Genomic DNA, 144,179 nt, shown 5'->3' with positions numbered 1-144,179 from the left:
ATCAAGCACCATAATAATCACAAAAATGTCATCTATCATTTAATTGGTTCTATGTGGAAATCCCCTGGAAACTAAGATGCAGATTCACCAATGAAGTGAGCCGTTGCAATGGAAAATCTCTGGCCGCCTGATGTCAGAGCGGCATTTTCCTGCGAGCGTCTCCTGTACATAAACAGTAATTTCGCTTAAATTCGATAATTTTTGGGCCTGAATCTTTGCAGATATCAAGATTGATATTAAACTATTGCAATACAATTGTTAGTAATACAATTAAATAAAATAGTAATTCAGAATCGTAGATTGAAGCATGCTATATTTCAGCCGATGGCTGTCAGATTTCACGCTAAAATCATGTGACCTAAAGCCCCTATTTCAATTCAGCATACATGTGTAAATACTGAAAAAAATTAAAGCATTATGAACAGATATTCCTTTTTAGAGACTTATCTTTCACACAATTGAAATAATACACACCTTTTTTGCTATCTTAGTTAATTCTGCCCTGTCTTTAGCAACACCTGATCCCAAACCACCAAGAGCATAAGCAGCTCGCACCATAACAGGATAACATATCTGATCAGCTGCCTTCAATGCATCTTCTAGACATTCTACAGCCAGACTGGGTGCTAACTTTTCGTCAATTTCTTTTAATCTATCAGCAAATATCTGTCTATCTTCTGTGGCCATTATGCTGTCGACCTGTGTACCCAGAACCTGTACACCGTATTTTTGTAAAATACCCTGTCGATGAAGTTCAACTCCTGAAACAAAACCATATCTAGTGTGAGAGAGAGAGAGCGAGCGAGAGAGAGAGAGAGAGAGAGAGAGAGAGAGAGAGAGATGGGGTTTAATGTTCACTCAAAACAAACTAGGTCATTTCGGGACCTACATATGGTTTAATTTTATGTCATTAATTCGCTTGCACATAGGGGTCTTTAGCAGTGGAAGGAAACTGGAGGACCCAGAAAAAAACTCACAAGGTTGGACGGGCGACCCTACAACCGGGGAATCGAAACCACGCCAGTTGACTCAATGACAGACCTTATGATACAGCGCACGTGCTAACCATTCGGCCATCCAACTCTCCTCCCCCCAGCGCTTTATAACAGACTGATATGAGGAGATGATTCCAGGATGGCTGCAATGGCGTCCTAGTTGGTTCCTGGTTTGTACTTGTTCTATCGATTAATTAAGATTATAAAGTGCCATAACATATATAATAATTCTTTCTTTAAAACAGGTATAAATCTTTACCACAATTTAGAGCTGTTTGTCCTCCCATAGAGAGTAGAATACCATCAGGTTCTTCACGTTTTATAACTTCTGTAATAAACTCTGGTGTTATCGGTAGAAAATATACTGTATTAGCTTGTTTCTCTCCTTCAGCATTTGTCTGAACGGACGCGATGTTAGGATTCATTAAAACAGCCTGGATATTCTCTTCCTGAATAGAACACAAATATAATGTAATATATACCTAAAGCATTTTACCATATTTTACGTCCAACATTGATGACCACTCTATATGAGACCGAGAGAGGGGGGAGAGGAAGAGAGAAGAAGGGAGGGAGAGGGAGAAACAAGAGAGAGGGGAGAGAGAGAGCTATCAACTCCACACACACACACAAATTCCTTTCGGGCCATTTTTTTTTCCTGTACAATTTTATTTCAATAATTCACTTGCACTTAGGGGAATTTATCAATAAGGTGGAAACCAGAAACCCTGGAGAAATTCCATGATGTTGGGCAGACGAGTCTACTCCTTGTCACGTACAAGCTTAGGATCAAATCACACTACATGATTCACTAACAGACCTTGTGATTCAAAGCTAACATGTTAGACCACATTTTATAATAACATAGCTAGCAGATTTTTCTTAAGAGAGCTAGCAGCTCAATGTTTACAATACAAGCTGTTGCCATTCAAGATTCGCCCATTTTTTGCAAGAGATGGTCGGAACAAGCTAAAAATGTAACTTTTCGTATAATTAGGGGACATAATCCATAAAGTAACAGTCCAATTATACATGTCAATATCGAATATGAAAGTGTAAAATAGTTTACATTACATCTTCTTGGTTTAAACATACATTATCCAAGAGCTAAATCTGTCTTTTGCAGGTCTTTCTTTAGGTCTGAAATGTTATCTAAATTATTAATTAGACATTAATTAACCTATCCAGACCATAATCAACTCTAGATGGCATCGCTAGCCTGCGATCTTTAGTGGATTATGAGCCGATTTACTGCATAACTTTCCTTCACGATTTAACGATTAAATGGATAATCTAGTAATCTAGTTTAGTAATGATGATTGAGGTTAGGCGGAAATTTCAATCGCTTAGCTCTCGGTTCTTAGTGGATCAATTTGAATGAAATTTTCAGCAAATTGCCTTTACATTATCTAGTTTTTAACTATTATAGTGAGAACTGTCAACTCATTATCAAATCTCCCATAATGTATCTTTAAGATTTACCCGTAAAGCTTTAATAGCCTGAGATCCACTGTAATCAAATTCACCAGCTTGACCAATAGATAAACCACCACTTCCCAATACTAATACTTTTGATACCTAAAAGAGAAAGAGAGAAATGGGGTATAACATCAACTTGACACAAACTAGTCATTTGGGGACTACATTTGGTTCAATTTTATTTCAATAATTCACTTGCACATAGGACACTGGAGGACCCTGAGAAAACCCATGAGGTTGGACAGGCAATCCTACTCCTTGTCACGTAAAACCAAAGAATCGAAACCACGCCAGTTGACTCAATGACAGACCTTATGATAGGGTACGCACGTGCTAACAAATCGTCCATCCAACCCCCCAAAGATAAAAAGAGATGAGGATGTAATTTGTGTAACTTTTGCTGGCTTTCATGGGTTATAAACACAAAAACATAACATGAAACTCAATTACTCTTTTAATTAAAGCGACGTTTCGATAAGGGTTCTCTCAACATTTGCCACAGCAGCTCCCCCCACCCACCCCCCTCATGGGGCGAGGGCCCTCACAGTTTCTGTTTCAGTGAGAGATTTAGTTAGAATAGATCATGGTGCAAATGTTATAGCTGAACTGGCTAGGGCCCAAAAATGCAAATGTTTTTTGCACCAAGCGACTAGACAATGTCGTTGCTAGGCCTACCCTCTGTCATTCTCAGGACACTGGCTCGCTAGTCTGGAGGTCGGGTGTTGATCCCTGCATTGGCCAAGAAAGTTCATTCAGATTTTCCGGCGTGGTCTCTCCTTGTCAGTGATGCAGGATGGAGGGCCTGACAAGGACAGCTGTCTAGTCTTTCGGATGGGACGGAAAAACCGAGGTCCTGTGTACACATTGGCGTGCACGTAAAAGATGCCTTGGCAGTTGGAATTCGATATATAAGAGTAGGCCGTAGTGCGGCTGCCCGGGCAAAATTTCCCTCATAGCACACTATATTGCGTATGCCCGTCTTCATTAGCCCAGGTTAGGAGCAGAACAGTAGGCTGTTAGAACCCATTTCATTTCATTACGGAGCGAACCCAAGACCTCCTGATTAGCATGCCAGTGTCTTATTCACTGAGCCATCAAGATGGTCATAATATTGATCTCCAAGGAAAATAAAATATGTTTTACCGGTTTAATGTTCTGTGTTGGTGGTACGACCTTCTTCATCACCTGGGTTACATTACTCTTCTTTGTTTTTATCAAATCAACAAAATAATCAAATAAAAACTGAAAAAACAAAAATTCAAAAGAAAAATTTTGATTCTTCTATACAGAGCGAGCGATTGAAATGTGTATATTGCCCAATCGATACAAACTAGGTGATTTCAGGACTGACAAATGGTTCAATTTCATTTCAATGATTCACGTGTGCATAGGGGTCTTTAGCTGTGGGACGAAATCAAAGCACTAGCAAAAAGAAAACAAGGCTGAGCAGACGAACTTACTCTTTGTCAAGTGTCAGTTCTTAAAAAAAAAAAAGTGGCCTGACTCATTTAGGCCTTCCGATCTAATTGCACATGTGTTTCATAATTTGACCAACCAATCCACTTTTTCTATACCGGTGTTCAATTGGGCTCAATTTTTTGTTTTTAAATATTCAAAATCTGGTTATTATTTTTTATTTTTTATAAATTTAATAATAGTCTAAAAAAGAAAAACAAATTTAATATAACGTGAAATAATTCTGTGACTTCATCTTGATTAATTCCTGGGAAAATGTTTTCAAATCTGACAGTTACGTGGTATCAACGCATTTGCTGGCAATTTAATTCAAAGTCATGGCTCTCAATCTCCCCACAGAATATAATTTTGGTCATCTCTCACAGTTATATCTGTCTAGTGTTCCGTTTTACTTTTCAAAAATCGTTCAACAGAGTTACTACACTTGAATGCAGAAATTATTAACTTTCTTTTTATTTCTTTTTAAAAATAATATTATAAAGGGTGATGTGGTCCATTTTTGATGATGCATCGGTATCTGAGAACCAGACTATATTTTTCGTGTGGCCTTAGCTTTTCGCTTCACTTGTTGACCGCTGAACACAAAATCAGCTACAGTTATATACCTCTTTAATTAAATCGAGGCTTTCATAATTTACTTGAAACATTTAGGTCTAATCATTTATAATTGACTCACCTCAGTATCTGTCGGTCCTCCATATGCTTCAGGATGAAACTGGGCTGTAAATATTGGTTTCGACTTATGCATGATACCCTAATATAAAAAAACATATAATTAATTATAACATTTATATATTTCAGTGGTTCTCAACCTTTTTTTGCCAACAGCACACTTTGGAAAATGCGCCACACCTGACTAAATATATCTGAAAAATATCTGAATTTTGCAAAATAAAAACAAGTCAGACAGCATACAACCGTAGACAGAGACTAGTCATAGACACATAGACTGACTCAAACTACATAAAGGAAGAAAAACACAGCTATGAGCTTATCAGTAGACATAAGTGAATACTCAATTTGGATCATGTGGTTTTTCACATTTTCTTAGTGTGCCATTCAAAATTTCAAGGCACACTCTTGTCAATATTATTCTGCTTTATATTTTTTTCAAGGAGCCTGCACCAAGTTCTAAAGGTAAATACACATATAACATGGACGGGAAATTTTCCTTTGTTCTTTTTCGTTAAATAAGCAGATTGTTTTTCCTCTAGTAGACTGGCTGAAGTTTAACCATGCAAGAACTAGACATGTTCAATGTTATTGCACACTTTGTTTTCTGTGCAATAACAAGCATGTTGAGCAGGTGTCAATGTTACAAGACATTTAAGGCACGCTTCATTTGTTAACAGGTTTAACATCTCTGCCTACAGCCTCTCTGGTTAAAACTGTTAACTCATGAAAGCTGTGCTATAAATATAACTTGTATGTGAGAGAGGCTATAAAGAGAGAGAGAGAGAGAGAGAGAGAAATGGGGTTTAACGTCCTACTGTTCTACTCTGAACTGGGCTAATGAAGGCAGACATGGCTATTACGGGTGTCAGTGACTAGTTTCATTCATATTGAACTCTTCAGACTGATTGGAATGAACGAATGAAATATTGTTTAATGGCATGTCAGCTCCAACCGGGCTATATTGCGCCACACCTATGGTGAGGTTTCTTGAGACAAACTAGAAACAAATAATCACAATATTATCTATATATATACATAAATAAAAACAAATATCACAGTCAATATCAAATAAAAATAAATATAAACTTTATGTATATATATCTAAAACATCTAAGAGAAAATCAGATATATACAATTAAAATTTTCGATAAAAATTTGTCTCTTTTAAAAAATCTAGTGCTTTACAATATCAGACTGATTGGACGCATGTGGCTGACTTTTATTTATACTATTCCGAAACCCCCAACCCTTTTTTACTTTTATATATACATGTAATTGGCTGTAACTTACCTCGTTACTTTTATCATTAGCATTAACAAACAGCACATCCCAATCATTGGACAGGGTTTTCGTATTAATAGCAAATCCATGGTTCTGTGATGTTATAAAAGCTTGATTTGTTATAACATTTAATACTGGTTGATTGTGACCTCTGAAATACAAAATTATAACACATTAATACTGGGTGATTGTGGCTTCTGAAATACAAAATAATAACAGAAAATATTAATACTGGTTGATTGAGACCTCTGAAATACAAAATTATAATAGTGATCATTCATATGACATATGATTCATGTTTTTACCTGTTCACATGTATCACTACAGGCCTGAGACTGTTACAGCACAGTGGACGCGTATGATTAGTTACCAGATCCATTCACTTGATTTTATATCTGTTGTTCAAAAGTACCACTATAGGCCTGGGACTGTACGCTTACGGCTGGCTCCCAGATCCATTCACTTGATTTGATATCTGTTGTTCACATGTACCACTATAGGCCTGGGACTGTACGCTTACGGCTGGCTCCCAGATCCATTCACTTGATTTGATATCTGTTGTTCACATGTACCACTATAGGCCTGGGACTGTACGCTTACGGCTGGCTCCCAGATCCATTCACTTGATTTGATATCTGTTGTTTATTGCTTGTAATATCTGTGTGGGTGATTGTCCGCATGTTTATATTGTCAGGTATTTTTCATGTAACGTGGTAGTTTATATTTGTATTTACCTATTATCGACAGGTAGATTATATAATTCATGTATTTACCTGTTTCCTAAGGGTAGTTTGTACGATTCTGCACCAGCAGCTAAACCTGTCAGCTGATTTCCCATACAAATACCAAATACAGGTTCTTTTCTATCACTATTTATAACCTAGATAAAATACAATAATAGACATTATCTATAAACAAAGTCATATAAGTACAGAAATATACAACAAAACCCTTCAGATCATGTTTAAAAACGGGAGCCACGGTGGCTAGGTGGGTAAGGCGCTGGCTCGCTAGCCAGGAGGTCGGGTGTTCAATCCCTGCACTGGCCGAAAAAGTTCATCCAGATTTTCCGACATGGTTTCCCCTTGTCAGTGATGCAGGACGGAGGGCCTGACAAGGACAGCTGTCTAGTCCATCGGATGAAACGAAAAACTGAGGTCCCGTGTAAACATTGGAATGCACGTAAAAGATCCCTTGGCAGTTGGAATTCGATATAAGAGTAGGCGATAGTGCCGCTGCCCGGGCAAAATTTCCCTCATAGCCCATCTTCATTAGCCCAGTATAGGAGCAGAACAGTAGGACGTTAAACCCCTTTTCATTTCATTTCATTTCATTTAAAAAAAACACTTTACTTTAATGTTCTCATTATTATAGCTTTTTACAGTTTAAAGGAGCTAAACCTGTTAACTCAATATTTTACAGTTTAAAGGAGCTAAACCTGTTAACTCAATATTTTCCATAAAATCAATATTGATGTTATCTTGCCATGAAAATAAAGTATCCTAAAATCCCATATTTAAGATATAATGAAAATGTTAAAATAAGTACACGAGTCGTTTATTCTATATGGTTTTGTGTGCCATTTGTAATAAACAAAGAAAAGCATATCTTACAAGACAATGCAGACAAAAATGCGTAGAACGGACTTATCAAGCGTAAACAACCGCTGTTTAATTTGGAATATTCCTGTATTTCACCGAACAATATTGATAAGAATTTACAATAAAATTTAACAATCAGATTTACATATATTCATATTACATTAATATCAGCTTTTGGACCTATTTTTGTCTATTTTAAGGTTCTAAAAATAGAGCCAAATGCCCTTTAAAGGAAGAGAAGTAAGTTCCAGAACACTGGCATACAATACCCAGGAGTTATAGTAATGGAGACACAATGATCACCCGATTTTAAAGGAAGAGAAGTAAGGAAGAGAAGTAACTTCCAGAACACTGGCATACAATACCTATGAGTAGTAATGGAGACACAAATTATATCAATTAATAATATTTGTCTTGTACCTGTCTAATATTTTGTATAGCTTCAGGTGCTAATTCAGGGTTTCCTGGTCCATTAGATAAAAATAAACCATCATATTTCTCCTGAGTAAAATCATAATTCCATGGAACTACTTTCACTTCAGCACCTCGCTAAAAAATATAAAACAATTAAACCTTTCACATTTCATTGAATACTTCACTATTTTGCTAAAACAAATATAATTTAATTGCTATAGAAAATTAATTTCAAATTTTCAATGGTGTACTTAATTTAGATTACTTTCCTTTTAACACAACCCACATTAATCACTATATATTTCCATATCCAATATGGACCATGGTTAAAAGATCTAAGCTTCATGGTCCTTTAATCCCAATTCATCCTATCTACTCTATAGTCCTAGAGGAGAGGTCACATCTCCAATGGACAAACAATATGGGGTTTTGCCCAATACAGGCCTCGAAATAACGATTTTAGATGTACCTGACAAAATGTCAGGCACTAATTAAACAGCATGTGACATTTTTAACTTAATGCCGGACATGTATTAATAATTTTAATAAAAAAGACAGATCAGTGCCGGACAAAATGACAAGCACCAGAGGTTTTGTGCCTGACATAGCCTGAATCTGTGCCTGACATTGTCTGTGACAGGTACTATATTTCCAGACCCAATAACTCTTTTAATCAAGCATATTAATATTTTTCCGGGGGACAAGAACACTTTGATATTAGTTTGGGGAAACATTTTCCTCTTCACCCATTTCAGCCACCCTGCAAAGTAGGCGAAACTTTCTTAATATTTGATAAGCATACTAACTCACCATCAGTAGGCGAAACTTTCTTAATATTTAATAAGAATACCAACTCACCATCAGTAGGCGAAACTTTGTTAATATCTAATAAGCATATGAACTTACCATCAGTAGAGATCTAATCATGTTGTGTTTTATACCACAATCTAAAGCTACAATCTTTACAGGATTTCCTTCTCCATAAATCTTTACTTCCTAAAAATCATTTTATTTCAGTAGAATCACAGAACTCAAGTATGGATAGAGAGAGATCAATAGGCAATTAACGGCCACTAACAAGGTAATTTTGGGATAACACGTGGTATATTTCAATAATTATTTTGCACAAACTAGGACATTTTGGGATATCACATGTTTTAGTTTATTTCAATACTTCGCATGCGTTAAGCTCTTTACCAATGGAAGGAAACACACAAGGTTAGGCAGGCAACCTTACTCAATGACCTGGGGCATGTTTCACGAAATTTTAACTAAGATAAAATCCAAATTTTAGTAATTTGATTGGATAATATTAGACTGATTTTAGTGCTTAGCCCATCAAAATTGAAGTATCTACTAAAATTTGGATCTTATCTTTAGTTAAGATTTCGATAAACAGGGCCCTGATTTAACAATAACAGACCTTTAATCTGAAGTGCACACATTAGTGCTGTAGTATTTATGATTACGTTTCGTATTATTATTATTACGTTATGTATGACGTCATACCGGTAAAATATTCTGGTGTTCGTTTTACCCAAAGGGTTTTTGGTGTAACATGTGCTTCTGGAATAAGATGTCCCCGATCAAGTTTTGAGGTGTCCGTGGTTTATCGTGCTTTAGGAACCTTATCACTTTGTATGTATGAGTATAGTACAAGTGCCATTAGACCTCTCACACATTAGTGCCATTATTAGACTACTCAATCCCCCTCCCCTCCATTTTGAGGGGTGTTATGAATGAGCAAATCAATGTGTTCATCCATTACATTGCTGGTTACTTTAAACTTAAAATCTGCTGACGAGTCGACGAAGTTATTTATAAATTACTTCATCACTCATCTCTATCAATATTTAACATAATTTATTAAATTTGTCAGTATAAATAATCAGCTCCAATCAATGTTGAAAAATATAAAATATTTTCCATAAAATTCAAACTTAAAAACACGAAGTAAAAGTCAATATTGGTCCATTTTAATCAATATTGATGTTAGCTTGCAGTGAAAATATAGGAATCTACTATCAAATATTTTTGTCTATTTTAAGCCATGCGCCATTTAAATTTAAGCCTCAAATCAATAAAAAATTATGAAATAACATCTCTAAAAGAATTCATAAATACACTACCTTTGATGATACTTCTGCTATTAAATTTCGAATATTTGGATCCTCAAATTCTATTGGTTGATCTTCATATTCTATTTTACCTAAAACAGTGCCCTGTAATCAAAAATGTAATATTTTTTCTATATATAGAAGTTGATAGTAAAGCATATTGATATGTTTCTATATATAGAAGTTGATAGTAAAACATATTGATATGTTTCTATATATAGAAGTTGATAGTAAAGAATATTGATATGTTTCAGGCGGGGGAAGGCTTGGAGGAGAGAGACAGACAAGTCTGGATAAGAGAGAGAGAGAGAGAGAGATGGGGTTTAACGTCCACTCGACACAAACTAGGTCATTTCGGGACTAACATATGGTTTAATTTTATTTACATAATTCGCTTGTGCGTAGGGGTCTTTAGCAGTGGGAGGAAACCGGAGGACCCGGAGAAAACCCACGAGGTTGGACAGGTGACCCTACTCCTTGCCACGTACAACTGGGGATTCGAAACCACGCCAGTCGACTCAATGACAGACTTTATGATACAGCGCCCGCACGCTAACCATTCAGCCATCCAACCCCCCTGTCTGGATATGAGACATGTCATGCAAATAATTCCTCTAGTGCCTGTCATAAATTTGTCTTTGATTTTTTAGTGGGTTTTTTTTTATAATTTCAATTACATGTTAACAAGAAAAGGAAGTCCAGTACAATTTCTAATTCCAGCTTACAAGGGCTTGTTTGTGGAGCAGCACATTATTTTTCATACAATCAAAAAGCATGAAATGAAATAAAATAGGGTTTAAAGACCTACTGTGCTAATGAAGATGACACATGCCATACAGTGTGATACAAGGGAAATTTTGCCCGGACAACGGCACTATGGCCTACTCTTATATCAAATTCCAACTGTCAAGGGATCTTTTACATGCATGCCAATGTGTACATGGGTCCTCGTTTTTTCATCCATCCGAACGACTAGACAGCTGTCCTTGTCAGGCCAATCCAAAACTATGTCCATTACAAATAGTTCAATCTGACAACTGCGTGTTTGCGGTGCAGCGACAGCAACATATATACTTCCCATATAAATCAAAGAATTTACCTTATCTCTGACCATTTTAGTTACCATTCTAGTATCAATACCATATAAGGCAGGGATCCCATCTTCCTTCAACCATTCAGAAAGGGATTTGACAGAATTCCAGTGACTATGTTCAGCTGTGTAGTCTTGAACTATCAGCCCAGACACCTTGGAAGAGTAAATAAGATGATGTAATGGCTAGACTTGTTTGATTTGTGTCATAATTAAAATGGTCAACCTCGCTGAATGTTGGCATGGATTTGTTTAGTAGGATAATAATCTTTGTTGAAAATTTTGCGATTATAGACAATGTCAGTATTGAGATATACATGATTTAGTGTTCCACTGTCGACAAGGTATGCCTAAATTAACTAATATTAGTAAATAAGGTGACTTCCACATAACCCATTAAGCGTGACATTTTTAAAACGTTAACTACCCCCTATTGTGTAATTAATTTGACGAAGAACTATGAACTATGTTCTAAGAATAGGTTGGGGAAAATACCTCCAAGGCGTTATGTTACGCCCTACACACAGTGAGTGGCAGTTGTCCAGGACGTTATATAACGACCTACGCACTTAACCGGTTAAAGATGCATTACGTAAGAGCTTAATATGACTATTGTAGATGTTTCTTTTGGTCTCAAATGTTATATAAATTATTAGACATTTATTCAACTCTCTCTAGACCATCGGATGGTTGTGATTTTGAACAGATTGAAACTTAATGGTCATTTAATAATTTAATTTAAAAATTGAAAAAAATCCAAGACTTTCTTTATTATCGTACCAACGATCGCATTGAAAATCAAGACTAGGCTATTTTTCAAACGGTCATAACTTTGCTCAGTCGAATGAAGTATTTTGATGGAAATTTTCAATATATTCCTTTTTCATTATCTCTTTTTTAAAACTATTATAGCAAGAACTGTCAGCTCTTTATATAAATCTTACATAAGGCATCTTTAATCTATTAAAATAAAAATGTTATCGTATAGAGCCACATCACTAATTGAAATAACACATGATGTCAAAACATTCTGACCTCACTGTAACGTTGATATTGTTGACGAAGCAACAAATAACTTTTATAAATGAAAATGTACAACACTAATAGAGCAAAGTCGTCTTTTTATATACATAATGTGTATTAGTTAGTTAAAATTGTTAGTAATCAGGCAGTAGTCAATTAAGTAGGTGTTTTGTCACTAAGGTATTAAAACTGTTACTATTGAATGATATACACCACTATTGTCCAGGTTTGTGCATTGTGATGGGTGTTATAATTATAGTCACACTTTTACACCAGTAGTGACATCTTTTACAGACACACTTGCTATTTAAAGACAACTGTATAATTTCTAACCATTTTCTATACATACTAAACATTAGTTTAGAATAATGATCACTTGTATAATTTAATGACAATAAATTTCATTATTAAAAGTCCTAGGTTCGTAAGTCAACGGTATCAACTTACCAGTGCTAATTCAAAGAGGTTACGCTTACGGCTGGCCCCCAAATCCAATCACTTGATTTTATATTTGTTTATTTGGTGCAATGTCTATTTTCTGTCTTGTCCGCAGGTTTATCTTGTAGATTTTTGTTTTACATGTAGTGCGGTTCTCCTGCACTTACTATTTAAAGGACAATATTGGTGTCAGCCATTATGACATATGTGATAGAACTGGTTAAACACATTCCAAATATAATTTTAACACAGATCATTGAAACAGAAGCTGCTTAATGAAGATCTGAAGAAACAGGAAGTGATGCAAAAAATGGAAATCAATCCTTATATATAATGAGAGAAATAAAAAAGCCTGTGCATGCCTTGTTTTTTTGATCATTCTCTACTTAATAAAAACATGGTAATGCATGCAAAGTGAGGCAAAAAATGGAAAACACAAGCTATCCTTATATATAACGAGAAAAATAAAAAAGGCCTGTGCATCCCTTGGTTTGGTTTTTTTTTCATTCTCTACAAAGTAATGCACAGACTTTTTCTAATTTTTTTTGTTTTCTCTTATATCTAGTTAACAGTCACAATCCATACTGCAAGAAGTAATTTCAATTTTTCAAAACTATACCTGTATCTTCTCAGATTCAACATATCTTCTTAATCCAAATTCATCTAATTTATTTGTATTAGGTACTCCATAGTTCCCAATAATAGGATAGGTCAAGGTCAATATTTGACCTCTGTAACTTGGATCTGTTAAGGCTTCAGGATATCTAAATGAAAATTAACAATCCAATGAAAGATTTCCCTACCCATCCATTTACCTTCAAGTAATGGTTGTCATTTCAGAAGTTAAAATTATTTACAGTAATAATAAATTTTGGGTTGCAATCCATAACACCCTATCTCCATCTATCTTTAACGGACACTCAATCTTCATCCTTTAATTTCCCCTCCAATCCCACTATTTGATCCCCTATCTCTCACTTCATCCCCCCCACCCTTCCCCCTCAGTCTGAACCTCCACCCTACCTTCTCCACAGACACCAATCTCCATCCTTTTAATTTCCCTCTCACTTTATCCCCTATCTCTCACTTCATCCACCCCCCTTTCCCACCGTCCCCCACCCCACCCCCCAGCCACAACCTCAACAGACATCCATCTTCATTCTTTAATTTCCCCTCCAATCCCTCTAACTTGATCCGCTATCTCTCACTTCATCCCCCCACCCCCAGCCTCAAACACCCTAACTTCATCCCCTATCTCTCACACTTCACTCCTCTCTCAGCACTCAGACTTCAACCCCGATCCAAATCCACACTCTAACTCTACTCCTCTCTCAACCCTCATCCAACTTCATTTCAACCACTGACACATTCTATATATAACTACTATTTAAACCAATATTTTGACGATGACTCTCCTGTCATCTCTATCAAGTTAAAGAGTCTTGTTATCTCTATCAAAGTAAAAACTAACCCAACAAGTCCTGTGTTAAACACAATTTCACCAGCAGATGATTTTTCATGACCAAAAGAATAACCAGGGAAATGGCTATCATCTTCTAAAACTAAATGGGCCTTTCTGGGCTAAAAATAAAATAAAAAAAACCCAATACAGATATAAAGATGTTATTCATTTAAATCAGTTATCAGAGACATCATAAGGCAGGTTCATGTAGCTGATATTTTACTTTTCACCTTAATCTGTATTCATGTCACTTTGACTAAAAATTTATAATCTGGACTGAAATATATTTGCAATATAACCCTGTGTATATTGATGATCTGGACATATATATATATATATATTTATTTTATGATCAGTAGTGGAATACTGAGTTTTATCAGTGAAATAAAAGTGTTATTCCACTGGCTAGTTGTTTTTACCTAAAATGATTGTAAAATCATAAAATAAATAGAACATTTGTCGTTTTGTCGTGAATAACATATTTTATTTCATCTCTAGGCAAGAAAACGTTTATATTTTCACTCATGCTACACATTCGTGAAAATATAAACGTTTTCTTGCTTAGAGATGAAATAAAATATGTTATTCACGACAAAACGACAAATATCCTCTATATAGCCTTGTGTATGGATGATGATCTAGAGTAATATAACCTTGTGTACTGATGATGATCTAGAGTAATATTACCGTGTGCATGGATGATGATCTAGAGTAATATTACCTTGTGTATTGATGATGATCTAGAGTAATATTACCTTGTGTATTGATGACGATGACGATCTATAGCTGTTTAAACCACCAATAGAGGATAGACAGTTCTGTTTCTGTAATACTGGTATTAATCTTAACAATGACATGGTGATGGTCGTTCCCTGTCTGAAACATTAAATATTATTTATATTACTCTAATTTAAAGGCACTGTTCATTATTTGAGGGACTGTGATGCCCTCACCAACTTCAATATTCTGAAAGTTGAAGTTCTAAATTAGTTTTTCCCAACCGTTTGTTGGTTGCGACCCCATTCTAGAAACCATCATTTAATCACGACCCCTGGAAGAACAAAATCACCTTTTACTATGAAACATCATCATTATTTATAGATTAAAATCTTGTAATGAGAGAACTGAGGAAACAAATTGTGATCGTGAGAGAGGGAAGACGATTGGCAATGTGGCAAGAGGTGTATAGATCAGAGAATTATATGCTTTTCATGAAAACATGCCATTTTTTCAGAAGTTTCAGAGTTGTCTGCCACGACCCAATGAAAAGTGATTCGTGACCCCAGCTGGGGTCGTGACCCCACGGTTGGGAACCCAGGTTCTAAATGAACATCGATCCAAGAATGGTTCTATTTTTCATACAATCAGGGGCCATAGTTCAGGATGTTACGGTCCAATATGCACTAATATCAAAAGGAACCGAGATCTTTGGGTTATAAACTTACATTTCAAGTTTCAACAAAATCAGATAAAAATTGTGACCTCTATAGGGTCCACAACCTTGATATACCATATTTTTACGCTATTTGAGAACGAATGGCGGCCATTTTGTCTGTCAGTTTTGGGCCGATTTTCACGAAATTCAAACTTCCTTAGGGTGAAACGGTGATATAATAATACGATTTTTTAAATCGGATAAAAATTATAACCTCTATAGGGTCCACAAGCTAAAAATGCAATTTTTCATACAATCAGGGGCCATAATTCAGGAAGTTACGGTCCGATAAGTGCGAATATCGAAAGGAACCGAGATCTTTGGGTTATAAACTTACATTTCAAGTTTCATCAAAATAGGATTAAAATTGTGACCTCTATAGGGTCCACAAGCTAAAAACATGATTTTTCGTACAAACAGGGGCCATAATCCATGAAGTTTCGATCCGATACACGGCAATATTGAAAGCAGCCGAGATCTTTTGGAGATAAACCTGTATTTCAAGTTTCGTCAAAATCGGATAAAGATTGTGACCTGTAGAGTGTCCACAAACAATTGTGGACGGAGGGACGGACAGGGGCGACGACAATATACGTCCACATGAAAATGTGGGCGTATAAAAATTCCAGGGAACTTTCTCGGTCAACACTGGAAGGAAACCTCGGACCACCTTACTTACTGAGCCACCGCGTCTTCCGACAAGACACAAAATTGACATAGAAAGATACAAAGAGCATACTAGTCAAGTTCATGTGTTCTGGATTTAATTTATGATCACTGATCATTTCACGGTTCTCGACTCTACTGTGAAGTGATGTAGAAACAGTTACAATCATTTCATCATGGTTGAACAACTCTCTCATTGATGTACTATCATCACAATCTTATTTCTATGTTTTTTTAAAACGGTCTCAATTTGTAACTTTAAAGGTTACGCTGTAATATTTATCAATATTGTCTTCCTTTGTCAAATTTGGCTCGGTTTAATGTGCATTTGACACAAACTAGGTCATTTCAGGACTAACATAAGGTTACATTTTATTTCAGTAATCCGCTTGTGTGTAGTAGGGAGTTTTAGCAGTGGGAGGAAACCTGTGAGGTTGGACAGGCGACCCTACTCCTTGTCACGTAGTAGAGAGTTTTAGCAGTGGGAGGAAAATCGGGGGACCCGGAGAAACCCCACAAGGTTGGACAGGCGACCCTACTCCTCGTCAGGAAACCCTGCAGCAAATGAGCTAATGAAGACGGGCATCTGCCATGCAGTGTGCTATGAGGGGAATTTGCCCAGACAGCGGTGGAATTCCAACTGTCAAGGGTACTTTTACTTACACACCAAAATGTACACGAGACCTCAGTTTTTCATCCCATCTGAAAGACTAGATACTTTTTCTTGGTCAGACCTTGCATCACCGTGAAATTTGTGACTTTTCCTTTAACCAATACACACAGTTTGTTTTTATGACACAATGATAACATTTTGAATAGTTGGCTGAAACCTACTGAAGTTAAACCACTGACTAAATAAACAATATTTTATATACCGAACTAGTGCAACTAAACAAAGTTATGTCATAAACTGGCTTCATATAATATGCCATGGTTCAAACAACGATATTAGTCAAATCATTCATTTGTAAAATTCATATTCCAAAGTTATTCCAAAAATGAGGTATTTTGATGAAATCATAATACTATTAGCCTACTAGTCAATTTAAAAAGATAATATACCAAAGAAATGGATTGGGGGTTTAACTTCTTGACAACACAATATTTTTGAGACTAACATATGGTTAGTTTTTTCCATGGTGAATTTTGTCGGGTCAGCAGCCTTTCTGCCGATTCTGTTAACAGTTCTTCTAGATGTAGAGAGTAAGACACTGGCTTACTAAAAAGGAGGACTCGCGTTCGCTCTCGTTGTTGGCCAAGAAAGTTCCTGGAAATGTTTTAAGAAAATCTCTCTAGATTCATTTAAACATACATTATGCAAGAGCTAAATCTGTCTATTGCAGGTCTTTCTTTAGGCCTGAAATGTTATCCAAATTATTAATTAGACATTAATTAACCTATCCAGATCATAATCAGCTCTCGATGGCATCGCTAGCCTGCGACCTTTAGTGGATTATGAGTCGATTTACTGCCTAACTTTCCTTCACGATTTAATGATTAAATGGATAATCGAGACTATGCTATTTATAGTACTGACTTTAGTAATGGTGACCGAGGCTAGGGGGAAATTTCAGTCGCTTAGTTCTCTGTTCATAGTGGATCAATTTGAATGAAATTTTCAGCAAATTACCTTTACATTATCTAGTTTTTAACTATTATAGTGAGAACTGCCAACTCGTTACAGAATCTCCCATAATGTATCTTTAAGAAAATCTTTCTCAATTCATTTAATTCTTCATCGCCATAGAAATCTTTATTAAAGATGCATTATGTAAGAGCTAAATCTGCCTAATGCGGATCTTTCGTTTGGCCTCAAATGTTATATAAATCATTAATTAGATATTTATTCACATGACATTCAATCAACTCTCTAGTTCATCGGATGGTTTGGATTTTCTATGGATTTAAACACGATTATCAGTTAGGGATTTAATTAAAAAATGGATATTCAAGACTTATTTTATTATTGTAAATGTAACAATAGTAGCAATGACAATCAAGACTACATCATTCTTCAAACGGCTATATTCCCTTTTTCATATCTATTTTTTTTAACTACATGTATTACAGTGCAAACTGTCAGCTTTTTATTGGAATCTTCCATAATGCATGTTGCAAAACTCCAGAGAGAGAGAGAGAGAGAGAGAGAGAGAGAGGGGATTTAAGGTCCACTCAACACAAACTAGGTCATTTCGGGACTAACACATGGTTCAATTTTATTTCAATAATTCGCATGCGTATATGGGTCCTTAGCAGTGGGAGGAAACTGGAGGACCCACGAGGTTGGACAGACGACCCTACTCCTTGTCACGTACAACCGGGGAATTGAAACTGCGCAACTTGACTCAATGATAGAGCTAATGATACAATGCACACGTGCTAACCATTCAGCCATCCAACCACCCAAAAATCTAAAGACTAACAGGAAGATTGAGGAGAAACCAGAATAACAACTATATTTATTGCCATGACCCAATAGATAAAGGGATCTGGAAAATCCCTAAAGTATCTCACATTAACAAGCTATAAATAATATACTATTCAAAAAAAGTAGGGGATATTTGATTTTGGGGGCATAATACTAAAATATGCAAATGACTACGAAAAAAGTCACTATAGAACCTAACAGAAGAAACATTTCCAGTTACATGTGACGCCCAAACGCACCAATAGCTACCGCATGGAATGCAGGTGATGCTTGGGATCATCATGGGGGTCCAACCCAAGATTTGCACGACTCTGACTTTGAATGTTACAGTCATTGTGGCATTGAATTCCAGGGTGGAAACATCAGTTTAATTGTTTTAGTGACCAGAAAACAAATTTTGATATGCGTCGGCTTACCCAAAATGAAAGGTTACGTGCCCTTGGCATGCTACAGATCGGCACAACACAGGCGGTTGTGGCGCGGACGATGAATGTTTCTCAGTCTGTCATAAGCAGGCTATGGTCCAGATACCGTGATACACAATCTGTACAGGACAGACCACGCTCAGGTCGACCAAGGGCGACAACTCAAGCCCAGGATCGATTTATCCGTACTTTGGCCTTGAGAAATCGTGTCATCACAGCAAATCAGATCAGCGCTCGTCTTCAAACAGACACTGGTGTGAGAGTGAGTGGCCAAACGATTCGGAATCGACTGCATAGGAGTCACCTTCGCGCCCGACGTCCTCTCGTGATCCCTTGTTTGAGAGATCATCACATTCAGGCATGACGTCGTTGGTGTAGGGATCGTCAACACTGGGATAATCGACGCTGGAGCAATGTGATGTTTTCAGATGAGTCAAGGTTCACTGTTGATTTTTTGGACAGACGTAGGAGGGTGTGGCGTTGTCGAAACGAGCGCTTCCAAGACGTTAACGTCATCAGACATGATCGATTTGGGGGTGGTTCTGTTATGGTGTGGGGAGGCATCACTGTTGCTGGAAGAACGGCTTTACATGTTGTTGCAGGGCGTGTTACAGGCCAGTACTACCGGGACAACATCTTGGCAGTCCATGTTGCACCGTTCGCAAGACGTCATGGCCGCCGTTTCATCTTCCAGGATGACAACGCAAGATGTCACAGGGCCAGGATCGTTACAGGTTACCTCCAACAACAGAACATCACCACATTACCTTGGCCATCACTGAGTCCCGACCTCTCCCCCATCGAGCATGTCTGGGACATGCTTGGACAGAGGTTACGTCAACGTCAACAACGTCCTGCCATTGTCCAAGAACTTGCTGCTGCGTTGCAACAGGAATGGGACAATCTGGACCAAAATGACCTTAGACGTCTCATTAGGAGTATGCCACGTCGGATCAATGCTTGTTTGGCAAACAGAGGAGGATTTACCCGTTACTGACTTGGTTGTGATGCTGTGGTAACTTTGCTGTTTGACCCCGGGTATCATTTTACCCTTATAATGGTCAGTCTGTGCCTTACTTAGTCTAACGATCATTTGGAATAAATCGATGAATGTGAACTTCATTTCATTTTGTCATTTGTTTCTTCGTCAGTTTCATTAGGTGACTTTAATAACACTTAAAAATCAAATACCCCCTACTTTTTTTGAATAGTATACAATGTTCAAACAATCTATAAGGGCTGGCAAATCTTTACAATATTGTATATGTATCATTATTTCAAATACAACAAGATGACTAGTCATCAACATCCCGCGCCCTTGCACTTGTTTGGAAGAAATAAGGAAAAATAATTTGTTTATGCTATTGGTAATCAATATAAAAATGTATCAGATTTCGCAAACAGTGTCACTGGTCCTAATATTGTGGCCCTGTTTAGTAGATATTGCTCTCTATTTCTGAAAACAAATGACTGATTGCTATTTACTAGAAGATTTGAGATAATTTATGACATTAAGCTCTGGTTTTAAAAATTAGACATGACTACATAGAAAATAGAGATATTTTGCAAGTGGAGGGAACTGGAGCTTTATACAAATCTCATATTCCGACACATGGAATATCAATTCACAGAATTTCATACTCTGATCACGGTAGTTCGGCAAGGCAGGGTCGCCTACCTCAATCAGCTGCTGTATGTTAAACAATAAACCTATACATCAGAAAATAAAATACTATAATAGGTTAATGTTTGTACAGAGTTTCAAAAAGATTTCTTGAACAGATAATAAAATATGCTCCAGAAACAAAATTAGGACGGAAGGCTGGATTTCAGAAAATAAAATAATGGGTAAAATTATTTTAAAGGTATCTTGAACAGTCAAATGTCTAAGTCATTTTTGTTTCCGTGCAAACACAAAAAATATAAATCTCAGAAATTCCTAAATAGCAAAAGGCACAACTACTGTAATAGGTTGGTGTTTGTGCAAAGTTTCAGAAAGATATCTTGAACGGTTTATGAGATATGCTCCGGAAACAAAATTATACACCAAAAACTAAGTCAAATTTGTTTCCATGGAAACACAAAAAATATAAATCCCAGAAATTCCTAAATAGCAAAAGGCATGACTACTGTAATAGGTTGATGTGTGTGCAATGTGTCAGAAAGATATCTTGAACGGTTTATGAGATATGCTCCGGAAACAAAATTATACACCAAAAACTAAGTCAAATTCGTTTCCATGGAAACACAAAAAATATAAATTCCAGAAATTCCTAAATAGCAAAAGGCACGACTAGTGTAATAGGTTGATGTGTGTGCAAAGTTTCAGAAAGATATCTTGAACGGTTTATGAAACAAAATTATACACCAAAAACTAAGTCAAATTTGTTTCCATGGAAACACAAAAAATATTAATCCCAGAAAATCCTAAATAGCAAAAGGCACAACTACTGTAATAGGTTGATATGTGTGCAAAGTTTCAGAAAGATATCTTAAACGGTTTATGAGATATGCTCCGGAAACGAAATCGGACGGACGGACAGACGAACCCCATTTCAATATCCCTCCCTAACTTCGTTCGGCGCGGGATAATAAGAATATATATAGTGATAATATGATAATAGAGTCTCTGGTTCAGCAACTACCTTTATACATCAACACATCATATAGCCTACTACTATATATATATGTATCACCTCTCCTTCAGAGAGAGGGGGTGGGGCACTTGACACAAACTATAGGTATCACCCATTCCTCCAAAATAAAATTAGATCAATACCTTCATGTGATATAAAGAGAGACAGAGAGAAAGTGGGTCCAATTGACAAATTAGATCATTTTTGGGACCAGTGCCGGACTGGGCCCACCTGTCCAGACACCCCCTCGGACGCTCGCGCGCCATAGGCGCGCTCGTGACGCTACTTCGGCGCGTACTTGTGTGGGCCTTGGTCAATGACCAGTCCGGCACTGTTTCGGACTAACTGGATACAATTTTATTTCAATAATTCGCTGGCACTATAAAGTCTTTAGCAGTGGGAGGAATCTGGAGGTCCTGGGGGAAAACCCAAGAGATTGGGCATGTAACCAACTCCTAGTCCATACAAGCTTGAAGCTTAGGATCAGAACTACACCACTTAACTCAATATAGATATTTGACTACGACCTAGGTTTTAAGGAGCTAAATCTCTATTCTTTGGCACCTAGAAATGGACACAAATGGGTCGCAACGCTAACAATGTAATATGAATGTATATAAACTGATTTACATTCAATCGTTTCTGTTTTTACTGTCATTTCTAATCAGTTATGTTCGGTGAAATACGCGAAGAGTCCTAATTGAATGGCAGTCTTTGGCATCTGGTTATTCCAGTCTACACCGGTAGTATTCTCCCCTGTGGGATATGTTTAGACTCGTTCATCGAGTCACTTCATTACAAATGGTGCTCAAAAGCATTCTGGCATCCAATTTGAGTGCCAATTTTAAAATTTTCATTTTGACTTAAATATTGGATATCATATGCCCATCTTTTTGCCGTAAATGAACATCAATGTTGATATAAATTGACCAATAAGTTTTGTTTGCAATGTCGAAGACTGTGGATGATATTGAGTTAGGGACTTGCCTCCTTCAATATATATAGAACTGGGCTTCAATTACAAACATCTAATTCAGTCCTAAGATTCTTGCATATTGCTTGTTTACAAATATTTTGAACACAGTTTTTGAGGCAAGGGCAATAACTCTGTCAAAAAACATCATTGTATAGTGGGTAAATCTTTATTTTATAATATATAATAAAACAAATATATACTAGCTAGGCCTAAATGTCATTGTGTATACTATTCAAAAAAAGTAGGGGATATTTGATTTTTAAGTGTTATTAAAGTCACCTAATGAAACTGACGAAGAAACAAATGACAAAATGAAATGAAGTTCACATTCATCGATTTATTCCAAATGATCGTTAGACTAAGTAAGGCACAGACTGACCATTATAAGGGTAAAATGATACCCGGGGTCAAACAGCAAAGTTACCACAGCATCACAACCAAGTCAGTAACGGGTAAATCCTCTTCTGTTTGCCAAACAAGCATTGATCCGACGTGGCATACTCCTAATGAGACGTCTAAGGTCATTTTGGTCCAGATTGTCCCATTCCTGTTGCAACGCAGCAGCAAGTTCTTGGACATTGGCAGGACGTTGTTGACGTTGACGTAACCTCTGTCCAAGCATGTCCCAGACATGCTCGATGGGGGAGAGGTCGGGACTCAGTGCTGGCCAAGGTAACGTGGTGATGTTCTGTTGTTGGAGGTAACCTGTAACGATCCTGGCCCTGTGACATCTTGCGTTGTCATCCTGGAAGATGAAACGGCGGCCATGACGTCGTGCGAACGGCACAACATGGACTGCCAAGATGTTGTCCCGGTAGTACTGGCCTGTAACACGCCCTGCAACAACATGTAAAGCCGTTCTTCCAGCAACAGTGATGCCTCCCCACACCATAACAGAACCACCCCCAAATCGATCATGTCTGATGACGTTAACGTCTTGGAAGCGCTCGTTTCGACGACGCCACACCCTCCTACGTCTGTCCAAAAAATCAACAGTGAACCTTGACTCATCTGAAAACATCACATTGCTCCAGCGTCGATTATCCCAGTGTTGACGATCCCTACACCAACGACGTCTTGCCTGAATGTGATGATCTCTCAAACAAGGGATCACGCGAGGACGTCGGGCGCGAAGGTGACCCCTATGCAGTCGATTCCGAATCGTCTGGCCACTCACTCTCACACCAGTGTCTGTTTGAAGACGAGCACTGATCTGATTTGCTGTGATGACACGATTTCTCAAGGCCAAGGTACGGATAAATCGATCCTGGGCTTGAGTTGTCGCCCTTGGTCGACCTGAGCGTGGTCTGTCCTGTACAGATTGTGTATCACGGTATCTGGACCATAGCCTGCTTATGACAGACTGAGAAACATTCATCGTCCGCGCCACAACCGCCTGTGTTGTGCCGATCTGTAGCATGCCAAGGGCACGTAACCTTTCATTTTGGGTAAGCCGACGCATATCAAAATTTGTTTTCTGGTCACTAAAACAATTAAACTGATGTTTCCACCCTGGAATTCAATGCCACAATGACTGTAACATTCAAAGTCAGAGTCGTGCAAATCTTGGGTTGGACCCCCATGATGATCCCAAGCATCACCTGCATTCCATGCGGTAGCTATTGGTGCGTTTGGGCGTCACATGTAACTGGAAATGTTTCTTCTGTTAGGTTCTATAGTGACTTTTTTCGTAGTCATTTGCATATTTTAGTATTATGCCCCCAAAATCAAATATCCCCTACTTTTTTTGAATAGTATATATACTTTATTGTGCTATCCAGTTACTAAATTCTAAAAGAATAAGGGTCGTCTGTTCAACCATGTGGGTTTTCTCCGAGTCCTCCCACTGCTAAAGACCCCTACAGTTACATGTGACGCCCAAACGCACCAATAGCTACCGCATGGAATGCAGGTGATGTTTGGGATCATCATGGGGGTCCAACCCAAGATTTGCACGACTCTGACTTTGAATGTTACAGTCATTGTGGCATTGAATTCCAGGGTGGAAACATCAGTTTAATTGTTTAAGTGACCAGAAAACAAATTTTGATATGCGTCGGCTTACCCAAAATGAAAGGTTACGTGCCCTTGGCATGCTACAGATCGGCACAACACAGGCGGTTGTGGCGCGGACGATGAATGTTTCTCAGTCTGTCATAAGCAGGCTATGGTCCAGATACCGTGATACACAATCTGTACAGGACAGACCACGCTCAGGTCGACCAAGGGCGACAACTCAAGCCCAGGATCGATTTATCCGTACCTTGGCCTTGAGAAATCGTGTCATCACAGCAAATCAGATCAGCGCTCGTCTTCAAACAGACACTGGTGTGAGAGTGAGTGGCCAGACGATTCGGAATCGACTGCATAGGGGTCACCTTCGCGCCCGACTTCCTCGCGTGATCCCTTGTTTTGAGAGATCATCACATTCAGGCAAGACGTCGTTGGTGTAGGGATCGTCAACACTGGGATAATCGACGCTGGAGCAATGTGATGTTTTCAGATGAGTCAAGGTTCACTGTTGATTTTTTGGACAGACGTAGGAGGGTGTGGCGTCGTCGAAACGAGCGCTTCCAAGACGTTAACGTCATCAGACATGATCGATTTGGGGGTGGTTCTGTTATGGTGTGGGGAGGCATCACTGTTGCTGGAAGAACGGCTTTACATGTTGTTGCAGGGCGTGTTACAGGCCAGTACTACCGGGACAACATCTTGGCAGTCCATGTTGCCGCCGTTCGCAAGACGTCATGGCCGCCGTTTCATCTTCCAGGATGACAACGCAAGATGTCACAGGGCCAGGATCGTTACAGGTTACCTCCAACAACAGAACATCACCACATTACCTTGGCCATCACTGAGTCCCGACCTCTCCCCCATCGAGCATGTCTGGGACATGCTTGGACAGAGGTTACGTCAACGTCAACAACGTCCTGCCATTGTCCAAGAACTTGCTGCTGCGTTGCAACAGGAATGGGACAATCTGGACCAAAATGACCTTAGACGTCTCATTAGGAGTATGCCACGTCGGATCAATGCTTGTTTGGCAAACAGAGGAGGATTTACCCGTTACTGACTTGGTTGTGATGCTGTGGTAACTTTGCTGTTTGACCCCGGGTATCATTTTACCCTTATAATGGTCAGTCTGTGCCTTACTTAGTCTAACGATCATTTGGAATAAATCGATGAATGTGAACTTCATTTCATTTTGTCATTTGTTTCTTCGTCAGTTTCATTAGGTGACTTTAATAACACTTAAAAATCAAATATCCCCTACTTTTTTTGAATAGTATATATATATATACATAGCCTATATAGGTCTAACAAATATATATATCTATAAAAGATATATTTAATACAAAAATCTATATTGCACACTTGCTATCAAAATGCTCTCAATGGAATAAAAATTATCAACTTAATTTCATTCAAATAAAACAGATTTTAAATAGAAGCTCTATTGACCTGGGCAATATATAAAAAAAAATAATGCACAGCTGTCAAAAATGTAGCATATAATAATAGAATGAATAAAAATCTACCTTATTGTATTCCGCCGGCCGGCAGATATCACATTTACAAGATCTATAATGCATGCATATACTATACTGATATATACAGTATTACAAACCAACACCGTGCGATTTCATCATCAGTTTTCTATATGCATGAAAAAAGAATGAACCGCCCGTGAAGAGCGTTGACCCTAGCCAAACTCTCTAATACAAACAAACACGGCCTAAATAGAACGCGAAAGTTTGGCATTCCAATTTTTTAGTCGAAAATTAAAAAAATATGTTGTATACTTACATTTATTTATCAAGCGGCAAAAATAGGAAACGTATCGCTATTGTAGGCCCTACAAGAGAAACAGTTCTCAGTGACAGCTCATCAGTCGCCTAAACTTTCCCACTTCCAAATCATGACTGACAAACGTGAACAATTCCGTTCTGTTCAACAATATTGTCTCGCATGGCTTGTGTCAACTTGTGACAAGTGAATAAAGACACTTTGCAGACGACTATTCAGTCACGTGACAGCTGATGCAATTTCTCCAGATGCTGTGAATTGAACACGAACGCTCACTAGAAAAGAATATACATATTTTTTCAAGGCTGCTAGACCAATTATTCACGCCCTTGCATTAAAAGGTTTGTGACTGCTTGACTTAAAATAAAATGGGGGGACCGCTTTGAATGTATGTATGGGGACTCATCTGGTTAAAGGGAATGAAATGAAATGGGGTTAAACGTTCTACTTTTCGGCACCTACTAGGCGATACGTCGGTCATAAGCCATGCAGTGTTCTATGAGGGGAGAAAGAGAAATGGGTTTAACGTCCACTCGACACAAATTAGGTCATTTCAGGACTAGCATATGGTTTAATTTTATTTCAATAATTCGCTTGCGCGTAGAGGTCTCTAGCAGTGGAAGGAAACCGGAGGACCCGGAGAAAACCCACGAGGTTGGACAGTCGACCTACCCCTTGTCACGTTCAATCGGGGAATCGAAACCACATATAAGCGTTCTTTTACGTGCCCAATTTGTGCAGAAAAGTAGGACGTTAAACACCATTTCATTTCATTTTTTCATTTTCATTTATTTCACAAATGCATTTGTGTCTAAGGTTTATCATTATGTGATTTCCATTCTCGGTCAAAAAAAACAACAAAAAACAACTAAACAACTCAGACTCGACTTTATATTTTTCCAAATATTTTTTAGTTATTTCTTTCATGGTTTGTTAACATCTTCATTCATTCTCTTGGCAACAATATATAGTTTTATTATATAGCAGATTCACTCAGCCATATAGCCTAAAATACATTATGGGAGATTCGATAACGAGTTAAATTGGCAGGTCTCACTATAATAATTTAAAACTAGATAATGTAAAGGCAATTTGCGGAAAATTTCAGTCAAATTGATCCACTATGAACCGAGAACTAAGCAATTGAAATTTCTGCCTAGCCTCGATCATCATTACTAAAGTCAGTACAATAAACGGCATAGTCTCGATTATCCATTTATGCAGTAAATCGGCTCATAATCCACTGAAGATCGCAGGCTAGCGATGTCATCTAGAGTTGATTATGGTCTGGATAAGTTAATTAATGTCTAATTAATAATTTAGATAACATAAAGAAAGACCTGCAATAGGCAGGTTTAGCTCTTTCATAATGCATGTTTAATAAAGGGAGAGAGAGAGAGAGGAATGGGGGTTAACGTCCACTCGACACAAACTAGGTCATTTCGGGACTAACATATGGTTTAATTTTATTTCAATAATTCGCGTAGGGGTCTTTAGCAGTGGGGGGGAAAGCGGATGACACTGAGAAAACCCACGAGGTTGGACAGGCGACCTTACTTCTTGTCAGGTACAACCGGGGATTCGAAACCACGTCAGTTGACTCAATGACAGGCCGTATGATACAGCGCGCACGTGCTAACCATTCGACTATCCACCCCCCCCCCCCGCCCTCGCTATAAAGGGGCCCGCCATGACCCGGTGACTATACGTGCGGAAATACTTTTTGGTAATAGTCTGTCATGCTGTTAGAACATGTGAATGGACACTACCAGACCGATTCGTGCATCCGCACCGCAATCACGGAGGAGATGCTGGCTTACTAGCTAGGAGTTTCCTGGTTCGACCCCGTGTTGGCTGGAGGCGTATTAAGCTACAGACAGTGTAGGCAGCCACCAGTTCTTTTCATTTTATAATTCACTCTGGGATCAGGTGTATATCAGTATTTCAAAACGTACAGGAAATTTCGTTTACACGTACAGGGGTCAGGTTTCGCACACGGCCCAGATGGTAGAGCTGCCCACGGTCTTTCGGAGCCTTGATCCGCCCCGTGTTGGCCGAGATAGCTGCTCGGGACTTTCAATCCCCTTGTCAATGGTGTAGTACGGGGGCCCGGGAACTAAACTTGTCTAATCGGACGAACAGCCGAGCTCCCGTATAAACCGTCGGCAGCACGTTTAAGATACCCTTGTGGTCTTAATTACCCCTAATGCTGCTGAAATTCGTGCAAAAATGAAAAAGGGGCGGGTGTGTGTGTGTGGGGGGGGGGGGTGTCGCGAGATGATTTAGGAGAAATGTCCAGGTCTACATGTACCCCTATTTTTTTTATAGTCCCTTATAACCATGGCGCCCGGTTAGATCTATTTCATAAGGTCACCTCCAGATTAAATCAAACGTCACGAGATGTAAACAGGGCTAGCGTTAACCCATCTTCAATAGAAGGCTTGATCTCGCTTTAACTCCGTACATCTATCAAGGCCTTCATGTCATACACCGCATATTTCGGCACTAATTTCGATTGAATACTGACCCTGCTTGAGATCTTATCAGATTCCTCGATCATCGCGAATACCAAGTATCAAGCTTTCCAGCTAAAATGTCTACCTGTGATAATCAAGTTGTAAAGTTCAAGGTTTCCGCGGATGTCGCCTTGTTTGATTTAAGTGTGTTTGTGTCACAACCTCTGATTGGACGCTACTGTTCACGTGTCTGTGGTAAAGAGGGGTAACGTAGCAACGTCTAGATGTTGTAAAACTCGCCGTCGTTGCTTCAGGAACATGGCGCTAACCCCAACCATAACCTTATTCACATCTCAGCGACCTTGACCAAATAGATCTAGCTATGACGCGATCAGCTTGGTATCCTACCATTCAGCCATCGAATAAATCACTGACGATAAAATTGGAATCAAAAATCTTTTTATGAGTAAAAATTGACCTGATTTGCGTGCAGATATAAACATCCGAAATGGTCACAGATTAAATCTCCAGGCATCTAGATTTAAAATATTTCAGGGCGAGACCCCCAGACCATAGCGTTATGGCACTTTCGGTGCTTCGCTTGCCGCTGTTCCGCCGTCAATGCAATCCACCTATCGGCCCCCCACCCCCACACTTTTTAAATCCTGGCTCCGCCACTGCTCTCCCCCCCCCCCCGCGCCAGGTAAAGCAATAAAGCAATAGTTGAGAACGGCTCGCTAGTCATTGGCTGGGGGGGGGGGGGGTCTGTTTGTCCATTTTGCTGCCCTAGCAAACAAATCTGTCCATTGTTTGTCTCTAACGCTGTCACATAAAAATATTGCCTCTCCGTTTGTCCCTATGTACATACTATTATCGTACTGGTTACATAAAAGTATTTTATAAGATCGGTGTGCGCCCTGCTCGATATGTTACATGTATTCGTCTATTCATAATTGATTGTCTTAGTTGTATACATACCAGTCCAGTAGGCCTTATATACAATTTTTTTTACGCTAATCACCATGGAAATAATTTTTCTGTATAAAACACGTTATTGTCGGCGATATCACTTCGGTAGAAGCGGACATTAAATAAATGTATTTCACACAAACACACACACACAGCTTACACGTCAGAGACATAATAGAATTAAAAATTTTATTCACTTCGAATATCTCGGAGAATAAAGGGGGGTAACTCTAGTAGTGAACATTTCGTCTTTTCCTGCCACAAAACCAACCGGTACACGTGGTATCTTTATGTTTTTTGATGCTGAGTTTCAAATCCAGACAAATCCTCTGTTGTTTAGTGGCATCGTCTTCTACAGTTACATGAGCCGTGTAGTCTCCCTGTAAATAAACGGGCATAGAGATTAAAGGGACATAACCCGCGTTGAATTATTGTCCAATGAAGCGGAATATGTTTACGGTGAAAAACTGTATTCCAGACATTTTGAGACTAATCGTCCAGGGGTGGATCCAGGGAGGGAGGCGGGGGTTCAGCTACATAAAAAATGGTAAAACAACACTTTATATTAAGAAAAGTGTTCCAGTCGTGTGCTTTATCCTTTTTATCATCAGATGGTGGGATGGGATTGACTTTCAAAGCACGAGATAATGTTATAGACATATGTGATATCACAATTAATGCTTTGCATCAATAAAATTGAATCACAATGTGATCCTATTAATTCATAACAAACATTGACGTCATACGGGGTGTTGGATTTCTCTTTTAAAAAGCTCAGTGTGTATGCATGACTACGTAATTTGGAGGCTATGGTGGCATTATGTATTGTCAGCAGTTAAATTTACTTAAAAGGAACCTGACAAACCCCCTTTTGCAAAAATCCCTTGACCCCTTCCGCCAGGCCTGGGTTAACCATTAAGCAGAAATAGCAATTGCTTAAGACCTCAAGGGCAGGGGGGACCCCACACTTTTTTGTCCTGTGCCAGGTTAACAGTGGACCAACTTAAAATTGTTGCAGCTGAACCCACAATAAATGGGGTAAAGATACATACATTATATAAAACAGCTAATAATGATAAAATATTGTAATAGTATTGAATCCCCGGTTGTACGTGTCAAGGAGTAGGGTCGTCTGTCCAACCTCGTGGGTTTTCTCCGGGTCCTCCGGTTTCCTCCCACTGCTAAAGACCCCTACGCGCAAGCGAATTATTGAAATAAAATTAAACCATATGTTAGTCCCGAAATGGCCTAGTTTGTGTCGAGTGGACGTTAAACCCCATCTCTCTCTCTCTCCCTCTCTCTCTCTCTCTCTCTCTCTCTCTCTCTCAGTATCTGCGTTAGTATCGCTTGCGAGGCACCATACTCTTTTTCAATGCCTAGGCCTCTAAAGGTCTTAATTCGACCTTTGGCCTGTTTCACGAAATTTTAACTAAGATAAAATCCAAATTTTAATAATTTGATTGGATAATATTAGATTGATTTTAGTGCTTAGACAATCAAAATTGAAGTATCAGCTAAAATTGGGATTTTTTCTTTAGTTAATATTTCGAGAAACAGGGCCCAGGGCAATAAATCTCTCCACATTCAAACAATGTGTTGGCGTGCAACGCTCGTTATAAAATGAAACCGTACCTCGGCGAAGAAGGTGAGGATAGCTGGAATCGGGGGAAGTTTTAGGTTGTAGTTTTGAATGCCGATAGATCTAGGAGTCACACCACAGAATGAAGTGATACCAATAGACTGTAACATTTGTTTAACCTGTGTTCCAATACCGCCCATTATACCAGCCCAATTCTCCTTCTCCATTCTGTCCAACAGGGTACATGTATCCTGGTATTCACTGAATTATTTTTAAAAAAATAATAACAATAACATTATGTAAGATTTAGATATAAAGAGCCGGCGTTCTCGCGCTTTTGATTAAAACACATATCTTATTTCGTTTCGTTTCTGGGTGATGTGAGGGATTAGCTAAAATAATTCAAAATTAGATAAAATATTAGTCAAAATTACTTTATCCTGAGCGGAGTTTGAAGTTTTGACAACATAGTCTCGACTGTCAAGTACAGTACCATTGCTACGATAACAAACAAAGTCTCGATTATCCGTTTTAACGTTAAATTGTTAAATGGTGCGAGTGTTCTAATCCATTCAGTATCACGGCCATGGTCTAGAGAATTGATTATTGAATAGTCATTTGAAGCCAAAAAAGACCTGCAGTAGACAGAATTGGCTCTTACACAATGCATCTTGTGTTGACTAGATCGGTTCATATTTAGATTGTTAGAATATCCGAGATAAATCTGCCACCCCGTCGTCGCTGATATACTATTCGAAATCACCATTGTCCGGACAAAGGTCTGTGCATCGAATTCCTACGAATATTTGTATACCGGTTTTTGGTATTATACATCATATTGTACGTGTTCTCTGTGGAACTGACAAGAAGGACCTGGGGATAAATAATCTAGAAGCTTCTTTTCAGCCCACGCCAGAATTATCTACTCTTAACCTGGCACGATTCTGGGAATTATCTACTCTAACCCTAGCACGATTCTGGGAATTATCTACTCTAAGCCTAGCACGATTCTGGGAATTATCTACTCTAAGCCTTGTACGATTCTGGGAATTTTGCGACATTTTGCAACACAGTAGCTCGACGGGTTGTATAAAATATCCGTCCACGTCCCTCTAACCACATGGTCCCACGTCGACATTGAGAGATTTGATGACCCTATCCCTTGGTCCACATCCTGAACTCTGGGTTTCGGAGGAAGATACCTAAATAGCACAGTCTACTCCATCCACAGCTCGAAAATTAATAAATAATTCAAAGACACATATAAATAAACGATTTACCAAGATCCAACGTGGAAGAGACAGGGTATAGTGACGTCACCAATAAAAGTATGACGTTTAACAGAAACCTTTAGATTGGCTCGGTTGATGTCTATCTTGGCAACAGCATCAATGGTCAAACTCAGATTACCGGGTACTTCGATTGGCATCGGAGATATCGCTACATTGTTCAAGACAATGGCATTTGTATCCGTACCTTCAAAAGAAAGAGACTATTAAATGTTTGGTTGGGGGTTTTTTTGCGTACCCCGTGGCGTGAACATGGGGACATTGGTGGGCATACCCCACCTCTTCCCAACCCGGGTCGATAAAAGCCCAGGATTAATTGTTAATGTACTGCCCTACTCCCAGTGGACATGGGGACATTTGTGGGTATACCCCACCTCTTCCCAACCTGGGTCGATAAAAGTACAGGGTTAATTTACCGCCCCACTCCCATTTGGAAACCCCGTGGCGTGGCGTTGATAACTGGGGGTGAGCATGGGGGGTATTTTTGTGGAAACCCAACACAAGATTAATTTACAGCCCCACCCCCAGATAGTCACATACTATGTAAATGCTTTTGTGTTAGGGAAGTCAACATAAGGTAAATTGTGGTTTTAATTCACAGTCATCATCTATCTATTTGTCACACATTAATTATGCAGAGAAAACCGGTCGGCCTATCCCAAGCTTTGCATATATGGCAGTAAGGGAGGGAGGGATAAATGGGATTTAACGTCCACTCGACGCAAACTAGATCATTTCGGGACTAACACATGGTTCAATTTTATTTCAATAATCGGCTTGCGCGTAGGGTTCTTTAGCAGTGGGAGGAAACCGGACAACCCGTTGGAAACCCCTGAGGTTTGATAGACGAACCTACTGCTTGTCACGTACAAGCGGGGAATCGAAACCACGCCACTTGACTCAATGACAAACTTTCTGATCCAACGCGCACGCGTTAACCATTCGGCCACCCAACCCCTTATATGGTAGTAAACCATGCTGTGCCCATTACAGTAAATTAAATAATCAAAATTGGTGCCGATTTCCAAATAGAATTACTTCCAATCTGTTTGTGATTAATTATTGATTACCTACCACAGTCGGTCCATTCTAGTTTAGTATGCTCTCCATCGATACCAATAACTACTAGCACCAAGGCAGCAACGACTGTCTGTAGAGGTGCCATATTTACACAAGAACAGTAGAACTTGAAACGTAGCCGGACGGTTTGTTAATCCAAAGGTCAATAACTGTGTTATCTATATAGATTATAATATCGTGACCTGCAGGCTTATCTTGTCTATATATATTATGCAAGTTCCGTTCTAAGTTAAAGGTGACATGCATCTTATTATGAACAGTGCAAATCCGGGGTGTATCCAGAGAGGAAGGGTAGGAGTGTTTGGAGGGTAGGGGGCAACCCTCCCCAGCTTTTTTTCTCCTACATTCATGAAATAACGTCATACAGACGTGGGTCCAGTTTGGCCTCTCACTTCAATATAATATACATTATGCACTGAAGTGAGCAAACATATTGTCTCAGAGCTTCAGATGTTATAAAAATCTCGAGTAATACCCTATATAGACCTCACGCCAAGCTTAACCGTTGTCTCCACCCTGGACCCCTCGCTGCTCAAATTCCGGAAGACGCCCCTACAAATGCTGCATACTCACGGACTTGTCAAAGTCCATAAACAGGTTATCTATGTTTAAAATATATAACATGACACACTGACATCCAATTCACCGATATGTTCTTGTCAAAACTTGTTGACATTAAAAACATGATTTTAATATTTTCTGTTTCAAATACCAGAGAATGTCGAAAGACTGCGGTTTGCTTGGCGAATGTAATTCCTCCATTGTCTGGGCACTAGAGACACAGCGAGGGTGTACTTTTTCATTACAATAATGCGCTTGCGCGCAGGGATCTTAAGCACTGGGTGGAGGGGGGGGGGGCGGAGAAAACCGTCTCGTTTCCAATTATTAATTGAATTGAACACTTGGTTTTAACATATTGTATTAACAGGACTGGACAAAATGTACATCAATTTACAAAAAAAAATCCCTTCCTTCATAAGCACATGGAAATATTAAAGATAACGAATATAATCAAACACATCAAGTAATATGTAGTGACCTTTGATTGTGGTGTCAATTTTATGACATGAACTTTGGCCATTTTGAACCATCTTTAAAGATTAAATCTTATATTTAGATCTCAATGAGTCCATCGTTCGATCCATTCAATAATACTTTTAGTTTTGAAGTTATGTTAAAACAATGAGTAAACGCAGATACAACGAATACGTTTCTTCTTAAAGTTGCAATTTCATATTTTTAAGTTATATTTTTAAAATTCATTAAAATAAAGCCTTAAAATAGATGGTATCTATAAACAGTCCTAACTCGTTAAAGAATAATCCTATTAATCCTATAATCCTATAATGGTGTAGAATAGAAAACAAGGGAGGTAATTGTGTTATTATTTGGGGTGTAAATGAGTTTTAAGTGTGAGAATGGCACCTATGATCGTATAATAGTGAGTTGACAACCTATTAAGCAAAAGACATAGAAATAATTATGTTTTGACTTTCTTAGAAAATATGAAATTGTAACTTTAACAATCGGGAGTATCGTGTATCCGCATATAAAACATAGAAGCGGGCCGTTAAATAGAGCTATTTCACACACACATACACACACACACACACATAGAGCAAAGCGAATTTCATTCTTGGCAGTTTCATTTTAAAAAAGGGCAGTCGTTAATAAAAAAAAAATGGATTTCTTCATAATACTGAATTTGACCTTGAGACGGTTACGTTTAAGGGAATCCCCACTGCTGACGTTTACGTTAAGGTTAAGAGAGTAACCCTGATAAAGCATACACAGAGCTTTAATAATGATAAAATAAGTAGATCATAGTATTATGGAATAGTATATATAGTGCCGATAAACAGCTGTCAGCTAAAACCTATGGAACGTTTCCGCACCGTGATTGGTATTGTCTCTGGCTTTGATGATTGTTTAAACATTCCGCTAAAACTTTGGAAGGGTTATCTTCTCAGATCAACGATGCGTGTCTAATTCATTTATAGTAGGACGTGTGTCTAGTTTGGGAGTCTGAACAATGCTGGAAGCATCAAGACAATGAAATGGACCCAACCGCCAGTAGAACTCTCTCGGGAAAAGATACATGCCAAAGATAAAGCTGTCAAAATTGAACATAAAACATGGCAAAAACATACCTGCCATGGTAGCTTTTGAGAGAGGGGTTTTAAAGAAAACATATGATAGAGGTAGTTTAATTTAGACGTTTCAATATGCTACAGCAAAATAAACAATGAAATTATATCACAATGATTTAACAAGTTATTTTTACAAGTTTCTGCATTTGGCACAAATAATCATCTACAATAAACCTATTTACAATAATATAGAGGGTTATAATTATCTACAATATACCTATTTACAATAATATAGAGGGTTATAATTATCTACAATATACCTATTTACAATAATATAGAGGGTTATAATCATCTACAATAAACCTATTTACAATAATATAGAGGGTTATAATTAACAACAATATACCTATTTACAATAATATAGAGAGTTATAATTATCTACAATATACCTATTTACAATAATAAATAATAAAGGGGGTTATAATTAACACAATCAGGAGCCGTAGTGGACATGCGACAAGTTGATTTGTATCATATCTGAACCAGAGTAAATGTTAGACACTGTTCTACTTCTTCTATTAGTGTTTAACGTCCGCATCCACCAAGGGTGATATCGCAGACAAGTTGTCTTATTTTCATTAGCTTAAAGGGGAAGGTAAGATTAGATAAAAATCTGACAGTTCTCGTTATAATAATCTATAATAGTTAAAAATTAGATAACGAAAACAAAATATGCTGAAAATTGCTTCACTCTGAACCGAGATATTAGTTATTGAATTTTAGGCTAGTCTCGGTCGACATTATTGAAGTTGGTATGATGACAATCAAAGACTCTATTATCCATTTTTACGTTAAATTATCCATCAAAAAATGTATTCAAATCCAGTAAATATCGCAGACTAACTATGACATCGAGAGTTGATTGTGGTCTGGATAAGTTAATTAATGTCCAATTAATAATTTAGATAACATTTCAGACTGAAAGTAAGGCAGATTTAGCTCTTGCATACAGTTGGGAGGAAACTGGAGTACCCGGAATAAACCCACAAGGTTGGGAAGGCGCCTCTGTCTCCAAGTCACATACGCTCGAAACCACGACCGCAAGCCAGCGGTGACCGACCAGTTAGAGCTCGAACCACGACTCTCTTTCAAATCCATTTGACGAGCTCCTTTCTCAACCGTTTCACCGAATTATCTATTTACCGTACATTTCAGAGAGAGAGAGAGAGAGAGAGAGTGTGAGAGAGAGAGAGAGAGAGAGAGAGAGAGAGAGATGGGGTTTAACGTCTACTCGACACAAACTAGGTAATTTCTGGACTAACATATTGTTCAATTTTATTTCAATAATTCGCTTGCCCTTCAGGGGATTTAGCAGTGGTACTAAATATCTAGAAGGCCTTGCGAGCTCTCCCTTTGAAATAGAGAGGTCTATTTTCCAACCAGACGTCCTGAACATGCGAATCTAGATCTCCATTGTTTGCCACGTGTGCTGAAATGTGGTATAGTTATTGACAAAAATCGGTGTTATGTCAGCCATTTTGGATTTTCAAATATTGATCAGCTGAAGACCGTTATCTTGATCCAGGAACCACGCCGTGTTATGTGGGGCCACGCCTCTTCCAAAAACACACAACCAGGCAAATTTCCACTCAGTCGTCTGGAATATTCAAATCTTGATCAAGGGGAAATAATCCAAAGGGTCGAAGATGATACAAATAATACTCTATCCCGTACATGAAGAATGACGTCATACCGCTGATTGTTATAGTATACACACTCATAGATTCTTTTCCCTGTAAGAATACGAATTTATGAATTAGATAGGAAAATTGGAAAATAAAACACCTGAAATTATGAACACAAACATTTAGGCCGGTTGGGTAGGAGATGGGGTCAGTTGGGAAGAAGACTGTGCGGGTTGGTGGAGGAGATCAGACCCGACCAGGTTTGGAAGAAAATCAAATCGGTTGGAGAGGAGATCAGGTGAGTTGGAGAGGCAATCAGGTAGGTTTGATTGGGGGCGGGGAGACCAGAGCCGGTCGGAAAGGAGATGAGATCGGTTGGAGAGGAGATCAGATCGGATTTGGTTGGGGCGGGGAGATCAGAGCCGGTCGGAAAGGGGATGAGATCGGTTGGAGAGGCGATCAGGTAGGTTGGGTTGGGGGCGGGGAGATCAGAGCCGGTCGGAGAGGAGATCAGGTGAGTTGGAAAGGAGAACAGATCGGTTGGAGAGGCGATCTGGTAGGTTGGGTTGGGGGCGGGGAGATCAGAGCCGGTTGGAAAGGAGATGAGATCGGTTGGAAAGGAGATCAGATCGGATCTGAAGGGGATGGACTAGATTAGGGAGAAGATCTGGCCGATTGGAAACATGACCAGGTGGGTTGGAAAGGAGATAAGATCGGTTAGAGAGAAGATCAGGCCGGTGAGGAACATGACCAGGTGGGTTGGGGAGAAGATAAAACAGGTTATGAGCGGGATCACATCGGTTGAGAAGGAAGTCAGGTGTGTGGCGAAGGAGATCAGGTCGATTGGGAAGGAGATCTGATGGGGGTGAGCGGTGTAGAGGACACCAGATCTGCCGGGAAGGCGATCAGCCAGGTCCGTGGTTATGACTAATTTCCTTCCGTCAAAATTTATGTCTAGGTTAGAGTCATGAGTATTTAATTGGGCGAATCAAGGTTCACGTGTGTATCTTTATATTAAAATATTTTACATTTCACCCATTAATCAGTTTTCCCTGAATTGATGAAATTATGGCGAACATGTTCAAACATTTAAAATTAAAAGAAACAAAGTATTTGAAATTTCATCCCTCCTGTTGTTGTCATTTTCTGTATAAAATTGGTGAATTATTATCTTTAACAAGATTACTGTTGAGTAATGAGAGTTTATTGTCATGTTACCTTTTTCAACCCCTCTTGATCTTGTAGCAGAAACCAGTGGGACTGTGATCCTTGCATCTGAACTGACGGAGCAAAACTGAGAAAACGACTACGTCCTAATGAATCGGTCGAGTTCCCTAAAAAGACACCAGTTTTATTGAAACAGGCACCCAACTGTTTTTCTCCAGCCGGAATCATTTGATTACACTCAGTTTTGTAAAGACTGTTTTTGTCAAAGAGTTCGAGTCCCGCGTGGCTTAGAACACAACCAACTCGAGCATCCACAAATTCCACAGTACCGTCCTCGAGAATAAGTCTGTGACCATAATATGCAGGTTTTTTCGAATTTTTTCCCGTCAAAAACAATCGCAAATTCTCCATACACACATACGTCTCGTCGAATGTCCCAAAGAACCAATCGGCATCATCCTTATAATGTTTGTATACATAGCGATAGGCCATGATGTAACGCGACGTGCTATAGGCCACGCCTGCTTTTGATAAATCTATAGTTCTGACTTTGGCAAAATGTCTGTCGGTGAATATGAGAACTTTGTCACATTTTCTACCCCAAGTTTTGTGGATCGCCTGAGTTTGATTTTGAATATCCCGTCCTGAACACCAAACCCAACACAAAACACGAATTTTCTTCCTCAGATTCCAGGCTACTGTACGATTATCTGAAAGAATAGCAATAACAGTTATAGGTTAATAGAAATGAACATAAATGGGTATTTGATTGTCACGAATCCCAATCTAGACTCCGTGTCTGGTTCGAGTCACAGACAGACGTATTTACGAGTTTTAATTTCGTAGAAAATTGTCATGAACACTTATTGACTTGTCGATGAACACTGCTTTGAATCCGATTTCACAACACCGGACCGATTCGTGAATCTGCACGAATCCCGTTTAAAACGGGAGCCGAGCTAGTTCCTTTAGATTGTCGGATTTTCAAGTGTTTAAAACGGGAGCCGATCCAATTCCTTTAGATTGTTAAGCCCGGTTTGCTCTTATCACTTAGGAAGAAAAATAACAGTAGACCGTAGCACCACAGCCCGGGCACAATTGTCCCCATAGCACACTGCATGGAGTCTGCCCGTCTTCCCTAGTACTGTCGGCGCTTAAAAGTAGGACGATAAACCACGTTTCATTTCTTTATGAAACAAACACACAGGATTCTAAATCTGGAAAATATTGTGATTCGGGGTCTCCGAGTCATTTGATAATACGTTTCTGAGAACGCTCTAAAGAAGCGGACTTGAAAACTGTAACAAATTTGGAAAAACAAACCCATATTTAGCTTCCATATTTTAGAGGCCCTTTCAGCATCCAACAGTTTCCATGACGAAATGGCCCAAATTCAAATCCAGAAAAGTAGTAATTTAAACCCGATTCATTTCATTTCGTTTGTTCTCTTGTATTAGGGTGGCAATATTGTTAATCTATAATAATATGTGTCGGTATGTCTTTTCAGGGATGGAGGCTACACTAGAGCTGTCCTGGAGCTGCAATTTGGTGTATAGAGGTACCTCGGACCGGGGAGTAAAATAGGCCTGGTTTCGAAGTTAAGCTACTTTCCATTCATGTCTATTCTGGTAATTTATAAAAACCAACCACGACCATTCTTGGAAGTGAGTTAAATCTTGCTATATTCTGGTCATCTGCAAACCTATTGAATCTTACAAATAACCTTAAATAGATAGGCTACTAAAATAACCTTTGCGGACTATGGTACTGCTGAAGCCTGTTGTGGCCAATTTATAATCGAGATTGCGAAATGGTCGCAACATGCTTCCATAGTTTACAATAAGTGACGTTAAAGAGTGATAAACAATTGACATTATTCAACAAGATTTTAATGGTATTTCTAAATTAATCAGCATATTTAATAATTACATTAAAATTAAACAACAATTTATGACGACAAATTATATTGGTTTACAAACAATTACGACCATTTTAAAATAAAAGTAGAGTCTGTACTTAAGTTAAGAATTTACTCAACTTTCAAACACTGTTTAAGAGAATCCTCCTTAATCCAGAAACACAAAACTTTGCACATAGTTTTGTATTGATATATTTGATACATTAAAACAACAAAAGGCCTGGCTATAATTTAGTTAAAATAAGGCAAACAATTTTGATTAAATTCGTAACTTAAGTCTGGGAATGCTTTTTGAACCTGGGGCCAGCTGCACCTGATGGACTTGAATCGAGTTATATAAATATATATATATATATATATATATATATATGTTAAAACTATGAATAAAACATGTAGACTGGTCTGAGGTAAAATGATAAATGATAAATCAATAAGCTCGCTGGTATGACCGACTTGAAGTCACATAGACATAACTGTATTCGATTAACACATAACAATTTGAAATGAAGACAATATTTTGACATTATGTCAATAGTCATAATGGACGGAGGAATTCGGAAATTTAAGGAAATCGGACTGAATCAATAATTCTACTTTGTAACACGTTGTTCGACGTGCGAGCTTCTAAAATGACAGAGCATTGGTATAACAGTTCTACAAATAAAATGGGATTTAACCCCAACCCTAACCCTAACCCTAACTTAACGGTACGCCAGACAGTATGCTGTGAGTACATTTTGCCCGGAAAGCGGTGATGCTTCCTCTTGCTCCAATTGCTTCATTTAGGCACAGTCCAAAGAGTACACCTTTTCCTATTCCGGCATTCCGTCCTGCACCAGACTCAAAAACAATGTCATTTCGGGACTAACATTTGGGGGAGGCAAGTACCCTTGTCACGTACACATGAGGGATTAATACCACCCCCCTTGAACCAATGACAGATTTTATCATGTAAGTATACTCTGCTTGGCGCACAATTTTTATTTTGCCGACCCGCAGGTCGAACAACGTGTTACAAAAGCCCGTGTGATTTTAAGTTTGCTTGTTATTGTGTGTGATGTGACCTCCCGTGTAATTTTGAGTTTGCTTGTCATTGAGTGTGATGTGACCTCCTGTGTAATTTTAAGTTTGCTTGTTATTGAGTGTGATGTGACCTCCTGTGTTATTTTAAGTTTGCTTGTTATTGAGTGTGATGTGACCTCCTGTGTAATTTTGAGTTTGCTTGTCATTGAGTGTGATGTGACCTCCTGTGTAATTTTAAGTTTGTTTATTATTGAGTGTGATGTGACCTCCTGTGTAATTTTGAGTTTGCTTGTTATTGAGTGTGATGTGACCTCCTGTGTAATTTTAAGTTTGTTTATTATTGAGTGTGATGTGACCTCCTGTGTAATTTTAAGTTTGTTTATTATTGAGTGTGATGTGACCTCCTGTGTAATTTTAAGTTTGTTTATTATTGAGTGTGATGTGACCGCCTGTGTAATTTTAAGTTTGTTTATTATTGAGTGTGATGTGACCCCTGTGTAATTTTATGTTTACTTGTTATTGCGTGTGATGTGACCTCCTGTGTAATTTTAAGTTTGTTTGTTATTGCGTGTGATGTGACCTCCTGTGTGATTTTAAGTGTGTTTATTATTGAGTGTGATGGGGGTGTCGGTTGCAAAATCAGTGCAGTCGGTCGCAAAATAAGAGCAGTCGGTATCAAAATAAGTGCTCACTGCACACGTCACGCTACTCACCCAAAACTTTAGTATAAAATAACTTTGTGAGTATGTAGGTCCAGGGAGAAAAATAGTCGGTCTCAAAATAAGTGCAGTCACTGCAGTCGGTCTCAAAATAAAGCAACGCCGTCTTAATGAATAAATGAGGTAAACAAATAATGCCAGAATAGATCCCAAATACTAGTCGGTCGCAAAATCAATGCAGTCGGTCGTAAGATTTGAGCAGTCGGTATCAAAATAAGTGCTCACTGCACACGTCACGCTACTCACGCAAAACTTTAGTATAAAATAACCTTGTCAACTTATCATGTTTGAAAAAAATGTTTTTCACCCCATGGCAAAAAAATATTCGGTCTCAAAAAAAAAGTGCTCACCGCAGTCGGTCTCAGACTAAATGAATTAATGGGGTGTTGTCTGACCACCAGAATTCTGCAAAATCTCTCCCCAAAGTCCAGGGCATTTCAGAGACCAAGTAAGTGCCCAATTGAGGTAAAGTGCCCTCAGGCCCAGTCCTCAAAAATTAAAAGCTCAGTTACATATCTGCGCTCAGTTCCATTATGCCATCATTCTTCAACTCCTTCTCTGTCTTATACTATCTCATCACTATCATATTCACAGTTACAGTGAATCGCCCAGTTAGTAGTACCACTAGTGAGTGAGTCGTGGGTCAAAAGACTGTAGAATTGTTAGTTCTACTCTCACAACACAGGCGACATTGACAGATAGGCCTCAAGATTCTGTCCCATTTCTTATCCTCTCATTAACGAGGATTCATTTGCCATGACATTGACTAAAATTGTCAGGCCCAGTCCCAAAAATTAAAAGCTCGGTTACACATCTGAAATTTTTTCGAGCCTACGGCGCTCGATTCCATTATAACATCATTCTTCCACTTCTTTCTTTGTTGTCTTATACTGTCTCAGCACTATCATATTCACGGTTAAAGTGTAATGTTCAGTTATATTAGTAGTACCACTGGTGTCTGGGTCGTGGGGCGTCAGACTATACAAAAGTTCTGTCAACTCTTGCAAAACAGGCGGAATTGACAGGGGCAGATCTCGAGATTTTGTCTAATTGATTCACATTTCTGGTCCTCTCGTCCACAAGAATTTCTCCCAGCAATGACCTCAAATGCCAAGATATTGACTCAATTTTTCAAAATTTTCTCAGGTTGCTCAGTGTTATAGGCACAATCATATATGACATAAACTTTATGTCAACTTAAATAAAACTGCTTTCCGGCGAGACAACGATCGGCAAACTATATAATTATACAATATCATCTATGTTCTACCGGGACACTTAATGTTATAGCCAGTATTTTGTTGACATTCATTGTGGGGTAGGATTGTGGCTAGGGTGGCGCCCTAGATTTGCCCCCCACCCCTATCTAGATCCGCTACTGCACATGGCCCCTACAAAACTCGCACCTGTGGTGCTCGGCTCCTGACTGCGTCACTCGTACTAGGGGTATGGGAATCAGTCGGTCGCATTTTGGCTAAACACCCCCCAAACAAAATCGTTATGTACGCCCCTGCTCCTGTGTGATTGACATATTGTTTGCTACAAGGACGTATGGGGATTACCAGCAACACAATCTATAATCCTCACATTTGATTATTGTATATTTGTATTTGAATTATTCTTACAATAAAACATAATCCGGTATTCATGTTTTATCAGGTACATATGTTATATATAGCCCAAGCTGTTCCTTTTAATAAGTTTTTTTTTCGATTTTCTTGTTCACTTAAACTAGTCGTTCGTTTCCTGAAAATATGTAGCAAATAAACTTCAAAAGACATTTAGATATAAAAGTTTAAATTTTGAAAATAAATAATGAAAAATATTGAAAATTTCATTCAAATAACTTGAATGTTTGAAGTTTTGATAAGAAATAGTGTAAATAGTCTAGATTGCCAAATACCATTGCTACGATAATAAACAAAGTCTTGATTATCCATTTTAACATTTTATATCACTTTATATCATAGCCATCCGAATGTCTAGAGTGTTCATTATTGGTTTGCGATGTGAATTAATATCTATATCATAATTTAAATAACATTTGATGCCAAAAGCAAGACCTGCAGTAGTCCAAACTGCAAAACTTTAACGTCCTACACTCTTCTCACCGACTGGGTCAGTGTGCTATCAGTGAACTTTTGTTCAAACAGTGGAATTTCCGCCTGAACTTCATTGATTTCTGACTATCAATGGTTATTTTACGTTTACGTCAAGATGTACACAGGGTCTTGGTTTTACGTCCCATCCAAACGAATGAAATTTCGAATGAAATAAACACCTCTGAAATTATTGACAGTGTTAATAATCAAAGTTTTGACATTCATTCCGTTCCGTTATAGATATACGTAATCATCCTAACATCTTTTCCGACGTGGTTTCCCCCTTGTCATTGGTGCAGGACGGAGGGCCTGAAAAGGACAGCTGTCTAGTCATTCGGATGGGACGAAAAACCGAGGTCCCGTGTATACGTTGGCGTGTACATAAAAGATCCCTTGGCAGTTGGAATTCGATATAAGAGTAGACCATAGTGCCGCTGCCCGGGCAAAATTTCCCTCATAGCACACGGTATAGCGTAAGCTCCTCTTCATTAACCAGCCAGAGCAGAACAGTAGGAGGTTAAACCCCATTTCAATTCAATTCAATTTTAATATCACAGGAATAGATATCTCTTTTGAAATTATTCATAATCAAAGAACCGTAAAATTTGACATTGATTCCGTTCTATTTATATTTAAATATCAGTAAGACTTCACATATAGGAATATTGATAATATACGACTGATTAACTTTTCTGACGTCACAAAACTGTCACATTCCTTCCTATGTGTCAATACATTGGCAAGTTTGACGGACAGATCGTCTGTAGCAGGTTTCTATTACAATAATAACACACAACATTTAACATGGTGATATATGTGTTATTTAAACAGTTTACAATAACTCAAGGTCGACATGACTGAATTACAATTAGTGAGAGTAAGAGAGAGAGAGAGAGAGAGAGAGAGGGGGGGGTGGTGTTAACGTCAACTCGACACAAACTAGGTCATTTCGGGACTAACAATTTTATTTCAATAATTCGCTTGAAAAAAACACGAGGTTGGACAGGTACGCTACTCCTTGTCACGTACAACCGGGGAATCGAAACCACGTCAGCTGACTCAATGATAAAACGCACACGCGCTAACCATGTAATTAAGGTGGCCAGTTAGCTAATAAATATCCACGTTACACATAATAATGTATACATAGAAAAATGAAAGGAAAGAAAGTTTCCGGGAAAGCGACGTTTCTAACTAATGAATTTAATTTTTTAACTACCGAAGATTCTTGGAACTTGGAGACATTTTGCCTGGAGACATTTCCTTGCCACCCTTGACAGTATATAAGGAATGGGCTGGATAATGTTAATTAAGATATTTATAAAATCAGAAAGATATCTGGAAAATGTTAATAAAGTTCGATCTGTACCTACTTCACGCACCTGCTTCAACATCAATCAACCGTTCTTTTATTTATCATTGATTTTCTACACACCATCTCACCATTAATTTTCCAATAATTTAAAATAAACTTTCGGATATTCCTCCTTCGAATGCTTTCTGTTTGTGGTGTAGTACGGGAGGGGGGGGGCAAGGAAAAGTCAGCTAGTCTTTCGTATTGGCATAAAATCGAAATAAAAGTAGGCCGTAGCGCAGCTGCTACGAAAACATTTCCTCCATGGCACAATGACATATGCTCGGCGGTCCAAGGACAGCTATGTTTAGCCGGTACATCAATACGGGACCCATCAGGCCCATAAATATCTATTTGATATTTTTTTACCTCGATATTCATATATGAATTGAAATGCAATATACTTCAGTGCGAGTAAAGATATTTCAATAATTAAGAAAAAAAAATGTTGAACATAAATGTATTTGCCCGAAGTACTGGATTTCAGACGTCGGAGCTACAGGGTTTAAGACAACCTCGGAGTTATTGTTATTTCCCCAGCAGTTTCACCACCCAGTGGATTGAATATAAATTTCATAGATAACTTCGGGATCATGAATAGTTCACCAACAGTTCAACATAAATTTCCGACGTCGGAGCTCGGGGTTACTGATAGTTCACCAGCAGTTTCACTACCCAGTGGTTTGAATATAAATATTTTAGACAACCTCGGGCCCATGGATAGTTGACCAGCAGTGTCGCCATCCAATGGACTGGATATAAGTTTTACAGGTAATTACGGGGTCATGAATAGTTCACCAACAGTTTCACCGCCCAGTGGATTGAATTTAAATGTTTTAGACAACTTTGGGTCCATAGACAGGTCAACAGCAGTATAACCGCCAAATGGATAGCTTCGGGGCCATGGATAATTCACCAGCAGTGTCGCCACCCAAAGAATTATTAAATATAAATATTTTAGACAACATCAGGGTCATGGATAGTTCAACATCAGTGCCACCTCCCAGGGAATTAAATATGAATGTTTTAGACAACCTCGGGCCCATGGATAGTTGACCAGCAGTGTCGCCATCCAATGGACTGGATATAAGTTTTACAGGTAATTACGGGGTCATGGATAGTTCAACATCAGTGTCATCTCCCAAGGAATTAAATATAAATGTTTTAGACAACCTTGAGGTCATGGTTAGTTCACTAGTTGCAAATGTTTTAAACAACATCGGGGTCATGGATAGTTCAACATCAATGTTACCTCCCTGTAGTTTAAATATGAATGCTTTAAACAACCTTGGGGTCATGGATAATTCACTAGTAGTTGCAAATGTAAAGTTGGAACAGTGATTATAGAACAGTAAGAAGAGCCTGTCCCAGTAACAACATCCGAAAGCTGAGCTTGGATTGCAGGAGTTTTAAATGAGATGGGGTTTACCGCCCTACTTTTCTAATCAACCGACCTAATAAAGACGTGCTATTCCAGGACAGCGGCGGTCTGACCTATTCTTGATTCCAATGTCAACTGCCAGGGGATCTCTTTGTTCTGTCAATTCTATGTACAGGAACGCACTATTTCCCCCCACGCGAATGATTAGAGAGAGAGAGAGAGAGAGAGAGAGAGAGAGAGAGAGAGAGAGAGAGTGCACACAACCTGACACAAACTAGGTCATTTCTGGACTAACACATAGTTCAACGCGAATGATGAGAGAGAGAGAGAGAGAGAGAGAGAGAGAGAGGGTGCACACAACCTGACACAAACTAGGTCATTTCTGGACTAACACATAGTTCGCTTGCGCTTTAGTAGTGTGAGGAAATCGGAGGACCCGGAGAAACCCCACGAGGTTAGACAGGCGACCCTACTCATTGTCATGTACAACCGGGGATTCGAAACTACACCAGTTGATTCAATGACAGACCGTATAATACAGCGCACACGTGCTAACAATCGGCCATCCACCCCCACAAATGATTAGACCCTGGTCGGTGAAAGACTGTCACCATTGACAAGCGGACAAAGGCTGAAGAATCTAGAGGTACATTCTCGGCAAACGCAGGGAACGCACTGAGACCTCCAGGTTAGTGAGCCAGCGCTGTACTCGGCGAGCCAAAGTCGCCTTCAATAACCCCTGGACCACGACTCCTGCCCCCGAGTTCACAAAGCATCCCCAGACTTTACTCAAAATTGTCCACCTTATTTTAACTAAAGTATAGCCCCTTTTAAAACATTTGTATATTTAAAGTATCAAATACATCAATAAGAAACTATGTGCACAGTTTTGTTCATTTGGATCTAGGATAATATCTCATAAATAGTGATTAAAATATTTGCTTACCACCACTGTACAAATATCCACTAAGTACACTTTCATCTCGAGACCGGGAAATCCTCTCGGTAACTGGTTGAATTTCTTCTCTGTGGTTTTGCAGAACACCCCGAACCCGGAAAACCCCTTCCGTTTCTTTGAGTTGGTGATGCTGGTTGATGAATCTGCCAGATGTTGTGTGTCTCATGCTGCTCAGTACCAATGCTATGCTCGTGCCAATGATGACACCAAAGAGCAAGCTGAGAAATTTAAACGGTAGTAGATTTCTCTGGGTAAGCATAACCTATTTTCTTTAAGAACTTTTATAAATAAATATTGTCATTTTACCAAAACATATTGATAATCAAACGGATGTTGTCTATTCTGTAACAAAAAAATAACAACGATGAGGTTATCTTAATGTTGATAAGTTTAGACGCTAGATTTCTCTGAGTAAGGGTAACTGTGTTTCTTCAATAAATGATAATAACTAATTTAGTCACTTTCTGAAATCTTTTCCTCCATTATTATCAATATAAATGGAAATTAAAAAGTTGGTTATTCTGATAGAAAAGGTTGATTTTATTTTATTATCTGCTCCGACTTGTTGAAAATGACATTCAAATTTAAAAGTTGGATATTCTGAATAAAACGTTGATTTGTTCATCTGTTCCGTCTGAAATTGTTACATCTTCGATTTGTTACATATTCCATAAGCAGTTTCTTATCTGTTCGTCAGCGATAATGAAATTATGAAAAGCTATCTGTATCCATTCTTCCATAAACAGAACGAGTTACCGGTCCTAGCCAAATACAATAGCTAACTGGATACTCTGTCGAGACAGCATTTTATTTTATAGTAAAATTAACCACATGTTTTTCCTGTTATTGAATCTAAAATTGGTCTTGATTCGTTGGAGACTTTATTACAAATATGCGCAGACCTTTCCCAGGTTCCTATTATCATAAAAACAATATGTATCGCCATATGTCGACCTCGGACGTCATCCATGCTTGTTTGGTCGATGTTTCAGAAACGAAATGTATCAATACATACAGCCTATATTGTTGGTTCAATAAACCGATAACCATATATAGATCTCATTATTATACAGTGTTGTTTACCATATGTGTATATACACGTGTTTTTTTTAAATGAATTATACTATTTTAATCTATGATATACATATGATTACAATTTAGTGACGTATGTGTGATCTAATTACCAGGGCAGGGTCGATTTTACTTTCATTTTTAATGGAGGCGGAATGAGCTGGGTGTGAATTAAGGCAGTGAATTTTACATAAATTATAGCCTCGTTATTTATCAATCCCGTCTTTATCTTCTAGCTCCCACTTTTTATGGGAATATAGCAGGACATTAGACTGAATACAGTCGGGTCGGATTAAGGCCCTAAGTACTGAAAAGAGGTCGTAATAACTGAAAAGATTATGCTGCAACAATATAAGTAATTGAAAATGAAACGTACATTAATTTTATCTTTCGAAATGAATCAAAACATAAGAACTTATTTTCTAATTTTCTGGGCCCGGTTCCTAGAAAATTCTTAAAGTAAGCACAAAGTCATGCTTTACTTTTTCTTACGTAAGAAACTTATAAAAATACCGTCCCTAGAAAATTCTCAAGACCATTCTTACGAAAGCACAAGTCAAGTATAAGTCTAAGCACATTGTGACTGGTAAAGTTTACCATAAACTGAGACTACGATGCTCTTTAACATCATAAAAACAACCTTGGTATGAAAATTACGTCTTAAATTTGTCGTCTGCTTCATTGACGTCATATATATATATGGTTCATTTCGATGCATTTGACATGTCCCCTATTCACATATAAAATGTGCCACAAGATATAAAACGCAGACACATACAAACTAACTGAATAATTGTGAGAGCGCCTGATCTTAAAGTAGCCTGTGTGTTTGTAGCCTATTGTTTACTAATTGGCAAATTTCAGGGTAGGCCAAGAAGCGAAATTTTCTATAGCATTCTTAATTTGAAATTTCTTCTGGAGAAGGATTTTCTCTGTCTTGTAATTGTATCTTTGGTATCAAATGCCGTCGAATAACTCTACGGTCAGCCATCTTTTTGAAGCAGAAACAGACTTAAAGTTGGTAAGCAAGCCGTATACCTTGCTTGTTTAGATTGACTATGTTTAAAAACGAAGTTGTGCTTAAGTTTTTTCTTGGAACGCATAATAACGTTCTTGTGCTTACAGTGAAGTATACTTAAAATCTAAGGACAAGAACGTTCTTAAGAATTTTCTGGGAACACAAAATAAGGTAAGTTTACTTAAATGCAAAGTCTACTTAAATCTAAGCACAAGAGCGTGCTTAAGAATTATCTAGGAATCGGGCCCTGATTGCAAAAGCAATGATAATGTATTTTGATTGAAGTCCCAGGTTTAGTTTGCATGATATTCTCAATAGCAAATCTGGCAGTGTATAAATAAAACCTATACTACGGTGCCCCCTGCCTTGCTGCCCAGTATTTCCAGAGGTCAGTCTACAGAACCATGTTAATTGGAAATAAATGAAAGAATGAATGAATGAATAAAATAAATGGGTCCTCGGTATTTCTTCTCATCCGAATGAGTTGGCCGTGCCATTGCCAGGCCCTTCGTCCAGCATCACTGCCAGGCCCTTCGTCCAGCATCACTGATAGGGGCGGGGGTGGAGGAGGGCGGGGGTGGAGGAGGGCGGGGGGGGGGGTCATTCTGGAAAATCCCGAGAAAATTTCGCGGCCAACGTCGGCATCGAACACGGGTACTACGTGATAGTGAGCTAGCGCCTCACCCACTGAGTCACCCTGACACCCAAAGTAAACGTTCTAGCCACCATCACTGTGGGCTAATAAAAAATATACATGTTCTTTCTACTCAATCTACCACTACATGGCTGGTGCTTTCTTCCCAACAATCGCATATGATGACCTTCTGAACGTTCTTTCACCCTCAGTTTCGATACAAGATTACATGATATATCTTCTAGGGTGATTGAAATGCCAGCCTTCATCACTCTACTCGTTAATTATTTTCTCTGTATCTTAATTATTTTCTTTTTTTAAAAAGTCACTTGTAGCTAGTGGACAACGAATAACATGCGAATTTCCAGTCTATACTGAAACATATGTTAATAAATTACAGAAGTGTATTGATTTGCCGCAGAAAAAAATCTGAATATGGGAGAGTTTGAATATTTGATTATAATGTGTGTTGTATATTTCTAATATTACATGAATATCAATTACATATTCTATTGTTACCGTCATGTGCGAACAGATTGCATCTATGTTTATTTTATATATATTTCGATTTTAAGAACCCAGATGTTCAAAGATTTTTTAAAATTAAAATTAAACCCTTTTAAATTACAAAATATTATAACAAATGCAGAGCAAATCGAAATCGACAAATTCCGGTAAACAGACTTGAGTCTTTCTTCATTTCGATTTTTCCCCCTGTCGGGTTGGATTTGTTTTCTTGACGGGGTTTAGGTGGGGGCGGAGGCGTATGATGTTAAGTTGACTTCATACTTTGGCTTTGTTGATGATAAGAGTAAGTGCTGGAGGGCCACACCAACATAAACAATTACATCATAGTACACGAAACCGGGTCCCATCAACTTTGTCTTTAACGTATAAAAAGCCAATACATGGCCATCTGGAAAATTGTTTATGCATTTGTTAAGCCAAATGACATATACCTTTTTTATTATACATTTATAGATATATAATAAGACGGTAAGTAATTGTTAGATCTGTCTACCTTCCTAAATATGGGGCATTGGTTTTACAGATAATACAAGATTATTATTAACGAAATAATAATATTTAACCTTTTATTAAATCTAGAAAAAAATGACAAACAACATGATTTATAGACTATTGAATAAATTAACTAGATTACAATTAACATGGATATGCAACATCGAATGGTGGTGGTGGATTCAAGCTCTTTGATCAGTGTATCAATAATAACTAATTGATATCTATATACATATTGTAAGATTCTAAAACCCATAAACGAATTCCACAATTTTCCTCGATTCATCAGTTGAATAGATAATACGGGAGTATTTCTTGATCTAAGGATTACTGAAATCCATTTTTACAATCAAATATAACAATTATAGTATATAGTTAACGTCTTTTCTGGAATGTTGCCACATTTAGTGGGACGTATGCTAATCATAAAATTTCGCGAGATCATGGAATTTAACGAAAATGATATGTTTAATCATTGATAATTAATATCGCCATTGGAATAATTAAGACTATCGCTCACAAATACTCATGTTTGTCGTTTTGGTGTTCCGATAACTTTCGCAGCAAGTTTCATCTCTCCGTTTTGGAATGTGGGCTGTGCTTCAAATATCAGTAATAAAGATTTTAAATGAAATATAAACATACCAAAAATATCAAATACTAATTCTATACACCACATATTTTATATTTACTATATTAGAAGTTTATATACCCTGTTCGTTAGAGCTCCGGGTTTATGGTCACAATACAACAGTCTTCGATTAGAATTTTCAAACATTCTTAAATAATTGCTGTAAAAATTCTAAGACAACATATTTAAGACAACAAATACTTCTAAGATGAATCCATGATTTCGTTTTCATATATCTCTACACAATGGCATGTTCGCGTGTGGATCTAAACAACAATATGTAATTAATGATATACAATATGCAAATAATAATAATAATAATAATATTAATAATATACGTTTTTTAGTGAATCCTATACTAACCTTGTTTACATCATTTTTATATTTAAACATAATCTATGATTGCCGATGAATTGCGAAAATCCGGAAATGTCCCTCGCACTATTAAAGAAACTCTAGGACATTTCCGTTGTTGTGTCGAGTGTATTATAGATCATAGTCGTTATATAATGTATAAATTATGTATTTTATGTTACTACATTAATATACATTGAAAATTCTATTCTACTTAATCTATTACAGAGCACAGGTCCGTTTCTTCTTTTGAACAGGTTTTGTATTAAATGTTGTATTGTTCTTATACGGTTTTTTTTTCGTTTGATTTTCTAAATGTAAAGAATGGTTGTTTGTTGTATGGTCAGCATTTGAGGTTATTAAGGAGATTTGGGTACTATCGTTATCGTGACGTGAAATACGTTACTACTAGGGAGTCGGTCACTTTGACGAAGCGATGTTTGTTCATTACCCTAATTGGTCATTTAGGATATCGCATTTAAGTGAAATTATAGACTCCATATTGCATTCAAATTTAAATATTATTCTATTTTTCTATCATGAAAATTCTGTTACCAGAATAACACCAAATCCCTTCTTGTATAATGGTACCAAAGTAGTCAAGTCAATTATCTTATTGTTGTACTTTTTTCAAATGTATACTTTTCATAAAACGGTGTCTGTATTCTGGACGTTTACACGAACTAACTCACCCAGATCTATTATACAATAAATATATATAATGACAAATATGCAATGTATAATATATACAATAATTAACAGGCAAAATATATTTATATTTATGAATAAACGCTAGATTTCAACGTTTATAAATATATATATTTACCTTTCTTATGCAATCCATATATATATATATATATATGGATGGTACGAGGGGGCGACCTCTTTGATTTTTGTAAGAAATAAAAGTGCACATTTGATTTAATGTAATGCATTAATTTCCTTTGGAATGAAAATCTTTCTATTTCATAAACTTCTTTCCGTAAATTAATATAATCAATCTTGCTTTCAACTTCTTCTGCTTTTTCTTCTGAACCGAACGTTTATTTGTCGAAAGTGTGTACATAATAAGGAAAGTCATTCAAAACGTATTGTTTTACCTAAAATCAAAGAGGTTTCGATCCTTCAGTACAGGTCAATGTGCAGTAAATACAATGTATACAAATATGTCTTCAATACGAAGATATATAATCTATCAAAACAATAAACCATGAATAATAATTATAATGATATTAATAATAACAACAATAATAGTAATAATATCTGTATTCTTCAAAATCAACAACTTACATTTAACAATGAATTAGACATTACCAAGTGAGTGTATGGAAATTGAATGGTTCGATCATCAAGTTGGGTGTATCTATTGGAGTTATTTCCCTTTATTAGTCTTTGCCAAAGACCATTATTTGAATTAACTGTCAATATATATGAATATTGGTCAAGATATTAAATAATATTAAACAATTGAGTCAAGTTGGTGATAAAAGAGTTGCTTGCCCCCTTTTTTATACCTTTATTTCACTTATTAGTATGATAATGTATGATAAAACATACGTAAAAAAACTGTTTAGTGGCCTATCAATTTTTTTATTATATAGATATTCTGGAATATTGTGCAATACGTAGATATTAAAATTGAAATGGCTTGGAGCAAAGGTAAATAATTCTAATAAAGGACCAAAAAAAAGATATAATCACGTTTTACCAAAGGTCTATAACTCTGTCCAAAATAATCTGATCATCACAACTCTAGAAATAAGTACAAAAATCACAACCACAAATAATTCGATATCTTTCACGAGATAAATATCTTGATATCTTAATTCACAACCATGGATGAGGAGGGAGATTTAAGTGGTGAAGGTGTGAACACATATGACACATAAAAACTACATAACATATAGTCTGGATCCTTTGACAGTTACTAACAATTCTCATTTGCTATTTCGATCCCTAAATTGATTTATTCCCAATTTTTCAGAAAATAACACTAAAGAATCTAATATTTGTAAGGGGATATTCAAGCTGATTATCCGGACAGGGTTCGATATTAGTGACATGTTTTTTTTGTGGAGCGGCAATAGCTAGTAATGTCAAAAGTTATTTTTCGAAAAAAAAAAAATTACTATCGGCAATGCGATTAAATCAAAATCTCGATAGCCACATCCGCCAAAGAAATCCAGCTTTTATGAAAGAATCTTGTATACCGTTTGGGATGAGTAATACGCCATTCACATTAACAAATATGATAAATATATTTATTATAGATTGATAAATTAAAACTGTATTAATTTAATTCTATTGATGAGAATGCTAATGTTGTAGAATTTCAAAACCGTGTTCCATCTATTGCTACCTGAAAGTAGGCATACACTCTAAACTACGAACTAACTACATAAATACCGTACATTTAATTATGGTATATTTACAGATATTGGTGATTTAATATCATTTTAAACAACGAGAAACAATCTATTCTCATAATGATGGAATCTATTAGCGTATACATTTACAAGCTTATGTTTAACTACCTGGGGTAACATTTATCGAATTACGGAAACGCGGCTTCAGTATTTTAAGTTTTAAAAAAGATAGTGACGTAATAAAATGAAGTGCACATATTGGGTGACGTCATGTTTCATATTTGCAACCGGTAACTCAGAATCTATATATTCATGTAGACTTCGACCTGACTTTGTTAGGTTACAATCCAAGAATGGGGAATACACCCACTTCTGAAAGACGGTAAATAGAAGAACTATCGATTACCAATAAGTTAGTAGTATTCTTAAGTGGTGCCATTGTTTTGATAAACCGAACTAAAATCTCCAAATTTTGGACAATCCTTAAATAATATTATGATATCATTGTTACCGTGTTAAAGACAAAACGTCACGTGAGAAGTGTAAATCGATAAATGCAGGGTTTGACAACAGCTTTATAGATTAAGAAAATAAACCGTGTTCTAAAGTTTGATTTAAGCGTTTTGTTTTCTCTCCAAATATGTCTTTCATACTCCATCGTTATCGTTCATCGATTGAACTTGCTGAATCTATTTATAGAAATTACCGCCATCTTTTTTCTCGCGCAGTTAAAATAGTTTTAACTTGCAGACGATTTCCGTTATATAATCATGTATATATATATTTACAAATACATACTACCCCAACTACAGCACTATGGACTACAATCGTTTTTCGGTTTTCTTGCTTCATTATGGTATTTTTTGGAAAATTATATCATGTCATTTTTATCATCATAATTCATATTCAACTGAACTATTGGCAGTTGGGAATATTGCATATTATCTCCGAGAATGCGCGTGATAAGTATTTCCGGTTAAATACACTAAACTGCAGTAATGGCGTTTCCTTCGTGACCGTTTGGAACTTTGACTGGTTCGTGTTGTAGAGTTGTGTCGAACATCTCGTGCTCAAGTGGAGGTAACTCATGCTTTGACAAATGATAAACCAGACCAGCCCCCAGACTGTCACCCATGACGTTGGTCATAGTTCTGAATCGATCCCTGAAATAAAGGAAAGGGGAGTCATTTAAAAATCAATGTGATCGAAAAAAAATATACGGTTACTTTCTGCCAGTGCAATGTTAGAGATGATAATTTATCAAGGTGCACGCCAATGTATAGGCTGGTGGTCCTCGATGTTTCATCCCACCCGAACGACTAATCAACACATCGTTTGTAATCCCCATGGGCGCTAACTAGGAAACGTGGAAATTGGTCTTGAAAAATCCCCGAATTGGACCCTAGACTACTGCCACTCTCAAAATCAACGATGAAAGTGGGAGACCAATTGAATCATAACCCATAATATTGACTCCACTCTGCGGGAGAGCTTCACAACAGCTCTAATCCTCACCAACATCTACAGACGGCAAATCTAGATCTGTGAAACGTTCTATAATTTTCCAGTCGTCTAAAACAAAACTGGAAACAAAGTTAGGCCAGTAAAAATAACCATTTTGACTGACTGAACTATGTTCGATTTTATTGCCTTCATGTATGTCGCCATTATCCGAGCTTAGGTAATTTAATTACACTAAAAGGTTTGAGTCACGTGATACTTACAAGAACCAATCGACGACTAGAATCAATGTGATGTCATTGACAGGTAAACCAACAGCTGACAGAACAATTACCATGGTTACCAGACCTGCCTGTGGAACCCCGGCAGCTCCTATCGATGCAGCAGTAGCCGTTATACTAAAAAGAGAGTATATGAAAATAATGCAATGTATTGAATTATTGAAGGTCTGAACTCCAATTACACCGTCTTGTTAAAGGTTAAAGCGCCTAGAATTGTTCTATTCGTGATGTCCTGGGGTACATAAAGGATACAGTCAACTTGCAAAAGTAGGAGGCTTTTAAATTAAGGACACGGATATGCTATATTCTGAAGACAATTGCACGGGTCAAAACCAAAGTGGGCTAACCCATAATTTAAAAAAAAAACCAAAACAACAAAAAAACAAACAATCTGTTTCACAGAGGATTACGAAAGCCTTGTAATATCTCTGTAAAAGATGACTACCTTTAACACGTGACGTCTCATCACGCGGCGTCTATTAGTGGCTCAATGTCGCGTGCATTGTTTACATAAGACATTCTAGTTCGGGCAGAATCGAGACTTTTACTCATTTTAATACCCATTTGCACTAAATAGGAAATAATTTTTACCTACAAATACCTCAAACGCCTTTATTTATTTTTCTAATACATAAAAAAAACGTTTTAGAATTTAATTTGTCGCAGGATGTCATCCTTATCAGTGATTGTAGCGGCCTAGTGAAAATTCACTGCTGAAATTCAGGCAAAAATTAAAATGTGAACTAAATAATATATTCCTGAAATAAGGCATGGCATAATATACTATTCAAAAAAAGTAGGGGATATTTGATTTTTAAGTGTTATTAAAGTCACCTAATGAAACTGACGAAGAAACAAATGACAAAATGAAATAAAGTTCACATTCATCGATTTATTCCAAATGATCGTTAGACTAAGTAAGGCACAGACTGACCATTATAAGGGTAAAATGATACCCGGGGTCAAACAGCAAAGTTACCACAGCATCACAACCAAGTCAGTAACGGGTAAATCCTCCTCTGTTTGCCAAACAAGCATTGATCCGACGTGGCATACTCCTAATGAGACGTCTAAGGTCATTTTGGTCCAGATTGTCCCATTCCTGTTGCAACGCCGCAGCAAGTTGTTGACGTTGACGTAACCTCTGTCCAAGCATGTCCCAGACATGCTCGATGGGGGAGAGGTCGGGCCAAGGTAATGTGGTGATGTTCTGTTGTTGGAGGTAACCTGTAACGATCCTGGCCCTGTGACATCTTGCGTTGTCATCCTGGAAGATGAAACGGCGGCCATGACGTCGTGCGAACGGCACAACATGGACTGCCAAGATGTTGTCCCGGTAGTACTGGCCTGTAACACGCCCTGCAACAACATGTAAAGCCGTTCTTCCAGCAACAGTGATGCCTCCCCACACCATAACAGAACCACCCCCAAATCGATCATGTCTGATGACGTTAACGTCTTGGAAGCGCTCGTTTCGACGACGCCACACCCTCCTACGTCTGTCCAAAAAATCAACAGTGAACCTTGACTCATCTGAAAACATCACATTGCTCCAGCGTCGATTATCCCAGTGTTGACGATCCCTACACCAACGACGTCTTGCCTGAATGTGATGATCTCTCAAACAAGGGATCACGCGAGGACGTCGGGCGCGAAGGTGACCCCTATGCAGTCGATTCCGAATCGTCTGGCCACTCACTCTCACACCAGTGTCTGTTTGAAGACGAGCGCTGATCTGATTTGCTGTGATGACACGATTTCTCAAGGCCAAGGTACGGATAAATCGATCCTGGGCTTGAGTTGTCGCCCTTGGTCGACCTGAGCGTGGTCTGTCCTGTACAGATTGTGTATCACGGTATCTGGACCATAGCCTGCTTATGACAGACTGAGAAACATTCATCGTCCGCGCCAACACCGCCTGTGTTGTGCCGATCTGTAGCATGCCAAGGGCACGTAACCTTTCATTTTGGGTAAGCCGACGCATATCAAAATTTGTTTTCTGGTCACTAAAACAATTAAACTGATGTTTCCACCCTGGAATTCAATGCCACAATGACTGTAACATTCAAAGTCAGAGTCGTGCAAATCTTGGGTTGGACCCCCATGATGATCCCAAGCATCACCTGCATTCCATGCGGTAGCTATTGGTGCGTTTGGGCGTCACATGTAACTGGAAATGTTTCTTCTGTTAGGTTCTATAGTGACTTTTTTCGTAGTCATTTGCATATTTTAGTATTATGCCCCCAAAATCAAATATCCCCTACTTTTTTTGAATAGTATATATGGGATGTCAGAATATCACTGACCTTGATGAATTACAGAATTTTTAATCATCGATAAACTTTGAAGTGAATTTTCTTAAAAAGTTGCCAATGTGGGTTAGTCCACTTTAGGTCTGACCGCTTCACGTATTCATTGATTCAAAGCACGACATACCTATTTGGAACGTACGCGGGATATTACGTAAACCAAAAGGAATCAAAATACCATCTGGGGGACTAGAGTGTCGCGTTTCGACCTCTAGCTGCCCGGTCATTTCTGACTTGCGGTTGTGGTTTCGATCCATGGTGTGAGCGTATGTGGTATGGAGAAAGGGGCGCCTTCTCAACCTCGTGGGTTTATTCCGGTTTTGTCCTACAGGAAAGACCCCGTACGTGCGCTAAGATAATAAAAATGAAAATATGACAACTTGTCTGCATTATCACCGTTATTGGGTGATCTAGAGAAAGTAAGCATATCATATATTTGCATCACATTCGCAACTACTGAGAGATATAACTTCGCGACTACAGATAGATATAACTCTTACACGATGCAGAAAAATAGGACGTTAACTCCATTTATAACTCTTACATCCTAAAAGTGTGCCATGCAAAGAGAACTTTACGTGTTAATAGGATGTTTAAAACAAGCTGCATAGACGTGATAGTTGGGGAAAGAAAATGTCCAAATTATTGAACCATTAAAACACTTCGGACAGTGGCGCAAACAAAATGCGTATAGATAAAATATTTAAAAGATATTTCGACTTCTTTCTACAATAGCATGTTATCTCGCTGCTCTAATGCAATTTTACAAAAATCGAAAGCTGGCTTCTAAAAGCTCTTTTAATTGATCTTGGCGGTGTGAGCTCGTTTTCACCGCCATCAAAAAGACGCAATCGGCAATCGTAATGGAATATTCAGTGATAAGATTTAGAAAAGATTGGGCTTGTGTCAAAATAATTGATTGTTCCTGATGTGTTGTAGAGCTCGACTAGTCCTTCATTGAACAAGACGGTCGACTATCAGTGATTGGAATACAGAACCAGACTGACATACACTTCATTTAAACTCCTAAGCTTCTCCACAAAAAAGGGAGATAATTAAATTTCCCTGATTTACTCCGACTTATTGATCATTGGGAGTTATCGTTGTAAAGTAACGCTTCTTATCGGGGATTATCAGAGGTGCGAACATCGACATAAATACAGCACGAGACCTAGGGAAATGGCGGAGTGATCTGTTGGTTAATAAATAAAATGGAGAACACGGATGGCGCATGTAGCGATATAATTACTTTTTGTTCAATCGTTCAATAATTTGAACATTTAGTAAGATACACGTCTATCTGATCACTTTATCTTCACGTATAGCTAGGCCTACATGTTCCCAACAAATGGATTTTTAATTATATTTTATACCGCGACGTTTGATAAAGTGCAGGTTCACAGTCGTCACAACATAGTCCCTATTTTACTATAATTCAATCGTTTTAAGACTTATTTTGGTAGTTTTAACAGTTTTCAAAGGGTTTCTATTTTTGATGGGATTTAGTTATAAATCCGATGGTTTTATTCTTTAATAAACAGTTTTAATGAAATTTATCTCAGATTTATTCAGCCAATCACGGACTGGTTCTAAAGAACCATTAAAAATTCCGTCACCACAGATTACAAAAATCAAAAATTAGACAAATCCTTTAATGCTAGCCATTGGAAATTCCGTCATTACAGATAAAACGAGCAAAAATTGGATTAATCCTTTGATTCTAACTTTTTTCTTATTTTAAAGATGAAAAAGAATAATTAAATTACAAAACACCATGTCCTTGTTGGAATAGTTTGTTTAGGGAAAAAAAGTGACAAAACTACAGAAACTAATCCAATACACATGGATGTTATCCTCCGTCGTTTAGACGTAGAAAAAACAAATGAGTGGTTAGCAATCGCAAAATCGTTTTTTTAAAGGCATACGAGGTTATTAACCTCTAGATAATCTTGGTCAGAAATATTTCATCCATAAATTGAACCAGATTGAGGCGTACAATCAGATGGTTCTTATAGTGAATGAATGACATGATGGTTTTACGTCCTACTTTTCTAGAGAGAGAGAGAGAGAGAGAGAGAAGAGAGAGAGGGGGGGGGGGGTAACGAACGTCCACTTGACACAATCTATGCTTGCCCATAGTTGTCTTTAGCAGTGGTAGGAAACCGGAGGACCCGGAAAAAAACTCACAAACTCCTACTCCTTGTCACGTACGAAAGGGGAATCGAAAGCACGCCAGTTGACTCAATGACAGACCCTATGATACAACGCGCATAAAGAAGGTTTCTTAATAACACTTCCCTTTGAGGTGTAAGGAAGATTTAGCTCGTGCATAATGTATGTTTAAATTACCATTTAATTGTAGAAATGGCGTTTAGAAAATCATTCCTGGGACATATTAATGATCATTAACGATGCATTATGTAAAAGCTAAATCTGCGTATGGCATGTCTTTCTTTTGGCCTCAAATTTAAGTCAAATGTTATATAAATTACTAATTAAACATTTATTGCCGTGACTTTTAATGGATTGGAACACGACCACCATTTAATAATATAATTTAAAAATGGATAATCGAGACATCGTTTATTATCGTAACAATGGTAGCAGTGAAAATCGAGACTACGTTATTTTTATCTAAACTTCAAACAATCATAACTTCGCTCTGAATGAAGAAATTTGGCTGAAATTTTCCATATATTCCTCTTTTAATTTCTATTTGTTTAAACAGTCAGGTTTTTGTTATCCAATTTTTACATGAAATGAAATGAAATGAAATGGGGTTTAACGTCCTACTGTTCTGCTCCTAACCTGGGCTAATGAAGACGGGCATACGCCATACAGTGTGTTATGAGGGAAATTTTGCCCGGACAGCGGCACTACGGCCTACTCTTATATCGAATTCCAACTGCCAAGAGATCTTTTACGTGCACGCCAATGTGTACACGGGACCTCGGTTTTTCGTCCCATCCGAACGACTAGACAGCTTTCCTTGTCAGCCCCTCCGTCCTGCATCACTTACAAGGGAGAACCACGCCGGAAAATCTGTATGAACTTTCTCGGCCAATGCAGGGATCGAACACCCGACCTCCAGGCTAGCGAGCTAGCGTCTTACCCACTTAGCCACGTGATCCCCCCAATTCTTACATAATGCAACTTTAACAGACGAGTCGCTATAATTTTACTTTCGTATTGTAACGTTCCTTGTTTCGGCAGTTCACTAGACGCGACAGTTCAGACGGTTTTCTTCACATTTCGTACGTTTAAATGCAATTTTTGCTGACGAGCGCCGTTCGACAATACGTCATATCAGCATGATAAAACGTTATCCATGTGATTGTCATTTCACGTCAGCTTCATTAATCGAATGTTCTTTGGTTTGTTTAATTTCATCAATCAATTATTCAATTATTCTTTTTTTTATTATTATCTAAAAAGCAAAAGTTTGAACAGGCAAGTAATTGTCAATTGTTTGATGTTTTAGCGTTAATAAACGAATGGGATCGATTGAACCGAACATGTAATCGTGTATCCATACAGGTGATTACCGTATAGACACCACTGGAGCTTGCTTTATGAAGCAATAACAATTCACCTCACGTTCGCTCTTTAAACCAAACTGATGGCTGATATTGTCTTTTCACATGCTCAACCACTCACTTAATATCAACTTGAGGGTTTTAATGTGCTACGGCTAGAGCCCCGTGAGATGGATGGGAATGTGACTGGAATCCCAACAGAGGCATCAAACTTCCATCAAACCACTCGAGTCGATTCGCATTGCGTGACTTCACCTAGCCTCAGTACATCTCTAGATTGCGATGTGTGTCCGCGAGGTTTCATCACCACCATCAATCTAGTCGCTTTAATCCAGTCTTGTTAGAAACTATATTTGGTTAATATTATTAGTCTGGGTGAGCGCGACTATCGCGATTCTACCTGCTGTAAACACTGACACATATCCCTTTAATTAAAAAATTACGTGACATATATTCTTTAATTAAAACATCTCTGGCATTAATTAAACATCCGCTGTTGGAGGCGTTGCTGGGTTACCCCTGGCTTTAATACTCTATTATTTATATATGTGTCAAGTATTATCATTTAATATTATTGTTGTTCTATTTTGGGTTTTTATTCTCAGTTTGGCGCCATTTCAAAATTTCTTTTCCACTAGTTGCCAAAAGCTTTCATGCTGATATACATTTCTAACATTTAAGCAGATGAGTTGCGCCTGGACAATCCGTTCATGGTGAGGTCAGAATCTTTTGGTATACCATCGTATGTGTGTGCAGAGTGTAGGAAACGTAGTACACGCATCAACCGAATCTCTTTTGTTTAAACACATCTGATTTTGATGTTTTAAACGGTTTAAGATATCTTGATTAAACTTTGTAAACACGTCAAGTCATTAATAGCAGTTGTGCCTTTCGCTGATTACAAAATTTCCCGGAAACAAACTTGGTTTATACTTTGGTATACATGTACACCTATACAACATACTAAACTTACGTTGTCTGTCTGCAATTAGCCCCGCTTAAGAACAGACACTAAGCTAGTTGGCCGACATTTTAAGTCCTAAATTGACGATTTGATTAGAAAACACTAAGTATATTTCTAGAATTGTGAGAAGTATTTATTCTTCATTTAATAAAACTGAAAAGGTTTAATTAGTCTTTTTGTGTATAATAGACGTGAACCGGAGTAGGGCCGCATTAAAAAAATACGGGGGGTTGGATAGTCGGTCTGTCATTGAGTTAACTGGCGTGGTTTTGATTCCCAGGTTGTACGTGACAAGGATTAGGGTCGCCTGTCCAACCTCCTGGGTTTTCTCCGGGTCCTCCGGTTTCCTCTCACTGTTAAAGACCCTTACGCACAAATGAAATAAATTGAGCTATATGTTAGTCCCGAAATGACCTAGTTTTGTCGCGTGGACGTTAACACCATCTCTCTCTCTCTCTCTCTCTCTCTCTCTCTCTCGGATATGGCGGTCATTTAGGGCAGAGCTCTATTCTCGAAGTAGATTATAATATACTTCTCTTTGTGCTGAATGCCTACACACAATGGCGCGGTATGTTGATGACCGACTTTTACTTGTTAAAAATTGTTTTTAGTTAATTTTTATCATTATGTGTCAAAGTCTAAGTTACAGACAGTTTTGTAATTCTGTCGTGCTCTAGTGATTATATTTCACCGAGAAAATATTGAATATGACTAGCAGAAGATTAAAAATATTGATCGTATTTACAACAAAAAGCTGGTTGACATAAAATTAATTACAAGTTAATAAGGTCAGAGGAAAAATATACTTGGTATCCGATCAATTCATGTCTAACAGGGAAACCTGAAACCCGATCGCGATGGGATACAAACTGTTTGAGGAGAGAGAGAGAGAGAGAGAGAGAGAGAGAGAGAGAGAAAGAGAGCGAGAGAGAGAGAGATGCGGTTTAACGTCCACTCGACACAAACCAGGTCATTCCGGGACTAACACACGGTTAAATTTTATTTCAATCATTCGTTTGCGCGTAGGGGTTTTTAGCAGTGGGAGGAAACGGAGGAGCCGAAGAAAACCCACGAGGTTTGATAGGCGACGCTACTCCTTATCACGTACAACCGGGGAATCGAAACCCCGCCAGTTGACTCAATGACAGACCGTATGATACAGCGCGCTCGTGCTAACCATTCGGCCATCCAACACCCCAACTGTTTGAGGAACTCATCCAATTTTATGGGCAGGGAGGGGGTCGATTACTAGGTCTGTCACTGGGTCAGGTGGTGTGGTTACAAGGAGTAGGGCTGGCTGTCTAGCCTCGTGGTTTTCTCCGGGTACTCCAGTATCTCCCCACTGTTAAAGACCCCTACACGCAAGCGAATTATTGAAATAAAATTGAACCATGTGTTAGTCCCGAAATGACCTAGTTTGTGTCGAGTGGACGTTAAACCCAATTTCTCGCTCTTTCCAATATTATTACCTCCTGGAAAGGGATCATAACGAAATAAAAAGGCCTATAATGAGGTAAACGACAACCCATTTTTACAGTTCGGTAAATGTATGACCTACATCATGGGGATTATAGAGACAGTTTACAAGAACTTAACCCTAACCATAGCGAAAAATAGGTCCACCGCGCACACGGAAGATTTAAATCCAGCCACAATCGAGATAACTCCACAAAAAGAAAAAAAATATTTCAATTTATTCTGAATAACCGACCTACAAAATACGCAAATTACCAGAAGATACGCATGTTATGAAAAGTAGGCCTTTATGTTCATATGATGGAGGTAATCAATATATTTATTTAGTTACTATCCCCTTCTAGGTGGTAATAATATTGAATCGGGTGATCTTATTTCAATAAATCTGATTAAAATATACATTTATATTTCCTTTCGTTTTCTTTATACTTTCGATGGCCTACACTACATGAAGATCTGACAAGTTGAACTGGAAGATCGTGTCAGGGGTCCTACGAGCGGCTTTTGAACCTATGACGTCAGCATTGACGTTTCTAGTGGTTTACCCACAGTTTTGTGCATGGCACACCAAGAACTCGCCGTAACAGACTGTTTCATTGACTAATCCCCCACTTCAACCAAAACGCCGGTAATATAACAACTCTTCCAGATCCTAGTGTAGTAAGACAGGTGAAACGAAATTTGAACTATAAAAAAACGAAACGAAATATGATCTGTGTTTTAATCAGATTGTATTTCACTAGTCACTACAAAAAGATTAATTATTCATTTTTAATCTAAAAACTACAGCTGGTGCAAGAAAGATTGCGCCCAAATTTGCTATCATATAATGCTTATATGGTTGTTAACGTCAAACCTGTCTGCATCAACCCGTTTAATGGGGGAAATTTTGTCATGGAATCTTTTTCATGCTGGTAATCTTACAACGGGACTTTTGTTTGGCATCACATCCCAATGATAATACCCCATCATTGCCAGACCCTACTGTCTTACGCATCGGGTCACAGTGGCTCCCATTTCTTTAACATAAAAACTAGTTCTGCGAATGACACATTAAAAGAAACCTCTATTTCCTAACCGGAAATTGTTGGCTGCAACTGACTAATGTCTGGCTGTTATAGTACATCCGTATTGGGGTATTGGACAATGTCTGCAATACACTCTCCAACTCTTGTGGTCTGCAATACACTCTCCAGTGTCAATGGGGGCGGGGCGAATGGTTAGCACGTGCGCGCTGTATCGTATGGTATGTCATTGAGTTAACTGGCGTGGATTCTAATCCCCGGTTGTACGTGACAAGGAGTAGGGTCCTCCGGCTTCCTCCCACTGCAAAAAGGCCCCAACGCGCAAGTGAATTATTGAAATAAAATTGAACCATGTGTTAGTCCCGACATGACCTTGTTTGTGTCGAGTGGACGTTAAACCCCATTTCTCCGTCTCTCTCCAATATCAATGTTATAACAACTTCTGAAACTGCCATGTCGGGAAACGATTGTTACGAGTGTAGGTAACGATACAGTTTCTCACCGCATGAATATGCATACCCTTTCCCTAATGACTTGAGCGTCAAGTGATCGTAAGACTTGAGCACGATTCGCCGCGGTTCAGGTTTGACACGCCCACTAACCAAAGAAATTAAATGAAATGAAATGGGGTTTAACGTACTACTGTTCTGCTCCGACTTCGAAGAAATTAACCTACACTGAGCGTCAAGTGATCGTAAGCTTTGAGCATGATTCACCACGGTTCTGGTTTGACACGCCTACTAACCAAAGAAATAAAATTAAATGAAGTGAGATTTAACGTCCTGCTGTTCAGCTCCGAAGAAATTAACTTACACTGATAATACCATTTATTATACATATAAATTGAGCATCTTACCTTATAGTTACTATCTGTCCGAAGTCCATGTTCATGTTGTTAACTTGGGCTATAAAGAGCGCAGCCACCGCTTCGTACAAAGCTGTACCATCCATATTTATTGTGGCTCCCACAGGGATGACAAAACTACTCACGCGCGGGTCCACGTGATTATTATGTTCCAAGCAATGAAGAGTTACTGGCATGGTTGCAGAACTGAAATTCGAATATGCATGGATGTCAACAACTTTTATTGTAAATACATTAAGCAACATAACAGCATATTGGGTACAAAACCCTCTAAATAACAGATTATATGAGTACAAGACGTATCTAGAAGCAGTACCTAAAGACCGAATTAGACGATGGACACAAGACTTATATAGGGGATGCATTCAAATCCGCACCTAAAAGGTGTACCCAAGGATTTACGTAGAAGATGTACCCACTGATGTACCCAAGCATTTCCAAAGAAAGTGTACCAAAAGTGTACCCAAGCATTTACATAGAAGGTGTACCCAAGCATTCCCATAGAAGGTGTATCCAAACATTCCCAAAGAAGATGTACCCAAACTCTTACCCAGAAGATTTACCCAAAAGGCTTACCAAGAGGATTTACTCAAAAGACTTACCTAGAAGATGTACCAAAAGCAGTGGCCATAGCCTGTGATATACCATATATAAATTTGTATGGATTTTGTCGAGCACCGAGAAAATATAATCCCGGTAAAACGACTGCACCATGAACAAATAATCCACACAGCACAGTAATAAAATACAAGCCAACTTTTCCCACCAATACACTAAAATCTTCCATCTCAACTATTTTAGCAGCTATCAGGAACGCAATACCAATTGGCGAATACCTATAAAGATAAAAACACCATTAATAAATTAATACGTCCCCATGCTATGGATGTCTAAAGACCATTGGGGAGCCGGTTGGGGTGGGGTGGAGGCGGCCGAATGGTTAATGCGTGCGTGCTGTATCATAAGATCTGTCATTGAGTCAACTGGCGTGGTTTCGATTCCCCGGTTGTACGTGACAAGGAGTGGGGTCGCCTGTTCAACCTCGTTGGTTTTCTCCGGATCCTCCGGTTTCCTCCCACTGCTAAAGACCTCTACGCGCTAGGTCCTGAAATGACCTAGTTTGTGTCGAGTGGACGTTAAACCCCCCCCCTCTCTCTCTCTCTCTCTCTCTCTCTCTCTTGCTGCGTTTGTGTGCAGTGGCGAAACAAATATCTGACATAAATGAGGGAAAAGAGAGCGACAAATGCGTCACACTGCAAATCAAAATATATAATTCATCATGTTTTACTTAACAAAAGCATTCCAAGAGACGACAGATACTCTATCTTCCCAAGACAAGTGTTAATGTTCGGGCTATAGAAATAGGTTCATAAATCATTAATTGTAATGCACCCGTCCGACTGGGGTGGCGTCCTTACTGCGAAGCTACGGAGACGGAAAATGGTCGCAGAGCGCGTCAAGATCGCCATAAGCGCCGTAAAAGCGGGGTGGAAACGCCAGATATCGTGCTGTGGTCTCCATGGTCGTGAATGATCGCTTAGTCCCCGCGTTTGTTTTAAGCATGCCCCCGTCAGACCGGGGTGGCGTCCTTACTGCGCTGCAGCGACCGTACGGCCACCAGAAAATGCACAAGGTCGCCGGCAAACGTCAACACAACGCGAGATAATGTCCCCAAAATTTACAAACTTGGCGTTTTTTGAACATGCTCAAAACAAACGCCGTTACTCGGCGATCATTGGCGACCATAGAGACCACAGCGCGATATCTGGTTTTTCCACGAATCTTTTACCAAGCCTATGACGAGCCTGACGGGCTCTGAGATCATTTTCCGTCGCCGTAGCAGCGCAGTAAAGGCGCCACCAATGTCTGACGGGGGTATAAGATAATATTGAATACGGACGCCAAACACGTGTATCAAGTATCAAAACCTTTTAAAGCAGAAATTGGTTTATCTTAAAATCGACTGAAATATTAACTTGCTATATATTTACATTAGCAGCCAATTATTGCACTTAAACATAATGTATTAAATTCTGATATCTCATCATGTCGACTGTAATATCTCTACAAAAACGGCTTTAGCAGTTTTCCTGTTGTAATTAATTGATCAAATCTAACAAAACCATAAATAAAGTTAAACCACAATCATTAATCAGTGACATCGATCTCTAAGTTGCATCCTTTAAGGTGAGACAACAGGTGTTTTACCAGAGAAAAGGTCATCAGGGTGAGTTATCTGCCCGTGACACAGATTCGAAGTTACATCTTTTAATGTAAGGAAACATGTGTTTTATATGAGAAAACGTCATCAGAACGAGTTATCTGCGCGTGACACAGATTCCCGCCACCGAAGGTTAAAACAACAAAACCAATTACCTGTTCGATAAATCAATGTCAAGAAAACTACAGGTAAATCTTACCACTGATTACCAGTACAGGTAAATACTAACACCTAATTAAACTTCAAACCTTTCCAGAGGAATGATGAATGAAAGGTAATCACGGCAGACGGAAGTGAATATGTCAATTTGTCAGCCATGTTTATCTCGTGTGTGAATAATGTCGTCCATATCTCTTATATAGTTCAGTGTCCTGATCAGTCATGTAAATATTATATAAGATCGATTCTGTTGGAAGCTCGATCACGCCACGTTTCGGTGTTGACTACACTAGCCCCAATCTGTTTCACAGAAGTAATGCGAAAGCCTTATTCTAACTCTGTGTAAAATGGTCGACCTTCAGAAGTTCAAATGTCTTCTTCTAACCCTGTGTAAGATGGTCGATCTTTAGAAGTTCAAATGCCTTCTTCATATGACGTCACATCACACGGTGTCCATCATTGGCTCGATAGCGCGGGCATTGTTTACATAATAAGTAGTAGCGCAAACTTGTCCGGGCAGAAGGGTGCATTTATTCAATTTACATACTCTTTTACACTAAATAGGAAATATCATTATCCAGGTATACTTCAAACACCTTTATTTATTTTTCCAGGGACGTGTATCAGGCTGGCAAATCCTGACCCACTGCCCCGAGGAACACCTTCTCGCTGCGGAAACAAAAACTTACCATATAAACACTGTAAACAGTTTCATTGTGACTTCCACGATTACTGCACAGAAATCGAGAACTGGTTTACCCCTACTGTCCATACGACCCAACATCACACCGAACAATATAGAAAACATGACAATACCCAATACATTCGTCTGGCCTGTAGATGACTTTGTGGGTACCCAGTTAAAGTCTGAAAAAAATAAAGACTTTAAACAAGACAACATAATGCTAGTATAATAACCGGAATCTATTTATGGTCTGCGATATCACCTACGGTGGAAGCGGACGTTCAGTACTGCGAACGATTGTCAGACCATTTAATAAAACATGCAATTTAATTTAGGCAACATAAGAATTTAGGCAGTCATAAATGTTGAAGATTCAAACAGATATTACCGGTCAGGGTTTTGTTTGGGGGGTGGGGGGGTACCTTAGATTGACCGGATAGCGTTAAGTCTTTCAATACATATTGAACAGAACAGTCAGGGCCATCTTAAAAGTATTATAGGACCCCAGGCAGAGATGTACACTGGAACCTTTACCCAGAGAGGCGAATGACAATCTCCACGTGTAACACAATAACAGATTTCCTTGAATGACATTTAGAGTTATTACATCCATAATAACACATTTAACAGAACAGTCGGGGCCATCTTAAGCGCATTAAAGGACCTCGGACAAAGAAGTGTAGTGAAACCTTTACCTACTAAAACAGAGGCGAATGAAAATGTCTACATGTAACACACTAATATTCATAATAACACTAATTTATAGATTTACTACTTCTTGGTTTATTACATGACTTCACCGTTTATTACAGATTGAAAAGGGACCGAAGTGGCATTCATAGGAAGGTGGTTGTCGTTATTATGTCTTAATTAATTCCATGTTTTGATTGCTATAAATTGTTTGACTCATGGACGTACTATAAATGAATTGGTGTATTCATTATTGTTCATTGCTTGATAAAGATACCTGTAAGAGTATTGAAACGTTGCATTTAATAAACTAAGAAGTAGTAAATCCATAAAGTTGTGACATAATGAACAATAAAAGATATCTATAGTTTAGTACAGAATTATATTTATTTACAGATCAGCATGAGAGCCCAGGGCAACAGCCCAGCATACCGATGAGTTAAAACGACCCGGTATCAAACATTTATAATTTTATCCGTTAATATTCAGCCCGGATATTATTACCCCTAGCCATGGTTGGGTCCACAAACACATCTGGTTGAGACACATGCCTAAATGAATTTGACTTGTATCTTTTCAATCTGTGAATAAAGGTTTCCGTTGAAATCAGCTCACGATTAATTAAGGAAGTGGAGTAAAATAGTTAATGATACATTAGTCAAGAGTTTAATCAACCGTTGGCCATTCTTGCTATAATAATTCAAAAATAGATCATAAAGAAAGAAAATGTTGAAAATTGCAGTCAAATTACTTTATTCTGAATGGAGTTGTCACTGTTGGAAGTTTGGACTAGAAATAGGCATCAAGTGTGTTCGCACCGTCTACGAGAAATGCTGATCGTTTGATTGACAGACGATAACTCCAAACACATATTCTCGATTATCAAGTGACATTCTCAATGGCTACTGTACCCTCGCTTTGCAGGCCTGTCATCGGTAGTCTCCGGTAGTGACGTCAGTGACTAACGGTAAACGTTCGCTTGGTCAGCCATTTATTGATTTAATTTTAAATGGACGACTGCTTAAATCCAAGCTGTATCCCAGTCATCCGATGTTCTCGAGCGTTGATTATGGGCTTATGTAAATAAAGGTCTAATTAATAATTTCTATCACATCTGAAGCCTAAACAGACGGATTTGGTTCTTGCATAATGTATGGTTAATGAAAGGCGTGGTTTTATTGTGTCAAATTGTGCTAAGAGATGTTGCCAGACGAGGTTTTGCAGCCACTTATGTCAGTTTATCGGAAAGAAGGGGACTCGGATGAGAGCTTTAATTTGGACGAGACAATAGTTTAGTCTAAACCTGTTTTGTTATCTACTTTGATTTTGAATATGTGAGCTGGGTCCTAAATGGAACTAACTAGTTGCGGTCAGATGGCGAACACAGAGATTCCATGACTCAATGTTTTGGGGCGCTAGAGAGAGCAGTAGTTTCTGGTTAAAGGGACAATAACACTCTTGCTGGCTTGACAGCTCCAGTAAATAAATATTAGCCTTTTTCTAAGTATTAGATGTTTAAGTGTCCTACCTGTTGTGTAAATTATCCATTACATCCTATTTACTTGTCCAGAGGGTTCGAAAATATTTTTAAATCCAAGTCACATTTGAAAAGGTTTACGTTAGGCTTTTCAAATCATTTAGTTGAATTTTTCCAATTTTTTAAATTAGTTGTGTTAAGATAAAATTTATATCACCAATTAATTGGAATATTGTAAAATAGTACAATTTGTTGACTTGAATAACGATTGGGACATATTATTCAGTTACAACAAGAGTGGCATTGAGCCTTTAAGCATGTGCTATGAAATGTCGTGCATTAAGTGTTTGTACCTTACCTTGCGTATCGGCGTCTGTTAGATTGGTGTCGTTATTCAGTAAGTTGTAGACCAACGTAGTCGGTGATATGGTTGACGTTGATGTAACATTTAACGTTTCGTTCGTCACCGTTTTCTCTATAAACACTTTTTTTTCTGCCGTTCGATACTAAAATATAGCAAATATATTTCACATAGACGCGGTGCTAGATTAAGGCTTAAGGCATCACGGGAAGGGGGGACCGTAAAATTTCGGCTTTATTATATGACAAATTAAAATGTTTAATTTAATAATTAAATAATAACTTTTACGTAGGTTTTTTTTCAATGCTTTCGTCTTATCCAACTGGGATGATGAAGACAGACTTTGCTTGAGAAATGAAATGAAATGAAATGGGGTTTAACGTCCTACTATTCTTCACAAACCAGGATAATGAAGATGGGCATACTCTATGCAATGTACTATTTGGAACTTTTTGCCCAGACAGTGGTGTTTGAGCCTACTCTTCATCGAATTCAACTGTCAATGGTTCTCTTCCGTGCACCCGAACGTGTACACGAGACCTGGGTTTTTCGTCCTGCACCACTCACACGGGGAAACCACGCTGGACAATCCCGAGACACTTTCCCGACCATCACCGAAACATCGTGGTTAGCGCGTCATCGTCTTGCTGAGCGGGAAATTGGGTGGTCTAGTGGTTTAACACGTGCGCGTGAGACAATGAGCTCGTTCTTGAGTCAAGTGGCGTGGTTTGGATTTCCCGCTTGTACGTGGCAAGTAATAAGGTCGTCTGTCCTCCTTCGTGGGTTTTCTCCGGATCCTCCGGTTTCCTACCATTGCTAAAGACCCCTACGTGCAAGCGAATTATTGAAATAAAATTGAACCATATGTTAATCCCGAAATTACCTCTCTCTCTCTCTCTCTCTCTCTCTCTCTCTCTCACACACACACACTCTCTCTCTCCGCCTTAAGGTGGTTCCGTGGTTCCTTATCAAAGTGAAAGTGGCATCTTGTGGTATCTGCGGTATAACGTCCCGAGAGAAAGAGAGAGGGGGGGGGCTCCGATCTAGGTCAATGACGTATGGTATCAATAATCCACTAACAAAAGTCGGGGGGGGGGGGGTAAGCCTAATCGACGCAAACTAGATTAATTTGTGACAAACACACAGTAAATGTTTATTCAAACAATATATTATATACTTACTGCATCTATACAGGATAGGATCAAATTATCTGGAAATAAATTCCTGAAATAAAAGAAAATAAGTATAATATAGATAATAGTTGCACAATGTGAAATATACGTACAATACATATAGCTCAGATATGAAGGAAATGTACAGCCAGTTACTTACATTGATGTGACAGTATTTTATTAAACATACATTATGGGAGATTCGGTAACGAGTTGGCAGTTGTCACTATAATAGTTAAAAACTAGATGATGTAAAGGCAATTTGGTGAAAATTTCATTCAAATTGATCCACTATGAACCGAGAACTAAGCGACTGAAAGTCCCATAAGGCTCGGTCATCATTACTAAAGTCAGTACGATAAACAGCATAGTCTCGATTATCCATTTAATCGTTTAATCGAGAAGGAAAGTTATGCAGTAAATCGGCTTACAATCCACTAAAGATCGCAGACTAGCGCTGCCACCTAGAGTTGATTATGGCCTGGATAGGTTAATTAATGTCTAATTAATAATTTAGATAACATTTCAGGCCTAAAGAAAGACCTGAAATAGGCAGATTTAGCTCTTGCATAATGTATGTTTAATGTAGTGTACCAAGTATTGAGTCAATTACAATGTATGTGGAGACAATCTGATTAAAACACAGATCCTCGTTCGTTTCGTATTTTATAGTTCAAAATTTCGTTTTACTTGTTTTCGCAACACTAGGATCTGGAAGATTTGTTATATAACAGGCGTTCTGCTTGATGTGAGGAATTAGCCAATGAAACGGTCTGTTACGGCGAGTTTTTGGCGTGAGGTGCACGGAACTGTGGGTAATCCACTAGAAATATCAACGCTGATTGGTTAATCAAATTTCTGACCCCATAGCAGCTCGTATGACCTTTGACGCTCCCACTACAACCGGTCAGATCTTCATGTTGTAGAGGTCATCGAAAGTATAAAAAATAACGAAACGAAATATAGATCTGTATTTTAATCAGATTGTATAGAATTTGATTCTATAGGTTTTTTTTGTCTTGTCATTAGAAATGGTCCACTTTCAGATAGAAATAAGTTTAGTGTTCAAATTAACTTCAAATGAATTATCTCCCTTGCTTTGATGACGTAACGTGTTATTCATTCTGTGGCCATGTGCCAGTGTTGAGTAACACGTCACACTACTATAATAAAATCAAAAGCAGTCGACATTAAAGCGTCATGTTTTCTGTAAAAACTATATGAAACGGTTAATCGGGTTATAAACCAATTCCCCGGGTGTTATCCAGTTTACTGGCTATATTTTCTTCTGTCACTTACAATTTGATGTAGGCTTCATTAACTATTTATTCGTCTAGACCTTTTTCTATTTCGAGCTCAACAAACATTTTTTATGTTACAAATGATAATACTGCAAATGGGGTTAACAAGACGAGGTGATGGGGCTTTTTTTTATAAAGTGTTTGTGTACCTTGGTGCATTACTGTTTCATTCGACGCGTGGATTCCCCGTCTTCATTAGACAAGTTTGGAGCAGAAACAGTAGGACGTTAAACACCATTTTATTTTATTTTCATTTCAATCTGGTTAACAAGACGAGGTGGTGGCTTTTTTTTAAAATGTCTGTGTACCGTGTGTAGTGCATTAGGGTTTCATTCCACGAGTGGATTCATGGCGGTTCGTCCAGTGTTTGACAACAGGTGCGTAGAGCGTCACGGATTTATTTCACTCGGTTCAGCCATTCCAAATGTTGGTTCCGTTCCTAAACATTTGGTGCATCACGGTGTAAATACTCCCTAGTCTTCACAATGACGGTTCCTCCAGGATTAGAACAGAAATGTCTGGTGTATCATCATGTCAGTTATCCCAAATAAGTGGGCTAATTCGTCCAGTGCTAATTCGTCGATGTAGAATACAGCTGCTTTTCATCTCAGATTGTCCCAAAAGTCTTCCGGGATTACCTTGTGTTAATATTTACTGGAAGCAGCCATTTTATCAACGAACGTGTGATTATAATAATGGTTACAGAACAGAAATCGCTGCTGCATCAATGAATATTTCATACTAGTGCTAAATCCAAAACAGTTGGAGCATCATTATATCATTCCTTGGAACTTACACTTGTCAGTGGCGCAGCTGTCTATTCGTTGGAACGAAAAACCGAGGTCCCGTGCACGCAAAATATCCCCTGACAGTGGGAATTCGATAAAAGAGTAGCGCCGCTGTCCGTGCAAAATTACCCCCATAGCGCATTGTATGGCGTATGCCCGTCCCCATTAACCCGGTCGGAGCAGAACAGTAGGGCGTTAAACCCCATTTCATTTCATTTCATTCCTTACATCTCGCTAGAATACGTCTACATGATGCTGGGATTCGAGCCCCGGTATTCTAATTCAAGGTCCTAACCAACTATCATCCACTATCTCAACATGGTGGAGCAGAATGACACCCACTATCCCTTCAACAATAATACATTGTTCTTCCCGGCTAACTCCCAGATTCCAAATTTGTACCTTCTTTCTAGTTCGTTGTCCTAACTGCTCGACTAATCCCTTCTTATTTTTGGTTTGGGTAATTTAGCAAATCAACAATTTGTTATGGCCATTCTTTCCAGACAACGCTTCTAATCCTGCACATAGTCGTGGAAAATGAAGTTCTTTAAAACATGGACGGTGTTGCTGAGCGTTTCATAGCTTTACAACCACTTAATGTGATTGGAAGAAATAAATGATTCTTTGAAAATCTAAAATGGCAGCTGAAAACGCGGGGAAATTGATTAAATGGTCGATTTTACTCGATTTCGCTAATGTGGAGTCTGGACTGTAAAAAATCAGACAAAACCCAATCTTCTGACACATTCTAAAATAAATATTTAAATTCTAATTCTACTGTAGGCGATGAATCACTTGAAAATCATTTCAAAATAATTAAAGTCACCTAAATTCGATCAAACAAATTAGAGTCAAGATCCGTAGATTCCAAATGAGAATTAGGCGTAAACGTACTCGGACTACACACCAATGACCCGGAAGTAACTAGGTCATTTCGGGACTAACATATGGTTCAATTTTATTTCAATAATTCGCTTGCGCGTAGGGGTCTTTAGCAGTGGGAGGAAATCGGAGGACCCGAAGAAAACCCACGAGGTTGGACAGGTAACCCTACTCCTTGTGACGTACATCCGGGGAATCGAAACCACGCCCGTTAACTCAATGACAGACCTTACGATACAACACGCACGCGCGAACCATGCCCCCCCCCCCCCAACTCCAGTAAGGTAGGGCGGCTTGTATATCCAAGTTAACAGTGATAAATATCAAATTTCAAAATACTTAATTTAATTTCATTCTGATAATAGATGCTCCCCTGCAATGGATGCATGGGGCCGTTGCCCCTCTGTCTCCCTCTCTGCACACCCGTTGCATAACCAGCAAAGTTCGTTGTACTTTTGTATCCAATTATCCTAAGTAAAGGTAGCCAGCCGCCATTGTTTCTAGATCATATATAGAATAGACTAGACGCCCAGACATGCTGTATGTACATATCTGATATCGCGTACTTTCTGATATCTTCCACTAAGACAATCAACAACAAATCCACGGATAATACACTACTATCAGACGACTGGAACACAGCCATTGACCTTTAACCAACTGGGACGACCATAATATTAGGTTTGAGCAGACGATCTAATATGTCTAATTGTTTGAACAATTTGGTTAATGTGTCTTTATGGTGATATATGGAGTCCATCATTTATCCATGACATCACCTGCTGTCTTGCAGATAAGGATAATGAACAGTGGCTTCTGTTCTGCGTTTGATACGTTTCGTGTTTACGATAAATTTGAGTTCCCAACAACAGTTATATTCTGAACAAATTCACAATGGATGGAGTAGCATTATCTTGATCGTTTAACGTTCTCTTCCACAATAGTGAATTGGGGTCACGGTGGCTAAATGGGTAAGACGCTGGCTAGCTAGCCTAGAGGTCGGATGTTCGATCTCTGCATTGGCCGAGAAGTTAATCCAGATTTTCTGGCGGGGTTCTCACTTGTCAGTGATACAGGGCGGAAGGCCTGACAAGGACAACTGTCTAGTCGTTTGGATGGTACGAAAAACTAAGGTCCCGTGTACACAATGACGTGCACGTGAAAAATCTCTTGACAATTGGAATTCAATATAAGACTGGGCCGCAGTGCCACTGTCCGGGCAAAATGTCCCTCATAGGACACTGTATTACGTTTGTCCGTCTTCATTAGCACAGTTCGGGGCAGAACAATAATACGTTAAACCTCATTTCATTTTTCCATAATAGCGATATCGCTGACATGTTTACAGACGGACATGCAGTTTGGTTTCAGTTAAGTAGTGCGGCAGAAAAAACAAAATGGGCACATTCATTCAATTCAGAAATAAGAGAGAGAAATGGGGTTTAACGTCCACTCAACACAAACAAGGTAAATTCAGGACTAAAGTATGGTTCAATTTTATCTCTCTCTCTCTCTCTCTCTCTCTCTCTCTCTCTCTTTTGTATTCTGGTACTACTTTTGTTGAACTTTCGTTTATAATGTATGAAATTCTCGTCCCTCGATTTGGTCGTTTAGCTTTGGAGTAAATCAGGACAAAATCAAATTAATATAGTGGATGCCGTTTGTAATTCAATCGAGTTGGAATTTCATTCAAGTTAATGGACCCCATGGAGTTTAACAATCTGTTGCTGGGCTGAATAAGATGTTATAGACCCAGTGAAAACAATTAATACCCTGATGATTTAATAAATTAATAAACCAGACAGGTTACTATATGAATGATTTTAGACTGTATTACCTGGTTCAATATGTAAACATAGAGAGACAGAGACAGAGAGAGAGAGAGACAGAGACAGAGAGGGGGGGCTTAACGTCCACTCGACAGTAACTAGGCCATTTCGGGACTAACACATGGTTCATTTTTATTTCAATAATTCGCTTGCGCGTAGGAGTCTTTAGCAGTGGGAGGAAACCGGGGGACCCGGAGAAAACCCACGAGGTTGGGCAGAAGACCATACTCCTTGTCACGTACAACCGGGGAATCGAAACCACGCCAGTTGACTTAATGACAGACCTTATGATACAACACGCACGTGCTAACCATTCGGCCATCCAACCCCCCGTAATCATAAATATTTGTCAAATCAGGTGAATGCCGGAAATGGACTATAACGTTCTGCACCGACCATGCCACCTTGGCCCAATGCCCTTAGGACTGCCATATTGGTGAATAAGGCTGGTCATAGATGAATCCTCATAAAGTATATGAATGCCCCTAAAGACTTGGCCCACAAACCGAAGCTTTGTATTAGGCTGGATAAATTCTCGTACGTTTCCGCACTAACCACACATGTAGTTTACGTTCAGTTTAATCTTGGGAGGGAGCGCCGTTAAGGGTATTATATTTTAGATCAGCAGTTTCTTGGTAGTTTGGGGGCTTCATGTTTATCAAGGAGCTTCGCACTGGTGTGAAGCCTGCGGGTGTCCAAACGGGTTCCCACTGGTGGGAGGGCTTCGGGTGTTTCAAACAGGTTCCACTTGTGTGAAGCCTGCGGGTGTCCAAACGGGTTCCCACAGGTGGAAGGGCTTCGGGTGTTTCAAACAGGTTCCACTTGTGTGAGGGCTTCGGGTGTTTCAAAAATGCTCCCACTGCGCTGAGAGCTTCGGGTGTTTCAAAAAGACTCCCACTGGTGTGAGGGCTCCCGTTTCAAAAAAGCTCCCACTGCACTGAAAGCTTCGGTACTGACAAGCAATGTGTGACTAGAAGGACAACCGATGTCTCCATTACGGGTATGCTTACTCTTTCTAGAACACCCTTATACCACTTCTCATTTCAATACCTCACATAAATAACACCTATTTGTTGTACGCCTGTATTCTAACTATTATGATGTTGACAATAATTAAGCCAATTGAGTTAAACCCCGGTTGTAGAAATATTAGAGTGATATTATTGTGGTCATATTATGATTACTATAAGTTACCATGGTCCCTAAAGAATTCGCATCATACAGAATAGTATTACATTAATCTATTGTATGCTATACTGTGTTTCATCACACTCATCCTAACTAGAGCATGCCAATGAAGCGGTACAACAGAGGAATACATAGTGTATAACGGGAGAGAGAGAGAGAGAGAGAGAGAGAGAGAGAGAGTAATGGAGTTTAACAAACTAAATCATTTCGGGACTAACACATGGTTCAATTTTATTTCAATAGTTCGCTTGCGCGTAGGAGTCTTTAGCAGAGGACCCGGAGAAAACCCACGAGGTTGGACAGGCTACCCCACTCCTTGTCACATACAACCGAGGAATCGAAACCACGCCAGTATCAAATAAATAGATCCCACAAAGAGTAAATCTGGTACAGTAAGTATGATCATACACACGTCCCCCTGTTTCTGGAACGAGCTACATCCGAAAGAAGCATCCCTTTAGACAAATAGACGATCCGTGCTTCTAGCTATCTGAGATTCTTATAAAAAGAGATCACATGACAATCCGCGTTTCATACTATCTGATTCTCGTATAAACAATCAGGTGAAAAATAGTCACAAATGACACAGCGCCATGGAGCTAGATCTATTTGTTAAAGCCAACTCAATTTTCGTCAAGGTCGCCGAAATGTAAATACGGTTAGGGCACGTGATTGTTGGCGAGATGGTAGGTTAGGTTTATGGTAAGTGTTAGGGCTAGGTCCAGGGTTAGGGTTAGGGTTGGGATTAGAGCTAGCCCTATTTACATCATAGATCTAAAACAGCGCCATGCCAAAATAACACTTCTAGCCCAAGTGAAGAAATACAAAAGGGAACCCTAATTAGATTTAGCTCCGAGCTCACAAAGCATTCTTAGACTTAAGTTAAGAATTTACTCAACTTTCAATCACTGTTTATGAGTAATATCTTTGATCCAGAAACACAAAACTTTGCACATAGTTTCTTTTTGATGTATTTGATACATTAAAACAACAAAGATTTTATAAAGGACTATATTTTAGTTTTAAAAAAAGGCGAAGAAAGTTTGAGTAAGCTCTTAACGTAAGTCTGAGTAAGCTCTTAACGTAAGTCTGAGTAAGCTCTTAACGTAAGTCTGAGTAAGCTCTTAACGTAAGTCTGAGAATGCTTTGTGAACTCGGCTCTTCTTGGTTAAACACCGAGACCCACTGCAGTCTTATCCATCTGATATTGGGGGATCACGGTGGGTAAGTGGGTAAGACGCTGGCTCGCTAGCCTGGAGGCCGGGTGTTCGATCCCTGCATTGGCCGAGAAAGTTCATCCAGATTTTACGGCGTGGTTCCCCCTTGTCAGTGATTCAGGACGGAGGGCCTGACAAGGACAACTGTCTAGTCGTTCGGATGGGACGAAAAACTGAGGTCCCGTGTACACATTGGCGTGCACGTAAAAGATCGCTTGACAGTTGGAATTCGATATAAGAGTGGGCCGTAGTGCCGCTGTCCGGGCAAAATTTCTCCCTCATAACACACTGTATGGCGGATGCCCGTCTTCATTAGCCCAGTTCGGAGCAGAACAGTAGGACGTTAAACATCATTTCATTTCATTTCCATCCGATATTGGTTATGAAAAGAAATTCCCCACAGAGTTTGATTTTGATTGCTGTCAAATCTGCTTTTAAAGTATCCATTTCCATTTAAATAAATCTTCTGTAAAGACTCGACAATCAACAGAATACTGAAACCTGTATTCTGACATTAAACTTCAGGTTCGAGTTCAACTCATTTGCAATTGCTCTTATCTATTATTCTGCAAGATTTTTCTCTGCCATTAAAGACAAAGATGGTTCCTTAAAGATTATTTTCTGCTTTCCTTTAAAAAATAATATGCTTCTAAAAAATACTTCCTTTAGATGAAAGAGGTAGAATTGTTAATAGCCTGACTTTACTGGAAATATTGCAAGATTAGCATCGACGGAAAAGAAGACATTTCAGATAATATCAGCCAACCATTTTTGATAAATAATTAAATGAAATGGGGTTTAAGGTCCTACTGCTCTCATCCAACCGGTCGAATGAAGGCAGACATATGTTCGTTCGTTTCTAGGGATATCGCAGAATAGACAAGTGTTTCCTAAGAAACGTACCAGAGAAAGCCACAGCTTTGTTTGGGTAAGACACAGTGTCTTTGCAGGGAAGCGCCCAACGTGAATATCACACAAGTCTGTCATCGAGTCATCTGGCGTGGTTTCGATTCCCCGATTGTACGTGACAAGGAGTAGGGTAGCCTGTCCAACCTCGTGGGTTTTCTCCGGGTGCTCTGCTAAAGAGCCCTACGCGCAAGCGAATTATTGAAATAAAAAGTTAAAAACCACACGTTAGTCCCGAAATGACCTAGTTTGTGTCGAGTGGACGTTAAATCCCATCTCACTCTTCGCTCTCTCTCTCTCTCTCTCTCTCTCTCTCTTATATATAAAGCGGCCATTTTGGACTCCGGAAACACCCGAACCTCCCCAACCGGCCTACAATTAGCATATCCCAATAACGATTACCATCTATTGTTCCAATGTTTTCCAATCATCTTTGGATAAAGTTTCAACCCGGCACTTATTGTTGAAATAGCCCTGTCTTATTATTTCTGTCTACAACCGGTTAATTTAATACCTCGGATCGTCTTATCTTTTAATCTTTACCCTGGCTTAATACAACATCATGATCTTTATGACAAGGCTGTCAGATCTGTCGCTCTTTCCTTCAATCTGATTTCTCTAGGGAGCAGCGCCATTAATAATAGAACGTATAGACGGCCATGGTGTACACCGACTTACAGCTTTCATTAAGATCTCATATTGTAAACGAAAGAATAGTTTAAGTCTGGTCGCTGCTGAGTCCGATATGGCTGAGGCAGATGTGAGAAAATGTTTACAATTATCCAGAAAGCTTTGGGCTTTATTTTTCAATATCGCTTCTTACTTTAATGAACTGTTCAGCAAACAATATTTGATTGAGATGCCCAAGGGAAAAGCACAAAAGGCTCTTATTAGAAAATAGAGTTACTAACACAACCTTCAGCGTACGAATATGACACGGGTTACAATAAATAGAAGATTGACAACAACGAGGACATTTCCAATGAAGACAAAGAGAGAGAGAGAGAGAGAGAGAGAGAGAGAGAGAGAAATGGGGTTTAACGTCCACGTGTCCACGTCACCTACAACGCCAGTTGACTCAAATACAGACCTTATGATACAGTGCGCACGCGCTAACCATTCGGCCACCCCTCCCCTCCCCCTCCCCCTTCCAATGAAGGAGTAAATATCGTATTCCTTCTTTCGTGATGAAATGGACAGTAAGCAAAATGTCCTCTGTGTAAAAATTTATTTTTGTTTTCAGTTTTATCATGCAATCACTAACTGGTTCTATATCAAGCACTAACTGGTTCCACCTATATCTGTAAAACTACATACTACCAGCTCTGCAACATCAGTAAACTACGTGAATGTTTAACCACCGACGCAACCAAAAAGCTAACAAGTGCTCTTGTCTTATCACGACTAGACTACTGCAATGGACTTCTGGCAAATTCAAATCAGGAACAACTTAAACGGCTTCAAAATATTCAGAATACGGCAGCAAGAATTGTCACCAGGACTAAAAAGTTTGATCATATTACACCGATATTAAGAGAGCTACACTGGCTACCAGTATCCGCCCGAATAAATTTCAAAATTTTGACTACTGCATACAAGTGTTTTCATGGAACCTCTCCAATATATCTTCAGGAACTACTCACATTCTACAACCCAAAACGCCAACTTCGATCACAAAATTTGATGCTTTTTACAGTTCCACAATTTTACTCCAAGACATATGGGATGCGATCCTTCCAATATGCTGCAGCCACCAAATGGAATGAGTTACCTATTGACATTAAATCATCTTCAAGTCTCAACATATTCAAAACTAAATTGAAAACTTTTCTTTTTCAAATCTGCTATTAGTATTGAACAACCATCGCACAGAGCACTATCTGTAGTGGATGTCAGCGCGATATAAATGCATATATTATTATTATTATTTTTTTTATTATTATATAGACATTTATTACTTCTAGAGAGAGTAGCTGTACGTTAAACTTCAGCTTGTGTCGGAGCAGGATCTGCACCCCAAATCACTTGAACGTGTTTCGGAGCAAGATCTCCGCCCGAAATCACCGGAGCTTGCGTCGAAGCAGGATCTCCACCCCAAATCACTTGAGCTTGTGTCTGTTGGAGCAGAATCCCCAACCCAAATCATTTGAGATTGTGTCGGAACAAATCACTTGAGCACCGGTAATGGACTACCTACTATGACAGCAAATGTTAATGAATTAAATGAATGATGGTGGATTGCATGTAATATGTAATAAAAAATCTCCTAGCCATATCGGTCACTGTATCATGACGAAAATAGAATATGTACTGCCGTTCACGCCATTGGATTGTTCCGTATTTGAATACCTTACGGAAGTTGTCATGTGTAGTCCTCATTTGTGAGGGAGCCACGGTGGCTAAGTGAGTAAGACGCTAGATCGATCCTTGCATTGGCCGAGAAAGTTCATCGATTTTTCCGACGTGGTTTCCCCTTGTCAATGGTGCAGGAATTATTATCTAGTCGTTCGGATGAGACGAAAAACCGAGGTCTCGTTCGTGTATGCATTTGCGTGCACGTAAAAGATCCCTTGGCAGTTGGAATTCGATATTAGAGTATGCCATGGTGCTTCTGCCAAAATGTCCCTCATAGCACACTGTATGGCGTATGCCCGTCTTAATTAGCCCAGTTCGGAGCAGAACAGTAGGACTTTAAATCTCATTAAATTCATTTCCTCATTCGTGAGTGTGGCGACTGTCATAGAACGTGTACCTAGGCGTTAATTTTGTAAGAGACCCCCTTGGTAGTTGGGAAGCGACGAATGGTAGGCGAAAACGTTGTTCGAGTTATCGTACCACCCCCCCCCCCCCAGCCATAGAAAGGACAACTAACATACGTTCTTCTCAAAATAAACAAAGTGATGTTCACGGAATACGATTCGTAGTAATGTGATTCGGTAATTAGACACTGTACGCGTTTGCCGAATTTGTAATCGCGCACGGTCACGAGAGGTCGCAGTCAGGAATGTCCAAAGAATTGATCTCAACATGCCCTTTGACATCTTAAAACCTTATTAGGGCATATGAACTTGTCATCATGCAATGACCGATATAAAGATTGACTTATATTATATATTCTGTATATTAATATAAGCTTATTGACAATAAAGTCTAGTCTGTAAATCAGATGATATCCGCGGGTTATTCAACTCATCACGGCCATATTGATTGCTATTCACCTTCATACAACCACCAGGCACTGCTGTGGGAAATAGAAAATGAGTAAGCCCTCCTCCCTCTCCCCCCATTCCCTTGATAAAGTGATCTTTGAAAGGTAAGTTGTCGACACAGGCCCGTAGCCAGCTTGCTAGCTTCGGAGGGGCAGTGAGGTTTTTAGGGGTGGCACACCCGGCTCAGTCTACAGTAGGTATTTTCGAGCTATGGTCGGCAAATTACACCAATTTGAAGGGGATTTCGTCTGTTCACCTCCATACAACCATCAGGCACTGCTGTGGGAAATGGAAAATGAATAAGCCCTCCTCCCCTTGATAAAGTGATCTTTGAAACTGATTCATTAAAATTAAATTGGGTTTATCGTCCTAGTGTACCAATCGACTAATGGGGGCGGGTATACTCCATACAGTGTAGTACGAGGGGAATTTCGTCTGGTCACCTCCAAACAACCACCAGGCACTGCTGTGGGAAGTGGAAAATGAGTAAGCCCTCCTCCATCTCCCCCATTCCCTTGATAAAGTGATTTTTAAAAGGTAAGTGTTCGACGCGTTCAACATGATTAAATAAAATGAAATTTGGTTTAACGTCATAATGCACCAATCGGTTAATGGAGGCGAGTATACTCCATACAGTGTGGTATTAGGGGAATTTCGTCCGGGCAGCGGCGTGTCCGTATACCCGTCGCATTCCAATTGCCAAGGGTTCTTTTACCTGAACGTCAATGTGTACGCGTGACCTCGATTTTTCGTCCAATCAGAAAGAACAAACGTTGTTGGTTGCCAGGCGAAACCACTCGCAAAAATAACGCAGAATGTTCTCGGCCAGCACCCTATCAAGCAAACTAGCGCCTTAATCACTAAGCCACCGCGACTGCCTTCAATACGATTAGAGAGAGAGAGAGAGAGAGAGAGAGAGTATGTCATTTATGGGACTAACATTTGGTTCACTTTTATTTTAATAATTCGCTTGCGCGTAGGGGTCTTTAGCAGTGGGAGGAAACCGGAGGACCCGTAGAAAACCCACGAGGTTGGACAAGCGACCCTACTCCTTGTCACGTACAACCGGGGAATCTCAACACGATTAAGCCCCCTGCTTATCGATAATACGACAATGCTATCAATGGGAAAGTAAACAAACATCGCTTCAATCGTCTTTAGACGTTAATATAAAGGGTGATTTGCGACAAGGAATATCAATACTTGCTTATCATCTAACGGGGATGTCTAGAACACATGACGGTCTATACTGATAGATTTATACCACGTACTGACTTGAATACCAATCATTCAGTTAAACACAAGAGTGTCGGATGAAAATCCAATGATTTTCATTGTCCTACGTTGACTTTGACAATATTTAGTTTGTTTAGTCGTTGTAGTATGACCTGGAATTCAGTTTGATTTTCTTTTGTCTCGGCTCGTCTTCTTTCAATTGCATGATTATGGATATACGATGAATAAATCAATGCTTTTGAATATTTTTCAAGATTAAAATCGTGTTGCGAAACTTTAAACGGAATTCGGGTCTATCGATAAGAGAGTGGGGGAGGGGGAATAATGGGGTTTAACGTCCACTCGACACAAACTAGGTCATTTCGGGAGTAACACATGGTTCAATTTTATTTCAATAATTCGCTTGCGCGTAGCGGTCTTTAGCAGTGGGAGGAAAGCGGGAGAAACGGAAAAAATCCACGACAGGCGACCCTAATCCATGTCACGTACAACCTGGGAATCGAAACCCCGCCAGTTGACTCAATGACAGACCGCATGATACAACGCGCACGTGCTAACCATTCGGCCATCCAACCCCCTGTCTGTCGATATGGAGCACACACAAGAGACTATTTGTGTTATGTGAAAATTGGCTATATATTTGAACGTACCATATCTAGCCATTTTAGGTCTGGGCTGGATAGTGTTCCCAGTTTTTGAGAAACTAAGACAGTATGGTTTATAGTGGAGACAATTTGCAATTTAAATTTGTGGTTACAACCGAATGAATGAACACCAAAATATCATGGCGCATCGTATATGTGATTTGCAATGCTCTCTCTCTCTCTCTCTCTCTCAACAAATAAATAAAATAAAAAAATAATCGATCATTCCAAACTATTGGTTACAATCTGATGAACAACAAATTATCACGATGCACCGTAGACCTGAATTTGAATGAAATTAATGCGTAAAACATGTCGGATGAAACGGAATAGAGTAATTAAATTAACGCAACCGGCAGTCGGTGGCGCACTAATCATTAATTAAATGTTTAAAGTGATCTAATGCTTTACAATAAGTCGTCCCCGATACTCGGTACTGGAATGTCGTTAAACTCCATTTATTTTATTCGGTTACAAGCAGGCCTTCAGCAAGTTCATGATACAATAAATCACAGAGCCATTTCTTCAAGAACATGATTGGAAATTGAATAGATCACATTCCCAGAGTCGTTTACAATGAAGTTAAACTCGTCTCGAGAATTCAATTTATTTCTGTGAGGTTGAATCTCTCGATAACACTGGAACCTTATGTAACAATATTGGACGGTTAACGCCATAGCTACATTTAATTCCATCGTCAATCGATTCCTCTTCAATGAATTCTCCCGGCCTCACAACCAGATCGCTTCATTGAAAACCTTCCAAGCGAAATGAACTGGAATGCTGTGTAAAGATTGAACAATAGCCAACACATCGTGGTAACAAATCTCAATCGCCAGACCGGAAATAGAACGTTTCCCGACCCTTTTTAAGCTTCCTGTCGTGTGAACTTGGTGTTTTACTTTTGGTTGATTAACTTCTGTTGGTTACAATGTTATTCTAGCAGACGAGATATCATATCACGTGCAGGCATTCTTAACCGTAAATTAATAAATAAAAGGGGGCGTTACCTGCAATAAAGGCGTCCCGTTTCATTTAATCTAGAATATGATTCATCACTTCCTTCATTTGGTCTATGGGAAAATATTTTTTTTCCTTTTTTAGTTTTACCAGTTTTTATTTTAAATAAATTATAAAATTTCAGTTTATAGATGCATTTTCACTTATCGGATAGTTATATCCAATAAAAGTAGCCATCCAATTTTGGTGTATATTCACGGACCCAAAATTATTAGAAAAATGCTGGATTCCCTGCAAAATGAAATGAAATGGGGTTTAACGTCCTACTGTTCTGCTCCTAACCTGGGCTAATGAAGACGGGCATATGCCATACAGTGTGCTATGAGGGAAATTGTGCCCGGGCAGCGGCGCTACGACCTACTTTTATATCGAATTCCAACTGCCAAGGGATCTTTTACGTGCAAATGTGTCAATTTCAGGCCCTCCGTCCTGCATCACTGACAAGGGGAAACCACGCTGGAAAAGCTAAATGAACTTTCTCGACCAATGCAGGGATCGAACACCCGACCTCCAGGCTAGCGAGCCAGCGTCTCACCCACTTAGCCACGTGATCCTCCGGATTCCCTGCAAAACACCTATGGAGACAAAGCTGTGAGGGAATCCCTAAAAGACAGTCTGTCTCTTCGATGGTAAAGGAAGCTCTTCTTATGTTGATTTAATGGCTAATGGTGAGAGACTGAAATGGGGTTTAACGTCCAGTCGACACAAACTAGGTTATTTCGGGACTAACACATGGTTCAATTTTATATCAACAATACGCTTGCACGTAGGGGTCTTTAGCAGTGGGTGGAAACCGGAGAAAACTCACGAGGTTGGACAGGGTAATGGCTAATAGTTGTGAAAACATGGAGAGCATTTAAGTGTCCAGTAGGCTATACGATTAATCTGCGGAAAAAGAAGTTAACAGGGGATAATTCTAGAGTTTACTGAGGCATCTTCATTTATGGTAAATGGGCAGTATAACCACATCAAGTTAGTGATAACCACGGATGATAAAAATAGATTCTTGCGACACGAGGTCGTTTTCTTCGGATTTGAAGCAAACTTTTGATAGATATATATTTATGGGAGAGAGAGAGAGGGGGGGGGTAGCATCTAAATCATTTCGGGACAAAGATATAATACTTTTTTATTACAATAATTCGCATGAGCGTAGGGGTATTTAGCACTGGGGGGACATCTGACATTCTCTCTCTCTCTCTCTCTCTCTCTCTCTGTTGATACAGAGTAAATGTTAAACCCATGCGTTGTGTTTTTGGGGTTATCGCGTCTTCATTATCTCGATTAGTAGATAAAAGAGGGACATTAACCCATCTTGCATTTCATTCCATTGCGTAAGACCCTTGTCAGTGATGCAGGACGGAGGGTCTGACAAAGACAGCTGTCTAGTCGTTCGGATGGGACGAAAACCGAGGTCTCGCGTTCACATTGGCGTGCATGTAAGAACATCCCTTGAAAGTTGGAATTCGATATAAGAGTAGGCCGTAGTGTCGCTGTCTGGGCACAATTTCCCTCATAGCACACTGTACGGCGTATGCCCGTCTTCATTAGCCTAGTTACGAGCAGAACAGTAGGACATTAAACCCCATTTCATTTCATTACATTACGTAAGAATGTTAACCTTGTTTAATCCTCAGTCGGTAGAGGAGGTAGACATTGGTGTAAATATCTTGAAAAGTTCCACTAGAGGCTTTTTATGAGCAATTATCTTCCAATATCTAAACCACCATGGTTTTATTCACCTCTTTATTGGCCATGAGTCGATAACGTCACTAACGTCACTCATAGAAGTTAATCGAAGGCAGTCTTGTCTATATATTACGTCGATCAAGTGGCCAAAAGCTATTGAATATGACACTTTCATTGCGGGGCGTTACACCAATTTAGTCACAGCATTCTCAAGTGTCGCGTACAATCATTATCAGGACACGGAATTAATAGCAGCTCTCCGAGTCTTACCCAATTCTCGGATGCCTTGGGGTTTTCCCTGCAGCATTTTGACAGGTCAGGTTTTTGACTCGAGATGCCTGGGTTTTATTTGCCCGCCTTTTGACAGTTGGAATAAAAAAAACAACACCCGGCATATTGTTAACCCGAGATGAAAAAGTTATTCCACGATTAAATGGAATGGCTAGAAGTGATACAATGGCTGAAATCTTGAGGGAGAATAAACCACTTGATGTAACTGACAGATCAGACTAGTCTCCATTAACGTCTAGTTCAACCGGGAACTCTAGTTTATCTGGTCCTTAATGCATGTGGCAAACCACAAGGGTATTTAGCCTTCTAACAGAGCAATGAGCGATGGTTGTAGCACATACGATACTCATTTACCAAATGAAAAGAGAAAACGTAGAAGCTTGGTTATTTATTATTACACACAGTCTAGGATTGTTTAAGGTTTGCTAGCTTGGTTATTTATTTACACACAGTCCAGGATTTTTTAAGGTTTTCTATCTTGGCAATTTATTACACGCAATCCAGATTTTGGCAAAACCCAGCCTGACAAGTATTACATTTAACTACTATTACTATTAGCTAGCTAGCTGGGTCATTTATTACACGCAATCCTGGGCCCTTATTTATGAAAACTTAAACTAAGTTACAACCGAAATTTTAAGAAATACTGCAACTTCATTGGATATATGCAAATTGATTTTACTGGTCAGTCAATCGAATTGCAGTATTTCTTAAAATTTCGATTGTATCTTAGTTTAAGTTTTCGTGAATAAGGGCCCAGGTTTTAGCAAGATCCAGCCAGATAAGTGTTAATCTTAACTACTAGTACTGCTATACTACTACTAGCTAACTAGCTAGGTCATTTATTACACGCAACCGGAGTTTTGGCAAAATGCGACCTGATAATAACTTTCTAGTGTTAAGATTAAATGCTAGCTTGGTCGTTTATTTTGACATTTATTACACTGAACCCGAGTTTGGGCAAAATGCGACCGGATAAAAACTGTCTAGTGTTAAGGTTAAATGTTAGCTTGGCCTATTATAACAGACAGCTCAGATGTTTGGTGAAATTCAACTTGATAAGACCATCTTGTGTTAAGGTTAACTATTGAGTAGGACTAGTCAGTGTTAATTTTAACTCTTAGCGGTTGATTAACACCTACTTCTGTCTACGGTGATATCTCCCATTTCCTTTTGTAATTACTGGTAGTAATTAATTAAAGGAGCTAAATCACTAATAATTGGGACCTAGAAATTGACACAAATGGGTCGCAACGTATATAATAATGTAACATGAATGTATATAAACTGATTTATCTTCAATCGTTTCCGTTTTTACTCTAATTTCAAATCAGTTATGTTCAACGAAATACGCCGGAAGTCTCAATCGAATGGCAATCTCTAGCGTCTGGTTATTCCAGTCTACATAGTCTCTATTGTAAATGCTCTCCAGATAAGAATATGGCGTCACCGTTTGACATGACTTGTGGAATATGTCTAGTCTCGTTATTCGAGTCTCTTGTTACAAATGGGTCTGAAAGGCATTAAGGTACACGATTCCATTTTGTCTTAAATATCAGATATAAGAATCCCATATTTTCCCGGTAAGTTCACAACACCAGTTGATTTAAATTGAGCAATAATTCGTGTTTTCAATCTCGAAGAGTTTGGATGAATCTGAGTTAGAGACTTGGCTACTTTAACTTAAATATCCCACTTTTTGTTTGAAACATTTTCAACTTTAGCCCTTATCAAGTAACTAGGACTGTAGTAGAGATTTCCGCCTCCCCCAGAAAATCACCAATTTAACTGGTGATTAGGACTCGATAGTAAAACATGCTTTCATGGAAAGATGAACTCACACGGTTGATTGATCTTTAGATCTTTACAAGAAATGAATAATTAATGTGCTTTTTTAGAAAAAACAAAATGAAAGGGGAAATCATTTTGTAGATATTTGTGTAATTTTCATTTCACATAGGATATTTACATTTGTTCTAGAACGACTAGAAAATACGTGCCATGTAATTTTTGTGATGAGTCAGGGTGGTTCAGGTCCGGATTCGATTCCGGCGTTGGCCATGAACCTTTCCCGGAAATTTCCAGGGTGGTTTCCATTTGTCAGTGGTTCGGATGGAGCAAAAATAACCCATATTGAGTCCAGTGTACAGCATTTGGGCAACTTTCCCTTGTAGCACACTGCGTGGCGTTTATCATTAGTCCAGTCTATCATTAGTAGGGCCTCAATCTCCATGTCATTTCATTCATTCCAATTTATTGAAATTGACTTGGTTATTTGTGATTAGAAAAGATTATAATCTTAATATTGAAGAGAAAAGACGTCAAGTACCATTCCATACTGATAATTGCTTACCAAAATGGCCCATCCCAGGGAGCCACAGTGGAAATATTGTCAAAATCCTCGCACCCCCTTCTTGCTGGTCATTACCTTTTCTTATGGAAATACAACACACGTCAGATGTACTCATATTCTATAGAATGAATAAATGAATCGTTAAAGACGCTGTGAGTGTCCGCAGGTTACAATATAATACAGATATTATTAACTCCTCGAGAACTTACAGTCATTCTTTTACAAAGCCGTCAATTACAGGCAACATCTCATTTAACCAAACACCCTGGGGACAAACATATTCTCATATTACTCTTATATCGAATTCCAACTTTCAATGGATTTTTAAGTGCACGCCATCCGTACGACTAGACAGATGTCCTTGTCAGGCCCTCCGCCGGAAAATCTGGATGAACTTTCTCGGCCAATGCAGGGATCGAACACCCTAACACCCGGCTAAAGAGCCCGCGTCTTACCCACTTAGCCATAACCTTAATAGGATATATTACAAAACCATTAGATGGACGTTATTATTTATACGTCAGCATGAAATATAGTACCTCAATAACCAGGGGGTGTTGACCGAGAAAGGTCTCGTGATTTTCTAGTCTGGCTTTCCCTTGCCAGAATAGGTGCGGGTGGTGGGCCTGACAAGGAAAAAACTAAATCGTCTGGTTGTTCTTTTGGGAGTCAGGGGGGTTGGATGGTCGAATGGTTAGCACGTGCGCGCTGTTTCATAAGACCTGTCATTCAGTCAACTGGCGTGGTTTCGAATCCCCGGTTGTACGTGACAAGGAGTAGGGTCGCCTGTCCAACCTCGTGGGTTTTCTCCGGGTCCTCCGGTTTCCTCCCACTGCTAAAGACCTCTACGCGCAAGCGAATTATTGAAATAAAATCAAACCATATGTTAGTCCCGAAATGACCTAGTTTGTGTCGAGTGGACGTTAAACCCATATGCTAGACCCGAAATGAACTAATTTGTGTCAAATGATCATCTAAATCTCTCGCTCTCTCTCTCTCTCTCTCTCTCTCTCTTTGGGAGTCAAGTTGGCTGAAACTCCAAAGTCCGGGTACAGTCTTACCGTCATAGCACACATTCGGCACATAGAGATCCATCTATTTCATACTTCGAGAATAGATCTCTGTCCTGAATGGCCGCCATTTAAAAAAAAAAATAGTATATTGTTTTGTTGTGGTTTTCTAGACATTTTCACATCTGGCATACACACAAAGACTAAATAAACCTGTTCAATTCCATTAAATGGAAGCAGAATAAATACTTCTCAAAATGCTCGAAGTATACTTGGTGCTTTCGACTTCAATCGTCGATTTAGGGCGTAAAATGTCGGTCAACTATCTTAGTGTCTGTTCTCAAGCGGAGCTAATTGTAGACTGACAGCCTAAGTTTAGTATCATTGGATCGGTTGGCGCAGAGAAGAATGAAATTAAACCCTGCTTCATGTTATTTCAAACATATTTGAATGCACACTGATTAAAACACAGATCTATATTTCGTTTCGTTTTTTTATACTTTCGATGGCCTACACTACATGAAGATCTCACCAGTTGTACTGGGAGGTCGCGTCATGGGTCATACGACTTTTGACCCAATGACGTCAGACATTGATTAATCAATCAGCGTTGACGTTTCTTGGGGTTTACCCACAGTTCCGTGCAGAACCGTTCATTTGACTAATCGCTCACATCAATCAGAACGCGGGTTATATAACAACTCTTCCAGATCCTAGTGTTGTGAAGACAAGTAAAACAAAATTTTGAACTATAAAAAACGAAACGAAATAGTATCTGTGTTTTAATCAGATGGATATTTTAGCTGTATTTTATCAGTAAAATTGTTCACCAATGGTGTTCATCTACCAGTATTGTTAATTAGAACATTATTTAGAATTTGTCTATCATTAAAAGCAAGATTGTCGATGGGGGGTTCACGTCCCAGTTAGGTTAATCATGACTGGAACTTATAGGGCTCCTTTTAATCACTTAAAAACTTCCCAATGGCCGACGGCGATTGATCCTTCTCACAACAACGTCGACACAGGAAATATGTTCCTCGTAATTATCAGATTATTGGACTGCTAGCTTCACTGTTAATTAGCCGCTTCTCGGTCGGTGGTAGTTTTGCGTGCAGTCATATTTTATTTTATTTTTTATCCCGACCAAAGTAATCATTTAATTAATAAAATAGACAATTAGTTCACGTTGTTGTTTCTGTCAAGGAAATCAATAATTCATCGAATCAATAGTTTAAATACGTTCCTCTAAACTTTCTTAATAAATTAAATATACATTATATATTATACATTTTGCAGGTCTTTATTTAGGCCTGAAATGTTATATAAACTATTAAACAGATCCAAGAGCTAAATCTGCGTATTGCAGGTCTTTCATTAGGCCTGAAATGTTATATAAACTATTAAACATATCCAAGAGCTAAATCTGCGTATTGCAGGTCTTTCATTAGGCATGAAATGTTATATAAACTATTAAACATGCATTATCCAAGAGCTAAATCTGCCCATTGCAGGTCTTTCTTTAGGCCTTAAATGTTATCTTAATCATTAATTAGACATTGATAAACTTATCCAGACCATAATCACCTCTCGATGTCAACGTTAACCTGCGATATTTACTGGATTAGGATCCGATTTGCTGTACATTCCTCTACACTTTCTTAATAAATTAACGTTCAGATTTATTTTCTTAATGCATTGAGTGCCATTTTGTTTCTTATAGGTTGTATTGATTTATGGGTTATGGATGGCATCAATGACGTGAATAAATACCCCGACGATAGATGACTGTCCGATGAATTAACAATCTGATTCATTAACAATCAGATTCAAGAACGCGGGTTATATATAACAACTCTGCAAGATCCTAGTGCAGTAAAGACAAGTAAAACGAAATTGTGAACTATAAAAAAACGAAACGAAATAGGAGCTGTGCTTTAATCTGATTGTACCAATGATAGGTTTTGCACCTCGGATGATTATTCTATAATAGAAGAGAATGAGGGGATGATTATTTATTGCTGTGGCCACAGACTAATGAGAAAATCCAGAATCAATGAACATACTGCAAAATCACATTAAAGACGATGGTGCTTAACACGGCCATAAAACATGGCCTCATAAAACTCACATCTATCTTGTGTTATGGACTAGAAGACTGCTAAAAGAAGAAGAGAAGTGTTAAAAACTCTATTAGACAAAAGTTACTTTACAGCATGATCTCTTCCCCGCAGGGAGTGCGCGATTTGATGAATACTATACGATCAATGAAGATTGGAGATAAAAATACACGAGTAACCTATTTTATATAAAGCATCAAACACCTATCTTACATGGCTAAACGACGAGAAGAGGGCATTATTATATCATCGTCTCGTTATTCGTCCTCTTGTTTGATGCTATGAGCGATGTTGATTATCTTCCCTTGTTTGATGATGACTGATGCTATAAGCGATGTTGATTATCTCCTCTTGTTTGATAATGGCTGATGCTACAGGCGGTGCTGATTATTAATAGAGTTCGTACCCTATAGTTCGAGTAACCTCATTTTTATACTCGGTTAACCAATGACAAGTTCGAACGTACTACGAACCGAGCATGACGCCATCTTTGAATTGTGACGTCATATCAAAAATCGATTCGCAATTGTCCAAGGAACTATTGAATTGGTGAAGCCTTAGGATTTTTTCGAAGAGCATTACCACCCAGAAGAATAACTACAAGATGAGTAACGATTGGGGTCCAAAAATACAGAAAGGCTTAACAATGATACAAATGGTTTCAACATCCACTCTCCACTGTCGGCCATTTCGGTATTAAGAAAGGTACGGTTACTGTCTGGTTTTTTTTTCTGTGGTGGGGGAGTAGAATAATTTTTTTTTGTTGGAACAAACCAACGTATGGATGTTGTATGATTGGAGTTGATTATGTTTTTATTTTATTTTTGTGAGGGGGGTGGGGAGTGGGCTATTATAATTCTTATAATTTTTGTTTTGGTGGACGGGCGATTCATTATAATTATTATTTTATTTTTAGGGGGTACGCGTTGTATGACTCTTCCTATTATCAGTGGACAAAAACCAGGGAAAACTCCTTGCAGCATACATTCTCTAGAAATCGAAATGGTTACCATAAGCACCTTAACAGCACCTTAAACCACCCATGGAGATATCCATTGGTAGGCGAGGTTAAACGTATCCCCACATTCGCATATTCACCATTTGTCCTCGCCATTTGTTCGAAAAGAAACATCACATCGGCCAGTCGTATTCTACTGGCTCGCCACACTGAAGGTCAATGGGACCATGCAACCTTTTAAGTCCAAATAAAGATCTCTCGAAACCCACAAATATACTTGAGTTTGAGAATAGAGATATTGAAGGATCCTCCATAATAATTCGATCTTCTTCACAAAATAAAAACTAGTATTTAATTTAGAATGATTAGACCTTTGAAGACACAGATGCATTTTGAACGGACATCGTGAGTGGAATGAAGTACATATTTCCCGCAAATCCTTCGTCTCTATTCGTTTCTTCATTCCTATTTTCTAAAATTAGTTTTCGGTTCTTTACCAAGGTCTTGTGTAAGGACTTGATATGGGGCTCAACTTCCTACTTTTCTGCGCCAACCAAGACGGTCATTTACCATGAAGTGTGCAATGAGAGATTATTTGCAGTCTCTCAAATCGAAATTCAGACAAGAGAGAGAGAGAGAGAGAGATAGAGAGAGAGAGATGGTGTTTGACGTCAATTTTATTTCAATAATTTGCTCGTGCGTATGGGTCTGTGGCAGGGGCCGGAGAAAACCCACGAGGTTGGACAGGCGACCCTACTCCTTGTCACCTGTGTGCTGGAGATTGATCTCCTCTGTGACACCTAATAAAAAAGTAGTTAAAGTACTTCTGTGCTCTGCCTCTAGCACGACACTTGTTACAGTAAAACGAGTTCTCATATTCCTGAAGCAATGTCCCGAGAAATCCCTCTCTGGTCATTGCTGGGTTGGCTTCTGATACTTAAGCTTTTGAGGGAGTTTGTCTATTCTTCCCGTTCAATCCATCCCAAGTACAGCAACATGGCAGCCCTTCGTTTAATATGGGTCTTCCCTAAAACTTTGGACAGTTATTTAAGGTATTAAAAACGGTGAAAGTATGTTCGTCTCCAAACAGTATTGTTTATATTGTTTTCGATTTGATAGCCTCGTTTGTACTTTTGTAACGCAGTTAGCTATTGGTTGTTAATCGGACCATTGACCAGTCATAATTTGGAACAGAAATTTGCTTTCGTTAAAGCAGTGTTTAGTGGGATTAAGTCTAATCAAACGAAACACTGCGAGGAGTATGGCGAGTTCTGTTTATTCCCCTGATCTCAGGCAAGCGGTGGAGTTATTAGGATCCGTCAGCCAAGCGGTTTATTACAACTTGGCTGACCATGGTCGTTAATAATATCACGAGCAGGCTTCTGTGTATTATAACCAAATTACCGCTCGAGGTCTTGTAACTTTGAACCGGGATAAATTCAATTATATATTAATTGTTTCTCGTGAGTACCATTACAGACCGTGCTACCGGTTTGTCCATCGCCTCTTCCATCAATCTCAATTAGCCAATAAACCAAGCTTCATTGCATCGAGTCGATTCCAATTTCTCGATAACTATTGCTTCATTGGCTTTGATTCTCGGGTCACTAATAAATTGTTCGACGATCTCTATTTTTTTCTCGTTCACGTGGAAGTTCTCGCTCCTTCTGTGTGGTAATTACTATCGCCGTACAATTGTAGATTTAATTTGATCATCCCCTGTGAATGGCCGGACCTTGAATAGCGGGATATTTAAATGTGAGTAACGTGTGTGGTATAGATAGAGTGAAGGGTTGGAATGGCCTAGTGGACTAGAGTGTCGCGCTTTGAGCTCTAGCTGCTCGGTCACATCTGGCTAAGAGACAGGGGTGCCTTTTCAACCTCGTGGGTTTACTCCGGGTACTCCAGTTCCCCACCCCTGCTCAAGCACTAGGCATAATAAAATAAGACAACTTGTTTGCGATAATACCACGGTGGAAGCGGACGTTAAACACTACTAGTAAAAGAAGGGGTGTATAAAGTAGATGGTGATAACGATATCGTTTCCGAAATTCAAAATCTGTTCATTACACTTGCATTAAAACAACAGGGGTTAAACAAGGGCGAGCTAGTGCTAACGAGTTAGATTAGGGGTTTACGGGCGGGGATGGGGGTGCCCTCTTATTCCTACCCTATGTTTGATAAATCCAACTTCAAGTTTGGTCACAGATCACGAGATGTAAACAGGACTAGCGCAAATCCCAACCCTAACTCTAGCCCTGGACCTAGCCCCAATGCTTACCCTAACCCTAACCTACAATCTCGCCAATAATCACGTGCCCTATTCTTATTTACATCTCAGCGACCTTGACGAAAATTGAGCTGACCTTAACAAATAGATTTAGCCAGTCTCTCTCAACACGCCTGGCAAGTTTTTTATAAGGAAACGTATGTCTGTTGTATTAGTATATAAACACAATACAGTGAATGACTTATCAAATCGTTCCATTTTTGGAAAGCTCCCATTTTAAAGGAGCTAAGTCTCTAACTCAATATCATCCAAAATCTTCGACAATGAAAACACAAATTATTTGTCAATTTAAATCAACATTGACGTTGTGTTATTACCTGGAAAAGGTGGGCTTCTGATATCCAATATTTAAGACAAAACAAAAAAAAAATACCATTGGTACACGAATGCGTTTCAGGCCCATTTTAATAAGGGACTTGAAGAACGAGGCTAGACGGTTACCTGGAGAGCATACACAATACATGCTATGTAGACTAGAATAACCAGACGCTAAAGATTTACTTTCGATTGAGACTTCAGGCGTATTTCGCCGAACATAACTGATTTGAAATTAGATTAAAGACGGAAATGATTGAATGTAAATCAGTTTATATACATTCATATTACATTATTATATGCGTTGTGACCCATTTGTGTCAATTTCTAGGTCCCAAATATTAGCGATTTAGCTCCTTTAATATCAGGGGATTCATTTCTAATAAGCCGTACTATTTGAAATGCAATTAAATGAAATAGGGTTTAACTAACACTACTACTACTAGTTTTAGTGCTGGGTAACATTGCATAACCACTCCAGGAAAACACGATCTGTGATTCCTCTGTTCTCTTGGTTTGTTAATTACAACGTCATATTGTTGATCAGTGACGTTCGAGGATTATGGATGTGATCATTTATCTGTTTGAGATACAAAGTTACTGAATAATAGATTCACAAAAAAACTGTTTAATTGGAGAGAGAGAGAGAGAGAGGGGGGGGGGGGGGTAACGTCCAATCGACACAATTCCGGGATTAACATATGGTTCAATTTTATTTCAATAATTCGCTTGCGCGTAGGGGTCTTTAGCAGTGGGAGGTAATCGGAGGACCCAGAGAAAACCCTCGAGGTTGGACAGGCGACCCTACTCCTTGTCACGTACAACCGGGGATTCGAAACTGTGCGCACGTGCTAACTATTACGCCAATCAACCCCCCACCCGGAGAAAACCCACGAGGTTGGACAGGCGACCCTACTCCTTGGCATGTACAACCGGGAACGTTGACTCAATGACAGACCTTATAATACAACGCGCACACGCTGAACATTCGACCACCCACCCCCGTGCTATAAAGGAATTTTTTGCAGGACAGCGTCTACGGCCTACTTTATCAAGGGTTCTTTTACGTACACGCCAATGTGTACACGGGACCCCGGTTTTTCGCCCTATTCGAAGGTTGCTCCGGGTCCTCCGGTTTCCTCCAACTGCTAAAGACCCCTACGCACAAGACAATTATTGAAATAATGTTAAAATCATATGTTAGTCCCGAAATGACCTAGTTTGTGTCGAGTGGACGTTAAACCCCATTTCTCTCTCTCTCTCTCTCTCTCTCTCTCTCTCTCTCCCATCCGAGGGACAGTGCATTGTCCTCGGCCAGGCTCTCGGTCCTACGTGAATAACTAACTATCAGATCATGGTCTTTATATTCGTTTACATTGCCTACATTTCGACCAAGTCAGTAGTCGTCCTACTGATGAACGCGTTCAATAAACGTTAATAGAATGTCTTATGACATTCATAAATTCATAACCATATACAATAAATAAGGAAATGAGTTGAGAAGAGAGTAATTTCCTTTAAGTAGCCAAATGGGTTTTTTCTATAATTCAATCACGTGTTACGGGACAATAGATGCTTAAGAACGACTGTGTCGATCAAATGATGGTAATAGGGAATCAAGTACGACAAAGGTCAACATTGGTTTGTGTGTTCAAGGATTCCGTTAACACTCATGTCAATCTGATAACCTGTACTGCCTGTATTCTAACCCAACCTTTCCTTATACATAGTATTATTAACATGGATAATCATATTTCTCTATCGATTTACTTATTAAAAATACGCAATGAAGCGATTCGGGTTGACTTTGATTTACTTCGGTACTACTGGAGACACGAAACGGCCGACAGGGGCATTTCCTTTCCAAGAAACGATGTCCCGTGAACACATTGGCGTGCTTCTAAAGGCGTATGGCCACAGATCACTAATTATTTCCCCATTGACTTTAATGTTAATTCTCGTTTCTTAGACCGGCTCTAACTTTTTCCCAAATTTTCTTTGGGTAGAACGCTTTCTGCCACAGATGGAGCAACATGTGGCAAACTCTTGCCCAAAAGCATGTATGAGGGTCACCATGAAAAACTTTAGATACACAAGCTGGAAGTAGAGACAAGTAAACATGCAATTTCCGGCACTACATTTCAACGTATCCAACCTCACAACTCTTGTATCCTTTGGCCTCAAAATCATGGATATTCACCAAAACCTGGCAGAAAATGTATTTTCAAAGGGAGAGAGAGACTAAAAGTAACTTTGGCCCTTGTTTCGTAGAAATATTGAGTGATCTGTGTCCGTATGCCATCTTCATTATCCCGGATGGTGCAGAAAAGCCCCACTTCATTCGTTAGCCAGGTTTGTGCAGGAATGTAGGACGTTAAAGCCCAATCCATTCCTAATTCTCGAACCCACATGTCTAATTTTCAAAGTGTATTTATGATTTCGTCCGTGCCAGTCTTCATGGTTTCTTGTTAATTGTTACAGTCTGAACTCCTTGAAAACCACTTTAGGCTATGGTTTGTACGACTCGTAATAAATCTTAACATATCTCAGCAATGGATTTAAGATAGATCGGTCTCCAGTCTCACGGCAAATCGAAAATTATTTTTGTATATTAACCGGGGAAGATATCCAAAATACGACGCATCATATCTGCCCAAGGATGTGTTCGTAACCCATTTGTTGGTAACTTTCCGCCTACATAACCGATTGAATTGTCTGGACTCCCACATTATGGCTATATTTGTTAAGCAATTATTATATACAGACCTGAATCGTCTTTCTAATATCCAAAACGCACCTGTTTTAACAAGTTGATCAGTCGTGATATCAAAATGTTGCTAACCAGAGAGATAAGTCCACGAATGTAAATAAATTCATTCCCCAAAGGCAGGTCATTCCAGGGTCCATGGAGAATCTTTGTGCCTCCTGCTGTCTTGAGCCACGGTGCTGGACCTTTATAGTGCATATGTCTTATTGGAAAACAGGCGAAACTCAAGAACGTGAAAAGGGGCTAAGGTGAATAGGTGTTGCGAAATCCACGAACGTGAAAAGGTGTTGCGACCCCCAAGACTTGAAAAGGTGTTGCGAACTCCAAGAACATGAAAAGGTGCGCGAACTCCAAGAACATACAAAGAAGGTGTTGTAAACACCACAAGAACATGAAAAGGAGTCCATAACTCCAAGGGCGTATAAAGGTGTTGCGACCCCACAAGTACGTGAAATGTTGTTGCGAACTCCCCAAAAACGTGAAACCCTAGTTCTCCTGGATTGCAATTTTGTTATCAAATCTTGTGAAGTCGTCTGAAACTTAATTTCAATTTGTATTTTTGATTTGAGTTAGGAAATCAGCTAATGTAACGGTGCGTGTACAAAACCTAAGTCACATTCAGACAAGAAACGTTGAACAAAATAACTTATCTGAAGATGTCACAATTATCTCAATCTGATTAAAATACAGATTTATTTCGGTTTTTTTATACTTTCGATGGCCTCTACTACATGGAGATCTGACCGTTTGTACTGGAAGGTCGCGTCAGGTGTCGTACGAGCAGCTTTTGACCATATGATGTCAGATATTGATTAATCAATCAGCGTTGACGTTTCTAGTGGTTTATCCACAGTTTCGTGCATCGCACACCAAGAACTCGCCGTAGCAGGCCGTTTTATTGGCTAATTCCTCACTTCAATCAGAATGCCGGTAATATAACAACTCTTCCAGATCCTAGTGTAATAAAGATAAGTAAAACGAAATTTTGATCTATAAAAAACGAAACGAAATAGGACATGTGTTTTAATCAGATTGTCCCAGAAACCTGCTCAGTAATTCAACTAGAAATGCCATATATGAAATACATAATACACAATCTGCGATATTTAAAATGACATGACAAAAGCTATATAATGCAAGCAAGCATCCATGTAGTTAATTAAAGTATTATTTTTTTGTTTGTTCAGTTACTCTTAGTTATATCCAATCTTACCCCATGATATAAACCCCCCGACAAAAAGACAAGATTTCTTCAACTAAATAACCGAGTTTACCTACAAGGAGACCAACGACTTACCCAAGAAGATATTTATTTATTTAACTAGTTTCTCAGACACAGGTGGTAGACGAATTTAACAATAATTAAACAAGTAAATCAGGCTTCCCTGGAGAAACATTTCAAACCTGGAACTTCTGTCGTTAACTTGAGATTTATATTTATCATGAGGATAGCCACTGTGAGAGAAAGAGAGAGAGAGAGAGAGAGAGAAATGGGGTTTAACGTCCACTCAACACAAACTAGGTCATTTCGGGACTAACACGTGGTTTAATTTTATTTCAATAATTCGCTTGCGCGTAGGGTTCTTCAGCAGTGGGAGGAAACCGGAGAACCCGGAGAAAACCCACGAGGTTGCACAGGCGATCCTACTCCTTGCCACGTACAACCGGGGATTCGAAACCACGCCAGTTGACTCAATGACAGGCTTTATGGTACAGCGCGCACGTGCTAACCATTCAGCCACCCAACCCCCCCAGCCACTGTGAGTCTGAGAGGAGTTTTCTTGTGGCAAGTAGCAAACTTTCAACTCATGATTCGTTTTGACCCTACATCAATTCTGCACACAGAGAACGAATTACTTCGAGAATAGACTTCTACCCTGAATGGCCACCATATCTAAAAAAAAATGAGTAATGCGGTTCTACACCGGTTCACATTCGTCATACGCACAAAGGCTAAATAAACCTTTTCTATTTTATTAAATACATATTTTTCAACATTCACGAATAATACTGAATGGTTTAGACTAACATCGTCAGTTTAGGACTTAAACTGTCGGTCAACTAACTTAGTGTCTGTTCTCTAGTGGTGTTAATTGTAGACAGGCAAACAGCGTAAGTTTAGTATGCCCTATATCTAGATGTCTAGACGGATGTCATGTACCAGAAAGGGTAGATTAGTAGGAAGCTGGTAAGGGGGTGTGTAGTCCTTCAAATGGGACGAACAACCTTGGTGTGCACGAGAAGGAACCCTGGATTATTGGAATTTGAAAGAAGAGTAGGCCATACCGCGGGCAAACGTTTCCCTGTAGCACACTGCATTGCATATGTTCACCTTCATTAGTACGGTTGGTGCCGAACGGTAGGACTTTAAAACTTATTTCATAGCCACGTGAGGAACAGGGAACGAGATATATACGCAACGTACCTTTTTAAATAAAGGCATTGTTTAATATCGAATCGCACTGTGATTGCATAAACCGTCGTGTTGTAAGGTAATACTAAAACAGATGCTGAAAGGTAGAACGTTAAATCTTATTTCATTTCCATTCGAGGGACAGGGAACCAGATAGATACGCAACGTACCTTTTAAATGAGGGCGATGTTTAATATCGAATCGCACTGTGATCGTATAAACCGTCGTGATGAAAGGTAATACTGAAACAGATCTATTTTCTAGACTCTCGTCAAATAAGGCTGAAAGGCAACAATTACACAGTCAATTATCGTACGAAAATAAAAACAAATAGCTTTAAATGCCTGTACAATTGTAGCTATCAAACACGGTCATGGGATATCATTAAACCGTTTAACAATCCCTTCCTTTTTTCTCTTGACAAATTCATCACACTGGTGCAAAAATAACCAACTTAATGGGTGAAAAGCATCTTTATCAGATTCCATTTCCGTATCAGAAAAAATGGTGTAGTTTGAATCCCTTTCTTTTTGTGTTGTTGGGTTTTTTTATGTTTTTTTAAATATAAGCTTAAATACCGTTTTCTCTATTTTTGTCTGGTTTTGGAGCCGATAGAGGCTTACAGAAGTTCGCAGAACATGAATAGTAGGATTTATGGGGATTCGAAAACCATGTACATGTATAACATTGACATGAAAGTCACATATGAACTATTGTTTAGTCGATGTGCTGGTAGTGGGACAATGATATGAAAAGTTTTGCCTGGACAGCACCGTTTCCGCCTACTCTTCATTCCATCTACCTAGGCTTCTTTTACATGTACTTTTACATGAAATGAAATGAAATGAAATGGAGTTTAACGTCCTACTTTTCTGCTCCTAACCTGGGCTAATGAAGACGGGCATACGCCATACAGTGTGCTATGAGGGAAATTTTGCCCGGACAGCGGCACTACGGCCTACTCTTATATCGAATTCCAACTGCCAAGGGATCTTTTACGTGCACGCCAATGTGTACACGGGACCTCGGTTTTTCGTCCCATCCGAACGACTAGACAGCTTTCCTTGTCAGCCCCTCCGTCCTGCATCACTGACAAGGGAGAACCACGCCGGAAAATCTGGATGAACTTTCTCGGCCAATGCAGGGATCGAACATCCGACCTCCAGGCTAGCGAGTTAGCGTCTTACCCACTTAGCCACGTGATCCCCATGTACTTTTACACTGGAAACCACGCTGAAAAAACATCACGGCAAATGTTGTCGCCCAAAACCAGGATCGAACTGAGCCACTAGGCTTTTTGAATATCTGTTATCTGTTTATTAATTAAAATCTAATTAATATTATATGAACGTCTAATTTTATTTTTTCCACTTCCTCTGGGTTATTGTTGTTCTTAGTGTCCAACGCCCGCTTCCACCGAAGGTGATATCGCAGACAAGTCTTATTTTTCATTTTATTATCTTATGGGTCTTATGGCTCACACCAGGGATCGAAACCACAACTGCAAGCCAGAGATGACCGGCCAGCTAGAGGTCAAAGCGCGGCACTCTAGACCACTAGGCCATCCCAACCGTTTATTCTTTATAAACGCTTTTAGTTATAGCACCGGTTGTGATTGGTCGACTGCAGATCAACCTACCAATCAAAATCTGTAATATTAAAACTTTCGTTACATTTATTTTAAAAAGGCTTTGATTATCCATTATCAACATATTTGATTGGCTGACTAATGAAAGTCTGGGGTAATTATATTTTGTGGTCACTGATACAGAACACAAATTTCTAAGGCATGTCTTGAAATGTTAATGAACTGGCTAAGAGAATAACATTTTGGTTAAATAGTGTTGGGAAGAAATGGGAAAAAGTCGCTGGACCTCGAGTCCGAGTCGAATCCCATGTCGCCGCACCTCCAGTCCAAGTCGAGTCCCAAGTCGCTGACTTTAGTACTAAGTCAAGTCGAGTCCAAAATCTTCACAAAGCCCGAGTCCCGTTCAAATCGACAGTTCATCAAATGAGTCAGCATTTCATGGCCAATAAGGTAAGTTAGAGTTCCTCATTCTTGCAGCGACACGCGTCCTAAGCGCTTTCAAATCACGAGTCGTCACGATAGCCGAGTCCGAGTCGCAATAAATATTTCAAGTCCAGTCTAAAGTCAGGTCATTGATGCAACTTATGTCGGACTCGAATCCAAGTCGCGGGTATGGAGTTCCCACCTCAGGTGTTGGGCATTATGTAGATTCGCTAAACATGCTTTTAGTTTCAGTAGCAAATTCATAAGAGCAACCTATTCATCCGTCCACTCCCCAGTACGGGTGTTGTTTGTTTATCGCAATAATTTTTATGCAGGTTCACGCACGCGGGTGACCCCTTCTTAGATTACTTCGTTTATATGAATTGTTTCAATGGCATTTAGTAATTGAACCAGGCTTGATAAAGTCAAGACAAAACATTGGTTTTGTATAAACAGGGGTTGTATTCCATAGAGTCTGTGCATTCTGTGTACGCCATTCTTATAATCGCCTTAGAGTATCTTTAAAATAGTGTTATATCCCATTAGAGATAATTAAGACTACAGAGGTTGGGTCAATATTATCTACTGTATTTTAATGGAACGAAATCTCAAAATCTCTTGTTGGGCTAGATATTCAACTGTATGTATTTAGCAGGTTGCTAAGGCACTTTGGTTTATTTTATACAAAATGAAAACACTTGTCGGTCGGTGGAAAGTCGCTAGATATTTTAAGTGCAAACCTTGAAAGAGAAACGGAAATGTAAATAAGGTATAGTTCGAAACTAAACCCATTGACTCCAATCTCGATTCATGGCGTCCGCATAGTAAAGATAACTATGGGAAGGCCCAGATTGATCGAATAAGCCATACATCTACAACAACAAAAACGGCCATTGGCGTCAGAAGTGGGATCAATTTACAAAACAAAAGCAGTTGGATGTTAGAGCGATGGTTACCCAAGAAACATCATGATCGCTATAATAATTAGGTGTCAGTGTTGGCTAAATTAAACAAACCATCGACAAGGCTAACAATAGATTGTCGCTTTTATGAAACATCGTTAACACGGAATCTAGCTACTTAATCGCAGTATTGTAGCCAGTTTAAAGAGAAGGAGGGTGTGCTGTTGTAAAATCTAGATTCTCAATTAAGTCCGATTTTCCATGTATGCGTTTTTGTGGCGTTTTCGTGCGCTTTTAAGAGAGAGAGGGTGTGTTTAACGTCCACTCGACACAAAATAGGTCAATTGGGGACTAACAAATGGTTCAATATGGGGTGCTTGCGCAAAGGGGTCTTTAGCAGTGGGTGGAAACCGGAGGATCAAGATAAAACCCACGAGATTGGTAATCTGTTTAAACATTACCGTTGTCGTAAAGAACATGTTCTATCGTTAACCAAAGTAAGACATCGGATCCACGCAATTTTATACTGTATTTTGATGTATAAATCAAAGCGATTTAACCCCTTTAAACATTATAAACAGAAGACAGATTCCCTTTAAATTATTAAACAAATCCATTTGTAAAACCATTTATAATACTGACGTCACATATTTTATGAAGTAAAACAATAATGGCTCCTTATGTCTGAGTTAAAATTAGTCGAATATAGTCGATCCTGTACAGTGTAAAATATAACATCGTTAATGCCCCCGTGATTTATGTTTGAATAGTTTCAGCTAGTCGTCAAGCTAAAAATCAAATAGCTACACTCGTAGGTCAATCTATGGTACAGTTGTTGGCAGGCACTTGATATCAAAAGCAGTGTAGGGATGGGCCAAGAAGGCGCCTGTGAGTATAATAGGCTCGACGGCCCCTAAAGTGTTTATATTAAAGTTCTCGCGCACTTTGAGGGGGGGGGGGTCTTAGTTTGGTGTCCCTTTTTAATCTTGAATTTACGTCATTTTTGATGACATGATAAAATAGCCACACGCTAAATTTACGCATAAGCTTGAAACATTCGGAATATGATATACGATGCCATTGAAAGCATCACTTATATTCGATTTTTACAAATATTTTCAAGTGCCCGGGATGAGATATCCCCCATGGCTCCCCCCTCCCCCAGAGTGCAGTCACCACATGGAGCCATTCTCAAGGGCCTCCAGACTCTAGTCCGTCCCTGTATCAGTGTTTGTGTTGGTGTACGGTAGGAGTGCCGGGGGAGAGCGGGGGGGGGGGATATATAACTGACAAATTAAAGACGCATTATGTAAGATTTAGATAAATAGCTGACAGTTCTCGCTATGATAGTTTAAAATAGATAATAAAAAAGGTATATGCTGACAATTTCAGTCCAATTACTCGATTATCTTTACTACCGTTGATACGATGATTAATAAAGTTCCGTTGGAAATCCAAACCATCCGATGAACTAGAGAGTGGATTGAATGTCATGTGAATAAATATCTAATTAATGATTTATATAACATTTGAGGCCAAACGAAAGATCCGCAGTAGGCAGATTCAACTCTTACATAATGCATCTTTAATGTGTCATTTGTTTACATTCGAAATGAAATGAAATGGGGTTTAACGTCCTACTCTTCTGCACCTAACCTGGGCTAATTGAAGACGGGCATACGCCATACAGTGTGCTATGAGGGAAATTTTGCCCGGGCAGCGGCGCTACGGCCTACTCTTATATCGAATTCCAACTGCCAAGGGATCTTTTACGTGCACGCCAATGTGTACACGGGACCTCGGTTTTTCGTCCCATCCGAACGACTAGGCAGCTGTCCTTGTCAGGCCCTCCGTTCTGCATCAGTTTACATTCGAGGTTCAGAGTTTGGTTCTGGATACTGAGTGACATTCGTCGCATCCGAACAACAAAACGCCGTTCCTTGTTGCTCTCCCCGTCCAGCACCACTGACAAGCTGACACCGCGCTAGAAATCCCGAATAACAGAGCGATCGAATCCCGGACCTCCTGGACAGCGAGCCACCGTGAATCCTATAGTTAATGTATAGTAGTAGTATATGTTTAATCGAGTAGAGACAGAGGGGGGTTATAACAATGTCTGTGTATTATAGTACTTATATTGGCATCAGATAGCGTGATAATCTACTACAACCATCCAACGTTATTACTGATATATACAATAGATACCATGCCATAAACATCAATAATTTAAAAATCGGTCGTAGTATTCAGATGAGAATATTGATGAAAGGTCGTGAAGATAGATCTAGGTTTATCTGTTAATAATGTTTTTATCTTTATTTTACTGAAATGAATATCTAAACTACTCTCGACATTTGATATAAATATCTGTATATTTTAATTATAATAATTATGATAAAATGAAATGAAAATGAAATGGGGTTTAACGTCCTACTGTTCTGCTCCTAAACTGGGCTAATGAAGACGGGCATACGCCATACAGTGTGCTATGAGGGAAATTTTGCCCGGGCAGCGGCGCTACGGCCTACTCTTATATCGAATTCCAACTGCCAAGGGATCTTTTACGTGCACGCCAATATGTACACGCGACCTCGGTTTTTCGTCCCATCCGAACGACTAGACAACTGTCCTTGTCAGGCCCACCGTCCTGCACCAGTGACAAGGGGAAACCACGCCGGAAAATCTGGATGAATTTTATCGGCAAATGCAGGGATCGAACACCCGACCTCCAGGCTAGAGAGCCAGGTGATCCCCAGAATTATGATAAGTGAAGAGGATGCTTGTATAAATCTGATATCGGGTTCTTGTGTCACGCATTCCTCCGTCTAGTAGGGTGCCCCACCATAAATAAATATCTCCAAACATCTCGACAATTACACCACAATATTTATATATATATACCAATCCTTAAATCTGTTTGACACATTTATAGTCACTAAATAAATGGCCATGTTGTACTTAATAAGCTATAACCATTTAACCATCGATAATAGATTGAAAAATGGTTCCGAGTGTCGTCCCTAACATCCAGGCACGTTTGAGAAAAAAATAGGTTACGTGCCCTTGTTTTGAAATTAGTCTTGCTTAACTAGTCTACCGACCAATCTCTGACTGATTGACAGACCGGGATAATCAAGACTACTTTGTTACGAAACATGACAGAACGCTGGAACAAGAAATTGAATTTAGAAACACGCACGGTAGGCAACTCAACCTTATAAAAGTAAAATGAAACTACTGCTAGTATCATGTTCCTGTCTAACCAAAGGTTTTCAGAGATATTATTTGTACTAAACCAAAAGATGCCGCTCCTAACGGTATAGTTAATGATAAAGCAATTTAAAAAATAAAACGAAAGAAATTTCTAAAGCTACTGTAATAACCAAAATGCTAAATATTACTGCTATTCTGAATCGTCAACAATAGATTTTTACGGCTGTAATAGTTGATAGATGTGTTGAGAATTTCACGTGCTTTTTATAGACTCTAAGAGAGTGCGCGACTAGCCAGAAATCACTTCGAGACAAGCAACTGAAGCGTGCACATTCACCGTATCGAGTACCACTTTTAGTAGGGAAAATTTTCGGCACATGGAGCACCCTACATCTAGAACCCCTGATAAAGGCAAACTTTCTAAGGAACACCTGACCACAGAAAATTCTTCACAAACCGTTGTTTCACGTTCCCGTTGATTTCGCCTGGTCCGGATCTGTATCCGAAACGTCAACATGTACTTTGCATATTTTAAAATGATCGTTTCGAAGCAAATAGATTGGTTCACTAACAACTATTGAGTCTGTCCAAACCAACACCATACTTCCAGACTAATTTACAATGTTATTTCGTTTTGTTTTGTTTTGGGGTTTTTTTTATCGTAGCCTAGTAATCACCCCCCTCTCTCTCTCTCTCTCTCTTTCTCGCTCCCTCTCTCTCTCTCCCTCTCTCTCTCTCCCTCTCTCTCTCTCTATCTATCTCTCTCTCTCCTTTGATTTATAACACAGTCTTTAACTTGTCATAATTACATATAATAAAACTAAATGTGTTTCTGATATTACAGTTATAATTATATCTTTTTATATAAATTTGTCTGATCTAAAGATTTCAGATCGTGATCGACTACTTTAGGTCTATAAAATACTTAAAATGACATTAGTTAAGATTAGATAAAGAGTTGAAAGTTCTCGCTATAATAGTTAAAAAATAGATAATGAAAAGGGAATATACTGAAAACGTGAGTCAAATTACGTCACTCTGGGCGTAGATATCGGCGATACAATTATATTGTCATTGAGTCAAGTGGTGTGGTTTCGATTCCCCGCGTGTACGTTACAAGGAGTAGGGTCGCCTGTCCAACCTCGTGGGTTTTCTCCTGGTACTCCGGTTTCCTACCACTACTAACGAACCCTACGCGCAAGCGGATTATTGAAATAAAATTGAAACATATGTTATTATTCAGGAATATTGTCAGCACTGAGTTTAAAGTGTTAAAATGTCTGAATGTAGAGCTGAATAATGACGAGAAATTATTCTGACCAGAATATCACATAGCCACTTTAATAAGTTGTGGATAGAATAGCCTCCTAGCCACTTTAATAGGTTGTGGATAGAATAGCCTCGTAGCCACTTTAATAGGTTAGGAGAGAGAGAGAGAGAGAGAGAGAGAGAGAGAGAGAGAGAGAGAGAGAAAATGGGGTTTAACGTCCACTCGACACAAACTAGGTCATTTCGGGACTAACATATGGTTCAATTTTATTTCCATAATTCGCTTGCGCGTAGGGGTCTTTAGCAGTGGGAGGAAACCGGAGGACCCGGAGAAAACCCACGAGGTTGGTAATAGGTTAGGACAAAACAAATTATTATTTTAAAATCAGTGCGATTGGGGAATTAATTCTAATTTCAAGATCTTTATGTCATATTCTTTGGTCGTGTTTAATAACCAAAACGTTTGAAAGCCATTTAAAAGTGAACCTTCCCCGAATTCACTCTTTTCTCCGAACTTAACCTTAAGGCAAAGAGTAAAATGGCCCAGTTCCGTTTTTGACCAAAGAAGGACTTGGCAATTATGACTCGGGACTTGAACCAGTGAAGATAATGGGACAATTTGTGTCGATCAGCTAAGAGACAAAATTTTGCTTTTTTTTCACCGAAAGTCTGTCCAACTTTCTGGGGGCTATCCATAAGTCGGTTAATTTGACACGAGCAAATGAATCATGGGAAGGTACACAAACCCAGTATATATGCTGTCAGTCGATTTGTGTCATATCTGGGCCACAGCGTATGTTTGACACTAATTAAGCGATATGATCACGAAGTACTGAAGATCAGAATCTGCCAATATCGTGGAAAACCACATCGAAGCTACGTGAGAGTTCCATTTGAGAAAAATTCTAAAACCCATAAAGAAAAGCGCTTCATTAATTCCCCCTCGCTTAGACTCCGCCATCCAAGTGTTTAGAATGATGGTAGCCTTCTATTGGAGACATACATCACCCAGTAATACCTCTATCGGAGAATGATATATAGCCTTTAACGACGTTATCTCCTGGTTTGTCTTTGAACTTGTTAATGCGTCTGAGCGGCGATCAACGTCACATTTGGCCTTACAACAACCTATCTAAAAAAATCTCCTAGCGGATTATAGATATGGTTATCACGGCTCTATAGGTAGACTCAGTTGTCAGGACGCTTGATAGACAGATATTCCGTATATTTATTGCCCGTTCTCAAGGGCATGGGCGTCACACATGGGGGGGGGGGTCCGACCCCCCAATTGTTTTTCTGGGGTGGGGGGGGGGGGGGGGTCTGAATATACTTGGACCCCCCAAAAAAAATTTACATAGTAGGCCCACACTCCTATTTATTTACAACAATTATTAGGATTAGTTACGATTCTATATCTGTATAAAACCTGTACATATCCCAATATGGTTTACATTGCTAAAATAAAACACAGAGATAATCATCCTGGAAACATGTGTGAAGTGAAAAGTGCCTGTGTTCCATAAAATTGTGTCTAGTTAGCCTGTCAGTAATATTTTGTTAAATTTTTTCTGCCACTTATCAGAGTGAATCGCATGTAGGTACCCAAAAACATAACCGTCTAAACCAAATATTTATCGCCCGCTCAGCCAGCAACGTAACCATAATGCTTTTGCACGCGGTGTCTTGGTAGACAGCATGGCCACATGGTGTTTGTTTATATTTTTTAGGGGTGTTAAAAAAATGGGTTAGGGTTAGGGTTGCGGACTTTTATCTCTTGTGTGGTTTGTTCAGAATGATTTCGCCGAGTTGTATGTTTATTCGGCCACAGCGTTGACACCATTGGGTGAAAATAGTTGAATAATATAATATATTTCATCCAAACTTTATTATTGACAAGCTAAGGGAAAAGAAAGCCACATCGAAGATACGTGAGAGTTCCATTTGAGAAAAAACTCTAAAATCCATGGCGAAACGCGCTTTAAGTCGCCTTTCAGTACACCGCTGGGTACAAACATAGTTGAATAATATATTATTCCATCCACCACGACCTAGCCTTATCTTATTATAAACAATAATTCATGCATGAGCTTGCCAAGAGGACTCGATGAACTCCTTGAAAACCACTCTTAAACGTTATACCATTCTTTGACTTCCAATATCTGTCTCTAACTAATGAACGGACAGAATAGTCTCAAATATTGTGTACAACTTTCAACATCCCGCATTAAACTGCTCTAGAACATAGCATATAGTGTCTACTTCTCTGTGGTTTAATAACGAGAGAGAGAGAGAGAGAGAGAGAGAGAGAGGGGGGGGGTAACGTCCACTCGACACAAATTAGGTCATTTCGGGACTAACATATGGTTCAATTGTATTTCAATAATTCGCTTGCGCGTATTGGTCTATAGCAGTGGAGGGAGACCGGAGGACCCGGAGAAAACCCACTAGGTTGTACAGGCGACCTTACTCCTTGTTACGTACAACAGGAGAATCGAAATCACACCAATTGACTAAATGAAAGACCTTATGATACAGCGCGCACGTGCTAACCATTCGGCCATCCAACCTCCCTTCGTAACAGTTCACTTTTCCAAATCAATGCCAAATTTACTTTTCTGTTTAAGGGGAATTATGGGAGATTAAATAAAGAGTTGACAGTTCTCACTACAATAGTCAAAAAATGGATAACGTAAACAGAATACGCTGGAAATTTCAGTCAAATTGCTCTACTTCTACTCTGAACCAAGTTATCAGCTTTTGAATTTTAGGCCTAGCCTCGAGTATCATTACTAAAGTCGGTACGATAAAACATTTCTACGTTTAATTATTTTTCAAAACATGTATTCCAATTTTCTAAATATCGCAGGCCAACCATGGCATAGAGTTGATTATGGCCTGCATAAGTTAATTAATGCCTAATTAATAATTTAGATAACATTTCAGGCCATTAGAAAGACATTTAGTAACATATACAGGTAACGGTTCCAGGTCAATGACAAATTGCTTGTTTATACCCATCTTAGCTTACCCAAACTAATTAGTACAATTTATATCAAAGAAAAGAATATTTTTACGGTCGTAAAAGTAAGAACATCCCTTTAAATCAATACAAGATCGATTAGTTTGCACATAAGCTCACTTTTATTATTGACTTTTACGATTATAGCATCGATTCATTTTACTCTTAAAATAAAGATTTATAAAAACCTCTCCTGATCGCCAGTTGTTGTAAGGTATGTCTATCTCGACAAGGCATCATATATCACCCCCAGGGAAATATTCCCAGTTTATCCATTTTTAAAACTTTTGCTCGTAATTTGATAGTGTGAAAACTAATCTTTTCCTTTATCGCACTAAACTCTACACAAGTTTATCCTTAAAGTGGCATCCGATAGTCAAAACAAGATGGCGATTAAACAATCTTAGGCCCCTTTCCCAGCTGATGAAGCATTTCAAATGCGGTTTACAAAAACTAGCATTACAAATGGAGTTTACACAAACTAGCATTACAAATGGAGTTTACACAAACAGGCATTACAAATGGAGTTTACACAAACTAGCATTACAAATGGAGGTTACACAAAGTAGCATTACAAATGGAGGTTACACAAAGTAGCATTACAAAATGGGGGTTACACAAAGTAGCATTACAAATGAAGTTTACACAAACTAGCATTACAAATGGAGTTTACACAAACTAGCATTACAAATGGAGTTTACACAAACAGGCATTGCAAATGGAGGTTACACAAACTAGGACTACAAAATCCATTGCTGTAATACTGACAGACCGATAGAAAGATTTGCTCTTCCAAGTGTATTCTTATGAAAGAAAAGTAACCATCTTGCTCGAGCCGTGGTGGCTCAGTAAGACGTTGGCTAGTTAGACTTGAGGTGCTCTGTTTGATGCCGGTGTTGGACAAGAAAGTTGCCCCTCCCTCCCTGTCTGTGGTGCGAAAACCGAGATCGCGTGTACACTTTCACGTAAAAGTTCATTGGGGTTTCCCGACGTAAAAGAAACTTTGACAGTTGGAATTTGAAAAAAGAGTTTGTCGTTGAGGGACTGTCCATGGCAAAATTTCCCTCCTAGCACACAATATGGGGTATGTCCATTTTCATCAGCCAGTTTGGTACAGAACAGTAGGACGCTAAATCCCATTTCATTTCATTTCAGATGTGACATGCACATACCCTTTAGACCATAAGACCAGTGGCGTGCAAAGGTTAGTTAATTCCTTTAATGTATGCTCCCAAGACACGAATATAGGGCCTAATCATAGGGTCATTTTGTATCACAAAGACAAAAATAGAAACAACGTGAATCTTTAAGATAAATCTGAATGAAAACCAAAGTAACATATTGTACGAAATGAGCAAAAAGCTGAATCAAATACTAATAGCTGTAATTAAACGAAGAAAATATGTCTTCATTCATTTCAGGAATAGCTACTGGTTGACATTTTACACGAATTAAAACTATTGATATACTTCCTGAACTAAACAGAGCTTAATTAACTTCCATTAATGATTTACAAGATATTTTAAGACCCGTAGACGGCAACAGGTACGTTTAATATATAGCTGATGAAGCGTGTTTATTAGGGATGAACTTAAACACGCCCAGCGGTCCATGAGCCTTGTCCCATAAGCGGCCCCAACTGACTGAAAATGGTGCTTTCTTAGGGTAACTGTAATGTTTCTAGTTTATGCACAAATTTAGCGTGTGTTAATATTACTAATTCAAGAGAGAGCGAGAGTGAGCGCAATGTTTTACTGGAACGCAGGTGCTTTCAGAAAGATTGGCATGTAATGGTTTTCAATAAAGGGGGGGGGGGGGAAGCTACGAGATTAGTCTACTCATTTTTACCTAAAAACCAGAGATCAAAACCAAGGTAATGTTTTCCTGTTTTCGAAGGGTGATACCACGCATCCTAAACATATCTACATGTCCATTTTAGTCCCGTGTTAGAGACTCGCGACATCCCTGTCAATCCCACGTAACCCTTTGTCCTCTCCAGTTACGCGCCACTTTCTAAAGGTCTACATTTTTCCATATTGTTAACAAAATTACATCTCAACGACTCCTGAAATGCAAGAGACGCCGTGATCGTGTTCAGTTTTGTGAGGTGTCTGTTGTTAAAAGGTCATCCATTATAAAGATCGCTCTGTTAAGGTGATATGGACTCTTATTATTGAGAATTAAAACATCTTCTTTGGATATTGTCTAACAAGATAAGTGCTACATCATTCTGACATTTATAATCCATGTTGATGACTTTTCCTCCATTTTAAAGAACAAAACAAACAAAGATGGCGGCTTGAAGTAGGCGCGTGCGAGACACAGGCGTCTATCAACAAAAGGGTTGAAATGTCAAAACGTATCTTAATTAACCTCCATCATTTTGTTAGCCAAATTGCAAACCAAAAATGCCGATTTTTAATGAAAACCCATTGTCAGTCTGTCCTTAATGGAGGGGCGTGGTGTTTAACGTCTTTCGAACATTGTAGGCGCAATGAACCAATCTGCAACGTCACATCATAAAAGCAACGTCTTTATCTCTGTCGTTCTAAAAATTCACCAAATTATGAACTTTGAAGTTCATGTTTTATTAATTTTTTTATTTTTTTAAATTATTTTTTTTTTAAAAAATGAAAACATTTCACCAAATGAATATGTTAACTTTCTGTAAAAGGATAATGGCGGTAAACAAAGGTATGGTACCCGTTTCCGCCCAATAAAGCAAGACTAAAATATCCGGAATTCAAAGATTACGTCATAATCACGAAGCACTAAGATTAAAAGGGCGAAAGGTGCGCCAATGTTTAAAAATCAAATAAAGAAAATAGAGAATACGAGTATCTGGTCCCGCAGCTAACGATTACTGTTTCTTATCAATACTCATTGGAACATTGTATGGTATGCCGTTGCGAACAATCGCAATGGGAGAGAGAGAGAGAGAGAGAGATGGTTTAACGTCCACTAGACACAAATTAGGCCATTTCGGGGCTAACATGGTGAATCGAAATTACGTCAGTTGCTTCAATGACTCAAAGGAAGGAAATCAATGACATACGTCATGACGTCATGGAAAATCATCTACGGAATTGTCTAGCCCAGATGAAAGAGGGGCGTGGAAATTAAATTAATGCCCACTCAACACTTACTAGGCAATTAACGTACGGGGTCTCGGGTGTACGTGGTAAAAAGCCACCAAGTTATGTAGGCGACTATACCCCTTGTCACGAATAAGCGTTGGGTCTAAACTACGACTTGCATGGACAATGGATTTACAATGCACACGGTAAACCACTGATACAACACCATCCCAACTCCACCCTTTAACAACTCCACCCTCAACCAACACCACCCCACCCTCCATCAACTCCATCCTAAACAGTCCAAATAAAGGTAACGGGAGCAATACACAGACCGAATGGGTTGAAATGGGCGTATCAACGGTCCTCCATAGTCTTGTCTGGATCCTCTCAATTTTTATATTTCCAATCAACAAAAGAAGTAGAGTGAATGCGATCTGTGATTGTTTTGATTAGATGATATTGTATAACTGTTATATCAGATAGAAATGATACAGACTCCATCTGCATTCCCAAAAACACGTTTTCTTACAAATTTAATTAACCATCCAGCCTTTTCTACTGGATTTATTTTTACATGCGATTGCCTTTGATATGAAGATCAATCGATTTCCTGGGTCTCATCTCATAATCTGGGTTATATTCCCGTATGCCTATTATTTTTTCGTTTTCAACAGACTTAATGTATTTTTTTTATTAAACGATACCAATTTTTCATTACTAATTCAAGAAAAAAATGAAATGAAATGGGGTTTAACGCCCTATTGTTCTTCGCTGACTGAGCTAACGAAGACGGGCATACGCCATACAGTGTGCGTGCTATGAGGGAATTTTTGTTCGGACAGCAGCGCTAGGAATCCTTTACGTGCACGCCAATGTATACACAGGACCTCGCATCAAATTTTCAAAATCAGTATGAGAGATGCTAGTGATTTGGATATAAGTTTTTAAAAATACACAATAGTACATGTACTACCAAAAATAGTTTAGCTATGTGAACTCCTCAAATGAGAACTCTCATGGCGTGACAATCTATTATGGAAATCAACCCTTCCTAGTGAACACTTGCCTTAAAATATTATTTCGCGGTTGATCCAGTATAATATGTCAATGTATGTATTTTTGTCAGATTATACTCGGAAGACGAAATAATTTTCGAGATTTATCCAATCTTACATTAAAAGATTTAAACCAAACCTATACACAGAAGTCGGAAATTATGATTGTTCAATGATTTTAATATAAGAAAATCTCCTTAATATACTATTCAAAAAAAGTAGGGGATATTTGATTTTGGGGGCATAATACTAAAATATGCAAATGACTACGAAAAAAGTCACTATAGAACCTAACAGAAGAAACATTTCCAGTTACATGTGACGCCCAAACGCACCAATAGCTACCGCATGGAATGCAGGTGATGCTTGGGATCATCATGGGGGTCCAACCCAAGATTTGCACGACTCTGACTTTGAATGTTACAGTCATTGTGGCATTGAATTCCAGGGTGGAAACATCAGTTTAATTGTTTTAGTGACCAGAAAACAAATTTTGATATGCGTCGGCTTACCCAAAATGAAAGGTTACGTGCCCTTGGCATGCTACAGATCGGCACAACACAGGCGGTTGTGGCGCGGACGATGAATGTTTCTCAGTCTGTCATAAGCAGGCTATGGTCCAGATACCATGATACACAATCTGTACAGGACAGACCACGCTCAGGTCGACCAAGGGCGACAACTCAAGCCCAGGATCGATTTATCCGTACCTTGGCCTTGAGAAATCGTGTCATCACAGCAAATCAGATCAGCGCTCGTCTTCAAACAGACACTGGTGTGAGAGTGAGTGGCCAGACGATTCGGAATCGACTGCATAGGGGTCACCTTCGCGCCCGACGTCCTCGCGTGATCCCTTGTTTGAGAGATCATCACATTCAGGCAAGACGTCGTTGGTGTAGGGATCGTCAACACTGGGATAATCGACGCTGGAGCAATGTGATGTTTTCAGATGAGTCAAGGTTCACTGTTGATTTTTTGGACAGACGTAGGAGGGTGTGGCGTCGTCGAAACGAGCGCTTCCAAGACGTTAACGTCATCAGACATGATCGATTTGGGGGTGGTTCTGTTATGGTGTGGGGAGGCATCACTGTTGCTGGAAGAACGGCTTTACATGTTGTTGCAGGGCGTGTTACAGGCCAGTACTACCGGGACAACATCTTGGCAGTCCATGTTGTGCCGTTCGCACGACGTCATGGCCGCCGTTTCATCTTCCAGGATGACAACGCAAGATGTCACAGGGCCAGGATCGTTACAGGTTACCTCCAACAACAGAACATCACCACATTACCTTGGCCAGCACTGAGTCCCGACCTCTCCCCCATCGAGCATGTCTGGGACATGCTTGGACAGAGGTTACGTCAACGTCAACAACGTCCTGCCAATGTCCAAGAACTTGCTGCTGCGTTGCAACAGGAATGGGACAATCTGGACCAAAATGACCTTAGACGTCTCATTAGGAGTATGCCATGTCGGATCAATGCTTGTTTGGCAAACAGAGGAGGATTTACCCGTTACTGACTTGGTTGTGATGCTGTGGTAACTTTGCTGTTTGACCCCGGGTATCATTTTACCCTTATAATGGTCAGTCTGTGCCTTACTTAATCTAACGATCATTTGGAATAAATGTGAACTTCATTTCATTTTGTCATTTGTTTCTTCGTCAGTTTCATTAGGTGACTTTAATAACACTTAAAAATCAAATATCCCCTACTTTTTTTGAATAGTATATATTTAGGGAGTATCTCTGTCCAAATAATAAGTCGCTATATTATAAGGGTTTGGAACTAAATACTAGAACAATTTTCCAGGTTATTAACTGTAACTAAAGGACTGTTCATTGAGTTTATAGATATTTTAGTTGTTTGTTAAGTTCTCATATCTATATAACCACGTTACTAACTTATAGACAAACCAACAAGTTGTCTTCCTACCATAGCGTAAAGTGGTTAATCGTCATCTCATTAAACAATTTCAATTACTCTTTTGTTTAGAAGAAATATCATCCCAACTGTAATTATAATGGCTATATAATACTTAAATAGGCAAATTTCAATAAGGCATTTTAGGGTGCAAATGTACAAAATAATTATTTCATTAGTCATAATTGAGCAAAATTAATATTCTGCATAGGGTTACTCCCCCTGATTTCCTGACTAGTGTTTATTATAATGTAACGTCATTACGTCATTAACTATGGTGGTGCAACCAGTAATTCGCTGGTTCAGTTCCGGTATTGGTCGAGAAAGATACGATGGATTACCTCGGGTGGTTTCCCGTTATCAGTGGCACAGAGCGGTGGGTGGTTTAGTCTTTCGGCATGTCCGTAAAATAACCCCTTGAAGAAGATATTCGAAATAAGAGTTGGTCGTAGCGCTGCTGTCCTGGCAAACTTTACTTAATATCATATTGCATGTCATCTATCAGTCTTCATCGGTCTGCTTGCTGCAGAAACGTAGGCCAATAAACTTCAAACCTCACTGCACCAGATTTTACAATGGAATTTATTATATACCTTTAACCTTATTTAATGATCCCACAATCGTGATATGGCCATATAGGCCTATCAGTCGTGATATGGACATATAGGCCTATCAATCGTGATATGGACATACCGATCTATTAATAGTGTTATGGACATACCGACCTATTAATCGTGATATGGGCATATTGACCTACCATTGATGATAAGAACATTATAGACACATCAATCGGGATATGGACGGGTATCTGTTATAATATGGACACCAAACAACCATGGTGTGGACTGCTATAGTCTGGTATACATGATGATATGGACAGACATCAATCGTCTTATGGGCACGCTTCAATCATGATATGGACACTAATAAAAGGCAAGTTAATAAATATCTAATTAATAATTTAGATAACATTTAAGGCCTAAAGAAAGACCTGAAATAAGCAGATTTAACACTTGAATGATGCTTCTTTTAATCAGAACAACTTGTCATTGTTTTATGAGAATCAGAATAAACTTGTCATTCAACAGTGGGAAATATTGTCAGATAAATCTGACAGTTTAACAGTTTGATGTAAACTCACGGGATTTCCTTCTTCTCGTGTCACTGAATTTAATGATAACTACCAGGATCGTTGAAATTCTCGAGACTTAAAGGAGCTAAATCTCTATTCTTTAGCACATAGAAATGGGACTTAAAGGAGCTAAATCACTAATATTTGGGACCTAGAAATGGACAAAAATAGGTCACAACGCTTATAATAATGTAATATGAATGTATATACTGATTTACATTCAGTCGTTTCTGTTTTTACTCTAATTTCTAATCAGTTATGTTTGGCGAAATACGCGAATGGCAGTCTTTGACGTCTGGTTATTCCAGTCTTCCCTAGTAATATTCCTTTGTGGGATATGTTTAGCCTCGATCATCGAGTCGCTTCATTATAAATGGCGCTCAAAAGCATTCTGACACACGATTCGTGTGCCAATTTTAAAATTTTCATTTTGTCTTAAATATTGGATATCAGAAGCCCAACTTTTTACGGTAAAATAACAACATCAATATTGATTTAAATTGACCAATAAGTCGAGTTTGCAATGTCGAAGACTGTGATTGATATTGAGTTAGCGACTTGCTTCCTTTAAAGTACCGATGCATCATTTTAGCGCTATAGGAATCACTTGCAAAGTGCAATACTTTGCTAGATGAATCTCTAGAGTATTAGCGGTACGTTGTAAATCATTTTTTTTACAACTTATTTTCCGAGGTAAACTTTTGAGATTCATCAGAAAACGGAGCAGAGGATATATAGGGTTTGTTCGTTTGTAACGCGTGCACGTAAAAGAACCCTTGGCACTTGGGATTTGATATGAGTAGGCCATAGTGCCGCTGCCCGGGCAAAATTTCCCTAATAGCACGCTGTATGGCGTATGCCCTTCTTCATTACCCCAATCGGAGGAGAACAGTGGGACGCTAAACCCCATTTTATTTCATTTCATTTGTTCGTAACATCGTTTTGTGTTAGGCGTTTGTTTGGGCCTTATTCACGAACATGTACAATGTCATTGAGTAAAGATTAAAACCTTATTGATAATTTTAGATCTTAGACCCCCAAAAAATCTTTAACCTTGAAATATTTTATTGGAGTTTTCATGGAATGTAATAATAAAGTCTTCGCTTCAGAAACGGTTGCATAGTCTATAACGTTCGCTTTATACATAGCAGCCATTCTACAAAAGGTTAATACATTTGTAATTATTTTTAATCTTTGCGACCATCTCGTATCTTCCCGCGTAATAAATAATTAAACATCCGGTTGTATTTAGTTTTCTCATAGATGTGATCTACCAGTATTTCTATATATATTTTATTGGCCTTAATAAAAGATTAAATTTCTGAACTCAGATAATACAAGCGCCAATATCCTTTAGCTAAGTGATCCGGTCAAATTAGAAGCGATATTAGGTGTTCTAGAAAGCAAAATTACCCTCATAGCACACTGTATGGCGTACGTCAGTCTTCATTAGGACAGTGGGAGCAGAACAGTAGGACGTTAAACCTCATTTCATTTCATCTATTTCTAGTAAGCATATATTAGAGTAAGTATCTTACTGTCACGGTCAAAATAACCCTCGACTCAATAAATGATCTTAATATTACATTCCAAATAACCCACAACCCAGAAAATGGTCTAAATAGAATATTCTAAATAACCCCCGACTCAGCAAATAATCTTAATATCGCCTTCCAAATAACTCCCTATCTCAGCAAATGATCTAAATACCATATTCAGAATAACCCCTCAATCAATAAATCAATCTGGTTAAAACACAGATCCTATTTCGTTTCGTTTTTATAGTTCAAAATTTCGTTTTACTTGTCTTTACTACATTTGGATCTGGAAGACTTGTTATTTAACTCGTGTTCTGCTTGAAATGAGGGGTCAGCCAATCAAATGGTCTGTCGAATCGAGTATTTGACCTTTTCTGCCCGGAACTGTGGGTAATCCACTAGTAACATCAATGCTGATTGGTTAATCAAATGTCTGACGTCATAGGTCAAAAGTCGGTCTTTTGACCCCTGACGTGACCTATCGCTATAACTTGTCAGATCTTCATGTAGTGTAGGCCATTGAAAGTATAAAAAAACGAAACGAAATATAGATCTGTATTATAATCAGATTGTCAATAAATGATCTTAATATCACCTTCCAAATAACTCACAACCCAGAAAATGGTCTAAATAGAATATTCTAAATAACCCCAAACTCAGCAAATAATCTTAATATCACCTTCCAATTAACCCCCATCTCAGCAAATGATCTAAATACCATGCTCAGAATAACCCCCGAATCAACAAATGGCCAAAAGAACTTGTGTTTACAGCCACAGAGAGACAAACACAAATGAAATGAAATGGTTTTTAACGTCCTCTTGTTTTGCACGGACTAGCACCATGCGAGCACCGGAGTTTAAACTGTAAGATTTTCTAAATTAATATGCATTTCTAACAATTAGCTGATTAAAGACGACAAATAGTCATTGTTGCTTTAACGTCTATTCATATAAATTCTGATTGATAAATAATAAAATTCGTACAGCCCTAGTCTTATACGGCCCTACTATCTCAAATCATACCATGAATCTTGTAAGGGGGGGGGGGGGGGGGCGAATGGTTATCGTGTGCGCGTTGTATCATAAGGTCTATCATTGTGTCAACTGGCGTGGTTTCGATTCCCCGGTTGTACGTGACAAGGAGTAGGGTCGCCTGTCCAACCTCGTGGGTTTTCTCCGGATCCTCCGTTTTCCTCCCACTGCTAAAGGCCCCTACCCGCAAGCGAGTTATTGAAATATGATTGAACCATATGTTAGTCCCGAAATGACCTATTTTGTGTCGAATGGGCGTTAAACCCTATTTCGCTCTCTATATACAAATCTCATACAACCCTATTTTCTCAAAACCATTAATCTCGTACGAGAGAAAAAAGGACAAAATTTAAAACACAGTGCATGAAGTACAACCAACAAGTCTTATATTAATTAAAGTTGAAGGAAGTCCGCATGATTTTATCTTAATTAGTTTCTATATAAATCATTGTTGCCATTATTGATTTACTCATCGTACGACAGTTTCACCAAGACTCACTGAAGAGAAGTTTTTTTTTAGTATTTTAGATTAAAATACCTTCAGAACAAATGATGTCAATGCCTTGATTTAATTATACCCATTGCATTTCTAAACTTTGAGAGAGCAACGGTGGCTTAATGAGTATGAAGAGAGAGGGGGGGGGGGGCGCTTAGTGAGTATTGGGAGAGAGACTGACAGACTGAGAGAGCGGGTGCTTGTGAGTATTGAGAGAGAGAGAGAGAGAGAGAGAGGGGGGGGTTAAGGATGCATTATGTAAACGCTAAATCTGTCTATTGCATATTTTCTTTACCAGCTTCAAATGTGATATAAATTATTATTATTTAGACATTTATTCACACACCAAACCCCAGTCAACTCTCTTGGCCATTGGATGACCCAAATATTAAACGGATTAGAAAATACGCGTCATTTAAAAATTTAACTTTAAAATGGATAATCGAGACTGTGTTTATTATCGTGGCAATGGTCCTTGACAATTAAGACTATATCCCGCTATAGCCTGTCACTTCGCTCATAATAAAGTAATTGGACTGACATTTTTCAATATATTCATTTCTCATTATGTATTTTTAACTATTATAACAAGAACGACCAGTTCTTTATTTAAATCTTACATATTGCGTCTTTAATATAACTACATGTATTATAACAAGAAGGGTCAGTTCTTTATCTCAATATTACATAATGCATCTTTAATTATACGTGGCAGCTTATAAGCCAGTTAGAACATAAATCATGAAATTTGTTACTGGCGTTCAGACATGTTGGGCTTTCAACGAATCCTAATTGAAAGAACCGGCAGCAAAAAAATATTCGTTGAAACTTTTTGTATGTAAATAATGAAAATCACTCGGTTGATTGCAGCTATGAATAATTCAAACAATTAATTTAAACAAATTGATGTGGAAAGCACCAAATCTAAAAGGTATTAATCGGTTCGGACAATTATTAAGTGTGCACGCATTGGATTATCGAGAGAGAGAGAGAGAAAGAGAGAGAGAGAGAGAGAGAAAGAGAGAGAGAGAGAGAGATGGGGTTTAACGTCCACTCGACACAAACTAGGCCATTTCGGGACTAACACATGATTAAATTTTATTTCAATAATTCGCGCTTGCGCATAGGGGTCTTTAGCAGTGGGAGGAAACCAGAGGACCCGGAGAAAACACACCTTGTCACTTACAACCGGGGAATCGAAAACATGCCAGTTGACTCAATGACAGACCTTATTAATACAGCAGGCACGTGGTAACCATTCGGCCATTCAATCCCAACCAACCACCCCCTCCCCCGTATTATCGATTGAAGACTAGAACATTTGAGGACATTTCAGTAACTCTTGCTAGGTTTACAAAGTCGATTTGTTTTGGCAATAATATTTTACGACTTTAAAGTTGTCCGATATGTGACTAAACTGCGATAGTAAAAACGCTAAAGATGGAAGTGGATGACATTTAAAATGCGAGAAAGGAAGACATTGTAAAAACAAACGAAATCAACGTTTTATTCAAATTAAGTAAGACAGCTTAATTGTACACCAAAGTTTAAAGCGAGAATTTCACTTTCATAGACTTTGTACGGATGCCCCTATGAAATAGATGCCAGGGGCCATAACGCCCACCCAACCCATTCTGCCCACCTATTAGCACGCCACTGGCGACCTAATTCGGCCTATTGGAGGCCTTTCTTTAGGCCTGAAATGTTATATAAACTATTAATTAGACATTAATTAACATGACAAGATCATAATCAATCCTCGATGGCATCGGATAGGTCTGATTTTAAGTAGATTAGAACGTTTCGGCCATTTTATGATTTAATTTAAAAATGGTGAAGCGCGACTAAGACTCCAACAACCTATACGGTGGTTACAATCAGTGCATGCATCTTGTCAAATCTTCTAAGGCTAATATCGTCGCTCAGAATAAAGTAATTTGAATGAAATTTTCAATATATTCATTTTGCATTATCTATTTTTGAACTATTATAGCAAGAACGGCAAGCTCATTAGTTAAATCCTGCATAATGTATCTTTAAGATGACATTTTAGATATTATGCTGTGTTCAAACCATGTCATATTTACGGTGATAATTAAGAGATATCGACTTAAAGATACATTATTTAGGCTTCAGATGTTGTAGAAATTATTAATTAGAACTTTATTTACACGGCAAGCTCAAAATCAACTCTGTAGACCAACGGATGGCTTGGATACAGTTTGGATTTAAACAGTCGTTCATTTAAAATTAAATCAATAAATGGCGGACAAAGCTAACGTTTACCGTTAGTCGTTGATGTCACTACCGGAAACTGGTGATGAAAGGCCTGTCAAGCGAGGCAACCATAGCCATTGAGCATGTTACTTGATAATTGAGAATATGTGAGTGGAGTTATCTTCTGTCAATCAAACGATAGCCAATTCTCATAGACAGTGCAGACACAATTGATGCCTATTTCTAGTCCAAACTTCCAACAGTGACAATTCTGTTCAGAACAAAGTAATTTGACTGACATTTTCAACATTTTCTTTTTTTATCATCTATTTTTGAATTATTATAGCAAGAACGGCCAACTCTTTATTAAACTCTTAACTAATGTATCTTTAACAAAAAAGTTAAAATATCTTTACAAGTTCTATTTTCTATTTGTGCACATGGTTGTCAAATTAACGCGACGAGTTTGCGTGTAGGAAATGTGACTTGTAACTGAATTAGAAAGAGGTTTTTTTGTATTTGTTTTCAAGTTAATACGAACGCAGTATAAGTGTTTATACGTCGCGTATTGATTGTTTTTGTTTATATTTGGAATGGTTATGCTGTAATCGAATGGTGTATTTTCCTCTTCTTCCCATTGATCCGGGGTAGCGCCTGCAACGCTGACCAGGAAGTTGTGTCTAATCCATAGGATGGGACGAACAATTGAGGTCCACAAGTGTACACATTGGAGTGCATGTAAAAGACTCTTCACAGTTGCAATTCCATGTCGAGTTGACCGGGAAGAAGTCCCCTTCCGCACCACCGCGTTTTTGGTGGCGCAGTCAATCAGCATTTGTCAGAATTGGACACCCGCGCATGCGTGATTTTGTTCTTTTGCGCTCAATAAATTACCTTTTTCGAATGTGCTATATTTTTATCATTTCAAGTAAACATAACAAGACATTTTGTTCCAAACATGAAATAAATAGTTTCTAATTACCTAAGCAATTTGGAGAATTGTGTAGTGTTCTTCTTAAAGCAAAGATAAGGGGGAGTGCTGAAGCGAAGTAGAGTTTGATGGATAATAGTTAAATTAGTTGAACTTTTTAACGAAGAAACACCTCGGTATTGCCGATTATAGCAACAAGTTTTTCCTAATTGCTGACAGATTACCTCATCTTGAATGATCGGTCAATTTAGTCGACTAGTGTAGGTGAAAAACTCTCTTAACTACCAGAACTAAAAAAATCATTTTCTAACATTTTATCTCAGGTGGCCTATAGCCAAAACGTTTGGGTCTCTGAAAAGTCAGGCTAAACCTGGGTTCTTTGCGCTTGTGGATATTTCCATATGTCGGATTTGTTACTATGGATACCGAGAATCTCATACGAAACTTACCTTGTCTTTCTGCAGTTAGCTCCCCTAATCACAAAGTAGATGGTGCTTTGTGTGAAGAATGCGGAAATCGTTTGTTATGTTTCACAATCTGATTAAAACATAGATCCTATTTCGTTTCGTTTTTTATAGTTCAAAATTTTGTTTTACTTGTCTTTACTACACTAGGATCTGAAAGAGTTGTTATACAACCCGTGTTCTAGTTGAGGTGAGGGATTAGTCAATGGAACGGTCTGCTACCGCGAGTGCATGGCGAGTGGTGCACGAAACTGTGGGAAATCCCAGTAGAAACATCAACGCTGATTGATCAATCAACTGTCTCACGCCATAGGGTCAAAACCCGCTCGTATGACCCCTGACGCGACCTTCCTAAACAACCGGTCATATCTTTATGTAGTGGAGGCTATCGAAATATAGATCTGTATTTTAATGAAATTGTTATTTTTGAGCACCGGGCTAACGAAGACGGGCGTAAGCAATGCAGTGTGTTATGAGGAACAGTTTGGTATGACAGCTACGCTATTGCTTACTCTGGTTTCCATTTCCAAACATCAGGGGATCTCGAACGTGCTGTCCGAGAAACGAGATGATTTTCTCCGTCCTACACTGACAAGGGGAACGCTGCCTGGGAATGAACATTGGGAATGAACAATCTACTACTAACCACGAACCGAATTAAATAAATTCGTTTCCTGGAAGCAAAAGAAGCGACCTTATCGATGGAATGCTATCAGGTAAAAAAGGCATGTTGTGTCACCAAGTAATAGGGAGGTAAGTATGTTATTTTCATTCCGTCTTTGTGTTGTGAATCATCGTCTTCGATCTGCACTACCGAAAGACGAAGATGCGATGATTAGCAATATTGTTACATCTTCATCCTTCTCGAATAGCAAATGTCCGCCTTCATCCAGAAATTGTCCCGAGCACAGAGACGTTTTCATTTCTCCTTGAGGAGAGAGAGAGAGAGAGAGAGAGAGAGATGGGGTTTAACGCCCATTCAACACAAACTACTCTAGTTCATTTCGGGACTAACATATGGTTCAATTTTATTTCAATAACTCGCTTGCGTGTAGGGGTCTTTAGCAGTGGGAGGAAACTGGAGAAAACCCACTAGGTTGGACAGGCGACCCTACCCCTTGTCACGTTCTCCTTAAAGATACATTATGGGAGATTAGATAAAGAGCTGGCAGTTCTCACTATGATAGTTAAAAATTAGATAATGTAAAGGGTATTTGCTGAAAATGTCAGTCAAATTAAGCGATTGAATTTTCGGCCTACCCGCGATCATCATTACTAAAGTTGGTATGAAAAAAAATATAGTAACGATTATCCATTTCATGATTTAATCATGAATGAAAGTTGTAGGCCTAAAGAAATACCTGCAATAGGCAGATTTAGTTCTTCCATAATGTATGTTTAACAGGCTAGCTGAGGCTTTAAGGCTTTAACCTAGTTTATGAAGACATATTGCGACATTTGTGCACTTAGTGGAAAATAATATAAATATACTTTCACATCAACAATATTTTTTTTAGTCTGAGGCCTAATTAGGCACGAGTAAAGAAAAAACCCCAACTCAACAAATGACAAAATGGTTAGTTAATCTGATTATGGCTAATATCATCAGGTCCAAAGGACAAAGGCGGACAAATTACTTCCCGAGTGGCTACAAGAATTGACGACATTGTCTGCTATAATACGATTAAAATACATCAAATGGCCGTCGATCATTCCTCGTCTGTCTGCCTTATTCATCCACATGTACAATTAAATCAAATAATTATACTATCTTCCATGTTTAAGATATTTAATTGATATATTAGTCGTCCGGATGGGACGAAAAACCGAGGTTACATGGCGTACACGTAAAAGAAACACTGACAGTAGGATTTGAAATAAGAGTTATCCATAGTGCAACTGTCTGGAATAATTTCCCTTATAGCACAGGGGGGGGGGGGGTGGATGGCCGAATGGTTAGCACGTGAGCGCTGCGCTGTATCATACGGTCTGTCATTGAGTCAACTCGCGGGGTTTCGATTCCCCGGTTGTACGTGACAAGGAGTAGGTTCGTGGGTTTCCTCCGGGTCCTCCGGTTTCCTCCCACTGCTAAAGACCCCTACGCGCAAGCGAATTATTGAAAAAAAATTGAACCATGTGTTAGTCCTGAAATGACCTAGTTTGTGTCGAGTGGACCCCCCTTGTCAGTGATGCAGGGCAGAGGGCCTGGCAAGGGACAACGTATAGTCGTTCGGATGGGACACAAAACCGAGGTCCCGTGTACACATTGGCGTGCACATAAAAGATCCCTTGACAGTTGAAATTCGATATAAGAGTAGGCCGTAGTGCCGCTGTCCGGGCAAAATTTCCTTAATAGCACACTGTATGGCGTATGCCCGTCTTCATTAGCCCAGTAGGACGTTAAACCCCATTTCATTTCATTTGAATTCATTTTACTCACGAGGCCAGTAGTAGATATATATGTAACTTCGTTTCATCTTAGCGTTAAATAGTTTAAATCGTGATTTCTGATAACATCTAGGTCAATGAGTGGTTTGGGTAGTCGAGTGGTCTGATGTGTTCGCTTTAGATCAGAAGGTCTGTGACAGAGTCCTTCAATCCTCAGGAGTATGGTCACCTGCCCAACTTCGTTTGTTTTCTCCGGGTCCTCTGGGTTTCTCTTACTAAAGACACCCTTTACCGCAAGCTAATTATCGAAATAAATGAAATGGGGTTTAACGTCCTACTTTTTTGCTCCGAACGGGGCTAATGAAGACGGGCATACGCCATACAGTGTACTACGGCCTACTCTTATATCGAATTCCAATTGTCAAAGGATCTTTTACCTGCACGCCAATGTGTATACGGGACCTCGGTTTTTCCTCTCATCCGAATGACTAGACATCTGTCCTTGTCAGGCCCTCCGTCCTGCATCATTGACAATGGGGAACCACTCCGGAAATCTGGGTGAACTTTCTCGGCCAATGCAGGGATCGAACACCCGACCTCCCGGCTAGCGAGCAAGCGTCTTGCCCACTTAGCCACCGTGACTCCCTTATCGAAATAGACTTGTCACAGATATATATTGGTCGAAACCTAAATCGAAGGCAATATAATACTATACAGCGAACTAAGTACAATCCTGTATGGAAATACATGCTTCATCAAGCACGTTCAGTCGTATATATATATATAATATTGGTATAATATATTTATAAGTTCACAACGCATAATAAATTTTGAACAAGTCTGACGGATTAAAGTAAAAATAAAAGAATAAATAATGCAATAGATAAGGAAATAAGATATTGGTCTGTTGGGGCGTTTCATGAACTTTTGACTGACAGTAGAATGGGTTGTGTCGCGAAAACAAGCAGACCCACGTGGTTTGGATTCTGTCTATGTGGACAGTCATAAAATTATAAAAATAGTTCATATGACTACTTTTTTCCTTGCTTCTGGGTCACGAACCTTTTTTCACTTTAAACTTGAGGTTGCACTTTGTCCCAGGCTAGTGTTTTCTTTGTTTAAGGGTCGGGGGTTTCATTACAACCGGGCCAAGTGTTACTCTTGCTTTACCGACTAGAGGTTTTGTTTGCGCTTCCGTTGTATCATTATTAAGTTTACTTGTCGTGATTGTAGGACTGGCGCTTCCCTTGCTTCTAAGTCTGACCTGGGCCTGGTGCTTCCCCTGTTTCTAGGACTAGAGTGTTCGTTGCACCTGGGTCTGGCGCTTCCCTTGCTTCTAAGTCTGACCTGGGCCTGGTGCTTCCCCTGTTTCTAGGACTAGAGTGTTCGTTGCACCTGGGTCTGGTGCTTCCCCTGTATCTAGGACTAGAGTGTTCGTTGCACCTGGGCCTGGCGCTTCCCTTGCTTCTAAGTCTGACCTGGGCCTGGTGCTTCCCCTGTTTCTAGGACTAGAGTGTTCGTTGCACCTGGGTCTGGCGCTTCCCTTGCTTCTAAGTCTGACCTGGGCCTGGTGCTTCCCCTGTTTCTAGGACTAGAGTGTTCGTTGCACCTGGGTCTGGCGCTTCCCTTGCTTCTAAGTCTGACCTGGGCCTGGCGCTTTCCTTGCTTCTAGGACTAGAGTGTTCGTTGCACCTGGGTCTGGTGCTTCCCCTGTATCTAGGACTAGAGTGTTCGTTGCACCTGGGTCTGGTGCTTCCCGTGTTTCTAGGACTAGAGTGTTCCTTGTACCTGGGCCTGGTACGTCCCTTGTTTCTAGGACTAGAGTGATCCTTGTACCTGGGCCTGGCACGTCCCTTGCTTCTAGGACTAGAGTGTTCCTTGCACCTGGGCCTGGCGCTTCCCTTTTTTCTAGATCTATATTGCGTATAGCCTGTAAGAGTCTTTGCTTCTAGATTTAGGTCTTGTCTCTAGAAATACAGGTGTCCTTGTTACTGGTTTCTATTACAAAAGTTTTCATTGAGAGTTTTCCCTGCTTAGGAGACATCGTGTTTGCGACTAATGTCTTCTGTGTTTCTAGGACAGGACATTCCTTGTTTTTAAAATCCGATAATTACTTGTCTCTCTGTCTAGCGTGCTTCGTGCTTCTTGGACTAGCGTTTCCTTGCTTCTAAGATCAGTGCTTTTCCAGCTTCTAAAGGACCACACCCTTCCTGTTTCTAGGGTTAGACATATTCTTATTTCTCTGTAATTGAGGATACTGTGATCATTGCTTACCTGTATGAGATTTGCAAATCAGTTTCCGTAACTTTTTAATTACCTATTTTGATCACTGGTATCCTTTTGTCTCCATCTTTTTTTTTTTCAATGATCAGAGTGTCTTAGTCTGCCTTGTCGAATGTAGTCTCCCAATTCATCCGTGACCCGCTAATTCACTCCACACAGTGAGACCTTTTTATGACGCTTTTTTATCACATGAACTAAAGCATATTGGCATGGGAAATATCGTTTGATGTTAGCTATAGTTTATATTCCAAGAACATTAAGCTTTATATCTGTCTTTGATCACGTAGCAAAATAATCAAAATTAAGTATGATACCACAAGCTATTTCTGTAGAATCCACCATAATGGTTATCTTGATCTATAAACTATTACAATAATATTCCGTTACGTTTACTTCGAAATAGGGCCGTGGCGGACTCAGGATATTTGGTTTGGTTTGTGGTGGGGATGGAGGGGGGGGGGGTCTCTAGCCCCCCCCCCCTCCCAAAAAAAAAAAAAAATTTGAAATGGGTATGTCAATAGTGATTCGTGGGGCATATATAGATGTAAACCCGAATACAATATTCAATTCACTCCCTCCCACCGCCCATCACCCAAACCAACACAAAATTCAAATTTACACACGTTTCATAGAAATAGATTAATGACCAAACTTGTTATACTGTTATTTAGGGAGCTGATCCGCTACTGAAATAGCAGGTAACAAAATTCTTAGTTGTCCCAATTATGTAATCAATGGGTAGTATATATATAATGTTCGTGTACAGTGTGTATGGGGTTCTGTCAATGTTTACAGTATTTGATGAATTAAAACCTTGAAGAGCTTAGTAAATCACGGTAACTATTTAAATTCATTTGTGATTTAATCCTTCTGTTTGTTTACGTGTAGTGATAGTAATGTAAGTTGTAGTAATGTATACAAGGCTGTGTTGATCAACCTACTATAATTACTACGATTCTTAAAAATTGTACTATAATTCTCACAAATTATACTGTTTACTATAATTCTTAAACATTTTACTATAATTCTTACAATTTGTACTATTTACTAGAATTCTTTTTCAAAAAAAAAACTGCTACTACAAAACTAAAAAAATTCTAATAGAATTCTTAAAAAGCTACTAGAATTCTAAAAAAATTCTTTTAGAATGCTTAAAAATTCGACTATAATTCTTAAAACTTTACTAGAATTCTTACAAATCTACGAGAATTCTTTAAAATCGACTAGAAATATCCCTACTATAATTCTTTAAAAATCGACTAGAATTCATAAAAATTCTACTATAATTATTTCTCCTGTATTTCCTTAAATACATATGATAAAACTTGAATATCAGCTAAAATTCTTAAAAGCTATTATGTGTCTTGTTTTTAAAACAAAAATACTGCAATTCTTAAGTTTGTTATAACTCTTAAGTGAACTATAATTTTTAAAATGTATTCTAAATTGATTTTTTCGTTGTGTCTACATGCCTTCATGGTTTATTGAAGAATAATTTTAGAAATCAGAAGACATTAAGACATTTATTATAGAACTACTTTTATTCATGTTGGTGCGTGTATTCTAAATGGGTAATAAAGTTACTTTTCGTGAGCAAAATATGTAGACGAGAGTTTTCTTTAAAAATAATCCTACTACAATTCTTGAATATATTCTAATTTATTTTGTTAGGAGCGATGGGTATCCATGATGATGGTGGTGTTACTTTTCAAAATAAAGTGTTGTTTTGAACATTGAGGACAGAAAGATCAGTTCGAAATCCATTTGTAATCAAAACACAAAGGGGAGAAATACTATAAAAATATTGATAGAACCATTATCACTTTCACTTAGAATGCCAAAACACATTTTATCATAAAAACACCCTAAATTCGCTCTACGGGATTCTTTACACTGCACGACTGCACGAGAGTTTCATTTATTTAATAGTATTTTAAAAGTATTTTGGAATAGTTAAAAGTATTTTGAAATAGTTTAATATTTTGAAAAAATTTTGTTTTCGTAGTAGTAATGCCTGTTTAAGAATATCCGGTTTTATTTTTTAAAGAACTTCTTAGAACACCCGGTTCGGTATTGAAAGGGCTTTTTAGAACACCCGGTTCGGTATTTAAAGAGCTGCTTAGAACACCCGATCCGGTATTGAAAGAACTTTTTAGAACACCCGATCCCTTATTTAAAGCGCTTTGTAGAACACAATAATCAGTATTTAAAAAAGAACTTCTTAGAACAACCGGTTCGGTATTTAAAAAATATTTTTTAGAACACCCGGTTTAGTATTTAAAGAATACAAAGGATTTGATTTTAAAAAACACTCAGTTTTAAATTAAATGGAGCTTTTTAAATGAAAGAAAACCTGGTTAGAATTAAGGGAATTTTGAATGTATGCACAACCGGATTAAATTCCTAATCTGAAAAAATTTGCTTTGGAATACCGAAGAAATCTTAAACAAAGCAACTTACCTGATGAGGTCGAGAAATGTATCCACTGAGTTGACTTTTTTGGCGGCACCATATCTTTTGATATCCCCGGAGCCTGTTCCACCCCCGGGCTGTATACTAGTGGCCATGATAATTCCCAGAACGACCGCCATGAAGGTGGTGGTAGCGAAATAAGCGATGGTGCGTAGCCCCATTCGGCCACACGTTTTGGCATCAAGTCCCGCAATTCCAGCGATCAAGCTGGCGACGATCAGCGGCAGAATAAGCATTTTTAACATTCTCATAAGAATCTCTCCAGGAAACATAAGGTACATGATCTGCCTGGGCGTGAACGGAGATGCAACAGCCCGCACAAAGAACCCCATACCAACTCCAAAAAACACACCAAAAAACAGTAAAACAAGTAATAAATTTTCCTTGGAATTTTGCAAGCATCTTCGTCCACATGTTTTTAACTTTCCCCGAAATCCCGCGTTTCCATCATCTGGTGGACTCATGCTGGTGTGGGTATTTAACTTCTGTTGCTCGTCGTCTTCCGGTGAAAACATGATGACCAGAATATGACTATTTTAACAATTAATTATTTAAAAAAGGAAATTTTAAACAATAAAAACTTGTAAAAATTTCACCCGAAAGCCAAGCGACACAGTAGTAGATGTATTAAGAGTAAGAAGCGCGCTCGTTAGCAGAATGGTTGGTTAACTAACTCTCTCACTGCCAGCATTCACTGTGAATAGAAGGCGGTATTATTCCAGGCGAGGATAACGGCACACTGTTGTATCTTTCGAGTAGAAGAATGCGGCGCTGGTTATTCGAGCAGTATAGCTTGATTCAACCAGTGATCACAATACAATTAGGGAAATTGATATTTTCCCGCGCTGGCTTTGTAGCAGACGACCATTCCAGGCAAATGATTATTACAGAATGGTATTTGTATACACGGTGCACGAGATGGTAATGTGACGTCAGACACTCTATCTGGTGTACAATAAGAGTTTTATAGAACTTGCGATGCTCGTCTATATGCGATGAAGTTTAAAACAATAAGAGTTCCAATATCTGGAATTACTTTAGCGATGTGTAAACTCGTTACTTGGCGAGTGAGATTCCGGTGTCTTTTAGTAGCTGGTTTATGACTGGGGTGACCTACAAGAACCGTAACCATTGTATACATCCGCCAATAATATCTAATATGAGTAAACCGGTCAATACACCATGCCCCAGGGACAGTCATTCACGTAGAAATGCTTTACGGGACAATATGAAGCTAGGAATGATGGCAGTTGAATAGGAATAGGTTACAATCAGTACATATAGCAATATGGATTTTTACAACTCCTGTTAATAAGATAGAAATTAAACATACCATACTGACTAGCACACTGTGCAGTATCAAATAGACGGTTAATTATCATCCTATTGTTCATAACAGATGAAACTAGTAAGAGGTTTCGTGCATGTGGCAGGGTGTGCGTATTCCTTATAGGACATCACATATCACTTTTTATCTAATTAGCAACTGTTTGGGTTCTAAATCCAACAGTGCTTTTGATAGTAACGCTGGCTAGCTATTTATCATTAACACGGATGAAACTAGAAACGGGTTTCGTGCACGAGTCAGGGTATGCTTACTCAATTTAAAACGTGGGATATCACTTTACAACTGTTTGGGTTAAAAATCCAACATATTTGGTGACTGTATCTTTTGGGTCTTCCAAGATGGTGACTTTGACTATTATTTAAAGCTAAATTATGGGAGATTAGATAAAGAGCTGGTAGTTCTTACACCACCACCCCGCATTTATAAAATGCGCCAAATATCTAATTTTGTTTTTCCCCCACGAATAATCTGTGGATGCCCTAAATAACTCAAAACATTCTTGACGGAGCAAGTTCCGTCTCGTGGAGGCAAAATTTCAAACTTGTCTCTAAACTTATCTAAACCTTGTGTGAAGCGAGGGAAATGTCCGAGGCAACGCCGATGCGACCTGCAAATTTTTCGAATTTCAACTGTCAAGGGTTCTTTTATATACATGCCAACGTGTACACGAAACCTCGGTTGTTCACCCCATGCAAACGAATAAAGGTTGTTCCTTCCCAGACCGTCCGTCATGTACCACTGAAACAAACGGAGGAAATATCTCGACTAGACTCAAGATCGAACCCAGTAGTTCCTGGTTACTGAGCAAGTCCTACTTACCAACCCACCACGGCTCCTCGAGGTATTTTTTAGCGTTCTAGGGAGGATTGGGTGGCCGAATGGTTGCATCATAGGGTCTATCATTGAGTCAAGTGGTGTGGTTTCGATTATCTGCTTGTACGTGACAAGGAGCAGGATCGCTTGTCCATCCTCGTGGGTTTTCTCCGGGTCCTTTATCACTATTTATTTGGAAATCATGATTAGATCGTTTTCTTAAAGATACATTATGTAAGATTTATATAAAGAACTGGTCCTTCTTGCTACAGTAGCTCAAAAAAAAATAATGATAATTGCATATATGGAAACTTTCAGTCAACTTACTTTCTTCTGAGTGGGGGGGGGGTGGTGGATGGCCGAATGGTTAGCACGCGCGCGCTGTATCACACGGTCTGTCATTCAGTCAACTGGCGGGGTTTCGATTCCCCGGTTGTACGTGACAAGGAGTAGGGTCGACTGTCCAACCTCGTGGGTTTTCTCCGGGTCCTTCGGTTTCCTCCCACTGCTAAAGACCCCTACGCGCAAGCGAATTATTGAAATAGAAAATAAACCATATGTTAGTCCCGAAATGACCTAGTTTGTGTCGAGTGGACGTTAAATCCCATTTCTCTCTCTCTCTTTCTTCTGAGTGAACTTATGAGTGTTTGAAGTTTTGACAAGACATAGTCGATTGCATGGCGATAATGGTCCAATTCATGCAATATCTAAGCCACCGTTGCTCTAGATAGTTGCTTATGGACTCGCCATGTGCATAAAGGAATAATTAATAAGTTATATAACATTTAAAGCTAAAACAAAAGACCTCTAATAGGCAGATTTAGCTAAAACAAAAGACCTCTAATAGGCAGATTTAGCTAAAACAAAAGACCTCTAATAGGCAGATTTAGCTAAAACAAAATACCTGTAATAGACATATTTAGCTCTTGCATACAGCACCTTTAATTGGTTTAGATTGTTCACCATGTGCTAGGTACAATTTAACTTTCAGTTGACTGCTGTTTTGTATAACTTAATTTATTTTTTATCTTTATGGAAGTCGTGCACGTTTTTCCTTTCTTTTTTGTTGTGCGCGTGTGTTTGCTTGGTGTGCTTTGCAGGACGGTTTCTCTCTATATATTGTAGAACAATCATGTGTTATCGACTGAGATTTTTACTCCCGTCTTTTTGTAAATGGTTTTATCGCTTGGGTCGATGTACGCCCCATTGTTCGTCTCATTCCGTCAGTGTGGACTGTTGTTAGTCGTTCAGTATGATTAAAGAGCAGTAAGCTCCTTTGCTATATCGTTAAAGCCCGGGGCACACTTGCCGAGATTTTGTAGTAGACACCATTGTGACTTTTCATCGACCTCGTCCTGGGGTGTTCGATAAGGAAGAGATTTTCCGATAAGAATATATATGTGTAGGGATATAGGCCTTACGTAGTGACGTGCTGTGAAGGAACAGTATCAATTTCAAAGAATGAAATTTAATCTTTTACATTATTCAAGAGCTAGATCTGCCTATTGCAGAGTTTCTTTGGGCCTGAAATGTTATATAAACTATTAATTAGACATTTATTAACAAAACAAAACCATAATCAACTCTCGATGGCATCGGACACTCGGGATTTTAACTAGATTAGAGCGGTTCGCCATTTAAAAATGTAATTTAAAAATGGGAAAGCGGGGCTAAGTCTCGAATATACCAGTGCCCTGGTTACCACAATGCACACATCTTGTCAAAACTACAAACAGTGATAACTTGGCCCAGAATGAAGTAATTTTAATGAAAATTTCAATATTTTCATTTTGCTTTATCTATTTTTGAGCTATTATAGCAAAAATGACCAGCTCTTTGTCTTAATCTTACATAATGTATCTTTAACTTTAGGATACAAACTGCCTTACTTAATTCGAATAAAAATTTATTTCATTTGTTTTTACATAATATTTAAAATGTCTTCCATTCTCATATTTCTGAGTACTGGGTTGTGTACTTGAGTCTTGGGAGCATATGCAATAAAGGAGTTCGACGCGGATGTCACCTAACCAAGGTACGCCACTGGCCTGAAAAGAAATAGGGTTTAACGTCCTACTGTTCTGCTCCGACTCAGCTAATGAAGACGTACAGAGTGCTATGACGGTGGCGCTACGGCCTACTCTTATATCGAATTCCTACTGCCAATGGATCTTTGATGTGCACTCCATTATGTACGCAGAGCCTCGGGTTTTCGTCCCATCCGAAAGACTATACATTATCCCTTTTCGGGCCCTCTGTCCTGCATCACTGACAGGGAGGAACAACACCAGAAAATCCAGATGAATTTCTTGGCCAACGCAGGGATCTAAAACAGGATCTTCAGATTATAAGCGATCCAACGTCTTACTCACTGAGACACCGTGGCTCCCCATGACACATCTACAAGCAAGTAAAGATATTTGGAACAGATAAAAATATATCAGAAGAGGAGCTACGGTAGAACGGTGAGTATGACGTTGGCTTACTAACCAAGCAGCCACGGGTTCGATCCCGGTGTTACCCGAGATTTTATTCCAAAAAACACCAGAAAAGGAGGCCATGGTAGATCGGGTTTAAATCCTGGTGTTAGCCGAAAACATTTCTCGGATTTGCCACTCTGGTTTCCGAGTGGAGGATATGGCAAGGAAGAAAACATTAAGTCGCCTGGTTTAGTCACCCGTAGAAGAACCCTGGACAGTTGTAATTCCGTTACGGTTAGGCGGAAACGCCACTGTTCGGGGGGGAGAGAGAGAGAGAGAGAGAGAGAGAGAGAGAGAGAGGGGGGGGTTAACGTCCACTCGACACAGACTAGGTCATTTCGGGACTAACATATGGTTTAATTTAATTTCAATAATTCGCGTGCGCGTAGGGGTCTTTAGCAGTTAGGGGGGGACCGTAAGACCCGGAGAAAACCCACGAGGCTGGACAGGCAACCCTACTCCTTGTCACGTACAACCGGGAAATCGAAACCACGCTAGTTGACTCAATAACAGACCTTATGTTATAGACTAATAAGTGGATATGTTCGACAGATTACACTAGCCATATGTGTACAGTGGTGTTACCACTTTCATCAGCAAAATACATGTAATAAATATTGACTCAATGACAGGCCTCATGATACAGCGCGCACGTGATAACCATTCGGCCTTCCAACCCCCCTGTTCGGGCGAAATGATCTTCATAACATACTGCATCGGCAGAGAAGTAGGACGTTAAACCCTGGTTCGTTCAATCTGATTAAAACACAGATCCTATTTCGTTTCGTTTTTTTATAGTTCGAAATTTCGTTTTACTTATCTTTACTACACTTGGATTTGGATGAGTTATTGTTATCATTGACTTGTTCTGGAGGCTTTGAGGGTTTAGCCAATGAAACGGTCTGTTACAGCAAGGTTTTGGCGTGTGGTGCACGGATCTGTGGGTAATCCACTAGAAACATCAATGCTGATTGGTTGATCAAATGTCTGACGTCATAGGGTCAAAAACCGCTCGTATGACCTATGACGCGACCTATCACTACAACCGGTCAGATCTTCGTGTAGTGTAGGCCATTGAAAGTATTAAAAAAAACGAAACGAAATATAGATCTGTATTTTAACCAGATTGCAGTTCGTCCCATTTAATGTCGTTTGCTATTAAAAAAAAAATCGGACGAAAAATAGATTGTTGTTAGCTAGCCTTAATGGAGCAATCTTTACTCTGTGAATGAAAAGCATGATTAACAATCAGCGCTCAGCACTATATATATTTCTTGTCGGAAATATCGCTTCTTTCTTTTCTCACAAAATTGTTTTCCTTATCGACCGTCGTCAATGTACACGATGAAAGGACGACCCTTACTAAACCTCCATGCAGATTCCACGTGACGTTTTCGATTCTTCAATCAGAATGTCTGGAAATCGTAGTTATATTGACAGAAAAAGAATTGGCCTACAAATATTTTTGTTAAAAAAGGGTTCAAAAGAATTTATAATAGAAGTTATTGGAATCTTTATTTAACTTAATGTCCATCAGAAGCTTTGTAGAATGACTCTTAAAGCCTGGTGCGGTATTGGTCAACGTTTAGGGGCTATAAGTTGAAGATGATGTCATAACGCGCTTTTCTTCAAGGCTCTGGAATTTTTGCGCCCCTAGGAAGGCGAGCATCACTGTAGTATTGACCATGAACTGGCTATGATGTCATCGCAGTTTTCTGGGAATTGCGATGCCATATCACAAATCAAATTCCGTCCATCAATGGTTGCGCAATTGTTCAAGGAACAGATATGCCAAGTTTCATGTCACGACAAGATGAATGGCGATAGGGGATGAAATCCTGGCCCAACATTCGTATGGTTTCAATGCGGTCTTCAACGCTGTTGGCATGCAATTGGCATATTATCAGTTCTAACGACAACCGGTGTCAAACTTATACCCCCGGTTCAGAAATGCTACAAATAGACTCTAGTATGTAACGCACAGCGCACAATTTCTCGATGCAGGAGGAGAGCCTACCACAGATAGACATTACAGGGTTTGGCGGCGTCTTGCAAAAGAGATGGTTTTAACGTTTGGTCAGCACAACGCTTACATTATTTTCAAACTAACATACGGTTAATTGTTTCTATAGTAAGTGCAGGAGGACCGCACTATACGCAAAACAAAAATCTACAAGATAAACCTGCAGACAAGACAAAAAATAGACATTGCACCAAATAAACAAATATCAAATCAAGTGAATAGATTCGGGGGGCAGCCGTAAGCGTCCACTGTGCTGTACAGTCCCGGGCCTGTCATGGTACAGGCTTCACTCAAAATGAAAAAAAAAATTTACACAAAAGACGTAACAGAAATAATGCGACCAATCTTGACAGTAGGTCATGTGTACCCTGACAAATTAAAGGGTGGTTTTGAGCACGGATATCGGGATTTCCGCAAGTTGTTCGTCGTATTAAGAATGTCATGGCTTATTGTATCGTAGTCAGACTTAAATGTTGGGGAACTTTCTCGGTCAACACCGGGATCGAATCCTAGATCTTCAGGTAAATGAACCAGGATCATTCTTGCTGACCTACTGTGGCGTCATCCTTGCCGACCTACTGTGCCGTCATCGTTGCCGACCTACTGTGGCGTCATCGTTGCCGACCTACTGTGGCGTCATCGTTGCCGACCTACTGTGCCGTCATCGTTGCCGACCTACTGTGGCGTCATCGTTGCTGACCTACTGTGGCGTCATCGTTGCCGACCTTCTGTGGCGTCATCGTTGCCGACCTACTGTGGCGTCATCGTTGCCGACCTACTGTGGCGTCATCGTTGCTGACCTACTGTGGCGTCATCGTTGCCGACCTTCTGTGGCGTCATCGTTGCCGACCTACTGTGGCGTCATCGTTGCCGACCTACTGCGCCGTCATCGTTGCCGACCTACTGTGGCGTCATCGTTGCCGACCTACTGTGGTGTCATCGTTGCTGACCTACTGTGGCGTCATCGTTGCCGACCTTCTGTGGCGTCATCGTTGCCGACCTACTGTGGCGTCATCGTTGCCGACCTACTGTGCCGTCATCGTTGCCGACCTACTGTGCCGTCATCCTTGCCGACCTACAGTGCCGTCATCCTTGCCGACCTACTGTGGCGTCATCCTTGCCGACCTACTGTGCCTTCTTGGTTACATAGGAGAGTCTATGGTTATTTTAAATATTTATTGTAATATGGCTAATGTAATCTGTCGAACATGTCCACACATTGGTCTAGGTTTGGGGGGATTGTTTTCTCTTCTAAAAATGTTTTTATATAAATTTGTCTCGCAAGATATCTTGTCCAGACATAACATTCTATTTTTATCATCTTCTTGGGTTGCAACAGATGATAGAGAAAATGATGGGGTTCAGCTTCTAGAGTCATGAAGACTAATTAACTTTCTTGTATTTGGTCGGGGGTTGGATGGCCGAATGGTTTACACGTGCGCGCTGTATCATACGGCGTGGTTTCGAATCCCCAGTTGTAGTGACAAGGAGTAGGGTCGCCTCTCCAACCCCGTGGGTTTTCCCCTGGTCCTCCGGTTTCCTCCCACTGCTAAAGATCCCTACGCGCAAGCGAATTCTTGAAATAAAATTTAAAATATGTTAGTCCCGAAATGACCTAGTTTGTGTCGAGTGGACGTTAAACCCCCCTCTCTCTCTCTCTCTCTCTCTCTCTCTCTCTCTGTTGATAGCAATTCTG

General features: G+C 39.0%; 4 protein-coding genes and 1 long non-coding RNA gene across 5 annotated transcripts; all 5 read right to left on the bottom strand.

The window, feature by feature from the left end:
* Positions 1-2,482: 2,482 nt before the first annotated feature.
* On the bottom strand, positions 2,483-4,709 carry LOC130014319 (uncharacterized). The gene is made up of 3 exons (XR_008789273.1): positions 4,627-4,709; positions 3,618-3,716; positions 2,483-2,573 (listed from the first exon to the last, which is right to left on the bottom strand). It is a non-coding gene; the product is annotated as an uncharacterized LOC130014319 (long non-coding RNA).
* Positions 4,710-5,726: 1,017 nt separating this feature from the next.
* LOC130014264 (carbamoyl-phosphate synthase [ammonia], mitochondrial-like) lies at positions 5,727-26,628 on the bottom strand. Its single transcript, XM_056103237.1, has 11 exons — positions 26,425-26,628; positions 14,807-14,927; positions 14,061-14,170; positions 13,209-13,353; positions 11,138-11,284; positions 10,051-10,143; positions 8,828-8,917; positions 7,928-8,056; positions 6,680-6,786; positions 5,916-6,057; positions 5,727-5,735 (listed from the first exon to the last, which is right to left on the bottom strand). The coding sequence occupies exons 2-11, from the start codon at positions 14,906-14,908 to the stop codon at positions 5,727-5,729; spliced, it is 1,074 nt and encodes a 357-aa protein (XP_055959212.1). The 5' UTR covers positions 14,909-14,927; positions 26,425-26,628.
* Positions 26,629-30,024: 3,396 nt separating this feature from the next.
* On the bottom strand, positions 30,025-33,951 carry LOC126807974 (ganglioside GM2 activator). Its single transcript, XM_050532978.2, has 4 exons — positions 33,792-33,951; positions 32,709-32,904; positions 31,482-31,689; positions 30,025-30,229 (listed from the first exon to the last, which is right to left on the bottom strand). The coding sequence occupies exons 1-4, from the start codon at positions 33,880-33,882 to the stop codon at positions 30,080-30,082; spliced, it is 645 nt and encodes a 214-aa protein (XP_050388935.1). The 5' UTR covers positions 33,883-33,951; the 3' UTR covers positions 30,025-30,079.
* A 2,157-nt stretch (positions 33,952-36,108) lies between these two features.
* Positions 36,109-49,050, bottom strand: LOC126807969 (glycoprotein-N-acetylgalactosamine 3-beta-galactosyltransferase 1-A). Its single transcript, XM_050532973.2, has 3 exons — positions 48,183-49,050; positions 38,791-39,449; positions 36,109-37,680 (listed from the first exon to the last, which is right to left on the bottom strand). The coding sequence occupies exons 1-3, from the start codon at positions 48,451-48,453 to the stop codon at positions 37,537-37,539; spliced, it is 1,074 nt and encodes a 357-aa protein (XP_050388930.2). The 5' UTR covers positions 48,454-49,050; the 3' UTR covers positions 36,109-37,536.
* Positions 49,051-51,997: 2,947 nt separating this feature from the next.
* LOC126807953 (excitatory amino acid transporter 1) lies at positions 51,998-136,311 on the bottom strand. The gene is made up of 8 exons (XM_050532947.2): positions 135,808-136,311; positions 73,980-74,022; positions 72,796-72,943; positions 70,275-70,452; positions 67,808-68,041; positions 67,197-67,391; positions 57,013-57,147; positions 51,998-56,451 (listed from the first exon to the last, which is right to left on the bottom strand). Exons 1-8 carry the CDS (start codon positions 136,281-136,283, stop codon positions 56,274-56,276), a joined length of 1,587 nt encoding a protein of 528 aa, XP_050388904.1. The 5' UTR covers positions 136,284-136,311; the 3' UTR covers positions 51,998-56,273.
* Between the last annotated feature and the right edge of the window lie 7,868 nt (positions 136,312-144,179).

Source organism: Patella vulgata, chromosome 9 (assembly GCF_932274485.2).
Source record: "Patella vulgata chromosome 9, xgPatVulg1.2, whole genome shotgun sequence".
In the NCBI taxonomy this organism is placed as follows: domain Eukaryota; kingdom Metazoa; phylum Mollusca; class Gastropoda; family Patellidae; genus Patella; species Patella vulgata.
Note: the sequence above shows the minus strand (reverse complement) of the source record. Positions and strands in the feature narration are given on the sequence as shown.

Coding starts and splice junctions, on each gene's coding strand:
- LOC126807974 (XM_050532978.2), bottom strand. CDS start 33,882: ATGGCACCTCTACAGACAGTCGTTGCTGCCTTGGTGCTAGTAGTTATT. Junction 32,905..33,791: donor ACTAGAATGGACCGACTGTG/GTAGGTAATCAA, acceptor TTTCTTTTGAAG/GTACGGATACAAATGCCATT. Junction 30,230..31,481: donor TCCTCACCTTCTTCGCCGAG/GTACGGTTTCAT, acceptor GTTTATTTACAG/GGAGACTACACGGCTCATGT.
- LOC126807953 (XM_050532947.2), bottom strand. CDS start 136,283: ATGAGTCCACCAGATGATGGAAACGCGGGATTTCGGGGAAAGTTAAAA. Junction 70,453..72,795: donor AACAGACGCCGATACGCAAG/GTAAGGTACAAA, acceptor TATTTTTTTCAG/ACTTTAACTGGGTACCCACA. Junction 68,042..70,274: donor CTGTTTACAGTGTTTATATG/GTAAGTTTTTGT, acceptor TTATCTTTATAG/GTATTCGCCAATTGGTATTG.
- LOC126807969 (XM_050532973.2), bottom strand. CDS start 48,453: ATGCTTACCCAGAGAAATCTACTACCGTTTAAATTTCTCAGCTTGCTC. Junction 39,450..48,182: donor TGGATATTTGTACAGTGGTG/GTAAGCAAATAT, acceptor CTATTCTTTCAG/ATAATCGTACAGTAGCCTGG. Junction 37,681..38,790: donor ATCAAGAGGGGTTGAAAAAG/GTAACATGACAA, acceptor GTATTCTTACAG/GGAAAAGAATCTATGAGTGT.
- LOC130014264 (XM_056103237.1), bottom strand. CDS start 14,908: ATGTCATTGTTAAGATTAATACCAGTATTACAGAAACAGAACTGTCTA. Junction 8,918..10,050: donor TAGCAGAAGTATCATCAAAG/GTAGTGTATTTA, acceptor AATGATTTTTAG/GAAGTAAAGATTTATGGAGA. Junction 6,058..6,679: donor AAACTACCCTTAGGAAACAG/GTAAATACATGA, acceptor TTTGTATTTCAG/AGGTCACAATCAACCAGTAT.